General features: G+C 41.1%; 3 protein-coding genes and 1 non-coding gene across 6 annotated transcripts; 3 read left to right on the top strand and 1 right to left on the bottom strand.

Moving 5' to 3' along the window:
• The first annotated feature begins 53160 nt into the window (after positions 1–53160).
• GJA8 (gap junction protein alpha 8) lies at positions 53161–54483 on the top strand. Its single transcript, XM_052637927.1, has one exon. The coding sequence runs from the start codon at positions 53161–53163 to the stop codon at positions 54481–54483; it is 1323 nt and encodes a 440-aa protein (XP_052493887.1).
• An 11567-nt stretch (positions 54484–66050) lies between these two features.
• On the top strand, positions 66051–112407 carry LOC128044665 (Golgi pH regulator). Of its 3 annotated transcripts, XM_052637030.1 has the most exons (15): positions 66141–66201; positions 67082–67187; positions 74900–74959; positions 76502–76605; positions 84265–84371; positions 84924–85025; positions 91063–91183; positions 91804–91884; positions 96293–96402; positions 98321–98409; positions 99587–99679; positions 107423–107518; positions 109071–109160; positions 111570–111635; positions 111768–112407. In XM_052637030.1, exons 3-15 carry the CDS (start codon positions 74933–74935, stop codon positions 111972–111974), a joined length of 1293 nt encoding a protein of 430 aa, XP_052492990.1. In that variant the 5' UTR covers positions 66141–66201; positions 67082–67187; positions 74900–74932; the 3' UTR covers positions 111975–112407. The 3 variants fall into 3 exon arrangements, with proteins under 3 accessions (XP_052492989.1, XP_052492990.1, XP_052492991.1); XM_052637029.1 differs by lacking the exon at positions 67082–67187 and having other exon boundaries at positions 66051–66201; XM_052637031.1 differs by lacking the exon at positions 76502–76605.
• A 1187-nt stretch (positions 112408–113594) lies between these two features.
• Positions 113595–128510, bottom strand: PDZK1 (PDZ domain containing 1). The gene is made up of 8 exons (XM_052637939.1): positions 128301–128510; positions 127293–127539; positions 125220–125356; positions 124181–124376; positions 121797–121993; positions 116066–116290; positions 115088–115384; positions 113595–113648 (listed from the first exon to the last, which is right to left on the bottom strand). The coding sequence occupies exons 1-8, from the start codon at positions 128508–128510 to the stop codon at positions 113595–113597; spliced, it is 1563 nt and encodes a 520-aa protein (XP_052493899.1).
• TRNAY-AUA (transfer RNA tyrosine (anticodon AUA)) lies at positions 121221–121292 on the top strand. Its single transcript has one exon. It is a non-coding gene; the product is annotated as a tRNA-Tyr (tRNA).
• Positions 128511–144179: the final 15669 nt, after the last annotated feature.

Raw genomic sequence — 144179 nt, 5'->3', positions numbered from 1 at the left:
TATATCCCAGGGGGGCAGGAATCTTGGCAACCATCCTAGAATTCTGCCTACCATGGTCAACTGAGTCCCCAATGCTTCATGTCCCTCCCACACACAAAATAGCCCATCTGTTATGGGCTGAACTGTGTCCCTCTAAAATTTATATGTTGAAGTCCTACCCACCCCCAGTATCTCAGAATTATGAATGTATTTGGGTATAAGGTCTTTAAAGAAGTGTGTATGTGTACGTGTGTGTGTTAGTTACTTAGTCGTGTCTGACTCTTTGCAACCCCAGAGACTGTAGCCCACCAGGCCCCCCTGTCCATGGGATTCTCCAGGCAAGAACTCTGGAGTGGGTTACAATTTCCTTCTCCAAAAGGAACTATAGAGAGAAAGTGAAGTTGCTCAGTGGTGTCCGACTCTTTGCGAACCCATGGACCGTACCCTACCAGGCTCCTCCATCCATGGAACTCTCCAGGCAGGAGTACTGGAGTGGGTTGCCATTTCCTTCTCCATTTAAAGAAGTAGCTGAGTTAAAATGGGGTCATTAGGATGGGCACTAAGGCAATATGACTGGTTCCTTTATTAGAGGAAATCTGGGAATAGACATATATAGGGGAAGACCATGTGAAGACCAAGCCAAGAGAAAGGACCTCAGGAGAAACTAACCCTGCTGAACTTTGATCTTGGACTTCTAACCTCCAGAATTATGAGAAAATTAATTTCTGTTGTTTAAGCCACCCAGTCAATGGCACTTCGTTATAGCAGCCCTGGTTGACTAATACACCATTCCACAATTTTCATCTCATTACATCATCAACAAAATCTCATAATCCAAATCTAAATCTCACCATCTCATCACCTTAAAGTCCAAAATCTCATCATTCAAATCAGGCACTAATGAAGATGTTGGGTATAACCAATCAAGTACCACTCCTAGGACACAATTACTCTCCATTTAAGGACTTGTGAAACTAAAGAGACAGATAATTCACTCCCAACATACAATGGTGGGACAGTCATGGGATGATAGATATAGACATTCTGGCCCATAAAAAAGGAAAATAGAAGGTTAAGAAAAAAAAAAAAAAGAATCCCTGGTTCATCACAGTTCTGACTTTAAGCTAGGCAAATGTTAGGCTTCCATGATTAGGTTTCAAGACATGGGATTAAATCCTCTATAGCTTTTCAATTTTTGGACTCTAAGTCATCCTTTCTTTTTCATGAAAGGTAGCACACATTTGTAGCTGCATAGTTTTCTCAGTCTCCTTCCAGGCTTGGTACCCTCTTCCAAACCTTGTGTGAAGAGCCAAAGTAGAGTGAGATGGGTATCTTTGCAGGTGAGGGGATGGCCATGGAGATGGGATACTGGCTTCACACAGAGGTATTGATCAAGTAATTAAATATGTTATAGACAGTGGGAGCCAGATTTCCCATCATCAAAAAACAGAATTACAAATATAGAAAAAAAATAAAATAAACTCTGTGATGTTGGATTGGAATTAGAGGTATAATTTGCAATATGTATAGTTATACAGTTGAGCATGTGTATATAAACATACATCTATTTCTTAGCTCTGTGCACTGAGGAGGGGTCTTGGGAGCAGCAACATCCCATAGTAATAAGCACATATATTGCCCAGATCCTGGCTTCTAAATATCATTCTCCACTTAGAGGAGCTAGGGCTCTTTACAGAAATGTGTGAGTTTAAAACTGGGGTAGGGAAAATATAAGATCAGCCTATAACATCTCTTTCTTTTACCAGAGACAATGAAGTACTCAAAAATGATAGAGATATGTAAAAACCACACAAATGCAACTTGAAGAGGCTTTTAGTGGTCAAACTGAGGACAATATGAATGTCAGAATAAATAATGATAGAAAAGGATTATAATTCATTGAATAAATTAGGAAAGAAACAGTAAATCCTTACAGATGTAAAACAGTAAATGAATAAATTGGAAGTTTGTTGAGGAATAGTTACATAGTTTCATTTTTCCCACTCAAAATATTTATTAATTACAGTGAAGAAATAAGTAACTTGAGACTAAAGAGCTTGAGAAACATTATTTTTAATAAAGCAAACGAAGTTAGCATCAGTAACCAAAAAGATGAAATTTGGTACCACCTGGTATGATGCACTAGGAAGAACATAAAATCACTTCTGTCCTATTCCTTCCAAAGATGCATTTTTGTTCTGTTCAGTCACTAAGTCATGTCTGACTCTTCAAGACCCCATGCGCTGCAGCATGCCAAGCTTTCCTGTCCTTCACCATCTCCCAGAATCCGCTCAAACTCACATGCATTGAGTTGATGATGCCATCCAACCATCTCATCCTCTGTCGTCCCCTACTCCTCCTGCCCTCAATCTTTCCCAGCAACAGGGTCTTTTCCAATGAGTCAGCTGTTCTCATGGCCAGAGTATTGGAGCTTCAGCTTCTGCATCAACCCTTCCAATGATGCATACCCCGAATCTAGTCTGAGGAAACAGCCTAAATGAAGAGACAGTCTGTAACATAACTGAGCTATAATTTTCTAAAGTGTCAAAGAGGTGTCGAAGAAAGATTACAGAATCATTCCAAATCGAAGCTAACTAAAGAGGTTTGACATACAACATGAGTTTGTGCTGGATCCTTCCGCTGTAAAGAATATTATTGCAACCCTTGACAAACTTTAAATGGGGTCTGATAGTAGTTATGCTTTGAGGTTAATTTCCTGATTTTGTTTATTGTGTTTGGTTCACTGATTTGTTCCTTGTACATGGAAGGATGTCATTATTTATAGGAAATACACACCAAATTTTTCAGAGTAACAGAGAATCAGATTGGTAACCCTATTCTCAAAGGGTTAAGGAAAAATAGTTACTTCCTCTCTATAGCTTTTCTGGAACTTCCATAATTTTTTCCAAATATACTATTGAAAAATAAGCTATGGTCTGATTTCCCCTGGGCAGACTGTCCTCCATCTCTGCTTTGCAGGGTATCACTGACCTGTGGGATTAAAGAGCAAGAGTTTGCTGCTCATCTCAGACCGGGGAAAGGAGCTGCTATTGTCAGCACAACAGCAGCTGCCTGAGTGGGGCTCAACATTTTCCATCTGTCCACATTTCTGCTCTAACTTCACTGACAAATCATTCTCTCCATTCTCAAAATATTTGGCCCGTCTGTACCAGAGTCACCAAATCAAAGACCCAGATCTGGCTCTAACAATCTCTCCCATTCTTTAGACCACAGATCTCTGTCTGCCCTTGAATCTTCTTAAACCAGCCAGGCACCTGGGTCTGCTCAGAAATAGATTTACTTGCTATATTACACGATGAGGAATGTTGCTGACTTTTGCATGAGATTTCCTGCTCTCTCTCAGCAAGTGACTAAACTGGTTACAGCTAATTCTGCTGAGAGGTAACCAGCTGTTTTTGCACAGTCTTGCAGCCATTTCCATGAATTAACTTGGGAGCACTGTAGACCCTTGAAAAGCTGCATATGGCTCTGGTGCCTGATAGCTTTAGTAGGATTTAGCAGCCTCAGCAACAGACTGAAGATAAAAACCATGAAATCTATTAACAGCTGCTCTGAAAACGTCTGTGCAGTCTTGGGTGAGATAAAGAATCTCTCTATTCTTGTGGGTGATATGATGATAACACCTCTAACCCATACCTATTGTCAAGGTGCATGTGATGATAAACAGAGTGTACTTAGAAAGTGTCTTGAGTTCTTTATTAAGAGCTCAGGGTGTAGCCATATTGCTGTATTTACTCAGTGCTTAGTGGAAGGGAGCAATTTTAAACCTTAACTCTGCTAAATAAGATGAAGATTGCTGTTATTAACAATTACATTATGATTGATAGTTTGTATTTACTCGTGTATTTACTTGTTAGAAACATATTCATTGAGCATGTACACTGTGTTGACCACCATCTAGGCACAAAGGATGCAGCTATGAACAGAAGAGCCTGGTCCCTGCCCTCATGCAGCACAGAGTCTAGTGGGCAGACACAACTAGCCAGTCCTTCCTTACCCGTGTGGTGAGTGACAATAAGAGGAAAAAAAAAATGTTTTCACCCTTGATGAAAATAGCTATTATTATCAGGCAAGTTAAAGAAAAAGTCACAGGTCTTGGAGTCAGAAGAAGATTTGAGATCCAGCTCCCCTTACAGCCACATGAAGTTACTTCTGACAGTCTTGATTTCATCAGAGTTCTCTGAAAATTCAGCATTTTTACAGCTTCTTTCATGAGGTGTTTGTGAAGCCCAAATGAGATAATCAATATGAAAGCAATTAGAAAAGGCAGACTCATATGAGTTCTTATTGTTGCAGAGGCTGATTTTTTTGTTCCTCTGACCACTCTGGCTGGAGGGAGCCAAGTATGTCACTTGCCTACCGGTGGTGTCCCTGCCAAGCTCCACCAACCACTGTAGGAGACGGCTGTACGCAGACATGGCAGACCCATGTTGCCGGCCTCCACCCGCTGGCCTCAGCCCTGACTCCCTCAAAGTTTTTAATAATAAACCGGATGAAAACACAAGAATATGTTTATCAATGTACAGCACAATGAAGCTGAGAACAGAAAACACAAAAATTGACAGAGTCAGGATCCAAAATGATCTCCCCAGGATAACAAGATGAAATATATTCAAGATAAATATAAAGTCCTGTATTTAGGTTCACAAAATTAACTGCGCAGCAGCACAAATGAAAAGACAGGAATATTGATTGACCATTCTTCTAGTATTTCACAAATAAACAGCATTTTACTGCTTACAGCCCTTGCATTTCATTTAATCACTCAGGAAGTTAGCTTTAGTGAATCTAATATGTTAGAAAAAATTTACTCTAATTTATCCTTTTGATTACAAATTCAGTATTTCCTGATTTAGGTTTAACAACTCTGAATTCATGTATATGACCAAGCAAATCTGGATTCTAATTCTTGTCATACCTAAGCACATCAATAGATATCAATAGTATATATGTTGCTCAGGATTAGGCAGGGAGGCATAGCATGAAACATGAGATTCCTTTCTTAAACTCAGAATCCTACCTTTTTTTTTTACTGTTCATCTCCTCCAAGAAACTTCCGCAGTCTTCCCAGTTGCCATCAATCATTTTAAAGCTGTTTTCCCTATTACATATATGACAAGTGTGTGTGTGGGGGGGGGGGGATGTATGTTTGCATCTATGTCGCTGTATGGGACTGTCCACCATCTTGAATTAAATTCAGTTACCCTGCACCAATCAACTCATCCAAACTCAACTCTATCTTAGAGCCCTTTGAAAGATATGATCCATGCTTATATGTTTTGAAATCTTCAATATTCTACCACAGAGATTTGCACAAACTACTTACTCAGTAGATATTGGCAGAATTATGCTGTCATAAAGGAGCACACTCTTTGTGGTCACATTTGAATTTGAATCACTGGTTACTAAGTTCCACCGAGTAACTATTCCTCTCTGAATTTTGATTTTTTAATCTTTAAAATGGACATATAGTAATCACTCTATAGGGGATTTTCTGAGTACTAAATACTAGCAAAATTTAGGGGGTAAGTAATATTAGCTTCTGTCCTCCTTGATTTCTAGGCCATTGGCATTGCTGGGGTCATGAGGAGAGTTTCTTTAAATGGAATAATAGGACAACCTGACTCTACCCTTTCCGAGTTCCTATATAGAATCAGATATCAGTGGCTTCTAGTCCCCAGCAGCCCACAGTCCCTACAGATGCTCCAGGTCCCTGACTAATCCCTGGAGTCACAGCAAGGCAGCTGCTTCATCAGCCCTGAAGGGCTATTTGCAAAGCATGGGGTGTCTTTCCCCTGCCACTGCTATTAACAGCATTCCATCTGCACAGAACCTGGGCTCTCAGGCCTCATCATTGTTGGCAATTCAACAAATGTTTGACTGTGTACTGTGTTTCAGGAACTGTGCTAGGGCCAAGATTAAAAAGTTGACTAAGACATAATTCTGTACTCAAAGAACTCAGCCTACTGAGAGTTGGGGAGTACACTTATACAAACCAGTCTCCCACAGAGCAGAATGTGATAACAGCCAATATACAGATATGTCCCTGGGTGTGCCCCAGGACTCCAGAGCAGAAGATCTATTCCAGACCTGGTACAGGAATAGTGGCGTTTGAATCAAGGTTTCTCTAGTGGCTCAGATGGTAAAAAATCTGCCTGCAATGCAGGAGATCGCCATTCAATCCCTGGGTCAGGAAGATCCCCTGGAGAAAGGAATGGCTACCCAATTCAGTATTCTTGCCTGGGGAATTCCATGGACAGAGGAGCTTGGCAGCTATAGTCCATGGCATCCAAAGCATTGGACACAACTGAATGACTAAACAAAAGCAACAAGCGACTAACACTTTCACTTTTGGCTGTTCAGGTGGCGCTAGTGGTAAAGAACCAGCCTGCCAATGCAGGAGACGTAAGAGACACAGGTTCTATCCCTGCGTCGGGAAGATCCCCCGGAGGAGGGAATGACAACCCACTCCAGTATTCTTGCCTGGAGACCCGTGGACAGAGGAGCCTGGTGGGTTACAGTCCATGGGGTTGCAAAGAGTCAGACACGACTGAAGCAACTTAGCATGAGCATGCACACATGCACCTAAGGATTCATAGATAGCCATGGAGGTGGAGAGGGCATTGAGGTGGAAGGAATGGCCTAAGTAAAGGCCTAGGGGTATAAAAGAGCGGAGGTATTCAGGTCAGAGCCAGCACAAGATGTGGGCCAGAACCCAGGGCATCAAGTGGACGGAGGAGTCAAGAAGCCTGGTAGAGTAGGAAACTTCTGAAACGGCTCCCAGTGATGGCCTCCTAATAGCCACTCCCTCCCTGTGAAATCTCTCCCTGCCCCCACCATGCAATAGACTAGAAAAGACTGGGCTGACTTCCATCATGTTCATCATCTCCCCCTCTTACCTCCCTCTCAATAATGAAACCAGCTACCATGTTATGAGCTGCCCAATGGAACAGTGCAATTTATGAGGAACTGAGGGTAGCTTCTGACCTACAGCCAGTGAAGAACTGAGGCCCTCAGCTCAACAGTCCGCAAGGAACTGAAACCTGCCAACCACCACCGGGTGAGCATGGAAGCAGCTCCTTCCCAGGCAAACCTTGAGATGGTTGTGGTCCCAGCTGATGCCTTGATTGCAGACTCTGAGATGCTTTGAACTGAAGGACCCATTTACGTCATACCCAGATTCCAGACCCATAGAAACTATTAGATAATAAATATGTACTGTTTTAAGCCACTAAGTTTTGGAATAATTTGTTATGCAGCAGCAGGTAATTAATATACATAGAAAGGATTAGAGACAAAGTTTGGAGGACATTCAGTCGCAGACTGCTATGCCTGATATATCTTGCCAATATCTGATAGGCAGTTGCGACATATTAAAGATTGTAAGTAATGAGTGACCAGAGACAGGTTTTTCAAACATTGTTCTGGCAGTGATTCACAAGAGGAGTTGGAAAATGAAGAGATTCCGAAGTTAATTTATAGGAATGTGCTTGGTGGTCCAGTGACTGACTGCATTCCCAGTGCAGGGAGCATGTGTTCAATCCCCGGTCAGGGAACTAGGGATTCTGCATGCTGCAACCAAGACCCAGTGTAGCCAAGTAAATTATATAAGAAAACAAATTCCTAAAAAAAAAAGAATGTATACAGAACTCTCTATGAGCACAGGATGTCCTGACGAGAAGGAAAGAAGACTTGTAATAATGGCAATGAGAGGACAGGGAAGAAATCAATTAGACTTATCTGGCCTTGGCTGTTGATGGAATGTAGGGGTAATGGAGAGGGAGGAAATTAAAAGAAAATTTCAAAAGATAAAAAATAGGAATGTGGAAAAATCATTTAAGAAATGAAAAGCACAGACAGATAAGCACAGAAAGTTGTGAGGGAAAGACAATGGGTTCACTTGGGACCTGTTGAGTTTGGACTGCTATTGAAACATCTGAAAAGTGTGATACTCAAGAAGTCAAAGCCAGAAGTTTGGGAGACACCTGTGTGAAGGTCAGAATCTACTCCTACCGGGGACATGAGTTGCAGGTTAGAGCTCAAGTCACCCAACAACAACCTTAACACACAGCATGAGAAGGTGAGGCTGCAGCTCAGGGATCACATCCCCACTCTTCCTCTTGAAACTGTGAATATCACAAGGTAGGGGAATCCCTGGCTTATTACTGACGATGCCAAGGAGTCTGGCATCCTGCTGAGAGCTCCAGGGCTCAGCCCAGGATTCAGTTGGGCACCGACAAAGGTGTATAGTTGTCTTGCATGAATATACCAAAGACCAGCCCAGGGAGTGATGTAAAGTCTTCAGGTCTCATTCTAGAGGCCCATCCAAGATGAATACTCATATTGATTTTTTTTTTTTTTCTTAAAAGAGGCTATTTCTTAAACACAGAAACTGTAACAGTGGGACTGGGGCAGGGGGAAATGAAGGATTGTTTAACGGCTAGAGCATTTCAACTTCTCAGGGTAAAAAGTTCTGAAGACTGGTTGCACAACAATGTGAATATGCCTAACAATACTGAACAATACACTTGAAAATTGTTAAGATGGTAAATTTTATGTTACATGTGTTTTACATGATCGCCTTCTGGTACAATCAGAGAAAATAATTAAAATAGCTACCATTTACTAACTACCTCCTACATGCCATGTGGTTATAAAGTAATCCTTATGAAAATTCATCGAGATGGGCTATTATCCTGAGAGAGGCTAAGAAATGTTCACAAGATTCACAGCTGATGAGTAGCAGAGCCACCATTTGGGCTGAGATTTCTCTGATTGCAGTAATGTGCTAATTCCTAGGTAACACTGGTTGGAATGGAGAAGAAAAACAGTTGTCAGATGTGGAAGACAACTTTAGGTGGGAAGAATAAAATTAGGAGAATATCATGAGTTTTAGACCAGGAACCATGTCTTACAGGTTTTTGTTTGTTTGTTTGTTTTAATAACTCCCAGAAAGCCCAGCACAATGCAATTGCACCCTGAGGCCTTCAAGAAATATTTTTGAATAAATAAGTGAATGATGAATAATCATTATTTAAAAACAAAGTGATTCCTCCCCTTTACCTCCAAAAACTTAGGTAACTGTTTTTCTCTGGATTTTAGACCAACCAAAGTAAGTTTATTTCAAAGGGGAAAGACCTCTAGGACTTCCAGTTTCTGGTCCAACATTGAAAGAGTTTGAATGTTATAGCTCCCCTCCTCACGACAAGAACAAAGGGGAACAAATGGAAAATCATCACTCTTCTCAGATTCATCAGAGAATAAGGTCATAGAGCAAACTGCTGCCCTGAAAGCTGGAGAGACCACTACGCACATACTTAACTGGGAGCAGAAGTCCACAGATGGAGCCAGCGCTTAAATGATCACCGATGAACTGCTGGAAGTATAGTGAGGAATGGTGCAAGAGTTGAAAACTGAAGGAAGGGCAGTCTTAGGGGGTCCCTAAACTTTCCTGAGTTTTACTAGATTCTTACTGGGACAATTAGAGAAAAATCTCACGCTTCCAGCAAGGGAGTGGAGGGTGGAGAAAGTAGCCATTTTCCAATATGCCCAGAGCTCTCTGTTCTCCCTCCCTCAAGGAAAACTATTTTGCCAGAGCCTACCTAACCTTGGGGAAAGAAAACGCTTAACTCCTGCCCCCTAAAAACTTCCATAACTGTTTTTAAGAAAGACTCTTTAAGGAAACCCTTGATAAGGAAATGGCTACCCATTCCAGCATTCTTGCCGAGAAAATCAGTGACAGAGGAGCCTGGCAGGCTACAGTCCAGAGTCACAAAAAGCTGGACACAACTGAGCATGCACACAAATGCTAAAGAAACCAAAAGACAACGAGGGAGACAAAAGCAAGGACACCAGAGAACATTTTATTCTCTGACAGGAAGCTACAATAAACAGTCAGCACAGCCTAACTCTTGCCAGATAAACATAAAGTCTCACACCAAAGACCAATCTGTCTTGGTTCCTTTTCCCAGATTTATCATGCCCAATTTCAGCAACAAAAAAAATTACAGGGCATACTTAAAGTTAGAAAAACATTGTCTGAAGAGACAAAACTTTTTAAAAAGTATCAGAATCAGACTCAGCATGGCAGAGATTTTGGAAAAGACCTCTGAAGGGTCCTGTGGACTCCATATCTTTAGGAGGAGGAGCTATTGACTCTGTGATCCTAGACAAACTTCTCTAAAGCTGGTGGCTCAGACAGTAAAGCATCTGTCTGCAATGCAGGAGACCTGGGTTCAATCCCTGGTTTGGGAAGATCCCTTGGAGAAGGAAATGGCAGCCCACTCCAGTATTCTTGCCTGGAAAATCCCATGGATGGCGGAGCCTGGTAGGCTACTGTCCATGGGTTGCAAAGAGTCGGGCACAACCGAGCAACTTCACTTCAAGGGCTGTCACATCCACACTTTCCTTCTTATTCTGTTGTCCCCTGAATCCAGGTCCCCACGCCCCTTGGATTATTGTGTCATCTCCTGACTATTCCCCCTGCCTCCCCTTCTTGGCACCCTACATACTGCTCCAGGTTCATTATTCTAAACACCACTTAGCGCATGCCAGCTCCACCCTTAATACTCCACCGGTCTGGAGCCAAGTCCTGGAGGAACCCTCCCTGCTAGTCCACCCCTTCCTCTGCTATGTCCCGGAGGGTAGCACCTCACTGCTGCTTATGCCCTCTGCCCTGCCTCGGCCTCCTCTGCACTTATCCACATGTGGGTGACCTTCCAGGCACAGCTCAGGGCCTCCCCATCTCCATGTGAGCCTCAGCCCTCTGTAGCCACACCTTTCTCCATGGGTCTACAGACCTATGTTTTTATCTAAGTTTTTATCTCTACTGTTCATTTCACCTTTATTACTCATTGTTGATGACACCAAAGAATTGTGTAAAGTAAGTGAAGGTGAAGTCACTCAGTTGTCTCCGACTCTTTGCGACCCCATGGACTGTAGCCTACCAGGCTCCTCTGTTCATGGGATTTTCCAGGCAATAGTACTGGAGTGGATTGCCATTTCCTTCTCCAGGGGAATCTTCCCAACCCAGGGATCGAACCCAGGTCTCCCGCATTATAGACAGATGCTTTACCACCTGAGCCACCAAGCTATTTATTAATCACTATGTGCCAGATACTTTCTGTCCTTAAGTACTTTACATACTCATTGATCCTTACCAAATCCCCTTAGTAATGGTATTATTACTATGCAATAGTATTATTATGTTAGCAATAGTATTATCCTCATTTTTCACAAGAGGAAATTAAGACCCAGAGAGGTTATGCAACATATTCAAGGTCACAGCAGTGGTAGAGCCGAACATCAAATTCAGGTCTGCGAAACTCAGAGCCTATGTTCTTTTTATGCTATGTGACTTCTTAAAAAACTATGATTGTTTGCTGATCTTTACTAATTCAGCAAACAATCATAGTGTGCCTACTACATGCCATGCTCATATGGAGTGTAAGAGGGCTAAAGATCAGTTAGACAGAAACCCAGACTTCAAAAGCTTTGAGGTATACTCCTATATGATATCTCTTTTTCTGTATTTTCTCTTTCCATGTCTACGATAACTACCTTCATACAGTAGAAACTCTGTAAACGCACTGTAAACACACAGTTCACTGAACTGTAAATGCATGAGGTCAAGGATAGGGGTCTCAAGCAATGCTTTATTCTCAATATTTACCTCAGTATCTCATGCATAATAGATATTCAAGAAATATTTGTTGAAAAGTGAATAAAAGAGTGGATGAAAGAATATTTTTAATGGATGGAAGGCAGGTGGAATGAATCGGGAAATTGGGATTGACATATATAAACCACCGATACTATGTATAAAATAGGGGGGCTTCCCAGGTGGCGCTAGTGATAAAGAATCTGCCTCCAGCACAGGAGATCTGGGTTCTATCCCTGGATCAGGAAGATCACCTGGAGAAGGGCATGGCAACCCACTTCAGTATTCTTGCTTGGAAAATCCCATGGACATTGGGGCCTGGTGGGCTACAGTCCATAGTATCACAAAGAGTCAGGCATGACTGAAGTAATTTAGCACACACTCACATATAAAATAGGTAACTAGCAAGAGCCTGCTGTATAGCAGAGGGAATTCTACTTAATGCTCTATGGTGACCTAAATGGAAAGGAAATCCAAAAGAGAGGGGATATATGTAAACAAATAGCTGATTCACTTTGCTATACAGCAAAGACTAACACAACATCATAAAGCAACCATACTCCAATAAAAGTTAATTTTAAAAAAGATAATCAAAAACAAAAAGAATTTTTTTAGGGCTTCCCTTGTGGCTCAGTGGTGAAGAATCCACCTGCCAATGCAGGAGACACAAGTTCGATCCTTGATCTGGGAAGATCCCATATACCATGGAGCAAGTGAGCCTTTCTACCACAACTATTGAACCTGTGTCTAGAGCCCTGGAGCCACAACTTCTGAAGCCTGCAGCCCTTAGAGCCCGTGTTCTGAAACAAGAGAAAACATTGCAATGAGAAGTCTGCACGTCGCAACTAGAGAGTAGCCCCACTCACCACAACTACAGAAAAGCCTGTGCAGCAACGATGACCTAGCACAGCCAAAACTAAATAAAATTATTTTTAAAATTCCTTTAAATAAAGCTAAAAAAAAAAAGAATATTTACAGGGGATAAAGATGTGGAAAGTGAGGAGGGGGGAGGGGTCAGAGGATGAAGTCCTCCATTTCCATGCCCCAAGATCCCCAAGGGGAAAAGCATAAATATAGCAGTTTGAGAGCAAGAAGGAATTTAATACTATTGTCACTGCTTAGCTGATGGATGGGAGTCAAATCGTTCCCATGTTGGATATCTGGCCCACAGAGCTGATTGATAGACTCGGTACAATGTTCCCGCTCCCACACCAGGAAGAGAGGACTCCAGGTCCAGGGTTCCCAAGTTCAATAGCCTTTTCTTTTTTGCTTTAAAAAAAAAAAAAATTGCTGAAGCATGAGATACTTCCGTTCTCCACTGGCATCTTTTCACTGTGCCCAGAGAAACAATCATATCGCATTCAGGAAGGCAAGGGCTGCAAAGGCAGGGAAACAGGAACTGTCCCCACGGATGTCCTCCCCGGGGGGAGGCAGCCAGGGGCTGGGAACAAATGCTGTGTGAAAGGAAAGCCGGACTACATAAGAGGCTCCAGGTTGAAGGGCTGGCTCGTCCCAGCAGCCGGCAGGACCCTCAGCCACAAAGTCCAGGAACAGCATGTTATTCTTAAAAACACACACTTTTCCTTCCCTACCCCAGACTCACATAATAGATCTCGTGTGAAAGCTGAACAAGGAGCTTGTACTTCAAACTACATTCCAACTCCTTAGACCCAATGCTAGACCCTCACCAGAAAAGCATCCATCTAGCTCATTCAAACACATCTCTGTTAACCCAGCTCTAACCTGGCCACTCTGCTCACTGTCCCCAAGGATGTGTCAAACACAGTCTTACTCCAATCCAACCTTCTCTTCCCCTTCTACCTTCTACCCTTCTCTTCCCTTCCTCTCTGATTAGTAAGCTTTTCCCCATGGGTCCTTGACCCAGAGCATCTCAGTCAGAGTTACCCTCTCTTTACTTTTCAACTTCAGCAGCACTTCCTAAGTCAGTGCTTCTTAATCTTTTTCATGGAATAAAAGAAAAAATATTTCCATTGCACCCAGGGTTAAATACATGAAGCTGATCTCAGCCAGGGCAACTAGCCCAGGAACCCCAGATGCCCGTAGGACAAGGGGAGCAGTTCCTCAGACACACCTGTAATCCATTCAAAGTCACTGCACACAGGAGTGATGGGTAAGCTCAGGTCTACAGACAGCCTGACTGCTACAGAGCAGTCTGCACGCTAGACCCAGAAAAAAAGGAATATAGGAAATCCCCTGCCTTTGAAGAGCTTGCATGCTAGCTGAAGAAGCAGAAGATGCCTCCATGTATAAACACAAACATACACACACACAATCATTTTTAAGTTCTTTATGGACATAAAGATCTTGACCTTTGGCATAAAAGACATATAGACGCTTAAACTCTGGCTTTGCTACCTGTCTGCTGTATGAACTTAAGCAAGTTAATACCTCTCTGATCTTACTTTTCCCATCTGTAAAATAGGGATAAATTCATATCCTCACAAGATTGTGTTTTTAAATCATCTCTAAGTGAGATATAATTTACACACAATAAATTTCACCCGCTAAAGAATATAATCCTCTAAGTTTCGAAAAGGGTATACTGTCATATATTCACTACTGCAATCAAAATATGAAACATTACCCTCACCTCAAAGAGTTCCTCCAGCCTCTTCACAGTCAATCCCCTCCTCTGACCATATACTCAGACCCCTGGCAATCATGGATCTGATTTCCATCATTTTAATTTGGACTGTTCTATTAATAATTTTCATATAAGCAGAATCTTACAATCATAGTCCTTTGTGCCTGGCTTCTTTGACTTAGGATAATGCTTTTGCGATTCATTTATGTTGTGTGTATCTAGTTTGTTCCTTTTTATTGTGTGTGTGCTCAGTCACTCAGTTGTGTCCACCTCTGCAACCCTATGGACGATCCCACCAGGCTCCTCTGTCCAAGGGATTTCCCAGGCAAGAATACTGGAGTGGGTTGCCATTTCCTTTTCCAGGGGATCTTCAAAACCCAGGGATCAAATCAGTGTCTCCTGTGGCTCCTGCATTGGCAGGCAGATACTTTATCACTGAGCCACATGGGAAGTGTGACTAGAATTCCATTGTATGGAAATACAAGCATTTATTTAGTCATTCTCCTGTTGATGGACACTTAGGTTGTTTGTGGGTTTGGGCTTTTATGAATAAAGCTACTATGAACAATCTTGCAAAAGTCTTCTCGCCAACATGATTTTATTTTTCTTGGGTTAATACTTAAGCATTAAATTGCTGGCTTACAGAGTAAGTTTAAGTTCTTAAAAAACTTCCAAACACTAATTCAAAGTGGTTGTACCATCTGACACTCCCACTACCAGTGTATGTGAGTTCCAGTTGCTCCACATTCTTGCCAACATTTGGTGTTGTCAGTCTTTATCATTTTAGCCATGCCAGTCAGTACATAGTAACATTTCATTGCAGTTTTAACTTGCATTTTACTAATGACTACTGATATTTAGCACATTTTCATGTGTATGTTAGCCACTTATACTTTTTTTTCCTGAAGTGTCTTTTGCCCATTCTGGCAATTGTTAGATTGTCTTTTTATGATTGATTTTTAAGAGTTCTTTATATATATTGGAAAGAAATTATTTGTCAGATATGTTTATCAAATATTCTTCCCTAGATTGTAGTTTGCCTTTTCATTTCAATGGTGTCTTTTGATAAGTAGTTTTGAATTGTGATAAATCTGATTTATCAACAGTTTGTTTCTATTTGGTTAGTGCTTTTTGTAACCTCTCTAAGAAATATTCTCCACTCCAGAGTCACAAGAAATATCCTCTCAGGTTTTCTTCTAGAATTTTTACAGTTTTAACTTTCATGTTGAGGTCTATGGTACATCTCAGATTAATTTTGTATGTAATATGAGGTAAGAGTAAATTTTTTTCACATGTTTATCCAGTTGTTCCAGCACTATGTTGGAAAAGGTTTTTCTTTCCTCTACTGAACTGATTTGTCAAAAATCAACTGACTATATACGTATGGATCTCTTTCTGAACTCTATATTCTGTTCCATTGATCTATTTTTCTATGTTTACATCAATTCACTGTGTTAAATATTATAATTGTAAAATATTTATTTAATCAGATAATGGGAATTCCCCAAATTTGTTCCTTTTTTTAGATTATCTTGATTGTTCTAGTCTTCTGTATTTCTACATAAGTTTTAGAATTAACACACCAATTTACATTTTTTAAAAACCCGTTGGAATTTTGATTAGGATTACAGTAAGTCTATAGACCCTGCTTATTTAGCTTATATGCAGAGTACATTATGAGAAACGCTGGGCTGGAAGAAGCACAAGCTGGAATCAAGATTGCTGGGAAAATAACAATAACCTCAGATATGCAGATGACACCACCCTTATGGCAGAAAGTGAAGAGGAACTAAAAAGCCTCTTGATGAAAGTGAAGAGGAGAGTGAAAAAGTTGGCTTAAAGCTCAACATTCAGAAAACGAAGATCATGGCATCTGGTCCCATGACTTCATGGGAAATAGATGGGGAAACAGTGGAAACAGTGTCAGACTTTATTTTGGGGCTCCAAAATCACTGCAGATGGTGATTGTAGCCATGATATTAAAAGACACTTATTCCTTGGAAGGAAAGTTATGACCAACCTAGATAGCATATTGAAAAGCAGAGACATTACTTTGCCAACAAAGATCCATCTAGTTAAGGCTATGATTTTTCCAGTGGTCATGTATGGATGTGAGAGTTGGACTGTGAAGAAGGCTGAGTGCCGAAGAATTGATGCTTTTGAACTGTGGTGTTAGAGAAGACTCTTGAGAGTCCCTTGGACTGCAAGGAGATCCAACCAGTCCATCCTAAAGGAGATCAGTCCTCGGTGTTCATTGGAAGGACTAATACTGAAGCTGAAACTCCAATACTTTGGCCACCTCATAGGAAGAGTTGACTCATTGGAAAAGACTCTGATGCTGGGAGGGATTGTGGGCAGGAGGAGAAGGGGACGACAGAGGATGAGATGGCTGGATGGCATCACTGACTCAATGGACATGAGTTTGAGTGAACTCCAGGAGTTGGTGATAGACAGGGAGACCTGGCATGCTATGATTCATGGGGTCTCAAAGAGTCAGATATGACTGAGCAACTGAACTGAACTGAACTGAACTGAAGTCTATAGATGAATTTGCAAAGAAGGAGCACCTTAGCAATACTGATTCTTTGAATCCATTAGTTCTCTGTTTGCTGCTGCTGCTGCTAAGTCACTTCAGTCGCGTCCGACTCTGTGCGACCCCATAGACGGCACCCCGCCAGGCTCCCCTGTCCCTGGGATTCTCCAGGCAAGAATACTGGAGTGGGGTGCCATTGCCTTCTCCAAGTTCTCTGTTTAGGTCTTCATTAATTTCTTTCAATGATGTTTTGTACTTCTCAGAGTAGATATTTTGCACTTTTATTAAATTTATTCTTAAGTATTTGATGCTTTTGACACTATTATAATAATACTTTTAAATGTTATTGTCCAAATTTTTGGTGCTAGCATAGGCACATATAGCTGATCTTTGCATATTGGTTTTGTTGTCCATAACTTTTTAAGTGCACTTATTAGTTCCAATAGGGTTTTTTCTTTGTTTGTTTGTTCTTTGTTTGTTTAGATTCCACAGTAATAATGCCATTGGAGAATAAAGGTAGTTTTACTTCTTTTACAAAGTTTATACTCTATTTCTTTTGCTTGCAATACTGTACTGCCTAGGGCCTTCAATACATTACTGAATAGAAGTAGAAAGAGCATTTTCCTGATCTAGAGAAAAGCATTCAGTGTTTTACTATTAAATGTGATATTAGTTGTAGAATTTTTCATTGATGTCTATTATCAGATTGAAGAGGTTATGTTCCTCTCTGGTGAGAATTTTGATCAGGAATCAGTGTTGGATTTTTTCCAAAATTTTTCCCCCTGTATTTATAGAGTTGATCATATGGCTTTTCTTCTTTATTCTCTAAATGTGGTGAATTACACTGACTGATTTTCAAACCTTAAACTATCCTTGCATTATTTGTGATAAACTCCACTTGGTCTTAATAAATTATCCTTAATAAAATTTTAAAAATTATTCCTTTCATGCATTGTTAGATTTAGCATGACAGTAATTTGTTGAGGAGTTGTTTTTTTATATCTGTATCTATGTTCTTTAAAGAAAACAGTCTTCAGTTTTCTCATAAAGTCCTCTTTTCTGATTTTGGAATCAGTATAATGCTGATTTAGTAGAATTATTTGGGAAGCTTTCTCTCCTCCTCTGTTTTCAGAAAGAATTTATGTAGGGAATAGCATTTTTTCTGCTTAGATAATTAACAAAATTCTTCATAAAATCAGATGGATGGGCTGTCTTCTTCATGAAAAGGCTTAAAATTAGAACTTTTTTCTTTTTTTCAATATTTTGTTTTTCCTGAGTCAATTTGGTTATGTTTTTAATGGATTTGTCTATTTTAATCTCAATTATCATATTTATTGACATAAAATTATTTATAAAATTTTTCTTATTGTCCTTTTAATAACTGTAGCATCTATATTTATATTCTTTCTTTCATTCTTGATTTTGGAGTTTTCTTAATTGATGAGCCTTACTAAGGATTTATGAATTGTATTAATCTTTTCAAAGAACCAACTTTTAGCTTTATTAATTTTTCCATTGTTTGTCTTTTTTTCTATTTAATTAACTTTAGTTCTTCATTATTTCCTGCCTTCTATTTCCTTTGTGTTTAATTTGTTCTTTTTCTAGCTTCTTAAGGTAGACATGGAAATCACTGATTTTAATCATTTCTTCTTTTCTTAAAAAAAAAGTATTTAAAGCTTTAAATTTTCCTTCAAGCCTTTCTGTAGATATATACCAACGTTTTGTTTCATTCAGTGAAAACTACTTTCCAATATCTCTTGTGACTTCCTCTCTGAGGCACAGGTTATTTATAAATGTGTTGTTTAATTTTCAAATATTTGAGAATTTTTCTTGATACTTTTTTTCATTGGTTTTTAATTTAATTTTATTATAGTCAGAGAATACATTCTATGGGGTAGGAGTCTTTTGAAAGTACTGAGAGTTATCTCATGGTTCAGCTTATGGTCCAAGTTGGTGAATATTCCCTGGGCTCTTGAAAAGAATGTTTTTTCTGCTATCATAGGGTGAAGTGTTCTATAAATGTCACTAAGTCAAGTTATTGACTGTGTTGTTCTAAGCTTTTAATCCTTACTGATTTTTAAAATTTACTTGTCCTATAAATTACTTAAAGAATGTTATTAAAATCTCCCATTATGGAGATTTCCCTGGTGGCCTAGTCATTAAGACTCCACACTTCAACCGCAGGGAGTACAGATTGGCTCCTTGGTCAGGGAACTAAGACCCCCATATGACATGTGGTGTAGCCTAAAACAAAAAAATCTCCCACTATAATTGGATATTTGTCTGTCCTTTTAGTTCTGTCACATTTTCCTTCTGTTATTAGATGTATATTTAGAGATGGTATGTTTTCCTGATGAACTGACGCTTTTATCATTATGAAACAGCCGTCTTTTTTTTTTTAAACAGCCCTCTTAATCTCTGAAAATACTCCTTGACTTAAGTCTGCTAATGTTAATATAGCCATATCAAATTGCTTGTACTACTGTTTAATTATATATCTTTTTTCCCTTCCTTTGACTGTAAACCAATATGTGTGTTCTTTGTATTTAAACTGTGTCTCCTCTAGATACCATATATACTTGAGTCTTGATATTTTTTTACTCATCTGAAAAATCTATCTTTTAAATGAAGTATTTAGTCCATATTCATTTAATGTAACTATTAGGATCATTGGGTTTAAGCCCAATCTTGCTATTTCTTTTCTATTTGTCCCATCTAGATTTTTTCCCCTGTATTTCTCCTTTTCAGCCTTCTAGCTTTTTTTTTTTTCAATTAATGGAACATTTTCCATATTCCCATTTATTTCCTCTATTGGCTTTTAAATTATATCTCTTTGGATTTTTTCTCTTAGCAGTTGCTCTAGATATAACCCTAACCCACACTGCAATGAAGATGGAAGATTCCGTGTGTCACAACTAAGATCCAGCACAGTCAAATAAACAAAGTAATTAAAATAAAATAAATATTAAAAATAAGATAGTCCTCTGATTTAAATACATATTTATTTTGTCTTTCATTTCAGTTGATCTGAATTTTCATCTGGTATCATTTTCCTTTAGCCTAATAAATTCTGGGAACAAATTCTCTCAGCTTTTCTCTATCTAAAAGTGCTTTATCCCACCTAAGATTTGAGGGATATTATCACAAAATATTGAACTCTGGGTTGACAGGGATGGTTTTTTCCCACATGTCATTCCATTTTCTTCTAGCCTCCTTTGTCTCCTATGAGAAGTCAGCTCTAGTTTGTTTCTTTGTTCTCCTACATCTAATTTCCCCCGTCCCCACTTCTGGCTGCTTTAAGATTTTCTATTTATTTTGGGTTTTCAAAAAATGGACTGTAATTTCCTGAACAGCAATTGAATTGATGAACATTGAAACTGGACCAGCCTGTTCAGATTGCAGATTAAATCTCTGGAAACATTTCTTAGTATACTTTAGTCTACTTCACAGTTTCCCAGCTAAAAAGGCATTAAAGACCTTGAAGAGGAGAGAGATTAGATGCCCAGAACAAGGAGGTAGAAAAATAAAGCCATGAGAAAAGGTTACCATATTGTTATACTAGAAGATAAGAAGTCTGGAGGGGCTCATGAAGAGAAAATGCACAGATACCTAATAACAACTACATAAATGTTGAGCTCTACCTAAGTAAAAATTTATTTTAATATCAGAGTTGTCTGTCTCTAAATGTGAGTTAATAATGGTCACTGAAGTATTCAAATAGGAGCAGGAAGAGTCCTTGTCTAGAGGCTGGAGAAGATGGTTCTGTCTTGGGCTGGGAATGAGCCAGTCAACATCTATGTTTTCATCAAATAGTAGCATTCTATAATTCAATTTCAGAATTTTGGGACTCTCTTTCATTCATTCATTTAACAAATACCAAATGCCTATGATGTGCTGAGCGCTGGGAATACCATAGTGAGCAAAATAACACAGTTTCTGTCCTTAAGGAATTTACCCATCAGCAAAGGGATGAGAAGAAATAATTCTGGGCTCTAGCACTAAGGGTGTAGATAAGCTCTAAGAAAGGGTTTGCTTAGTTGTTAAACACAGCAGTTTTGTAATTTGTATTCCGCTCCTGTAAATCTTTTAATATAAGATAGATTCTCATCTACCCGGGACACTTTAAAATGTAATCAGGGAATGCTTGTAGACAGAGGAACGAACTATCTAGTCACTTGAAATCTTTTCTATTCTTGTGAACCAATTATCATCTGAACATATTTGGGACTATGTCAACTTAGAATATTTCATTCAAGATCTTCATGCTACTTCCTAATCTCAAGTAAGCAAAGTTTACAAGATGGGAAAAATCTCTTTATCCTTCTGTTTAAAAGGGAAACTGAGCAAGATGATTTCCCAGGACCAAAAGCCAAACTTTGACAAATAACCTTTATTACCATTAATATTTACTGAATATCTACTATGTGTTATGGACCTACCGGCCTAGGTATCTTAAGTACATTATATTATTCATTCCTCCCAATAATCTTAAGGCTATGTATTGTTATTAGCACTTTAAAATGAGAAAACTGAAGCCCAGAGAGTAAATATAATTTGTTAGTAAGGAGCAAGATGAGGATTCAAGCCCAGATCTAATTCTAAGACTTCTGCTCTTTCCCTCTGTACTGTAGTACAATCATACACAAAGTGTATATAGTAACTGAGTTTGCAGTTCTCTAGGCTCTGCTGGCCAGGAGGCATCCATGGCATGCCCTCCCACTCAGGGAAGACACATCTTGCCCTGGAACGTGGAAGGTCCGAGCTACACAGGTTAGAGAATAGCAGGACCCTGAGCCTTCAAGGCCAAGCAACATATCTCCTAGTGGCTGGGCGACAGTGCTCCTGATGAGGCGATGGATCTACTGCTAATTAAAGTCTTCATTTGAGCTGGGTCCAGCCTCCTTCCAGGGCCAGAGGCAGTACAGATTAAGCCCCTAATCCAGGTGACACTGACTTGCTTTCTGATGCCAGAATCACCCTCTGATATATTGGGGAATATATTTTCCATTTGCTAATTGGGTATTAGTGTTATCCTTCTTACCAATTCTGTAGGAAACCACTGACATGATTACCTTTATCATACTCTTTAAAACATCCTGGAAGATATTTTATAAGAGAAGGCATAGGTGGAAATCCCTCAGAAGTCAAATACCAAAGCACTGATATATCCCTCAAGAAGCCTTTTCAAACCCAGTTTGTGTGCTCCATTATTACACTTAATCATATGCCAGTTCATAGCACAGTTATTAGTGTATGTTTCCCATCCACTTTACTACATACAAGTCCTGGTGAAACAACTTTTGGAAACAGATAGATCTGGATTCAAATTCAGTCTCTATCACATACTACTTCTATTTGGAGTTAGGCAAATTGTTGAATTGCTGAATTTCTCTGACTCTCTGTTTCCACGTATTAAATTTGGGTTGACAATATTCCCCATTAGAGAATAATTCTTAGAATTAAAATAGACAATGTGTATAAAAATCCTAGCTAGTTAACTAATAGACATTTGGCCCAGGGTTCTTTCCACCTGGAAAGCAGAGGCCATACCTCTGTCATCTTTGCGTCCCTCCAAGTACCTAACTTAGATGCTTGAACTTCCAGAATGTTCAGTCTCTGTTTGCTGAGTGAGGAAAGCACTCTGAACTTGCAACCAAAAGGTCATACTTACTGCCTGTGTAGCTGTGAACCCTACGCTTCCCTTTGATGAAACTCAATTTTCTTACTGGTAACATAGAGTTGATACCATTTATCTCATCTGGTTGTTGTAAGGATGCAGTAGGCATCACTGTGCCAAGCTCAGTGCTTATAAACCCTGATTATACATTAGAATTAGAATATGGGAGCTTTTGAAAAATACTAATCCCTAACCCCACATAGCTCCTGAAAAAGAAGTCTCTAGGGATGGGGTCTTGGCAATGTATAAATTTCTACAGGAGCTTCTAGTGGAGAATGAAGGCTGAAAATCACTAGCACGTGTCTGAGGAACAGCAAGCACCCAGTTAAGTGTTCTTCCTTCCAGGTAGAAGTAGTAGAAATGGTGACGACGGGAGCAGCTTCCTAGGGGAAGGACTCACTCTTTCAGAATCATTCCACACATATCTTGTCACTTAGAACTTCATATTTTAAAATTATTTTAAAGATTGAAATACTGCTAGTTTGGTTATATTTATAAATATTTATAATTTAAGCTGGTGGAACCCTTTGAAAGCATCTGTTCCACACCCCTCATTTTGTGGATAAGGAAACTGAGTCCCAGAGAGAAGAAATGGTTTTCCCCATGTCTCATAGTGACAAGAACACAAATCTGCAAACCACCAGACTGTTGTACTGGATAATGAGATTTTGCTCAAGCTACCAACTAACTGAAAGCAATGGAAGGGCAAGACCTTGAACAGGTGCACAAACCTTGTGCATGATACTGTATGTGCTACAGCTACAAGAACAATTCAAGCAGGGATTCTACCCTGATGGAGAGATTAGAGATTTTCTAAGAAAAAGGTAGAGAAAGGAAGGTGGATGTTTCTTTCCTTGCAGTATTGCCTTGGACCAGGGGTAGGGGGATCACTGTATCAGTGCATCATGAAAAATCATCCTCATGCTACCCTGGGCACCTAATCTAAACTCAGTTGTTACTGTTGTTGTTGTTTATTCTTAATATAATATGAGCATTATAAGCCAAGTTTGCTAATACAGACTGACCACATCAGAGGTTCCTGGAAAATTCATATTTAAAATGTACATAATTGAGATTTCCTGCTGTGACTGGAATCTGTACAGATCAATTCTTCCAGCTAGAAAATCCGGATAAAATATTTGAAGTAAAAGCATCAATTTGAAGGTTCAGAGAGCTACCAAGACATCAAACACTTGAAGACAAAGACTTTGACAATGAAGAGATGAGCACAACTTTCAACTTTACTATCTAAGACACATTTGTTGATTTAAAAGTGGGGACTATGAGGCTGGGAGAATGAGCAGAGCCGCTGGCAGCCTTAAACACTGGGAGAGCAAAGACTGGAGTCAGGATCCACCAAGGAAGAGGAACTCTAATAAAACCCTAGGCTTTCACTTAGGACCTCTAAAAGGTAACATTTTAGGAGTGAACGTCAACTAGAAATAGACAAAAAAATGATAAATCTCAAAAAGGATAAATCTCAGTGAATTCAGTCATCAGTTGGATTGGGATAATTTCCCTCTAGACTTCTGCTACAAGCAAATGTATTTATTCTCTGAAGCAAAAGAATGTCAGTAAGAGCTTCTGATATTTTATACACAATGCCCAGAATTCAAACAAAAGTTACAGAAGCAACAGGAGACAAGACTGAATGTGTGAAAAACAAGAGGGGGAAAAAAACAGAAAATGAGAGACCCAGAGAGACCCAGACAAAGATCCATGAGAGATTCAGATCCTGACATTATCAAATTAAAATAACTGTGAATAATATACTCAAAAATAGATAAGATGGAAAAGTTTCCTCAGACAACTGGAAAATATTTTTTAAAGAATCGAATGGAAATTCTAAAACTGAAATAAATACAATAACTTAAATTCAGAATTCAACAGATAGATTTGACAGCACATTAGACAGTTGAAAGTAGATTCACAAACCAGAAAAAAAAATCAATATAAAATATCCAGACACAGAAAAAGAGAGAGAAGTACAGAAAAGAGCATGAGACATATGGACACGGTGAAAGGTCCAACAGACACAATATTTGTCTTTAAGGAAGTGACAGAGTGAATGGGAAAGAAGCAGTATTTGAAGAGATATCAGCTGAGAATTTTCCACAACTCATTAAAGGCATCAAGCCCCGCACTGAGAATCTCTGTGAATCCAAGCAACAAAATACAAAAACAAACCAACCAAACACACCCACAACTAGGCACATTACCGCAAAACTGTTGAAAACCAAGACCAAGGAAAAACTAAAAGAATATGGGGCAGGGGGCAAGGGAAGGGGAAAATGGAATCACATTACCTACAAAGAAGTAAAATAAAATTGACAGATGACTTCCCAATAGAGACTATAGAAACCAGAAGGCAAAGACATATTTTAAAATGCTGAAGAAAAATAACTGCAGTCTAGAATTTGATAACCCATCAGAAAACATTATCATAAGTGAAGCTTAAGTTTACCATTTTCAAACAAACAAAAAAGAGAGATTTCATCAAAAGTAGGCTAGCACTGAGAGAAAAAATAAAGGTAGTTTTTTAGGGAGAAATAAAATTATCCCAGATAGTATATTGGAGATGCAAAAAGGAAAAGAGGAAACAGAAACGATAAATATGTGGATGATTCTAAAGGAATATTGTATAAATTGATAGTATCATGTAATGAAACCCCAGTTCCCAAAGCTGCTCGCCTGGTGGAGGCAAAACCACCGTAGTCACTCAGGTGATAATTAGAAATCCTTCCACATTTTTCAACCATCACATGTTTTCTCACTTTTCTTCTTAAGCCACAGACAATTTATCTGCTAATCATTAATACTAACTTTCATTATTATTGTTAGATTAGTTCATCTTTGGCCAGGATTAGCTGATCTGTTATGATAATACTGTTCCAGTACATCTGAACACGTCTTCTTCAATACACTATGTACAAATGCCTGTACAGTCTTTGCCAAGATAATCTGACGAATTCTTGGCCCCAGGATCTAATGATATATATTTTAAAAGTAAAGGTCTATTTTCCCCTTCATTGCTATTTATTTTCTGCTTCTGCCACCAACAATGTTGGAAGCTTTAGTACACTTTGCTCTATTCCAGCACCAATTATTTAATTCAGAGTCACAACCACAGCCATCTTCAGGTTCGCCCAAATGCAAGCCTCTCTTTAAGCTAAAATTAAGCACAGTTTTGAGTATGGAATTTAGGCTAATCAGGCATAAATGCAGTGCAGCTCTTTCAGGTTTTTAAATTTAGACTTGCTAGTATGTCATTGTCGGAGAAGGCAATGGCACCCCACTCCGGTACTCTTGCCTGGAAAATCCCATGGACGGAGGAGCCTGGTAGGCTGCAGTCCATGGGGTCGTTAAGAGTCGGACACAACTGAGCGACTTCACTTTCACTTTTCACTTTCATGCATTGGAGAAGGACATGGCAACCCACTCCAGTGTTCTTGCTTGGAGAATCCCAGGGACGGAGGAGCCTGGTGGGCTGCCACCTATGGGGTCACACAGAGTCGGACACGACTGAATCGACGCAGCAGCAGCAGCAGCAGCAGCAGCAGCATGTCATTGTACATTATTGACTAGTCTGTACTCTAGATACTCAAGATGTAATGGGCCCAAATGTTGATTCCATCTACTGGTTGTTATTTAGTCAATAAGTCATGTCTGCCTCTTTTGTGACCCATGGACTGTAGCCCACCAGGCTCCTCTGTCCATGGGATTCTCCAGGCAAGAGTACTAGAGAGGGTTGCCATTTCCTTCCCCAGGGGATCTCCACAATCCAGGGATCGAACCCATGTCTCCTACATTAGGGGCAGATTCTTTACCACTGAGCCACCAGGGAAGTCCTTCTATTGGTTACTTATATCTTTTTTTTTTTAATCTAAGTTTCAAAGAAGTTCAGGTGATGTTAAGTGAGACAAACTATATTTATTCATTCAATAAACAATTTTTGAGCACTCAATACAACAAGATTCCTGCAATGACATAAACTAGAATTAAGACAATTGAACATGGCTCCTATCCGCCATCCAGCCCCTATTCTCACATATAGTAGTCTGTTTGTTTTAGTTGCTAAGTTGTGTCTGACTCTTTGCAACCCTATGGACTGTAGCCTGCCAGACTCCTATGTCCATGGGGTTCTCCAGGCAAGAACACTGGAGTGGGTTGCCATTTCCTTAACCAGTATATATATATATATTTTTTTATATATATGCCTTTGGAAGCAGAGAAGTGGAGAGTGAATCTCAACATCCCCAGTATCTTCTGGATGTACTTTCTTGAAGTAGGCCAACAAATGGGTACTACTGACCCCGAGATTGCTAGAATTACTGTTTTTGTCCTAGAAATTCCAACAATAGATCACAGAAGCATCCCCAGAAATATTTAAGACAGAAAAGATAACTGACACCAGAGATAGCCAAAACTCAGCCAGGTGTTGATAAATTTGGATGGGAACTCCCTGCTGGCTAACTGAGCTGGTTAGCCCCAATTATTTCTTCTATTTCATTAACCTTATTAATTTTTGTTAGTGAATTTTTGGACACCACTTAATCAAAGATTAGTGAAATTTTATTGATACAAATTTTAATTAATATGCCCTCAAGGAACTTGCATTTTATTGGAGGGGCTAGTTAAACTAATCAATAATTATAATGCAATTTAATAAATTCCATAATAGAGATATGGATAGGACTGGATTATCCCAACCAACCAAACAAGGGGATAATTGACTTTTTCTTTTATCAAGTTTTTCAAGAGACCTGGATGATCATCTTCATTGTAAACACTTTTAGACTTTGAATAGATTGTTAAGAATGATGGATTTTAGGTCTTTGTCAGACCAACAGCTAAGTGTGTTAAACTAAATACTACAAATGTATCACCACTATCCCCTATTGCAATTTTCTTTCATTGATTATATTCAATGCTATCATCACTGTGGTTATTATTTCAGTGGTTCTTAAAGTTAGAGCCACATTAAGTCCACTCTTAAACTAAGCTAATTAACTCCTAAGCAGGTATAATCATGAACTCTATTTGACTATGCTAGTGGAAAAAAGGCCAGTTTAAAGAGGTTATAAAAATTATTAAACTTAAAACTAACACGAGGGAGAAGAAAGATCCCTTCAGGGCAAAAGCTTTTTTATTTCTAAGAATAGAAGATATGGCAACAGGCAAAATCATACAGTTGGAAATTTAACATTTTATAAGGCATCTGGGGAGAAGTCAGAGGAGAAGGCAGTCCAAGGTTGATTTCTTATGGACAGTACAAAATGAAGGAAGACTGGAGACCAGAAATCCCCAGACACTATAATCTTCTCAAGGTTCTTACCTTGCTCTCCCTGCACAGTTCTACAGCCTCTTCTTCCAATCTACTTTAGCAGTCAGCCAAATAGCAGCCGACTGGTCTGGTTACAAAGGAATTCCCCACCCCCAGGAATGGCTACAATAGGGTTTCAAAAATGCAGTTTATAAGCAAAAATTTACAGCAGGAAACATGAAAGGAATCGGGTTATGCATAAACCATGAGACATATCTGCCAGGGCTCTCTTCCTTAAAAGGCTGGATCTAATTATACAGGGAGCCATAAAGGAGATGAGTTAGCATGAATGACCCCCAGAGTTTCACATTCCCAAGACTAAGGGACAAGGGGAAGGGGAGGACTTTGGTGTCTCTCTAAACAGAAATAACTCCAGCTTAGCGATGAGCTATGTGTCCCTTCTTTCTGTGATCCTCTGGGTCTTGGTCCCTTTCATGCTCTTGTATATTTGCCCAGTTATGTGTCTCGGTTTCTTTTATCCGAGCCCTCTCCTGACTGATTACATTTTATCTCTCGCTTTAATGGGCATGTGAGAGTACAGGATCTTCCACCCCCATGTCAGAGCAGACATCTTATTTCCTAGTCTTTCATTCCAGTGCCCACCTAATAAAACATGCTGAGCTTAAAATGATGTAGGATCTGCTTCCACAAATCCCCAGTTTAAAGCTTAGTTGTAGACTCTTCCTTCCCCTCCCCTGCTTGCCTCTTTAACAAGGGAAAGCAAATAATGTTACCAGAGTCTTGAACTCCAGCTCTTATCTCTATCTCTGCATTCTCCAAAGTATCACGTGATGGAAAAAAACACAAGCTTTAAAGTTCAGGGGGACTTGGGTATAAATCCTGATTCTGCCACCTATTAGTGTTGTGACCTTGGACGAGTGAATCAATATATTTAAACTTCATTCCCCCCATCTGTACAATGGGAATAAAAGAGCTACTTTGCAGGGCTTACATGATTTAATGAAATGATAAATGTAAAGGTGCAAGCCATATAATGTACATTTAGTAAGTGCTAACTATTAGAGAAAAAAAACTCTTCAATTTTAGGTATATACTTTTTTCATCCTCACAATAACAATGAAGTTCATATCCACAGATGTCTCACTCTTAGAATGTTATGGCAAATGAGACCTACATTGTGTCAGTTCCTGACAGCATGAGTGATGGACAGTAGCAGACCTTCTTACTTATAACTTTGGTCAAGATGTTGTCGTGCTTTCTTTTTGTGTCAGATTTCCAGCCAAACCAGGTGATGAATTCGCAGAGCTGAACCCGTATCTCTGCTCCAGTAATGGACAGAATCATTTCTCAACCTAATCCCACGCAATCCTGGGGTCTTTCTTATTCACCATTTGGAAAGAAAGTTAGCCTCCTTCAAGAGAGAAAGTTCCAGCACAAACAATGGCCCAGATTTTAACCAGGAACAACCTGGTGACCATTCAGAGACTTATCATGAGTCCAGAAGCAGGGAACTGCTCTATCAGTAAACACTTCACAGTTTTCAAAGGGCTTTCATATTTCTAACCTTCTGGGAAGGCCAATTCTTAATTATTTGCATATTCAACTCTCCCCCTGTCTCCTCCATTGAGGAAATACTAATTAGTCTGTTACTTATCCATATTATTTGGTCCATGTCAATCTCCAGGAGGACTGACACCATGTGTAACTGATGTAACATTGTATTTCTAGCTTCTAGCCCAGTGCCTGGTATAAAGTGGGTAGTCAATAAATATTTGGTGAATGAAAAGAAGTTACAATACCCATATGCCATCAATCTCTAATAAACTATTTTTTATCGGGCTAACAAGTTTAGTTGGAAAATTAATCTAATGTCAAGACAAATGTCATGACATTTCCCAAAGCCAAAAGTAAGTATCTTTTTGGATAATAATTGGATAATCCCAGTTACTGCTCCACAGATCATCAGAAAAGGACTGTAGACACCCCTAACTCTCTCCACTAATGAGTTATCATCTCATTTAAGAAGCCAGCTGAGTATTTTCTTCCCAATTCCATTTCATCAGTTTTACTTAAACAGCTGTCAACTCTAATAGGTTGTTTCTCCAGATTAATTCTGCTCACTTTTTAAAAAAAAATTTATTTTGTGTTGGAAGTATAGCCGATTAACATTGCTGTGATAGTTTCAGGTAGACAGCAAAGGGATTCAGCCGTACATACACATGTATCCATTCTTCCCCAAACCCCCTCTCATCCAGGTTGCCACATAACATTGAGCAGAGCTTCCTATGCTGTACAGTAAATCCTCATTGGTTATCTATTTTAAATATTCTGCTCACTTTTTTAGAATGACTGATGACCCATCACCCCCATTCTGATCTTTCTATTCTTCAAGATCTTCCTTCTAGAAGATAGCAATATCATTTAGAGACTGTCTTATCAAAGTGGTCCAGGACTTAGGAAGCATCCTAAAATTCATTATACATATTTTTTTAATTTTAAGAAATTTTTAGATTTCTCTAGAGTGGTCTTTTCTGATTCCTCCCCCATAGCTTTTGCTTTTTCTTTTCTTTTTTTTTTTTTTAACATTTTCCTGTTAGAGACTCTCAAAATAAACAAGTATTGAGGGAGGTGTGATAGAAGCCCTGAGATGTGCTCCATTCCTGGCCTTACCCCAGATGCACTGCAGCTGTGCCCGAGGCTGCCAACACGGCTGAATGACATGTCATACACACTGTCCATGACCTGTCCTGTCAGCCAGTGCCAAAAGTTGCTTTGATTAATTTTATTTTTAAATGCAATTGCTGTGTGGGTGGAGCATAGATCCTGCCTCTGCAAGTTTGGAGCAGGGCACATAATCTGTCTCTTTCACCTCTTTGTCCACTTGCAAAACTGGTATGGCAATAAGATTTGTCTTTACACATTGATATATAGTAAGACATAAACTATCCAGGACCACTGATAGTTTGACCATGAAAAAGTGCCATGCGAACAGCTCAAAATGATGTTTTCTGAACTCTCTGCATCAAACCTTGTATCTTTAACAAGGTTCCCTCAGCTGTGTACTGAGTCCCCAGCCCCAGCCTTTAATAATTGTATAAGCAACAAACACAGATTCATCTTAGTGCAAATGAAGCCAAAAGAATTCCCCTAAAACATACATCGTGGCATTCAAAAGATTGGATGATCTAACCCACAGCTCCACAGGCAATGAAGGCTGGCCTCCTTTGGGTACTTACTCTGTGCCAGGAACTGTGTTCAGTACTTTACATGCATTAACTATTCAGTCCTAACAATTACCCTATTGCTACTGCTGCTGCTAAGTCACTTCAGTCGTGTCCGACTCTGTGCGACCCCATAGATGGCAGCCCACCAGGCTCCCCCGTCCGTGGGATTCTCCAGGCAAGAACACTGGAGTGGGTTGCCATTTCCTTCTCCAATGCATGAAAGTGAAAAGTGAAAATGAAGTCGCTCAATTACCCTATTACACAGGTGCTATTATTAAACTTCATTTTATAGGTCAGGAAACTGAGGCACAGAGAGATTAAATGGTTTGCTTGATATCACACATCTAGTACGTGGCAGAGTCCAGATTTGAGCCAGCTGGCTTAGCTGTCACACTCTACTGCATTTCCAGATAATGAGAGTGGCCATTCATGTGCCAGCCATCCGGCCAAGTACTCTACAGAGACTATCTTGTTAAATCCCCAGAACAGTCATCCCCATCTACAGATGATAACACTGAGACTTCAAAGAATTAATCTGCCAAACATCACAGAGCTAGAGAGCCGGAGGCTCAGAGACAGGCTGTCTGATTATAGTGTCTGAGAGCAAAGGAAATACTAGATCATGTTGAGAAAGTCAGTGATGAACTCTAACCACAGGGTCTTCCATGCAAGACACCCTCATCCTTCAGAAGGTCATGCAAATGTCCTTGCTAGATCTGGTGAGGAGGGAGATTCCTCTGGAGTCTGCACTCTAAGGAATGTGCAGAAAAGCCAAGGGCAGAATGAACTTCCACATAGGCTCCTGGAGTCTATTGAGGCAGGCCTTCACCCGTGATGAGCCAGCAGGCTTTTGGAGGGCCAGGCTAAGGGTGGGTAGCTCACAGCCGAGGAAGCCCCCTCCCAACCACCTTCCACATGGCCCCAGCAGCTCCACCCACCCCACCCTCAGCAACACAGGCTGCGTGTAGCATTCAGGTGGATGGGTTAGATTCACAGAATCGCAGCCTTAACTCTTAAAATGGACACTCTTCTATTCTCACCAGGATGGCCCCGGAATGTTTCTGTTAGATAATCTCTGAGATCAGTCTTCCATTTGCTGAAGTTTATCCTTTTGCATCACATGAAGCAACACTCTATTCAATCCACATTTGCCTTTTAAAACTTTTTTTTAACTTTTTATTTTGTATTGGAGTATAGCCAATTATTTCATGGCATCACTTCATGCATACATGCTCAGTCGCTTCAGTCATGTCCGACTATGAGACCGTATGGATTGTCGCCTACTAGGGTCTTCTGTCCATGGGATTCTCCAAGGTGAAAATACTGGAGTGGGTTGCATGCCCTCCTCCAGGGGACCTTCCCAACCCAGGGATCAAACCCGTGGCATCTCCTGCATCTTCTGCATCACAGGTGAATTCTTTACCACTGAGCCACCCAGGAGGACCTGGCATCACCACTTCATGGCAAACAGAAGGGAAGAAAGTGCAAACAGTGACAGATTTTATTTTCTTGGGATCCAAAATCACTGTGGACAGTGACTGCAGCCATGAAATTAAAAGATTCTTGCTCCTTGGAAGGAAGGTTATGACAAACCTAGACAGTATATTGAAAAGCAGAGACATCACTTTGCCAACAAAGGTCCATATAGTCAAAACTATGGTTTTTCCAGTGGTCATGTACGGATGTAAGAGTTGGACCATAAAGAAGGCTGAGCACCAAAGAACTGATCCTTTCAAATTGTGGTCTTGGAGAAGATTCTTGAGAATCCCTTGGACAGCAAAGACATCAAACCAGTCAATCCTAAAGGAAATCAACCCTGACTATTCATTGGAACGACTGATACTGAAGCTGGATCTCCAGTACTTTGGCTACCTGGTGTGAAGAGCTGATTCATTGGGGAAAGACCTGATATTGGGAAAGACTGAAGGCAGGTGGAGAAGAGGGAGACAGAGGAAGAGATGGTGGGATAGCATCACTGACTCAATGGACATGAGTTTAAGCTAACTCCAGAAGATAGTGAAGGAGAGGGAAGCATGGCACCCTGCAGTCCACGGGATCACAAAGAGTTGGACATGACTTAGCGACTGAATAACAACATAGCCAATTAACAATGTTATGATAGTTTCAGATGAATAGAGAAGGGACTCAGCCATATGTAATACATGTATCTATTCTCCCCTAAACTCCCCTCCCATCCAGGCTGCTACATAACATTGAGTAGAATTGTCTGTGCTCTACAGTAGGTCCTTATTGGTTATCCATTTTAAATATAGCAGTGTATACAGGCAACCATAAGTCTGTTGTCTAAGTCTGTGAGTCTCTTTCTGTTTTGTAAGTTCATTTTTAGATTCCACATATAAGGGATGTCATACGATGTTTCTCCTGCTCTAACTTTACTCATTACAACAATCTCTAGGTCCGTCCATGTTGTGCATAGATTTGCCTTTTTATGATCAAATATTGCTCCCAGTATAATAAGGAATACAGCAGAATTGTGCAGGACCAGAGGAAACAAAGATAGGCCTGGGAGAGGGAAGAGAGAGATGTAGAAAAGAAACTCCAGGTTTGGTGGTTTGGAATTCTGGGGCTGTGGGAGACAGGACAAATATTTCAGTGATGAAAGGGGCTAGTGAGTAGGATGAGGGAAAAGGGGGCAAATGGGGGATATCCTCTGGGACTTCCAGCTCCACCAGGGAGGGCACCAGAAAATGTGGTCACACAGTAAACAGTTCCCCAAATGTGGCCGGCCCAGGTCTTTCTCCTTTGCATTTCCTATCATCTCAGCCCTTCCCACTGAGACCAAGTCCATCTATTCTGATGTGATTAAAAAGAGCTCACTCGACTCCCTCCTCCCTTGAAGACCTTCTATTGAATTATTTTTTGGCCGGCCCTCTGAATTTGTCCTAAAAACTGTGCCTGGAGCAAAAGAGAGACAGCATCGCCCTCTAGTGACTCAAAGCCAACCCCTGTGGTGCTCTGGAAGCTTTCCTGGACATCTAAGCAGAAGCACATCGCCAGAATGGAAATAACTCCCTTAGAACCTCTGACTGTTAAATGGCTTTAACAGTCGTTTTGCCCAAGTGGTGAGGTCCCCACATATCCCCCTGTTCCCCCTATCCTGCCAGCCAGTTTCCTGTACAGACAAATGAGGACTGACTGTCTGCAGTGTCTAGCTCTTTTTTCTTTTAACTAAATTTCAAGTTGATTTACAGTGTTGTGTTAGTTTCCATTGTATAGGCTTCCCAGGGGGCTAGTGGTAAAGAACCCGCCTGCCAATGCAAGAAATGTAAGAGATGCGGGTTCAACCCCTGGGTCGGGAAGATCCCCTGGAGAAGGGCATGGCAACCCACTCCAGTATTCGTGCCTGGAGAATCCCATAGACAGAGGAGCCTGGCAGGCTTTGGTCCATAGGGTCGAAAAGAGTTGGATACAATTGAAACAACTTAGCACATAAATATATGCTCTTTTAAATATTCTCTTCCATTATAGATTATTACAAGATATTGAGTCTACTTCCTATTCTATACTGTAGGTCCTTATAGGTTATATATCTTATATATAGTCATAGTTGTTGTTTAGTCACTAAGTTGTGGCCAACACTTTGTGACCAACTCTTTGTGACCCCATGGACTACAGCCTGCCAGGTTTCTCTGTCCATGGGATTTCCTCAGCAAGAATACTGGAGTGGGTTGTCATTTCCACCTCTAGGGGATCTTCCTGACCCAGGGATTGAAAATGCATCTCCTGCATTGGCAGGCAGATTCTTTACCACTGAGCCACCAGAGAAGCCCATATATAGTAGTATGTATATTTTAATCCCAGACTCCTAATTTATCCCCTCCTCTTCCCCTTTGATAGCCATAAGTTTGTCTTCTATGTCTGAGTCTATTTCTGTTTGGTATATAAATTCATTTGATTCATTTTTTTATGTACATCGCTTCTGTAAGAAAGCTTGTGGGTTGGTAAGTCAGCAGATCAGGACTGGAAAGAAAAAGGGAGTTCTGATGTCTTTGTTTCCATTTCAGTCCATTTAGCCAGGTTGAAGCAGACTCCCTTTCATTTGTCTTAAGTCCAAATAAGTAAATAAACCTCTCAAATCAAACACCATCACATATTACTCCTAAGGAATAATGAATTACCTTTTTAGGTAAGGGAAAGAAAGGCCCAGAGAATCCCAGCCAAGCCTGAGGTGAGTGGAAGGAGGCAGGGAATGAATTTTGTTGACTAGGGAAAGGTCTGGGTCTTGAGCTCAGAAGCCAGTCTAGGGGCATCGAGCTCTGTGCGCCTAGGTCTGTGCTGTGCCCGCTGCAGACAAATGCTCTTCCTGCTGCAGGTCGCTCTGGGACCATCGGAGGCTTTGCCACCACACTGAGGTCACCATCCTCCCAGGCCCTCCTCTGGCTCTGATAGGAGGAGGTAAGTGGAGGGTGGATACCAGAGGACAGCTGGGGTCCGGCTGGAGCCGCCCCTCCATCAAGAGCGCAGAGCTCCATCAGAGGGCAGAGTCTAGACCCATCCTGGCCAATGCAGAAGCGGGGAGTGAGAGAGGCAAAAGGAGCCAGCCCGTTTCCATAGATACGGATTGCAGTTGCATTTTATGACAGCCGTGCCGGCTGCGTGGAGAGGCATCGCGTTTGGATGCCTGGGGACGCGCTCAGAAGGAAAAATGAAGAAACAATTCAACAAAAAATAAATTCCAAGTGGCTTCCCTCCCAGATTCAGGCCAAGAGGCCCCTGTGCCCTCCAGGGAGGTTCCTATTTGAAATTAAGAGGGGGAGTCATTTGCCTCCCTGGAGCCCTGGGTTATGCGAGCAAAGCTGGCCATGAATTGCACTTACCCACTAGCGGAATTCCTCCTTTGGAGGATTTAAAACTCCATCTCTGCTTTCTCAAACCTCTTCTCTATCCTTGGCCAGCTTTCACGAATAAGATAAAATACGACCTGTTACCAGAATGTTCCTCTAGCCACTTTGGGGGTATAACTAAAATGCCTCGGTGTGTCCCAGGGGCATATGTGAGGCCCTCTGACCATGGGAATGCTGGAGTGGGGGGCGGTTACAGGTCCCTCCTCTGGGGCTCCCACAAGCCTCCCTGTTATGTGTCAAGAGTCCCTTCATGCCTGTGAGACTATAACCTGGCTCTGACCTATTTTGATGGACAGCCTGGGGAGAAAGGGCCAGGTGTCTGCAGAGACTGGCCTCAGCAAGTCATGTCAGAAGCACAAAAGTTAAGGGAAACCCCAACTTCCTCAGAAGCCACAGAGTATCTGAGGAAGTATAGAGACCCAAGGTAGCCAGTGTTTTGGAAATGGGTAGGCTTTTTCCCCAGAGAAGGCAATGGCACCCCATTCAGTACTCTTGCCTGGAAAATCCCATGGACAGAGGAGCCTGGTAGGCTGCAGTCCATGGGGGTCGCCAAGAGTCAGACACGACTGAGCGACTTCACTTTCACTTTTCATTTTCATGCATTGGAGAAGGAAATGGCAACCCACTCCAGTGTTCTTGCCTGGAGAATCCCAGGGGCAGGGGAGCCTGGTGGACTGCCGTCTATGGGGTCAAACAGAGTCGGACACGACTGAAGCGAGTTAGCAGCAGCAGCAGCCTCTTTCCCAGCATTACCTGGGAGGGTGGGGTGGGGTATTAATTGGCCAGAGACCTTCAAACTAAACTTTCTCAGGTCTTTATAACCTCACAAGGTGAGAAAGTAAAGATTCCAGGTTCCAGATGACAGGACACTGTGGTGCCATCCTCATGGGAGAGGCTCAGGAAGAGGCAATGGGAAGGCAACATAATACCTCGAAAGGCTGACCTGGAGCCATTTAGCAGAGTGAGTCTGCTGCTTAGGGAGTACCAAGGCAGTGTGTGTGTGCATGCTAAGTCACTTCAGTCATGTCTGACTCTCTGCGACCCCATGGACTACAGTCCACCAGGCTCCTCTGTCCATGGGATTCCCCAGGCATCAATACTGGAGGGGTTTGCTATGCCCTCCTCCAGGGAATCTTCCCAATTCATGGATCAAACCCATGTCTTTTATGTCTCCTGCATTGGCAGGTGGGTTCTTTACCACTAGTACCACCTAGGAAAACCCAGTGAGTACGGCAATTCCGTTGCTGTTTTCGGAGGGGACACAAGTCTCCCAACATTCTGAAAACTTCATGCCCTATAGGGCCAGAGAAGCTGATGGCTTTGTGGTCGGCTCTCTTTGTCCCCACACACAGTGCTAGCTCAGGACTGAGTCCCGTATCTGAAACTTACATCAGCCCATCATAGCAAGGTCACTTTCGTTAACCCCAAGGGATCCTGTTCTATCCTTCTCAGGTACTCTCAGTGGACATTCTCAGGTATTTTCTTCTCCCAGGAGAGGAAGGAAAAAGAGGCAAGGGATCATCCCTGGAAGGATCCTCTAAGTACAGCCTCTATCACTCGTCACCCTCCATCCCAGAATGAAAGTGAAAGTTGCTCAGTTGTGTCTGACTCTTTGGGACCCCATGGACTATATAATTCATGGAATTCTCCAGGCCAGAATACTGGAGTGGGTAGCCCTTCCCTTCCCCAGGGGATCTCCCCAATCCAGGGATCAAACTCAGGTCTCCCGAAATGCAGGTGCATTCTTTACCAGCTGAGCCACAAGGGAAGCCCAAGAATAATGGAATGGGTAGCCTATCCTTCCTCCAGGGGATCTTCCCAACCCAGGATTTGAACCAGGGTCTCCTGCATTGCAAGCAGATTATTTACCAACTGAGCTATCAGTGAAACTCAGGTCACAGTCAAAATGATTCTTAAGAGCAGACCACAGCTGGGGCTTCTCTTACAGCTGCCACAGGTTTAAGGAGTTGACAGTCCCCCAACCCCTAGTGACCCATCATGAAGGCAACTATGGGAGCTGTGAGAGGAGAGGTTTCACCCTGGCCTCCTCTGGGCGGCTCAGCCTGCAGCCTGAGACACTCGTCTTACTCCCAGATACAAACCATCCGCTCCCTGAAGCACTCCTTCCCTTTCCCACTTCCACGTCTTCATCTCCTATCACCTCACCTACTGGGATGACTCTTCTTCTACTTTACACTCATTCATATGTCTGTTTACCAAAAAACCACATTGAGTTCTTTCATTTGCCCGGCCTTCCTAAATTAGACACAAGGAAGACACATTTCCTGCCTCTCACAAACCTCGTAGACTAGTGGGGGAGACAGAAACATAAATGAATTATTGAAAAACAAAGTAGATAAGGTCAGAGACGAATTCCCGGCGAAGGTAAAGCCCAAACTGAGCCTTAACAGATGAGTCAGAGTCGGGGGAGGGAGGATGAAGTAGAGGGGACTGCATGGGCAAAGGAATGTAGGCAAGAATCAGAGTGACATGTACAGGGAACATGTAGATCATAGATGCTGAAGGTCAAGTGCAAAGCTCTGATCTGAGAAAGATGGGCTGGAGTAATAAGCAGGCTTCAGACAGCAGAGGGCCCCGTTCACCTTGTTCAAGGGCACAAGCTTCATCCTGCAGTGGTTCTTTTCTCTTTCTTTGAAAACGATTCCAAGTTTCAATTTATTTTATTTTATTATTGGAGTATAATTGCTTTACACTGTTGTGTTCATTTCTGCTGTACAACAAAGTGAATCAGCTGCGTGTATACATATTCTCTCTCCCCCTTGAGTCTCCTCCCACCCCTCTAAGTCATCACAGAGCGCCAAAGTGAGCTCCCCGTGCTATGTCGCAGCTCCCCACTGGCCGCTTCTCACATGCTAGCGTGTCTATGCCAGTGCCCCTCTCCCAGCTGGCCCCACCCTTCCCTTTGCGCCTCAACCCTGTGTGCATGTCTGTCTGTTCTCTACCTCTGCATCTCTATTCCTGGCTTGCAAACAGGTCCATCTGTAGCATTTTTCAAGATTCCATATATATGCGTTAATATGTGATATTTGTTTTTCCTCTTTCTGACTTACTTCGCTCTGTATGACAGACTCTATCTCCATCCACATCACTACAAATGACCCAATTTTTTTTTCTTTTCATGGCTGAGAAATATTTCTGTGTATCTATGTACCACATCTTCTTTAACCATTCATCTGTTGATGGACACTTAGGTTACTCCCATGTCTTGGCTGTTTCAAAGGGCAAGACAGCAGAGGGCCGTATTTGCTTTGTTAAAAGGCACAAGCTTCATCCTGACGTGGTTTTTGAACCTTATTTCCTGGAGCTCCTGAGAGGCAGGACTTGGGGCCCATCACCCCTGACCCAAGTGACTCAACTACACAGTAAGGTTTAATTTGAAATGAAAATATGGAACAATACCTCTATGTGTAACCTACGGAAGGGTTTTTAGTATAGGGAAGGCCAAATTTGTGTTTCAGAAACACCTCTCTGGCCTCTGGGTCCCACTTCCAACCATTCCTTAGGGAGAGTCTATTGTTTAAGAAAAACTTTGACAGTTATAAATTACTTGAAGCAAAAAATGAAAGCTAGACTGTGATAACTGTTGCCAAACTTATTACATTCAGAAGAAAATGAAATAGGGATCCCTTTCTCCACTTGGACGTCAGACAGAATCATCTTCGTCAGCTCGCTGTGTTGATGACGCCATCTAGTGGTATGAGTACACCATTACCCTAAAAGGAACCAAGATTGCTTCCTAAGAACCTTGGTGTCACATTTGTAAAATTCCCTATTTTCTTATTTAATCCTCAAAATATCTCAGTAAAGTATGTGCCATTTTTCATCCATGTTACAGGTCAAGAAACAATGGAATTTATGTGAAATAATGTTTCTGTTGAGTCTTCTTTGGATTAGGAGCCATGTTAGATGATTTACGAGAGATGGGCATTATCCCTACTTTAAGGGTGAAGAAACTAAGTCCTTAGTGATTGAGAGATCTGCTATATTAAGCCATAGACAATGAAATTTTTCTGCTGCCATAAACATACTCTTTCTAATGAATCTGGTCAGATTCAAACCCCTTACTTAAGTCAAACGAAATGAAGTAGCAGTAAAGGAATGAGTAAGAGGCAGGCTTTTTTTTTGGAATTGTGGGTAACTGTCCCAGACTATAGCTATTTTATTTGCCACCAAATAGAGGGTGGGGAGAGAGGCAAAAAGATAAAGATAAAAGCTGCTCCTTATAAAAGGGTAGAAAATATGACTGTAAAACAGAAAATAATAACATTCATGCTCTCTCTTTCTCCACCCACCCATAATACCTGAATATAAGTAAAAAATTAGGCATTCAGAACAATAAGGAGGCAAGACAAAAACACAAAAGGACACAGATGATTCCTACGTTTGGTTTCCTGATTTGCAAATCAGAATAGGTCCTTGAAAATGGTGATGATGATGAAATCTGTTGCCACTTACACCAAGTTGATAAATAAAAATTGTAGAATTTCTTTATCAGTAAAAAAAAAAAAAAGGCCAATAGAAAAAATAAAGAGGCTAAAAACTAGAAGGAGAATAGACAGTACTCATATTGCTCTGACAATTCAGTTTTTTCAAGGATCCAGGCTTAAATGCTGAACTAAAACAGAGTCTACTCTGGCAACTTTTTTTTCCTAACTGATTTCCTGAATTTTAATGAGACATAGAGGCCTTTCCAAGCCAGGCGCAAAGTCAGGAACCATAAATTTTCAAATGAGAGATTCAATTATATAAAAAATATAAATCCTCTGTATAGCAAAACATGCTAAAACCGAAGTTACAGAAATTACAAGTGATAGTTTTAAAAAAAAGTTACAACATACATGACAGAGAAATAATAACCACAGTCTATAAAAAGACCTTATGAATCAATAGGGAAAAAGCAAATAACCTGTCAAAATTGGACAAAGGATATGAGTGGGCAACTCAGAGGGAAAAAAAAGCAAATGGCTAGTAAACATGTAATGAGTCACTTCATCTGTCTAGTAAGCAGAAAAATGCGAATCAAAAAATACTTTCTGCCCAGCCTATTGTCAAAAAATGTAAAGACAGACAATAGTAAGTGATGGTAAGAATATGTCATGAAGTGCCCTCTCACAACCTATATCTAGAACACTGGTGCAGTCTGGCTTGAGAGTAATTGGAAGTATCCCATGAACTTAAAAATTTTACCCATCTTTTGAATAACCAATTCTACCTCTAGGAAGATATCCTTCAAAAATATTCCAGCGCATGCTGGAATATTGGAATATATGTATTCCAAAAATATCTATATGTGGGTATTTACTTTAAAAATTTGTAACAGCAAAAAAAAAAAAGAAGAAGAAGAAGCAACCTAAGTGTCCTTCAATAGAGAACATGCTGAACAAATTTATAAGATGCGCTTTTGATGGAATACTACTGCAGACATTAAAAGGATGCCATTGCTCTATATGTATACTTCAAATATATCAAGATATATTAAGTGAAAAAAGCAAAAAGTGTCTGAGAAAACACATAGTGAATTGTCAAGCATGGTTACAGTGCTCATGGGGAAGAAGGGGGTAAAAAGAGATCTTTACTTTTTATCTTATAGGCTCCTATATTGTTTAATTTTTTTTCAATGTGCAAGTATTCAGGCAATACATTTGCAGTTTTTTAATATGGATATATGCCAAGAGAATTCATCTATTTAGAAAATATTTGTAGCTATGTTGGTTGCCCAGAACATGCAAAAATAATAAAAGTTAAATACACAGATATTAACTGGTTAGAACAAAGACCAGAGACCCCAAATGCTCTGAAAGGTCAGCACTGTAGTACTGAATCTCCTAATTAAAGGAGACAAGATGAGCAGCCAGAGCAAACACGGGCTTTGGAGTCAAGCAGATGTGATTTCTGTTCTTGCCCTGCCCCTTTCTTTCTGTGACGGTGAGCAAATTACTTAGCCTCACTGGGGCTTGATAAAAAGTATAAAAATGTTTTTATCCCCTTCTGATTTATGGTATTATAGACGGTTGTTGTTGCTGTTCAGTTGCTCAGTCGTGTCCAACTCTTGCAGCTCCGTGGATTGTGCCCACCAGGCTCCTATGTCCATGGGATCCTCCAGGCAAGAATACTGGAGTAGGTTGCCATTTCCTTCTCCAGGGGCTCTTCCTGACTCAGGGATCGAACCCACATCTCCTGCATTGCAGGCAGATTCTTTACCACTGAGCCAACAGGGAAGCCAGTATTACAGATGGAAGATGGGCTAATGTGGCAGCTGAGAGCCATCAGGGAAATCACAAGAGTTGTGTTTTCTGGATAGACTCAAAGAAAGGTTTCTAGGGTTTTGTCTTGGCAGCAGAGTGTCAGGAAAGGCAGTGGATGTGGGAGAAGGCTATACAAAGAACATTCTGGGTACCAGGACTGGGATGATCAATTCTAGTAGCGGGGGCTACCTCCAGCAGTCTCAGAATCACCTGAAGGGCTTGTTAAAACAGTTTGTTGGACTCTCACCCCAGAGATTCTGATTCAGTAGATCCAGGCTTGGTCCAGGCTTGAGAGTCTGCATTCCAGAAAGTTCGCAGGCAGTGCTGATGTTGCATGCTTAAACTATAGTGCTGATGCTAAAACTACAGTTTCAGGCCCACTGCCCTAGAATATCAATAACTGCTCCCACACCAGTGAATTTTAGGTGGCAGCAGCCTCTTTCCCTACCCCTCCACTGAGATGTTGTCTCTGCGAGCCTCTCTCGGGCACCTAGAATGCCAGGACGCCCCCTAGGCTCACCCCTGGCCAGCCAGTGGCCACTGTCTGCGGCCTGTGCTCCTCTTGCGAAGATGATGGGGCAGCCAAGAAGAGCCCAAGACTTTGAGCAGGGAGAGGGGAGGAGATGAAGAGAAACGCCCAGCCCCGGCCCTGGCCCGGGTCCTGTCTGCTCTGTGTGCTCAGCACAAGGACGGGAAGTGTGTCCCTCTTCTGCCTAAGCAGATTGGGAAAGATAACTTTGTTAGCAGAAGAAGCCGGTCTGAGGGGTTGTGCTCTATAGAACTGGCACAATCTGCTCTCATGCATGAGCTGCTCTGCTCAATAGAGAGCCCGGCCTTGTCCTGACAGCTCGTCTGTGCGTCTGTGAGGGAAATCCTCTCCCCAGTGAAAGTGCCCCCGATCCACCCTCCACCCAACCCTTTGCCCCTCAGGGCACAGGAGCCCTTGAACTTCAGCCAAATAGCTGTGATGAAGAAGAATTTCTGTCTGATGACCAAGTTCGCCAGGGAGGAGGCATGGAGAGAGCCATGTGGATAACAAGCAGCAGCAAGTATTGATCCCAGTGCTGGTGAAGCAAGGGACCTTGACCTCATTCCAACAGTATCCAAACCTTCCTCTTAACAGTGGGAATATGTATCCTGATAGCTCAGATGGTAAAGAATCTGCCAGCAATGCAGGAGACCCGGGTTCCATCCCTGGTTCAGAAAATCCTCTGGAGGAGGAAATGGCCACCCACTCCAGTATTCTTTCCTGGGGAATTCCACGAACAGAGAAACCTGGCAGGCTGCAGTCCATGGGGTGGCAAAGAATCAGGCACAACTGAGCAACTAATATACACGTTTATCAAGAGCTTCCTGAATGCCAAATACTGAACTCAGTTTTACGCACGTTGCTTTATTTGATCACTGCAACTCTTTTTCGATGGATATGGGTTCTCATTTTTCATAAGGAAAAACTGAGGCGGAGACATGGAAGTCACTGACACAAGCTTAGGCCGTGTGCTAGTGGTAACACTGACACAGTCTCATTCCAAACCTTGGCATCATGGCTAGTCAGTCTCCTACAAGATGGAGGCCCCATCCCAAGGCCTGCTCTGCGGGCTGGGGGCTGGGAGGCCAGACTCCCATGGTCCCGTCTCCTTGAGCAGATCTGCACGTGGTAGCATCCCATCGGGGCCTGTGCCTTATGCGTCTTTGTGCTCCCAGCACAGTGCCAGGCAGAGTGACAGCTGAGCAAAAAGTATGACAGCTCAATCACTTTGCTGTACACCTGACACTAACACAACATTGTAAATCCAGTATAATATAAAATTTTTTTTAATTTCTTAAAACCTATAAGGGCAGAGAATCAGAAAAAACAGATTTATATGTATGTATGACTGAATCACTTTGCTGTACGCCTAAAACCAACACAACTGTGTAAATCAACTATATTCCACTATAAAATTTTTTAAGTTTTTTAAAAATGTGTAAGGAAAAATAATCTTCAAAAAAATTTATTTATATGTATGTATGACTGAATCATTTTGCTATACATCTAAAACCAACACAACCGCACAAATCAACTACATCCCAATATAAAATTTAAAAATCTATAAGGGAAAATAATTTGCAAAATATAGATTTATATGTATGTATGACTATGACTGAATCACTTTGCTGTATACCTGAAACTAACACAACATTGTAAACCAACTATACTAAAATTTTTTAAAATTGAAATTAAAAAAAATTTTTTTTCAAGTGTGTAATGGAAAGGAAGGGCAAATTTGCACATCGGATGCTGTGTGGGATCTCGTCTCTTGGTGGTATTGTAGTTTTAAAGACATGCAAGCGAACAAACCCTATGTGGACAAATAATCAAGAGACAAAAATTTTCATTTCCCAATAATTTCTGTCCTTGCCTACTCTGATTCAGCCCCTGTTGCTATGGCTGACAGCCTTCCCTCAGTACCCCACAGCTCCATCCCTTCAAAGCAGACCTTTATAGTCTGTTCAAACCTTATGTTCTCAGTAAGTTCTGTGTCAGTACCACCTCCCCTCCCTCTGACTCTCCCAATCCCTCGACTTTGTCATATTTTTTTCATATCTAGTACCACTTATCAGCTTCTAATCTACTAAGTGATTCCCTGGCTTTTTGTATTTAATGAGTATTATCTGCCTCTCCCACAAAATATAAGCTCTGCTGTGACAGGGATCTTTGTTTTATTCACCAAAGTGTCCTGAACATCTCAGAGGGTAGGAGCTTAACAAATACTTGTTGAATGAATCTCTGAACATTGCCCACTAACTCAGAGCCAGGCCTAAGATGCTCAGGAAAGGGACCCAATTTACCCACAAGGTCTGGTCCTAGGTTTCTTAGAGGCTCATTCCCTCTCACACCTTAGCAGCTGGAAGGGAATAGATGTGTGTGTATGTTCGTTTCTCAGTCATGTTCAACTCTTTGAGACCCCATGGACTGTAGTCCATTCCACTGTAGCCTGTGGAATTCTCCAGGCAAGAATACTGGAGCAGGTAGCCATTCCCTTCTCCAGGGAAATCTTCCCAGACCAGAGATCGAATTTGAGTCTCCTGCACTGCAGATGGATTCTTTACCATCTGAGCCACCAGGGAAGCCCAGACGGGAGGAGATAAGTGTCCCCCAATTGCAGTCACTGGGATTGACTGAGGATGATCTCCTCTGGCCCATGTAACCACTTGCCCTTCTACTCATGCCCAAGCTCACCTACTTCTCCATAAAGAACCCTCTGCTTATATGAGACACGGAGGCACCAGAGCCATGGACAGTGCCTGAACCTCAGAGCTGCAACAAAACATCAGTGTCATTTCCACACCAAGCCTGAGTTTCCTCATCTATAAAATGAAGGCAGTTGGAGTCAGTGATCTCTTCTGGTCTTTCCCAGTTCTGACACTTCCTGCAGGAAGAGGGGAGTGTTGGACCTTGATCAAGGTACACTTTGAAACAAACCAATTCAGGTCCCAGGAGTGCAGGACACAGCCATACTCGGAGCAAGAAGAGATCACAGCAAACATGACCAACAAGTGAACAGGGATTCACAGCACTGCATGGGCTAGATAAGCAGCCGCCATCATTATAGAAGGTTCTCTTTACCAAACAAAAAGGCAGGTATTATCCTATTTCACAAATGAGGAAACTGAGACTCGGAGAGGCCAAATAAACTGCCCACAAACAAGAAGCAGAAGAGCCACCCCCAGAGCCAGGTCTCCTGACTACAAACCCCACAATCTTTGCACACATGTAACTGCTTCACTATTTCCAAAATGCAGCCTGGTAGAAAAGTGCCACCATTGAATTATTTAAAATGTTAATAATCTATTCTAAATAATTACGGAATATTAAAAAATTGGAATTTGCATTTGAATGTGGTTATGTGCCGTGTTTTAAAGATTTATTTACATCCAGTGAGAAAATAGGGCCATCATGAGAAAACATCCCTCTGAAAGACCTGAGAAGCTGACTCTGATTCCTTTAGGATTAGGCCGCCCATCTCTCAGCAACAGCTAAGATGAGTCTCTCTCCCCACATCTTTCAAAACATTCCTCAAGAGGTTTGGGATTAAGTGTTTATATTTTCAAGGACTTTGCAGCTGCCAACAAATATATTTTAATCAATTGGGCACTATTAGCAGAGTGTCTTCAGTGTCAACAGAATAAATAAGCAAAGAAAGTGCTCGATTAGAAAACTGAATTCCTCCAAACCAGAGAGACTGACTGGTTCAGAGCAATGTGGACATTCTCTGTTTTTCCAGACACAAACACGGGCTCTACTATCATCTCTCACACAATGATGTCAGGAGATGGGGTCACCCCAGCACGTAGCCAAACTGGGCTGGGATGCCTTGAGTGAGTGAAGTTCATTTTGAAAGTTCTGGGATGTCTCAGGGAAAACACAAGTGTCAGGAATCAACAGTTACTGAATGTTCTCAAAAGAAAGAATGATTGGATTTCTTTCCTTCTCTGCTCTATCTTCTTGCCTTACTGATATTGGGAACAACTATGACTGGCTGTTTTCAACAGAGGGATTCCCTGGAGGGCATCATCTCAATCACTGTAGGCCCTTAAACCTAGAAGTTGGAAGGAAATCAGAGTTCTAAAGAAAATAAGGCTGTGGGCTAGTAAACATTTTAATAAAAATAGAGGTTGAGACCCACAACCTTGGTACTCTCCTCCTTCAAACTGCCACCATCAAAATGCAATATGCTGGAGAAGGAAATGGAAATCCATTCCAGTATTCTTGCCTAGGAAATCCCATGGACAGAGGAGCCTGGAGGGCTACAGTTCATGGGGTCACAGTGAGTTGGATACAACTTAGAAACTAAACATCACCAAACTAAGAATACCTAGGGCAGTGGTTTGTTGTGAGATTAAAAATAAAGTATGCCTGCTGCTGCTGCTAAGTCACTTCAGTCGTGCCCAACTCTGTGCGACCCCAGAGACAGCACCCCACCAGGTCCCCCGTCCCTGGGATTCTCCAGGCAAGAACACTAGAGTGGGTTGCCATTTCCTTCTCCAGTGCCTAGGACTTGAAAAATAAAATGCAATATGCCCGTGACACTAGAAAGGACAGGGAATAAGGTGTGCGGCTGAGGCAAGTGCCCTTATCCCGCTGGCTTAATCTCAAAGTTGCCTTCGATTTAGTAATCGCACATTGCAGATTTCTTAAAACAATTCCAGTTTCAACTATTTTGCTCTATTTTTCCACAAGTAAGTTTGTAGAATAAAATGCCCCAATTTTTGTTTTGGAAAATGTGGTCACAACAACCATTTTACCATTATACCAGTGCAATAGTGGAAAGGCAGCAGGCTCAGAGAGGCACAGAACATGCACTCAAGCCCTCCGTGCCAGCTTCCCAAGCATCATTCCTCGTTCAGTAATACTCGTGTTTCATCCAACATTCTCTTGGTGAGCAAAACTATCAAACCCTCATTTCACAGACGGAGGCACTAAAGTCTAAAACTCTCACTGACGTTTCTTCAGCTTTCTTCCTGTTGATTGTTCAGCTTCTCAAAAGTATTTATAATTATGAGTGAAACAAAGTGGGAAACATCATTACCTTGACAAATGGTGCCAGAATTCTTTGGAGTATTAAGACTCCTTTCCAGTGAGGGAGACTGCCCTGCTGAAAGTTATGAGACACAAGAACAAACCACCAATGGAAGATGAAATATCATCCTTTAAAGGGATCAAGTTTACTCTTTCTGGAGTGGCTTTGGCCCGGTCTGACTCGGTGACATCTGACTGTCCCTACATCCCTAAGATTCTCTAAGCCCACGATAAGGTGCTGGGAAAATACGCCCAGGGCTTATGTCCTCTGGAGAGAAGTCAAAGATCTCCCTGTTGCAGAGGGCCAGTCTGCTGCTACAAGAAACTTTTGGAGGCTGCAGAAGCCCCAGCTAAGCTTTCCCACATCAGCTTTTCCCCACTCTCCTCCCCTCAATGCCTAACACAGCTCTCCCATTCTCTCTCGCCTATTGTTTTCCAAACATCCCTCCTTTCATAAAAGCTGTCTGGCTGGGAGCTTACAATATTGCTGGACAGTAAAACCTACCCATCAGGGCCAATCCAGTCATATCTGCTCAGTCGTGCAGCACAGTAGGGGCGGGGTAGAGAAGTGGGAGGTGGGCTTTTAGGCGCCAAAGGAAAGAGGCCAAAGTTGCCATTTTACCGCTGAGCGCCAAGAGACGAAGAGAACACGTATCTCTCCGGGAGACCTACTCCTATTGGCAAGTTTTCCCTGGGTGATATTAGCTTGAAGGCTTCCCAACCCCTCCCATCCCCTACTTCTTTCCCAGCCTAATCTAAGAGCTACATCTGGAATTCTCCAAAAGGAGAAAAGTTGCCACTTATGTTCAGTCTTGGATTAGGATGGCTGGATTTCGAGTTCAATTCCAAAAACCTTGGAATTGGCCTAAGAGTTGGCAGAGGTTTGGAAGGGAAAGAAACACGAGAATGGAGGGACAAGGTGGGGTGGTGGCAAAGATGTCCAAATTCTAACTACAACTTGACTTTCTAAGGCCTTTCTTTTATCAGAATGAATTAACATGCCCCCAGGTAGCCCGAGGGATCTAAACCATGTATTTGAGGTTATGAAAGTTTTCTGTACTTTTTTACTCAAACTCTGCCATAGAAGTAGCAGTGATATTAATATCTGTTGAGTGCCATGGGGGTAGGAGAGGCTTCATGCTCAGCATTTTCGATGTTCGAGTATTTACTGGAGCACAGGAATGGGTTTGTAAGCACTGCTAAGATCGTCCTGGGGGCAGGTTCTGACAGCTGGTGGTTAAAGGGAAATGTGGGGGCACACTTACACTGCCTTACCCACTGGAGTGGTGCTTGCTTGCTTTCTTGCTCTGTTGCTCAGTCCTGTCTGACTGCAACCCCATGGACTGTAGCCCGCCGGGCTCCTACGTCCATGGAATTTTCTAGGCAGGAATACTGCAGTGGGTTTCCATTTCCTACTCCAGTGGTAAGTGGCCTCTAATCCTTTTTATGGAACTAGTTAACACGGATGTATATGTGTTGTTCTGCCTCTTCAAAGCCAGAAGAAGGCTCTGCTATCCTGAAAATTACCCTGGGCTTGAAGTCGAAGACCACGATTCATGTCCCGGCTCTGCCTTCACTAGCTGAGCTCCCTTGGGAGACTTACTTAACCTCCCACTCCATCTCCCATCCTGGTAAATGGGGCTGATAATGCCAGGTTCCCTGGTTCTCAACCATCCATCTGTAGACCTGTCAGCTCTGGTCCAAGACGAATTATTCAGCTGCCTGTGACTAAAATGTGACAGTGATGTAGTAAACAATGGAGTAAATTGTTCACCAAGTTAAACGTGTTCGATTTCAAGGCCTGTCTTTTATTCCAAAATTATGTCCTATCTAGGTTTATAGTATTAAAATTCCCCTTTTTTGAGATGATGGTGAAAAAAGACTGCAATCATAGTAATTTTTAAAGTTTTTTGGCAAAATAAGGAGTCAGTAGCGATATGTTGGAGTCAGTACCCTATTTTGTTGTTATTGTACTAGTCTCTGAAATCCAGGTCTGATGATCACTGGCCTTAGTTCACAGGTTGTTATGAAAACTGAAATAAGATATGCTAAAATGTATCAGTTATAAATAGATAAGGGCTACCCAAACATAAGGTATTATTTTAATCATGACCTAAAACCATAATCCTCTGGTGGGGTGTTATGGTGGATAGCTTGAGGGTGGAGGCTCGAACTCTATCAGTTTATTTTCCACCTGTAATAGATTTTAACAAGCAAAATAAATGAGAGAGTTGCCTCCTTGAAGAAAAGGGAAATCCTTTGCTTCAGATTTTGCCATTCCAATGAAACAGTTTGCCCAGATTTACTCTTATCTGACTTCCTTTAATTATAATTTTCACTTTTAGAAGTCAAGAACCCAGGGCACCTTTCCTTAGCACTTCTAAATCTTTTCTCCTTAATGGCATTGTTGGCCTGTTTCAATAGCATGAAATTGGAAAGATCTTGTCCTCAATTATAGTTTCTCTTTTTTCATTATTACAAGAAATTCTGTAACATAGACATTTAAAAAAGAAAGAAAACCAGTCAAACAATCCTAGCATTGCAGGGTGAGGTGTGGAAGGACACAGCTCTGTCTGGTTTTAGTTCGGAAATTACGAATGGGGTAGTCAGGAGGGTCTTTATGCATCATGAATGTGTGTCATGATACATGTCAAGAATTATTGGCCTTACAGCTTATATCTTTAATTTTATACAATACAATACCTCAAAACAACTAGTTCTGGATCCATTTACCATCCTTTTTTTGAGTTTACCATTTCTTTGCAAGTTTTCGATCTCCCCACTGCTAGCCACAGCAAAAAGGATTGAAGTTCCTTAGGAATTGGAGCTCCCTGTAGGTAAGACTAGTATTACATGCACTCAGGGATTGAGAATTTCAGATTTCAAATGATTACCACTGATCCTATCCACTGGTATCTATGGAGCTCCCACTCTGTGAGGTCTTTGTTCTGTGTCATGGTGGTTCATAGAGGATAAAGACAAAATGGTCCCTGTTCTCCAAGAGCTTTTGATTCTAAAAGGGGGAAACAAGACTAGTAGACATACAGTCCTGAGAACTGGTGCTCACCACACACATTCATGCGGATACATGAGTGAAAAACATGCAAAATTTCAAAGGGACCAATATGGTACAATACAAGTAAGCTTGTAAACAGAGTTGATGTATCAATCGGGATAAGACACTAGCAACATGACATTTAGAGTTCATTAAAGCCAGACTTGATCTCCCAGGAGTAAATTACATAAATTATTGTTTTGACATGAATTTTAGATTGAACTAATTGATTAAAAAATATTGGATTTTCCCAGCTCCATCACCAGTAGGATTTATGCATAGACTGTTTACATGATTGTTTCCCACCTTCTTCCAGAAGGCAATGGGAATGGCTGCCACTCTTCATAGGGCAAAAACTAAATTTGATTGCCATCTGAGGAGTATTAAAGGCAGTAGTATCACTAGATGCATGTGACTGGGATTCTGAACAGCTAGTTTTGAATCAAGAACCCTTGCTGCTGCTGCTGCTGCTGCTGCTGCTGCTGCTAAGTCACTTCAGTCATGTCTGACTCTGTGCGACCCCATAGACAGAAGCCCACCAGGCTTCTCTGTCCCTGGGATTCTCCAGGCAAGAACACTGGAGTGGGTTGCCATTTCCTGCTCCAGTGCATGAAAGTGAAAACTGAAATTGAAGTCACTCAGTCGTGTCTGACTCTTCGCAATCCCATGGACTGCAGCCTACCAGGCTCCTCCGTCCATGGGAGTTTCCAGGCAAGGGTACTGGAGTGGGGTGCCATTGCCTTCTCCGAACTCTCTCTACTCTCCACCAAAAGAATAGATAGCCGAGAGCCTAGGTTGGTCACTGTTCACCCCTGCCATCAGTATCTGCCACCAATTCTGTCTGGCCAGGCTCCAAACTACAGGTTGGAAGAAAGCTTTCAGATGTCATTTTGTTTACCCTCTCCTAAAAATGACAATCCCACTTAATTTAAGATACCACATTTCATCACTCATCCAAATGTTTAGCAAATATCACTGTCATTAAATGCAATGGGCATATCCTTTGGCCACATGGACTTCTGACCCTATAATGTAGGGCTCGGCTAGAGAAGCCCAGACCAGCATCTCTAGCATGGGCTCTTGCCCTGATCTGAGGGCAGTGATGAGTAAACCCCACAACTCTAAAGATGTTCGAGCTGGAGGAACATAGCCAAGGTGGAGGTTTTGACCAGAGTCTTTCAGAGATTACCAGCTTGTACCACAGGTTTGCACTGGACAAATGACCTAGTTTGCACACATCACCCCCATCAGTTCAATCCCATGTCCATTAGTCATCGCCATTGCTAGGGGCATTGTATACTATCATGTTTAATGGTATTTTTTTTTTTCTGACAGATGAAATTTTAGCTCTATTAAAGCAGCCACATGTTACAGACCCTAAACCCTTTTCACTCTGTGGGACAGTAAAACCATCTTAATGGATTTTTCTCACCCTGTCACATGATTTCTTCCCAAAGCACTCTCCCCATTCTTTGGATTTAAAAGAGTGATAATAAATAAATATAAATATATATGTACATATATATATCACTCTCAATTTGAAAAGCTATTAAGAAAGGTTTCCAGATTTCAACCTAGAGAAGAGAAAACATAATGAAGAGCACAGGAGTCAAAGAACTGTACAGCTCCAATCACAGGCAATGAGTCCCAAAGGGGTGGCAAAAAGAACCTAACAGAAAGAACTGCTGCTAGCTATCTGATCTTGGACAATTTATTTAAACTCTCAGAGCCTCAGTTTTCTCATGTGATAGAATCAAATTAGTTAAACATTTATCAAGCTTTCATTATGTGCTGGGCTCTGTAACACGCATTGAGTAGGTCTCGAAGTATCAAATTGAATGAAAAAAATGTCATGTCAAAGGTCGGCAACAAAGCAGATATTCAAAAACTATGTTTCCTTCCACTTCCCTTTCAACATACAATCATTGTATACCCCAACACAGTCACAAGTAAGGTGACTACAGGCAATTTCATACATAGGAAAAAATTTGGCGGGGGGAGGGCAGACACCAACGGATTAGAATATTTATTCAGCATTACACCTCATGAACCTCAGTTCAGCTTGTGGTCTTGACTTAAATCCATGAAATCATGAGTTTCTATTTATGATCAACAATGATTTCTTATTTGATACGTAGTTCAAGGCTTATACAGACGCTGCCTCTTTTATCCTTTCAGGCAGCTTGTGAAGTGAATGAGAACCCATTTTACAGATGAGAAAGCCAATGAAAGCAGATTCTTTTATGCCTCTTTTGTTCCCTAGTACTAGTACTAGTCTGCACTGAGGAAACACTCAAAAGATACTGCTTACCCACTGACCGTTTCAGCCACCCATGAAGGGAAGGTACCCCGAGAGTTAGTTTAAAAAAAAAAAGATAGATTGCATTGTAGCCGCTCAGCTTTGCCTTCTTCCTGTAGGTAGGTGAATCATGGGAGACTGGAGTTTCCTGGGGAACATCTTGGAGGAGGTGAATGAGCACTCCACGGTCATCGGCCGCGTATGGCTCACGGTGCTTTTCATCTTTCGGATCCTTATCCTCGGTACTGCTGCAGAGTTCGTGTGGGGGGATGAGCAGTCCGACTTCGTGTGCAACACCCAGCAGCCAGGTTGCGAGAACGTCTGCTACGATGAGGCCTTCCCCATCTCCCACATCCGTCTCTGGGTCCTGCAGATCATCTTCGTCTCCACGCCGTCGCTGGTGTACGTGGGGCACGCGGTGCACCACGTCCGCATGGAGGAGAAGCGCAAGGAGCGCGAGGCCAAGGAGCTGAGCCAGCAGTCGCCGGGCAACGGCGGCGAGAGGGCGCCCCTAGCGGCGGACCAGGGCAGCGTCAAGAAGAGCAGCAGCAGCAGCAAGGGCACCAAGAAGTTCCGGCTGGAGGGGACCCTGCTGAGGACCTACGTCTGCCACATCATCTTCAAGACCCTCTTTGAGGTGGGCTTCATCGTGGGCCACTACTTCCTGTACGGTTTCCGGATCCTGCCTCTCTACCGCTGCAGCCGGTGGCCCTGTCCCAACGTGGTGGACTGCTTCGTGTCACGACCCACCGAGAAAACCATCTTCATCCTCTTCATGCTGTCCGTGGCCTCCGTGTCCCTCTTCCTCAATATTCTGGAGATGAGCCACCTGGGCCTAAAGAAAATCCGATCCGCCTTCAAGAGGCCGGTGGAGCAGCCACTGGGGGAGATTCCTGAGAAGTCCCTCCACTCCATTGCCGTCTCCTCCATCCAGAAGGCCAAGGGCTACCAGCTCCTCGAAGAAGAGAAAATCGTGTCCCATTATTTCCCTTTGACGGAGGTGGGGATGGTAGAGGCCAGCCCCCTTTCTGCCAAGCCTTTCAGTCAGTTCGAGGAGAAGGTGGGCCCGGGTCCCCTGGGAGACTTGTCCAGGGCCTACCAGGAGACCCTGCCTTCCTACGCTCAGGTGGGTGCCCAGGAGGGAGTCGAGGAGGGGCAGCCCATAGAGGCGGCCGCAGAACCAGAGGTGGGCGACAAGAGTCAGGAGGCAGAGAGAGTGAGCACAGAGGGCGAAGAGACCCTGGCCGTGCTGGAAGCAGAGAAAGTGGAGCCCCCCGAAGTGGAGAAGGAGGCTGAGAAAGAAGAGACGCCGCCTGAGAAGGTATCAAAGCAAGAGCTGACGCCTGAGAAGGCGCCTTCGCTATGTGCGGAGCTGCCAGGGGAAGACACCAGACCCCTGAGCAGGCTGAGCAAAGCCAGCAGCCGGGCCAGGTCAGACGATCTCACCGTGTGAAGCGGTGCCAAAGAGAGAAAGAAAACGCCTGAGCTAACACAAGGCAAGATGAAACCTAAAGTTGCCGACACGATTTGAGTCTTCTCTCCCCTCCCCTCACACCCACCCTGGTTGGACGGACCCCGTGATGGAACCGTGCATGCAGTACAACCAGGAAACTACCTTTCCCGTGTACAAAGGCTGCCCAGATAAACCCATTGTCCCATCAAAGTTCCCAGTCTCGTGACTGCCCTGGCCCTCTCCACAGCCACGGGCAATTCTGCTTTCATCCTCATTTCCCCATAGAAAGCCTTTCAATCAGAACTGATTGCCTCAGAGCTTTTTACCAGCCTTGCGGCAACTTTACAAACTCAGCTGAACTTTATCAACTCAGCACTTCCCTAGCAGACACCGTGTGGCATATATCAGCAGTCCCAAACTTAACCGCCTGCAAGATGCAGGCGGTTTAATTGGTGAAGTGGTTTAAATTGGGGAAGTGCACCTGTTCTAATGCCATGCGAGGGCTAGGGCTGTGAAATTTGGAGAGAAGAGGGCAGCTGCTCAGTTTCAGGCAGCGATTACCAGACAGTGTTACCTGGCCATCTGATTTTTTAAGAAAAGCCAGAAATCCAAACGTTCAGGTGAAGTTTTCCACATTTTTAACGTTGCCAACTAAATTTTGAATATGCCATGTGAGCCTCCCCCCGCCCCCCCCAAAAATGTGCAAGCCAAATTTAACCTGCGGGGCACCAATTTGCAAGTTCAGCTTATACTTGTAAGCCCAGCTTCCCTATGGAATTGGTCATATTATTTATGGTCTCAACTCATTTCTGTGGCTTCCAAACCTCATTTTACCATTTTGGAGTGTTTAGTTTAAATCATCAGTCCAGGAGATGTCCAGAGTTCTCACTGGCCCTTCTTTTGGGTCACTGTAGCCCTGGGTTCTGATGCAATTACATCCCTTATATTAGTGGGAATTCTGCACTGGGCACCATCAGAAAAGGAGAACAAGACTCCATACCCTCTCCCTGAACTGCTGCTGCTGCTAAGTCGCTTCAGTCGTATCCGAATCTGTGCAACCCCATAGACAGCAGCGCACCAGGCTCCCCCGTCCCTGGGGTTCTCCAGGCAAGAACACTGGAGTGGGTTGCCATTTCCTTCTCCAATGCATGAAAGTAAAAAGTGAAAGTGAAGTCGTTCAGTCATGTCCGACTCTTAGCGACCCCATGGACCGCAGCCTACCAGGCTCCTCCGTCCCTGGGATTTTCCAGGCAAGAGTACTGGAGTGGAGTGCCATTGCCTTCTCCGTCCCTGAACTGAAAAGGTTTTAAAAATCCTGGTTGCAGTTTTCTTCCCTAAAGTAGAAAAGGTCCCTTTCTTTCCTGTCCTCTTATAGGTGCAATACTCAGCCTGAAATCTACACCTCCTTTTATCAGGGACTGGGAACAAACCTAGCTCTGGGCTAGACGATACCTCCTACTGGCTTGTCTTGAGGAGAATCAGCCCTCAGGCCTTGCTCGGGCACGAGATGTATACCAAAAGAGTCATCAGAGGGCCACCAGGGAGAGCCTCTTACAAACTGGGAACACAAACAGCCAGGGTCCCTGTCAAGTCCCAGGTCAGACTTCATCCCTGGAAGGGACCTAGAGGCTGAAGGGAAAGATCTATCCTTTGTGCCCTCAACCAACACTCCGCATATCTAGAGGCCAATTAGAGGAAATCCTCACGTATAACTACATATTTCTCACACACAGTAATTTTAACTAGAGCCAACCAGTTCCCAAAGCAGAGGGAAAAATTGATAACCAAGATGGTTCATCTAAATCAAAGCTATGCTTCATGGGTTGCAGTGCCAAGGCTAAGGTGAGAGGGATAGAAACCAAGCTGACATCACAGGGAACTGGACAGGAGAACCCCAGAGACCCAGAAAAACTGCTTTCATTGTATCCCCCCATCCAGCACCATCCCCCCTAAAAGCCAAATCCCTTGTGCTGACCTCTGGTTACCACCTTCTTTTTAAGATATTCATTCTAGATATGCCCTCCAGACCAAAGCCTCCTCAAAAACTATTCCTCCCCTGTGACAGTATTCCCGCTCCTTGGTGCTCCAACCTAAAGCAAAATGGTCTAAAAATTAAATTCATTCTAATATATGATTTTTTTTTATAATTACTCCAGGGAAATTTTACATTTTAAAAGAGAAAGCCTAAAATGTATTTTGCCTAGGTTAACTCAAAGTGACAAACTTTCAGTGAAGCAATGTATCAGGCGGTGGACAGTTAACAGGTGTATTTATCTTGTGGACCTATGGCTTTCTGGCTACTACCTGAATCTTCCTTCCCCTTTCCATCAACGCTATTCCAAACAGAACTTCTCCTGGATGGTGAAAGAAATAAAATCCCACACCTGAGAACTGGACATCATCGCACTCCCCTGCACCCAATGGCTACACTATTGCTCCTACAGTTTTGCTCCTGAAGACCCATTTTAAGAAGATGTAAACTCAGAGCCCGAGAATAGCTCGATCACTACCAGAGTAAAGTATCTATCTCAACTAGGACCTAATCTAGAAAAGAAAAAAAATTTCATCCTCTTCTAAGTGAAAAGTGCTGGTGCTCTTTGGGACCAGCAGCAGATGTGTAGGTGAAGGCTGCTGGTCTCCTCGTCTTGTTGCTTTTTCAGTCGCTCAGTAGTGTCTGACTCTTTGCGACCCCATGGACTGCAGCATGCCAGGCTTCCCTGTCCTTCACCATCTCCCAGAGCTTGCTCAAACTCACGTCCATTGAGCCTTCCAACCATCTTGTCCTCTGTCACCCCTTCTCCTCCTGCCTTTAATCAGGGTCTTTTCTTCTTATCTTGGCTGAGGCCTAAGTGTGTGTGTGTATTTCCTTGAGTAAAGTGGCATCCTGCTTCAGAGTCTGTACCTAAACCACCATCGTGGAAGTTGCCATTGTCCCTCTCAGGCTTCCCAACAAGCGAGGAAGCCTCTTTCGGAAGAAACAGACCCAGGCATCAAGGGACCACGAATTTTTCTTTTTTTCTCTCTCTGCCACTTAGGAGTTGTGTTATTGTCATCTCTTAACCTCTCTGTACCTAAGTTTTCTGTCTGCAAACTAGAGATAGCATTTGCCACCAACCTACCTCCAGGGGTATTAGAAGGATTAATGAGTTGGCTGCCGACTCTAGCCCCTGCTGAGTGGTGCCTGACTGATTCCTCAAACAGCAGGGAGACTGAGAAGAAGGGCAGGTGGGTAGCTTCTATCCGACCCTCCTGACCTGCCTTACAGTTTTCTGGTGACAGCTTTTCAGTATGGACTGGACACTCTGGAGATGTTTTCTCAGAGAAGACTCAAAACAGAATCTTGACCCCATATGTTTGGTAGGAACTTATCTGACCTTGAGACATAGCTGGGGACAGAAGGGTAATTACTTTCTACCTGGGGAAAGTGTTCCTTCACACTCCATCTTAAGCTACACACAGCTCTGTCAGATTCCATTCACAGGCAGCAGTGTGTCTGTGGAGGATCTTACCCAGTACATCTGGATCCCTCAGCATCTATTCTGAGGCAAATAATTATGACTGACTCAGGATTATCACCATCCCTGGGGTCCATTAAGGCCAAGCTTTCAATTCTAATCCTGGTCCTGCCTCTGTTAGACTAAATCTTTACGGTTCGTGGAACTACCAGTAAAAAGAAGCATTACAGCAGGCCATCAAAGGTGCAGCTCTCTCCAGAAGCAAAGGACTAACTGCCCAATAGCAGTTATACCACCTTCATTAGGAGAGATCTGTGACCAGGAAGGATAGAGTTCTTCAAAGCTCAGTGAGTAAGTTTCAAGCTTGGCTCTGGTAATCCCTGGGTCTCATGTTTGGGTCATCGTACAAAGGCCTGTCCGCTTTTCATCATGACTTGGTTACTTGGCACCCACGTGAAGCATGCAACACAGAGTTGGACAAATATTCCTGAAGGTCAGTGCAACCTGGGGATCAGATTTTCCCATAAGGAACACTGAAGGTCAAATAAGAAGTGTGGGCTGTACCTCTCTGACTCTGGGAACCCCAAGGTGTCATTTACCTGCTCCATATGACAATTTTCCTTAGGTAAACTGTGGGTAATAAGTTCTGCCCCTCCTCCATGGGATAGATCCAGTGAATTGATATGCAATAAATAAATGGGGTTTTTTAATTCACTTATTGGGAAATGAAAGGGGGGAAGGTCTTATTCAAATCTGTCATAAGTCCTTATTCTAAAATGTTGACTGAAGAAATAACAGTCACCACTTTCAAATGCTTCACAGATTGTAAACTAAGCAACTGGTTAAAATTGAGCCAATGAGTTAAAATGAAAGAAGAAAATGAGGGTGATGGGGGGAGGTAAATTTTTCTGTAGTTTTGAATTCCTGAGAATTATAGTGCAAAAAAGAACATCTTTGATCATGCATGAGATTCATTTTTGAAAGTCGTGCTGAAGGATTCAGCTCACTAGGACCGCTGCGGAGAGATGTACCAGCTCTGGGGCAGTCTTACTCCAGACGGAAGGAAGTTCATGGAATCAAAAAAGCTGCATATAGCAGCTCTTAGTTAAAGCCGTGAGGAAGGCATGGGGTGAGACTTGGACAACCGCATTTCCTGAGTTCCTAAGGAGGGTCTCTGAGGCAGCTCCAATACCACTCAGACAGCACCTCCCACCCACCCCCAACTCCTTCTCGCTCCTTCCCCTAACCTCGAGTTACCCCCACCATGTGTATTGTGTGCAAATGATCACACAATCCAAAGTAGCAAAGTGTAGATGAAAAACATTTGCCTGGTTGGATGGAAACTCTTCTAAGCATAAATGTGTAAAGCGAAATAAGTATGTACCTAGAGGTGATAGTGAAATAGGCAGGGAGACTGTCCCTTCTTGTAATTATTGTATTATAACTAAGCATGTAATTGGGGGAGAAAGGAGAAAAAGGACGCAAATTTCTAGGTTCAACAGTTAAATAGCAGGAAAGACTTCTATGAAAGACAAGTCATTTCCACCATCTTAGACATTGCTGCTCCCAAAGTCTGGAGAGAGTGGTACTCAATACAACCAATGAGGGAACAGTGGGCTACATTGCAAATCTCCAGCCAAGGCATTCTGAAAGTTCTCCAGAACAAAGGATATTCTGGAAGAATTCATAAAGTCACCTGGAGAGAAAAGTAGATAGCTTCATTGCCTTTTTCTGCAAAATTTCCATCTATGAAACAGGATTAGTAAAGACTCAGCTAAGAAACATAATCAAAACAAACTTCCTGGGGAAAACCTCTGGCAAAGGCATTATTGGGATTGTGTCCTGAATTCTCCAACCTTCCACATTTTTATGTCAGAGCTAATAGTCACATGTTAGACTGTTACAAAACAATAAACCTAACTTGACTTTTCACTGTCTTTGTGTTTTCTTTCACCCTGTCAGCCACACTACCCTGTCAACAGACTTCCCAGTATCTGGTGTTCTTCCCTTGAAATTAAGGGGTTGAAGAACAAGAGCACCGGGGGAAAAGGGAGGGAGGCAGTGGTAAGACTGTAAATGTGTAACAAGCAGCTCTTTCCAGGGTAAAGAGGCCCTGGTTTGTAGTGTTTGTCAATTTCCTCGGTGTAAATTCTCCCACCGTCTCCAATTTCAACTCACCAACATAATGCCACTGAACATAGAGATGAGATATACAATAGCACAACTATATAAATATTTCTATCATACAATAGATATAAATAATATCAAGAGCATAAATAATAGTAAAATAATTAAGAAGTGATAAGCTTTGAGTATTATCTTTATATCATTTTTAAATTTATGTAATTTAATTGTTAATAGGGAGGCCTGGCGTGCTGCGATTCATGGGGTCGCAAAGAGTCAGACACGACTGAGCGACTGAACTGAACTGAACTGAACTGAATGACCGTACTTAGAACTGGCTCACAAAAATTCCAAGAAATTTAGCAAATGACTCTTACAAGCCAGTACAAGTAGCTCCAGCACACCGCTAGATGGAATGGAGGAGAATCTGATTCAGAAAGAACACGAACACTCTCTTTATTAGCTGAAGTTTGGTCAGTCTGTCCCCTCCCTTATTCTACACAAATCTCAGGAAAAATCAAAGTATACTACTTTGGCCATTTGAGAAGAGACAAAAGAATAGGATTTTTTCGCTCTTATGTCATTGACAACTGTAGAAAGAAGTAAAGCTATTCATTACAGATAAAAATACATCAAATAAAATTAGCCAAAATATTCTGCCTGAGATTTATCACGTCACTTCTCTGCCTAAAATCCTTCAGTGACTCATTTGCTTACCCCAAATTCTAAATTCCTTAACATGACTTACAAAGCCTTTGTAAGTGACTACAAGCCACTTAGAAAAGACTTCTGTATTTACTTGCCCAGAATCTATTCTCCCTTCTGCTCTAATAACATCTCTATTGAGATTTATGCTTCCTCAATTGGATATAATCCTGGTGGGATTCTTAGTAACATTGTTTTTTCTTCTGTTTACAGCTCAGAGTTTTATTCAGCAAACAAAGGATGGTACACCCTTGAGGTGGGAGGGCAGGCCGACCCCAAAGGAGAGCCCTCAATCCATCATGGGTCAAATTTTGTTTGTTTGAACTCAGATGGGCCAATCATACACTCTCTCCCTGGAATGTGAAACTTGAGTGTAGTAACAGAGACTGAAATGTAGTTGGGATTCATTTATCTTGACAGATCCCCTTGAAGAGATTCACAATTAGTTCCTGCTTACCTAGATTTCTGGCAAATGCTTAGTTCCTCTTTTTACAGATCATGGTTCATCAACCTTTCTTCAGTTTGCTAAGCTACTCCAGAGTTCCTTTTTTTTTTTTTCTAATTTAATGTTGCCAAAATTATTCCTGTAGCTTACAAGCTTCTGACTGATAGGTACACCACATCCTAGCCTCATCTCCCACATTTCTAGCCTCATTTCCCACATCCATCCACACATGCATATGCCCCAGTCTTACAGAGCCATTGGCTGGTCCCCAATATGGACAAGCCTGACATTTAGTGATGAAGGAATTTTTCATAGTATTTCAGGACTCTGCCCTGTCGAGCCTTTTTTCTGTAATCAGCTCCTTCTCATCCTTCAAGATTCAACTCAGTTGTCTCCTTCTTTATGAAATTTCACAAAATTCCCTATATAAAGTGAGTTGCTCCCTCTTTTTGATCCCTTAATATTTGTGTACACTTGATCATAGCACTTATCAAAAGTGACTTCAAAAAGAGACTTCATATCATCGCTCCAAATCTTTGTTGTGATGAGACAGAACCGAGGAGAATACACTCGCCTGACAATATTATTATATAATCTCTGAATATTCAGTACTTAGCACAGTGACTGGAACATAGTAATGTCTGGGGAATGAATGAATACTACTACTCCCAGGGCAGAAAAGAGATAACTGGCTAAGTATGCCCCAGCACCAGAGCAGGCTGACACTATAAGGAATGTATCTGAGGAAAAGCTTCCCTGAAGTTCCCAGGAACTCCAGGTTTAAGGTACTGGGCTTGTTTTATCATAATTACGGGAAAAAAGAGAAATTTTCGGACGAATTGCTGGCTGTCATCACCCAAAGCAGCCTTGGAAGCCATATGTCGACAATGGCAGTCAGTCTTCAAATGACTATAGACTAGAGGATCACTGCCACCCCCACCAACACCTCTTCCAATTCCCATGAATTGGACTTTTGGATTTCACATGAAACAAAAAATAAACTTGTGTTGTATTAATTCTCTGAGATCTCAAGATTTATCTGTTATCGGGCCTAGCAGTATCTTTATAGAAACTGAGGTTAGATGTAGATAACAAAACCCTAAGATACGTGGCTTTATCTTGACAGTTGAACAGTGACTGGTGAAGAAATGAAAATCAAAGGTTACAATGATTGAGGGCTTCCTTGGCAGCCCCGTGGCTAAAAGTCTGAGCTCCCAGTGCATGGGGCCTGGGTTTGATCCCTGGTCAGGGAACCAGATCTTACATGCTGCACCCATATACCACAACCAAGACCTGCACATGCAAACCAATAAATAAATAATTCAAAAAAAGAAAAAGGTTATAAGAGCCTCAGACTATGCCATGCAAATATTTAGTAAAAAATGTAGTCTGTGATGAGTCATACATTAGTTATCTATTGCTTTGTAACATATCACTCCAAAACTTCACGGCTTGAAACAGCAATGTGCATGTGTGCCAGCTGCTTCAGTTGTGTCCAGCTCTTTGCACCCCCATGGACTACAGACCATCAGGCCCCTCTGTTTATGGGATTTTCCAGGCAAGAGTGCTGGAATGGTTTGCCATGCCCTTCTTCAGGGGGATTTTCCCAATCAAGGATCAAATCCATGTCTCTTACATCCCCTGCACTGGCAGGTGGGTTCTTTACCACTAGTGCCACCTGGGAGCCCCTGAAACAATAACATGTATTATCTCTTATAGCTTCTGAGGGTCAGGAACTCTGGAGTAGCGTGGGGTCTCTCATAGGGTTGCAGTCAGATATTGACAAAGTCTGCAGTCATCTGAGGCTTGACTGAAGAGGTGAGATCCACCCGTTCACATGGTTATGTGACCAGAAGGTTGGTGCTGACAAGTTAGTATCTCTCTACTTGGGTCTGCTTGAGTGACCTCATGAACCAGTGGCTGGTTTCCCCTAGAACAAGTGAATCAAGAGATCAAGGCAGATGCTTCAATGTCTTTATTACCTAGGTTTGGAAATCACATGCCATCACTTTCATTGCATTTTTAGTCACATTCTCTCAGATTGCTCCATCTACTGTGCAGAGAATACACTAGAGAGGAGCAAGATTTGAGGTAAAGATGCCACTTGATTCAGAACTACCTCTGACTCATCTGAACCAATCAAAGCCCTGGACAAGGCATCCTAAGTGCACACTAGGTCAACACCAGGGTCAACACATCCAAAATGAGGCTGCTGCTGCTGCTGCTGCTGCTGCTGCTAAGTCACTTCAGTCGTGTCCGACTCTGTGCGACCCCAGAGATGGCAGCCCACCAGGCTCCCCTGTCCCTGGGATTCTCCAGACAAGAACACTGGAGTGGGTTGCCATTTCCTTCTCCAATGCATGAAAGTGAAAAGGGAAAGTGAAGTCACTCAGTCATGTCCGACTCCTAGCGACCCCATGGACTGCAGCCTACCAGGCTCCTCTGTCCATGGGATTTTCCAGGCAAGAGTACTGCAGTGGGTTGCCATTGTCTTCTCCGAAATAAGGCTAGATAAGAAGAAAGAACTAACGCACATAGCCAAGAAGGTTTGGAAGAGTGGTGACCAACTTATAAAGAAGTTCAGTCACGTGGATGTTTATCTAGTGTGAAGATTTTTGGAGACATTCTAAAATCAAAAGCAGGGGGTAGCAGTTTCTTGGGTCACCCACATCAGTCCTTGACCTGGACACAGGTGTTAACAGTAGGGAGAATTTTGAATTGTTGCTGTTTTTCAGTCACTCAGTCATGTCTAACTCTTTGTGACCCCATGGACTGCAGCACACCAGGCTTCCCTGTCCTGCATCATCTACTGGAGCTTGCTCAAACTCATGTCCATTGAGTTGGTGATGCCATCCAATCATCTCATCCTCTGTCATCCCCTTCTCCTCATGCCTTCAATCTTTCCCATCATCAGGGTCTTTTCCAGTGAGTCAGCTCTTTGCATCAGATGGTGGAAGTATTGGAGCTTCAGCATCAGTCCTTTCAGTGAATATTCAGGGTTGATTTCCTTTAGGATTGACTTGTTTGGTCTCCTTGCAGTCTAAGGGACTCTCAAGAGTCTTCCCCAACACCACAGTTCGAAACCATCAATTCTTTGGCACTCAGCCTTCTTTATGTCCAACTCTCACATCCATACCTGACTACTGGAAAAACCATAGCTTTGACTAGATGAACCTCTGTTAGCAAAGTAATGTCTCTTTTTTATATGCTGTCAAGGTTTGTCATAGAATTTTGAATGGTGTCTTTCAAAGCTTTACACAGCCCTGGGGCCAGTAGGATTGTATACCTTTTTCTGCTGCCAGCTTCGCTGAGACCCTGATCCCCACCATGCATTCCAGTAAGCCACTAAGGTAAACTGTTTGCCTTGATAGGCTAACACAGCATTCTGCACTATCACACAGCCTTGATAGGTGAGAGTCTTAACTCATCATCTGCTTACACAGATGCTGCTTCTTCCCCGACAGATGTAGCCAGGGACACAAAGTTCTCTGGCTTAGACTCTCCCTTAGTATGGATGTCTCCACTGCTCCCTGGCCTTCTGGATTGGGGACAGGACATCTGAGAGGTGTTTGGGCTACTTAGTACGAGTAGACTTCAAGTCTAAGAAAGAAAGATATATTTCCTTGTGTGTAATAAATCTGAGTCTCAGTTATTCAGACTGTAGTAAACTAAACACTCTGGTCCAAGTTGCAAGTATTGACTTCCAGGTATTGACTGTAGTCTTGAATGCAGCCAGTTTCACATTGGGTGATGGCTGGGGCCAGCTTCAGGATGAGATTATAAGCAGTTCATGGACTAGGTAGAGGCCTGGTGGGAAAGGATAAGCCCCACAGCAGTGCATTAAGCCTTCACAAAATGAGTATTGACTGGATACATTAGTGATTCTGTCTACATTTGAGCAATTCCAACATGGGTGGGGCAACTATTTCCTAAAATAACTCATCTTCAGACTCTTAAAGAATTATTCCTTCTTTTGAATTAAATCTATCTTTATTTAACTCCCAGTCCTTTGTCCTACAAATATCTTTTGAGGCCATATCAATTCTATCCATTCCTTCAAATGAAGACAACTGTCAATGTTCCTGAGCCTTCTTTCTTCATTTCCTTTCATCTGTCCTTATCTGGTGACTCACCTCTGAGCATGCTCCAATACATCTATTTGCCTCTCAAAAGAGTGGTAAAAGAATCAGAAATTTATTTGATTAGCTATATGTGCTAAAACCTGCCTTTATATTCTTCCCTCTTTATGCCATTGTTTGTGGAACCAAGCTAAGTTGTGACATGTAGAACACAATGCCTGATTTGTGGTATAATCTATTATTATTAACTCCTCCATTATACGGACGTCCCTGGTGGCTCAGATGGTAAAGCGTCTGCTTACAATGTAGGAGAGCCGGGTTCGATCCCTGGGTCGGGAAGATCCCCTGGAGAAGGAAATGGCAACCCACTCCAATGTTCTTGCCTGGAAAATCCCATGGATGGAGGAGCCTGGTAGGCTACAGTCCATGGGGTCGCAGAGTCAGACACGACTGAGCAACTTCACTTTCACCATTATAAAAGAGAATTAAAATAAGATGTTATCTCAGGCCCCACCTCCGTTAGCCTCAGAAGTGGAAATGCTATCCTGTATTACATCTGCTTTCGAATTTTCAGACTTCGTTGCTGTACTTTGCTCCTTTTAGCCAGGCCCCCCCTAATTAAGCCCCGCCCCCAGAACGTCCCCTGGCCGCGCCCCCCGCTCTCAGCTCCTCAGCGTCCCTCCCACTCGTAGCCCGAGGCGGGAAGCGCTGGACGTAGTTGCTGATTGGCTGGCTGGGGCGCAGCTTGATGGCGTCGGGCTGGCGAACCCAGGTGCCCGGGCGACTGCCGCCTGTGTGAGAGGGTCTGTGGTCTAGCGTGCTGTGGCTTCGGGGAAAGTGGAGGCACGAGGCCTCCTTACTCTTCGCCATGAGTTTCCTGATCGACTCCAGCATCATGATTACTTCCCAGGTGAGCCACCGCGGCCCGCCTCAGGACTCCTCAGCCTCTCTCCCGAGTCGTCTTCTCCAGGCCTCGGTGATGCGGGCTGGCCCGGAGTCTCGCCCTTGTCGCCTGCGGCTAGTGCCTGCCGCACCTGTGCTCAGCTCCGAGAGGGTGTGGGATTTGCTGCTCCCTGCTCCCTCGCTGTCAGGAGGAGTCCCGCGGCCGTCCGTGTCCCACTCATACTCCATTCCTCCTCCCATCCTACCCCACCTCCCAGTTTCCTTTCCATCTGGGGGAGAGGTCAGGTGGCCTTAGGGCTCAGAGCCGGTGCCGCGGGAAGGGAGCTGTCCCCAAAGCGCACCGAAGCTCTGGCCTACGCGGCTGATCCATGGATTAGGGAAGAGTGTGGTTCCGGGTGCAGAGTGTGCCACTCGCCAATCCGGCTGGCTCCTGGGGACACGTGAGGGCTTTGTTGGTTAGTTGTCAAATTCTGAATCCGGATGCGGAGGAATTTGTCGCCGTCACTTCAGAGATCTAAGTATCCGTTTTCGTTTGTTAATACCTCCAACGTGTATCCTCTGTTTGCGGCCACGCTTTCGGATCTTTTTCTGACCCTCTTTCCTTCCAGATTAGCCATCTTCATTCATTCGTACAGTTAACAAACACGTTTATGGAGCATTATATAAAGTTCTGAGGCTACACAGCTAAATAAGACACTGACTTGTCCCTGCTCTATAGAAACTTCGTCTAGTGAGCTTTTTGTTTTTACTATGTAAATTTTTTGAGTTACTCTTATTTTCTCCACAGCATTTATCATAGCACTGATATCATTTATGTATTCATTTATTTATGAATTTATTTTTTTTTTTGAGAGCCTACCTTTTTAATAGCTCTATCCTCCCTCCAGGTGCAGGCGCTCGATAAGTATTTATTGGCCAACTGTTAAAATTTATAGAAGCTCAGACTACCTAAATACTGATCTCCCCGCTACTTCATTTCTCCACTAACTTAAGGTATTTTTCTTTAATTGCTCTTTTTTTCAAGTGGCACATGACAGAAACAGTTCCTTCTAGGAGTTTAAAGTAAACTAAATCTTAGGGTTTTTTTTTTTTTTTCCCTGTGTTTGTATTACTTTATCCTAATGCTTCTGTCTTTGGAGTGGAGCATTGTCCCTGTTTCTTGAAAAAGTTTTATTGAAATACTTTAGAGTATGAAACAAGTAACATCCCGATAACAATTTTTTTATTTTTAAATTTACCAGCTTTTATAAGTTTTCATATTGTTTTTATTGGCTACATAATATTCAAATGTATCAATATACAAAAATCTGGACATGTAATTCTCTTGCTTTTCTAACTTTTCTAAGGCTTCCTGTTTGCCCTTTATGACAACTCAGGGTTATTTTTAGCCTGAGTATCAACTCAGGAAAAATGACAGTATTTAAGTAGCATTTTTTTCATTTAGAATAAAAATAAGAATGTCATTGAGGAAATTGGCATTGTATTATAACCTTTAAGATTTATAGTATGGATATAATTGATAAGTTAAGCCAAGAAAGTGGCTTTCTGATCTTATGTGCCATATAATATTTTAACTTTCACACATGCGTTAACATGCAGTATTTAATTCTCAAAGCTGCTCTTTACAAAGGAGGAACTAAGACCCCAAAGAATCGTTTGTGTGGTATGTTCTCTGTCCAAATATTTATGTGTCTACTTCATCATCATTTAGATATCAGTAAAAATGTCACTTCAGGGAGGCTTCACTTGACTCCCTACTCCTAGTCAAGGTTAACAACCATTCCAGCCACCTTCTGTCTCATGTCCTTGTTTTAGTTTCTTCTTCATATCTGTCACTACTGTTTGTTTGTGTTTGTTAGAGGTGAACTTTATGAGTTCCAGGATACTCTCTGTCCTTGTTTCTGCTGTATTTCCCAGCATCTAGATCAGTTTCTGGCACATAGTAGAGGCCTTTTTGTTGTTGTTGAATTTCTAAATTGTGTCTGACTCTTTGCAACCCCATGGACTGTAGCTCACCAGGCTCCTCTGTCCGTGGGTTTTCCCAGTCAAGAATACTGGAGTGGGTTATCATTTTCTTCTCCAGGGGATCTTCCCAATCCAGGGATGGAAGCCGTGTCTCCTGCATTGCAGGTAGATTCTTTACCACTGAGCCACCTGAGAAGCGCTATAGTAGAAGCCTAATAAATATTTAATAAAAAGCACCTTTCTGGAGAGGTGTGATTGCCTTAGAAACATCTCCCCCTCATTTTTCATGTTTTATATGAACTGAAAGATTTATTTGAAAGGAAATCTGAAATCAGAGATCATATATTGAAGCTGGTTCACCCAGGCAACCTCTTGGTATAGAGATTGTTCATCATTCCACAGGAGAAAGTTCACATCCTTAATTGGCTTATGTGGTCTCTTATGATGAGATTCCACTCTTAACCTCTTCAGCCTTGGCCTTCACCATTTCTCACTTCAGTTTATACACTAGCCTTACTGAACTTCGTTTAGTTCCTTAACCTGGCCATGCTGTCATGCCTCCAGGTTTCCGCCAGTCTGTTCTCTTTCTGGACCTTTTTCCCTCCCATACGCCTTCTTTCTCCCGACTGACTCCTACTTAGACTTTGTTTCTCAACATGGATATCCATAAAACCTCTTCCAGACTGGACTAGATATCCCTTGACATGTTTTCCTAGTACCCTTTGCCCACTTCCCTTATAGTAGCACTATAGTAGCACTGTCGCATTGTTTCATAATTCCTTGTCTATCTCCTCCATAGGTTACAAACCTTGAGACAGTGTCCATGCTGTCTTGTTCACCCTTCTACCCTTAAGACCTGGTACATATTATATACCAATAAATATTTGTTAAATAAAAGTGTAAATAAATGATCCAAGAAAGGAATCTTTTTCTAGTCTGTTCTTTCAATTATCCTGCTAATGGCCTTTTTTTTTTTTTTAATTCTGTAGCTTATTTTCAACTTAGGAGTTATCTTTTGTGAAAGCAACTGTTATCTAACCTCTGTTTTCAGCCTTCTCTACAGTTATAAGACTTATCAGTTCAAGTACACTCTAAGTCTCAGGGTCAAGACTGCACAATTTCAAAAACATTCTCTTTTTTGAATAAATGCAGTGCACATTGTTTTATTTGCAAAATGTTTAAAATTGCTTTTCCCTTTTGCATGCTTTTTAGATCCTGTATAATCTTGCCAGAATTTGTATTAATCTTGGACTTCTTGAATTTTCCTGGTATTTTTTAATATTAGTTGTATAAAAGTCTTTTTAAACTTTGTCAATATGAAAGGAAGCCATAATGAAATACAAAGGAGCATATCTCTTTTCTCTTTTTCTCCCATTTCCCGCCCCCCCATAAAGACTTATCAATTTCATTTGTTTTCTTTTCTTGTCTAAAGTCCCATTTCAGAGTGATCTTGGTGAAATATTTTATTTTTTATTATCCATCTCACCAGATATACTACCCTCTAAATGCCTAACTTCAACTGCAGTCATGAGTTCAGAAATCATTTAAATATGGCCTCTAAACTATGAATTTAAATGTCTCCACTGGTGATGATTTAAAATAGCTAAAGGATCTCATAAGTAGTCTAGGGGTATTTTGTCCTAATCTATTCACCCTCTTCCTTTTCTACTCGGTCTGAAATCATGGATCCACGCTCCTTCATAGTCACTTGGTTCTTTGCCTGCATGTAAAGTCCACAATTGGATCACTGCTGTAGTTTGTGTACTGCTAACTCAGGAACCAATACTTTGGCCACCTGATGCAAAGAACTGACTCACTGGAAAAGACCCTGATGCTGGGAAAGATTGAAGGCAGGAGGAGAAGGGGACGACAGAGGATAAGATGGTTGGATGACATCACCAACTCGATGGGCATGAGTTTGAGTAAGCTCTGGGAGTTGGTGATGGACAGGGAAGCCTGGTGTGCTGCAGTCCATGGGGTTGCAAAGAGTCAGACACGACTGAGTGACTGAACTGAACTGAACTCAGGAGCCTGAAGGCTTTTGTAGAAAATCACATATGTGCAGATTGCTGATGCCTTGAGTTTATGGACACCCTCAGGTCACTGATTCTTTTTTTTTTTTTTCCCTTGACTTTAATCAGCTCCTTGTTCCCTTTCATAATTTCTCTGAGTTTTTAATCACTCTTTTCAAAGCCCCTTTTTTCAATTTCACCTCTCCTGCCCTTAGCAGATGACCTCGCCTCCTACTTGATCAACGAAACTGAGGCCAAAAGGTGTGAGCTCCTTCTACATCTTAATCTAAGCAGTTGTCTATGTCCATGACCATTCCCAACTCCTTTCCTCCCATGTCAGAAGATAAGGTGCCCCTTACTCCTGTTTAAAGCCATGTTTTCCACATGTACCTTAGATTGTGGAGCAGCTTATTGTGAAGTGATTATAAGCACAAGCTTTGGAGTCAGCTACACAGACTTCAGCTTGATCTTGATTCTGACATCCACTATAAATGAGTTAACTTCTGTTAAACCTCGGCTATCTCTGTAATGCTGCTGCTGCTGCTAAGTCACTTCAGTTGTGTCCGACTCTGTGCGACCCCAGAGATGGCAGCCCACGAGGCTTCCCCATCCCTGGGATTCTCCAGGCAAGAACACTGGAGTGGGTTGCCATTTCCTTCTCCAATGCATGAAAGTGAAAAGGGAAAGTGAGGTCACTCAGTCATGTCTGACTCATAGCAAACCCATGGACTTCAGCCTACCAGGCTCCTCTGTCCATGGGATTTTCCAGGCAAGAGTACTGGAGTGGGGTGCCATTGCCTTCTCCTATCTCTGTAATGAGGACAATCAAACCTACCTTGTCAAGTTTTTAAGATTTAATGTAATTGCAAGGCTAAGCACTTAAGAGTTCCTGGAATATACTAAATGGTCAGTAAAAGATAGCTGTTGCTGATGATAATAACAACTCACATCCAGTGTTTCTTCTCATATTAGTTTATCTCTTTACTGCTTTCTTCCCCTTGGCCTATAAATTTTTCTCTTTACCCCACATTCTTCTTTAGGCTAATGGGCTAATGTTTTCTGTCTTTCTCATTCTTGGCTGTCCCTTGAGTAATCTATGTTTATTGTCTCTACTGTGTTACCCCCCATGCACCCCCAACTCGGTGAAGTCTAGTTCCTAGTGCAATCACATTAAATCATGGACGGAGGAGCCTGGCATATTGGCATATTGCTCTCTTCACTCTATATACTATTCCTGAATGATCGCATATTCTCTGACGGTTTCAACTCTCAGGTGTATTTCAGCCCTCCCTTCATAATCTTTTATGTCAACTTGGATGGCCCTCAAGCACTTAGCATATCTAAAAGTGAACCCGTCATCTTCCTGTCTCCCATCCACATTCCCAAAATTTTTTTCCTCCAGTAGTCTATATATAAAGTGGATGGCTTCCTTCTTCATCCTATATTCCAAACTGGTCATCCTTAATTTCTCCCTGCTGATTTTACCTTCGAAGTACTCAAATCCGTTGCCTCCTCTCCAACCACTGATGTTTTAATTCAGTTCAGTTCAGTTGCTCAGTCGTGTATGACTCTTTGCAACCCCATGAACTGCAGCACACCAGGCCTTCCTGTCCACCACCAACTCCCGGAGTTTACCCAAACTCATGTCCATTGAGTCGGTGATACCATCCAACCGTCTCATCCTCTGTCGTCCCCTTCTTCTCCTGCCCTCAATCTTTCCCAGCATCAGGGTCTTTTCAAATGAGTCAACTATTCACATCAGGTGGCCAAAATATTGGAGTTTCAGCTTCAACATCAGTCTTTCCAATGAACACCCAGGACTGATTTCCTTTAGGATGGACTGGTTGGATCTCCTTGCAGTCCAAGGGACTCTCAAGTCTTCTCCAACACCACAGTTCAAAAGCATCCATTCTTCAGTGCTCAGCTTTCTTTATGGTCCAACTCTCACATCCATACATGACCACTGGAAAAGCCATTTTTTACTGTTTTAATTCAGGCCTTTGTTATCTCTCATCTGAACTGCCGCAACCTCCTGTTCTGTTTCTTTCTCTACAGTGTTGTTGCCTTCAGAGAGCCCCCATAGTTTCTCTGTAAAGTAAACCTAGCCATGTCTTTTCCATCCTTCAATAACTCATCACCTACAGACTATGATTCAAGCTCTTTACAGTGACCTTGGGGCTTTCTGTCATTGGTCCTCTATTCCTCCTTTCTTTGCCTCATTTTTTAACCACATTTTTCTTTGAATTTTGTCTCCCAGCAGCACCAAACCATGTGTAGTTACCAGTATATACCATGCTATTTCTCACTTCTGTGCCTTTACTCATGCTCTTTGCTGTCTGAAAAAGACCTGTCCACCCCCACTACCTGTCTCTCACCTGCCTAATTCTTTTGCAACACTTTAAGAGAGTGTTTGGTTCTTTTGTTTGTTTTAAAAAATTTTAGGGACCGTGGGAACCTTTGAGTGTATGTGAATACCTTGAAGCCTCTCTCTAGAAAAATGCATATAATCCTCAAATTGGCACATGATACCAGGTTTAAACTCTAAATTAAAACCTCCTTCAGCCAAGGTATTATCTTCCCCAGAAAAATCTGTCCTAACCCCATACCAGATTTGTTTAGTCTTCCTCTTGCATATTCTTTAACAATATCATGTGCATGTCTCTATCATTGCATGTCCCATCAGTTCAGTTCAGTTCAGTTCAGTTCAGTCGCTCAGTCGTGTCCGACTCTTTGCGACCCCATGAATCGCAGCACGCCAGGCCTCCCTGTCCATCACCAACTCCCAGAGTTCACTCAGACTCACGTCCATCGAGTCAGTGATGCCATCCAGCCATCTCATCCTCTGTCATCCCCTTCTCCTCCTGTCCCCAATCCCTCCCAGCATCAAAGTCTTTTCCAATGAGTCAACTCTTCGCATGAGGTGGCCAAAGTGCTGGAGTTTCAGCTTTAGCATCATTCCTTCCAAAGAAATCCCAGGGTTGATCTCCTTCAGAATGCACTGGTTGGATCTCCTTGCAGTCCAAGGGATTCTCAAGAGTCTTCTCCAACACCATAGTTCAAAAGCATCAATTCTTTGGCGCTCAGCCTTCTTCACAGTCCAACTCTCATATCCATGCATGACTACTGGAAAAACCATAGCCTTGACTAGACGGACCTTAGTCGGCAAAGTAATGTCTCTGCTTTTGAATATGCTATCTAGGTTGGTCATAACTTTACTTCCAAGGAGCAAGCATCTTTTAATTACACTATAATTATTTAGTGTCTTTACCACTATACTGTACCTCCTTCAGAGTAGTAACAATCTTACTCATCTTTGTGTCCTCATCACTTAGTACAGTACATAGAAGTTGTTACCAAAGAATTGAGGTTGAATGTTCCTGAAGAACAAGCCATCTTTCACTGTGCACCATTTATCCATTCAGCAAACATTTATGGGGAGCCTGCTATGTCCTGGGCATTGTGCTGGGTGCTGAAATACAAAGATTGGCAAGACAAACATGACTCTTACCCTCACAGAACTTACAGTCTTTTTAAAAAGAATGTGTTTAAATTAGACATTAAAAAATTGTGTGGCAAGTGCTTTGGTAAGGGAAATACAAGGTAGGATAATAGGATTATATAAAAAGAGCAAGTTTTCTGTATTTGGGAGGCCAGAGAAGGTCTTCTAGAGGTAATAATAGTTAAGATTTGTAGGATAAGTAAGGAGGGGACTGGAGAGAAGTTCCTGTCAAAGGATAACATCTGGAAAGGTCTTGGTATGAAAGAATGTTATATCTAAAGAAGCACAGGCAGTTCCATGTGGCTGAAAATATGAATTTGGTGAATAGGAGGGACACAGTACGAGGAGGAAGAATCTGCTAAACCATACTTGAGAGTTCACACTTGCTCCTGAAGTGAGTTGGAAGGCATAAAAGAATTTTTTCTGAAATAATGCCACTCGCAGCAACATGGATGGACCTAGAGATTATCATACTAAGTAAATCAGAGAGAAAGACAAATATGATATCACTTATATTTGGAATCTGAAGTATGACACGAACTTACTTATGAAATAGAAACAGACTCACAGACATAGAAAACACACTTATGGCTACCAAAGGGGAAAAGGGGTGAGGGAGGGATAAATTCAGTTTTCAGTTAGCAGGTGCAAACTATTATACATAAAATAAGCAACAAGTTCCTACTGCATAGCACAGTATTGGAAACCATATCCAATATCCTGTAACAAACCGTAATGGAAAGGAATATGGAAAACAATATGTGTGTGCGTGTGTATATATATATGTATATGTATAACTGAATACACCAGAAACTAACACAACCTTTTAAAGCAATTATAATTTTTAAAAAGAATTTTATTCTTTGATAACATTCCTAGCCAATACAAGAAGAGGAGTTGTGTCAGAGTATGTGTATGTGTATTTACCAGTGAAAAACAAATGAGCTTTAGAACAATCAACAGAGCTGTCATGTGGCTACTATCTTAATTTGTGCCCAACTTAAAACATGTTCTAAAACAAGGATAATTTCAAAAATTGAAGCGCATTTCAACATCTGGTCCACTGTTGAGGACTTTAATAAGTAGGTGTTATATGAGTGGATGTCACCTTTAATCTCTAAAATAAGCTATTTAGTTAGGCAACCTTTTATCATAAAATAGTCTGTAAAAGGCATTTCTTAAAAGATTATGTATTGACATGCTGATCTTCTATCTTCTTTCTCCCCCAGATACTTTTCTTTGGATTTGGGTGGCTTTTTTTCATGCGACAGCTGTTTAAGGACTACGAGGTGAGAAGAGATCATTTTGATTATGCTAATATTATGTCAACTTATTGTTTTAAATGGGAAAAGAAAAATACCTCCATTAAAGAAAAAATCATGTTTGAGAAAAACAATTATCATATTATATCACTTATATGTGAAATCTAAAAAAATGATATAGGTGAACTTATTTACAACATAAAAGTCGACTCACAGACATAGAAAACAAACTCATGGTTACCATGGGGAAAGTGGAGGAAGGGGGAAAAGGGATAAATTGGGACTTTGGGTTTACAGATAAACACTACTACATATAAAATAGATAAGTAACAAGGGTCTACTGTAGAGCACAAGGAATTGTATTCAGTATCTTATAATAACCTGTAATGGAAAAAATCTGAAATATGTGTGTGTGTGTGTATGAATCACTTTGCTGTACATCTGAAACATTTTAAACCAGCTATCACTTTCACTTTTCACTTTCATGCATTGGAGAAGGAAATGGAAACCCACTCCAGTGTTCTTGCCTGGAGAATCCCAGGGATGGCGGAGCCTGGTGGGCTGCCGTCTGTGGGGTCGCACAGAGTCAGACATGACTGAAGTGACTTAGCAGCAGCATACTTCAATTAAAAAACCATTTATGCTTGAACTTTCATGACCTGTGATGGTCAAAAAAAATTTTTAAAGATAATCATGTTCACTCCCAAGATGGGAAGCTTTTGCTACTATAATATATAATTCTTAAATTGGAGAATATAATTAACCTTAGTTGATTTTTTTTTTTAATGCTAGTCATATATAGCCCAGAAGCCAGGATCAAGAAATATCATGGTATAGTGATATTAGTATACACACCAATAGCAAATAGTTCTTTGGGAGAGAATTTAACTTGTAATGTCTCATAAATGTACTCATTCATTTGGGTATCTGGCATTCAGTGTTAATTATCAGTCTGACATCCTAAGTTAATTCTAAGGCTGGTCTGATTCATATCTTAGGGTTTGAATTCAGAAAGACAACAGCCTTAACTGGACATTTCCTGATTAATCTTCCTCATTTAGTAATAAGCTCAATGGTCATGGACTATCTGGGGTCATTTCTAGTATGTTCTCCATTAAACTTCCCCAGGGAGTTTGAGTTGTTGTCTAAAAGAGCCCAGAATTCTAGAGATTCTCTTCTGCTCACTACTGTAAGGCCTCCTAGGAGAGGTTCTAAAACTGTTTCAAGGTCTGTGCAGAATGTTGAAGAAACCCTTTTAGAACTAACCTGTATATCTAAATCTGTCATTTTTTGTCACTGTACATCAGGAATTCTAAGTGCTACTTCTGACCTTGTCACTTCATCTTGTGCTTTAAATTTTTCATCCACAAGAGGATGATGGTAATAGTGACCTATGCATTAGAAGTACAACCTATTTTCATCTATTCTTTTAGCTCTAGACAGGTTACTGTCATGGTCCTGTTTCTAATAACTTGAGAATTTCTTCAAAATAAGTTTTCTGACTTGTAATCATCAACTCAATATTTCACACAAGGAAATGACTTTTAGTCTCTATTTGACTTTTAACAGGTGCGTCAGTATGTGGTACAGGTGATCTTCTCTGTAACTTTCGCATTTTCTTGCACCATGTTTGAGCTCATCATCTTTGAAATCTTAGGAGTATTGAATAGCAGGTGAGTAAGAGTACTAATTATGTCTCCTCTTAAAGAGAGCTATGTTACTTTCTTTATGGTGGAAGATTTACTGGGATCCCATAGCTGAAAAAAAATCCACGTGTAGTTAGCTTAGTCTCAGTAACTGTAATAATCATAGCCAATATGGGTTCCAGGAACCTAGTAACTGGCTTGACAAAGATTGTAAAATAGCAGGAAAACAAGTCTGAACATTAGTTCTGAAGTACTAATTGAGACTGGGCTGTGAGAACCTAGGTCCCAGGCTTTACTACAAGAAGTTTTATTTTTCTCAAGCTGCTCTCTGATTGAATCCAAGGAAGAGCTCTTCACATTATCCTGCTGATGGAGAAATCTCTACCTGAAAAGATCCAAATTCCTCCGAGCTAGTTAAGGGCTTCTATGAAGACTAAACTCCAGTTCTTAACAATCTAGTTAATTTTGTTTATTTCATAGGCATGTTCAAGTCTGATTGAACTTAAGAGTGTTCTTTAAAGCAATTTTAAAAAGTAACTCCTGTCCTCCAAAAAATAGACCTGTTATGAACAGTCTATCCAAAATATTTCTTGCTAGTTAAACTGCAAGCTTCCTTTTTTTAAGGGGCCAGTATTTGTGTTTAGAGTACATCAGCTATTCTGTGTAGAGTTTTGTTGTACTTTTTAAAAATCACTACATGGAAAATTCTTAAGAATAAAGTGGCATTGGCTCTGTAGTCAGAAATCAATGCTGAGCTAAGCTAAGCTGTGTAACTCATTATATATAGATTCCTGAGTCTTGAGACTTATAAACAGATTATATTCTCAAATTCCTATTTTGAGAATCAGAGTTGATGATTATAGTCTCTTGATGGATAAATTAAGAACTTGTGAAACAGGAATATGTTCTGACTTTGTGGTTTTTAAATTTGTTCTTTAATAATCCAAACCTTTCTTGGGTGAGCTAAATATAGATCCTATGACTATTGAGACTAGGCAAGTGCTATTTTACATGCTAATTATTAAATTTTATGTAAGGGTCCAGAAATAAACCAAAGCATATACAGTCAACTGTTTGACAAGGGAACCAAGAATACTCAATGGAGAAAAGACTTCACTATCTTTTCAGTATTGAAGAAGACATCTTCAATAAAAGATGGAGGGAAAATTAGATATTCACATGTAATAGAGTGAAACTTGACCCCCATCTTATACTACTCACAAAAATTAACTGGAAATGGATTCAGTTCAGTCGCTCGGTTGTCTGACTCTGCAACCCCATGGACTGCAGCATGGACTGGTTTGATCTTCTTGCAGTCCAGGGGACTCTCAAGAATCTTCTCCAACACCACAGTTCAAAAGCATCAATTCTTCCACACTCAGCTTTCTTTATAGTCCAACTCTCACATCCATACCTGACTACTGGAAAAACCATAGCATTGACTAGATAGACCTTTCTTGGCAAAGTAATGTCTCTGCTTTTTAATATGCCATCTAGGTTGGTCCTTATTCCAAGGAGTAAGCGTCTTTTAATTTCATGGCTGCAGTCACCCTCTGCAGTGATTTTGGAGCCCCTAAAAATAAAGTCTCTCGCTGTTTCCACTGTTTCCCCATCTATTTGCCATGAAGTGATGGAACCAGATGCCATGATCATAGTTTTCTGAATGTTGAGCTTTAAGTCAACTTTTCACTCTCCTCTTTGACTGTCATCAAGAGGCTCTTTAGTTCTCCTTCACTTTCTACCATAAGGGTGGTGTTATCTGCATATCTTAGGTTATTGCTTTTTCTCTTGGAAGTCTTGATTCCAGCTTGTGCTTCATCCAGCCCACTGTTTCTCATGACGTACTCTGCTTATAAGTTAAATAAGCAGGGTGACAATATACAGCCTTGATGTACTCCTTTCCCTGTTTAGAATCAGTCTGTTGTTCCATGTTTAGTTCTAACTGTTGCTTCCTGACCTGCATACAGATTTCTCAAGAGGCAGGTCAGGTGGTCTGGTATTCCCATCTCTTTAAGAATTTTCCATAGTTCGTGGTGATCCACACAGTCAAAGATTTTGGCATAGTCAATAAAGCAGAAATAGATGTTTTTCTGGAACTCTCTTGCTCTTTTGATAATCCAACGGATTTTGGCAATTTGAACTCTGGTTCCTGTGCCTTTTCTAAATCTAGCTTGACCATCTGGAAGTTCACAGTTCACGTACTGTTGAAGCCTGGCTTAGAGAATTTTGAACATTACTTTACTAGTGTGTGAGATGAGTGCAATTGTGCGGTAGCTGGAGCATTCTTAGGCATTGTCTCTCTTTGGGATTAGAATGAAAACTTCTCCAGTCCTGTGGCCACTGCTGAGTTTTCCAAATTTGCTGGCATATTGAGTGCAGCACTTTCACAGCCTCACCTTTTAGGATTTGAAATAGCTCAACTAGAATTCCATCACCTCCACTAGCTTTGTTTGTAGTGGTGCTTCCTAAGGCCCACTTGACTTCACATTCCAGGATGTCTAGCTGTAGGTGACTGATCATACCATCGTGATTACCTGGGTCATAAAGATCTTTTTTGTATAGTTATTCTGTGTATTCTTGCCACCTCTTCTTAATATCTTCTGCTTCTGTTAGGTCCATACCATTTCTGTCCTTTATTGAGCCTATCTTTGAACGAAATGTTCCCCTGGTATTGCTAATTTTCTTGAAGAGATCTTGAAATGGATTAAAGACTTAAATGTAAAACTTGAAACCATGAAGCTCTTAGAAGAAAATATAGCAGAAAAACTCCTTGAAAATATTTTTTTTGGAAATCACACCTAAAGCACAAACAGCAACATAAAAAACAAACAGGTGGAACTATATCAAACTAAAAAGCTTCTGCACAGCAAAATGAACCATCAACAAAATGAAAAGATCACCTATAGAAGGGAAAAAACATTTGCAAATCGTGTATTTGATATGGAGTTAATATCCAAAGCATATAAAGAACTTGTAACTCAATAGCGAAAAAGCAAATAATCCAATTTTAAAATGGGCAAAGGACCTGAATAGACATTTTCCAAAGATTTATCAGGCCAACGGGTATGTGAAAAAATGCTCAACATTACTAGTCATTAGAGAGATGACACCTCATATCTGTTAGAGTGGCTATTATCAGAAAGACAAAAGATAACAAATAGTGGTCTTGCAGAGAAAAGGGAACCTTTGTGCACTGTTGCTGGGATTGTAAATTGATACAGATGCTATGGAAAACAGTGTGGAGGCTCCTCAAAAAACTAAAAATAGAACTACCATATGATCCAGCAATTCCACCTCTGAAAGTATGTCCAAAGAAAATGAAAACACTAACTCGAAACACCTCATGTTCATTGCAGCATTATTTACAGTAGTCAAGACATGAAACAACCTCAGTGTCCATGGAGAGATGAATGGATAAAGTATGAAGTGTATATACAGTGATGAATGATGAAATCCTTCCATTTGTGACAACATGGATGGACCTTGAAGGCATTATGCTAAGTGAAACAAATCAGACAGAGAAAGACAAATACTGTATGGTTTCACTTATATGTGGAACCTAAAAGCAAAAACAAAATTAAGAACACCAAACTCTTAGAAAAAGAGATCAGATTAGTGGTTGCTAGAGGGAGTTTGGTCCAGTACTCTTGCCTGGAAAATCCCATGGACGGAGGAGCCTGGTGGGCTGCAGTCCATGGGGTCCCTAAGAGTCGGACATGACTGAGCAACTTCACTTTCCCTTTTCACTTTCATGCATTGGAGAAGGAAATGGCAACCCACTCCAGTGTTCTTGCTTGGAGAATCCCAGGGACAGGGGAGCCTGGTGGGCTGCTGTCTATGGGGTCGCACAGAGTCGGACACAACTGAAGTGCAGCAGCAGAGTTTGGAGGAGGGGAAATTGAAGGAAGGTGGCTAATTTGCTGTGTGATATGTGGGAAAGTTAAGAGTAAATCCCAAGAGTTCTCATCATGAGAGTTTGAGAGGTTTTTTTTTCTTTTTTTACTGTATTTAAATGAGAGAATGATGTTGACTAAACCTTTTTAATCATTTCACAATATATGTAAATCAAACCATCATTGTGGACGCCTAAAGCTTATTTAGTGGTCTGTGTCAGTTATTTCTCAATAAAACTAGAAAAAAAATTTTTTATTATCACAACCTGAAAGTTTTACTGCTATCTAACCAGAGGTCAGCAACCATTCCTGTAAAGAGCCAGAGAGTAAATATTTTAGGCTCTGTGGACCACACTATTTCTATTGTAACTACTCAACCTTGCTATTGAAGAGCCAAAGCAGCCAGAGGCAATATGTAATCAAATGGGTATGACTGTGTTCCAGGAAAACTTCATTTATAAAAACAGGTGACTGACTGGCCATGAGTAATGTCTAGGTAGTTTAGAAAGGACTTTGACTCAGTCTAAAACCAAAATTACTGTTTTTGGTAGCTGATGTCCCCCAACTTTTGACTCATTTATTGTTAATAATCCCATATAGTAAGATATGTCACTCAGTTACTTGGATTTATATTCCTCAAATAGCTTATCTTAAAGTTTATGAACGTAACATTGCTAAATCTGGTTCTTCTGTAGGTCCTTTTTGGGGACTGGGTAGGCTTCAGTTATACCTGTTTTTTATACTAACAGTTGGTCCTACAATGTAACAGAATTATGGATTGTGATCATATATTATTAACTATGCATTGACTATTCAGAATAGTTTTCAAAGGAAAATCTTTGACCTGAACAAGAGTATTCTTTTGGCTCATCTGTAAGCAGAAGTGCTGTAACCTCCTATTCAAATATGTAATCTTGTTGGTATCCTTAATTTTCTCAAGAGACTGTCACTTTACCCTCAGCTCAAATTGCAGTTAAAATATATGGTTTGCTTTTAATGGGCAATATGGATTACACTTGATATTTCAAACCCACTGCCTCCCAGTATCTTTTAGAAACTTAGTTGAAATACTGAGTACAGTTGCCTGGAGGATGTGCATGTTGTTTCTCTAAATGCTCAAAAGTGGGTAATCCAGATGAGCAAAAGCTGTCAGTTTATTTATATTATACTAAATGGTATTGGCTCTCTGTAGGATAGCCTTTACTAAATAGCTCTGTGTTTTATGATTCCTGCCATATCCACTAAGGAGTAAAAAGTAAGAAATAGCCCACAGAAACTCACTGATGTTTCTCTTGAAAGGATGGTGTGAAGAACATTGTTAATTGCCCTCATATTTTCTTCTTTAAGAAATCTTTGGAGAAATTTCAATATGATCATGGTAATAATTCAGTTATAATTAGTAATAATTATGCTTCCCTTATAATTTGTTTTTCTTACATACTCTATGATGTATCAAACTGATCGAATTTTCTATTTTACGTTGGCCATTAGAAAATGTAAGCTAAATTTATGACCCACCTGTAGCAAGTTTCTAGAACTCTAAGGTGTGAATTTTCATAATAACCATCAGGCCTAGCCTGATATTCTACCTATATTTTGCCATTGTTTTTCCTTCCTTTCATATTACCTTATAGTTTTTTTCATCATCTTGTATTTAAGATATACTCATAAGCCATTTAACTACTTAACCTTCTTTGAAACCAGGCCTAGTTTTAAGTAAGTTTAAAATCAATAAATACAAAGGACACCATCAAGAAAGTTTACAGATATCCCAGACATTGGAGAAAATTTTTGTAAACCATAAATCTGATATAAGACTTCTATCTTGAATATGTAAAGAACTCTAACAACTCAATGACAAAAAAAAAAAAAAACACAGTCAAAAATTAGACAAAGGAAAAAAAAATGGACAAAGGATCTGAGTAGGCATTTCTCCAAATAAGATATGCAAATGGTGGAAAAGTTAAAAAGTGGAACAACCAAATGTCCACCAGCTAATGAATGGATAAACGAAATATGGCATATCCATACAATGGTATGAATATTCAGTTCAGTTCAGTCTCTCAGTCATTCCAACTCTTTGCGACCCCATGAATTGCAGCACGCCAGGCCTCCCTGTCCATCACCAACTCCTGGAGTTCACTCAAACTCAAGTCCATCGAGTCAGTGATGCCATCCAGCCATCTCATCCTCGGTCATCCCCTTCTCCTCCTGCCCCCAATCCCTCCCAGCATCAGAGTCTTTTCCAATGAGTCAACTCTTCGTATGAGGTGGCCAGGAGTTTCAGCTTCAGCATCTCTCCTTCCAAAGAACACCCAGGGCTGATCTCCTTTAGAATGGACTGGTTGGATCTCCTTGCAGTCCAAGGGACTCTCAAGAGTCTCCTCCAACACCACAGTTCAAAAGCATCAATTCTTCGGTGCTCAGCCTTCTTCACAGTCCAACTCTCACATCCATACATGACCACAGGAAAAACCATAGCCTTGACTAGACGGACCTTAGTCGGCAAAGTAATGTCTCTGCTTTTCAACATGCCACCTAGGTTGGTCATAACTTTTCTTCCAAGGAGTAAGCGTCTTTTAATTTCATGGCTGCAGTCACCATCTGCCGTGATTTTGGAGCCCCCAAAAATAAAGTCTGACACTGTTTCCACTGTTTCCCCATCTATTTCCCATGAAGTGATGGGACCAGATGCGATATGAATATTATTCAGCCATAAAAAGAAGTGAAACACTGATAGATGCTGCACACGGATGAACCTTGAAAACTTAATGCTAAGTTAAAGAAGTCAGTCACAAAAGATCATATATTACATGATTCAATGTACATGAAATGTCCAGAATGTGCAAGCCCATAGAGACAGAGTATATTGGCACTTTCCTAGGACTGGTGGTGGTGGTGGTTTAGTTGCTAAGTTGTGTCCGATTCTTGCAACCCCCTGGCAGGAGTCCAGCTAGCCTCCTCTGCCCATGGGATTCTCCAGGCAAGAATACTGGAGTGGGTTGCCATTTCCTTCTCCAGGGAATCTTCCTGACCCAGGAATCGAACCCAGGTTTCCTGCATTGCAGGCAGATTCTTTACTGACTGAGCTATACAGAAAGCTCCTCTTCCTCTTCAACTGGGGAGGTTGAACAGAAAGGGGAGTGATTGTTAATGGGTACTGGGTTTCATTGTGGACTGATGAAAATGTTCTAAAATTGATTGTAGTAATGGTTGCACAATGTGAATATGCTGAAAACCCTTATATTGTACACTTTAAATATGTGAATTATGTCTCAGGAAATTGTCATAAAAAGTCCTAAAAATCAATAAATAAAATAATTTATAAGCAGTAGTGAAAGTAATCATGCAGATCAGATGTTTAGTTATACTGAGGTTACAGAAGAAGTATTTATGTGTCTTTATAATGCATATTATTAACATTTATTTTCTTTTAACTCTTATATTGAAATATGACTCCCAGTGTTAAGTGAAACAATAGTCATCTACCAGTAATAATATATATTGATATATGTTATTATATATTGCCTATTAATATAACCAGAGCATTAACAGTCTCAATTAAAAAAATGAAATTCTTAGGAGGTTACTATGGCCATATATACCTTTCAGAACTTTATAATAAATTTTTTAATCTCTATAAATGAGTAGATAGTAACAGCCTAGTTGACTAATGAGAGGAAATATATTCAGTATTGAGTTCAAACAGCAAGAGAGCCTTTGGAAGACTAAAGAGAGTGAAAATAGCTGCCCTTTTCCCCTCCTAGTGATAATTCTTTGACATTTGTTTCAGCTCCCGTTATTTTCACTGGAAAATGAACCTGTGTGTAATTTTGTTGATTCTGGTTTTCATGGTGCCTTTTTACATTGGCTATTTTATTGTGAGCAACATCCAACTACGTGAGTATTTTACCCTCATATCAGCACATGATTAAGATGAGTGTTCTTAGGGATTGAGGCTGCAGAGCGCTTCATTTCTATATTACTTTCAGTAGCTACTGTTATTTGGGGGCATCTCATATACAGCATCTTTAAAAGGTTAGCACAAAATAAATATTAAATGAATGATTAGGTTATTTGTCCTGCCACAACTTTATTTCTCTTTCTACTAGAATGTCTTTCCTTTCATTTTTCCAATTCAGGGTACTATTTGTACTTTTTGATTTGTACTGGGGATTGTTATTAGTACTTTATCAGAAAATGACTTTTTCCCCCTCTTCAACTGTCATTTTAAAAGACTTCTTCATTCTTAAAAAAAAGACTCCCCTAATTCAACTAGATTTCTCTTATAATGGTAAGAAGTTTAGAAAACAACTTCTAAAACTTATGTTGTTCTACCATTCATTTACCAAGTGAGCAAGGCAGCCAAATATTAATTAGGATGATCCCATAAACTTATGTAAAGAAAACTGTTTTATATATACTTACTTCACCTTGTCTTCTCTTTCTTAGTACATAAACAGCGACTGCTTTTTTCCTGTCTCTTATGGTTGACCTTTATGTATTTCTTCTGGAAACTAGGAGATCCATTTCCCATTCTCAGCCCCAAACATGGTGAGTGTATGTGGTGGGGAGAGGAAAAGGGTTGTTTATCATTTTCTACTTTGAAAAAAATCAATTTTTATAAACTACTTATTATGGGAAACACAGCAAGTTATTTCTCTAAAAAAATGTCTGGTTTTGAACTGAATTTTTCTTTCATCCTAGGAGGTATCAGATGTTGGTTTGGGAACAGACTTCTGTCATTTTAGAGCAGGAGTTTTGACTTTAGGTTAGTGAATGAACTTTAAGGGAATAATGGATTGAGAAAGGTATCCTTAACTTTAGCCCCCTGGTATTTTATGCAGAATAATGGGAATGTATATGTATATTTGGAAGTGAAGTATCCATAAGCTCTTATGAGATTCCCAAAGTGGTCTGTGACCCAGAAGGTAAATGGTCAGTGCTCAAGTGATAATGAAGATCATCTCTAGGGAATGTATGTATTCTGGGAAAGAGCAGTGACATAAAACTCTATTAGTAGATGAAAAGCTTTTTAGGAGTTAGTGTCTCTCCACACAAAAAAGTTCATTTTAAATACAACAACCGGTCGTGGACAGAGCCCTGCTTTCTATGCTCATCAATGGGCAAAATCCCTCAACAAGCAAGTTCTTCTAGAACTACTTCAGAAATAAATACTCCTCATATATATATATATATATATATATATATATATATGTATGTTAGATTAGAGCACCTGCCTGTAATGGGTCTACTGGGACTTTCATATACTGAAGCTTTTTTTTTTAATACACATCTTTTCATTTTACTGTCCTGCTGTACCTATCAGAGAAGGCAATGGCAACCCACTCCAGTACTCTTGCCTGGAAAATCCCATGGATGGAGGAGCCTGGTGGGCTGCAGTCCATGGGGTCGTGAAGAGTTGGACACGACTGAGTGACTTCCCTTTCCCTTTTCACTTTCATGCATTGGAGAAGGAAATGGCAACCCACTCCAGTGTTCTTGCCTGGAGAATCCCAGGGACGGGGGAGCCTGGTGGGCTGCTGTCTGTGGGGTTGCACAGAGTCAGACACAACTGAAGCAACTTAGCAGCAGCACCAGCTGTACCTATCAAGGTTCTTATAGCAGAAAACAGATTCTACTCTGTTTAAAGCAGGAAGTGGTTTATTACAGTGTATTGGGAGTTTTCAGAAATTCTGGTAAAGCAGGGTATCAAACTTAAGTGCTGCATAGTAAAGAGAAACACCCAACCACGCAGTACTAAATTAGGAGGAAAAAGAAAACCATAGAAGTTGTCACCTGCCACTTAGGACCTATGATCGGGGACCAGACAGTAGAAATGGCTCCAGCTGCTCCAGTTCCCAAGTGCTGTCTTCACTCCCACTTTATTCACGTCTGTGTTTGAGGTCTTACATGGGCAAGTGAATATGAGGCAACCCAGGTGACATTCAGAATCTTAGCTTCAAGGAAATCTGGGAAAGAGCTTTTGGCTTTCCAGATTCTATAGGAAAAGAAGTCATGCTAGAAAGGCACGGAAATGAGTGGTGCCTAAGCCAGTATCTTGAATCTGCCATACCTTCCAGGTGCCCTTTCATGTCTAGTCATTGCCTAGAGCAGGGATCTGGGGGAGAGAGGTTTTAAGACTCTTCTCCAGGAGTGTCAGAGGAAATGTGCAGTTTTTAAAAGCATTTGCAATGTCATAAATAACTGTGTATTTTTTTCATAAAAGTAGTTATTTTGAAATTTCACATAACATCAAAAAGTCCCCAAAAGTTAAGAAACACCAGCATACCAAAATCCTTTATATTCTTATCGTGTCATACAAGACTTCCCGCATCCTAACTTCTCTTTCTCTATCTGTCCTCCAGTCCTGCCAAATTACTTAAAGTTTCTAGAACTGTTCTATCAGGCTGGATAGTCCTTCACCTCTGTTATACCTGGAAAATACCTATTTATTCTTTCAGTGTTCAACTCTTGTCAATTCCTCTAAGAAGACTTTCCTGGCCGTCATTAGGAGATGTCAGTTTCTCCTGCCTCAGTGCACTTATATCACCTTTAAAACTTGTGATTACTTGTGTCCTTATCCAACTTCCTCATTAACCTGTGAGCTTCCTGAGGTCAGAGACTACGTCTTATTTATCATTATATCTTTAGTGCCTGTCATGGAACCTAGCACATAATAAGTGTTTAATACGTATCTATTGAATTAGTGAATGAAAAGAAAATTGGTTCTCCAAGGTGGTAGATCAGTTCAAGAATCTAACACTCTGGGTAGGAACTTATGATTTGCTAATGTGATCAGCATGCCCATGTCATTGTATGGGAAAATTTGGAGTAGAGAGGCCCTGATGATATACTTCTCATATAAACGGTTTCAAATGAATGCCCAGAGAGAGATTTGTCTGTGATACTAGAAATGAGGAACACTAGTGGTAAGAGGACCCCAGGGCTGCTAACAGTTATAGTGCAAGGTAACGTGTAGTTCAAAGGTGTGACGGATGCCTTTTTCCAGCCTTCTGGAGAGCAGTCAACTCACGTGACCAGTGCAACCAGACAGTGCCTGAGAGGAGATAAAGACTATCACATCTATTGTAACTTCGTCCATCCCTTTTTAAAATTCTGTGGGGATATCCTGAAGAATACACCCAGAAGAAGAGCTAAGGAATAGCTTCAGTGTTAGTCTTTCCTTTGTGCTCCAGTAAATAAGCATTTTGGTTTTATTTTGGAATGTTTAAGTATCTAATTTGACCGTATAAGAGAAATAAGGAGGAAGAAAAGTTTAGGCAAAGCTGAGAAGCAGCGAGGCTTACACTGCCCTTTTAGAGCTTTCCCCAAACTGGCCCAACAACCAGTGTGGTTTGTTGCTATGGAGACCATGGAAAAAACTATAAGATGCAATCTTGACTTATGTGAAAAAATGTCTGTAAAAGTATTCCTTGTGCAGTGCCTGCACCTAGGAAGGTTGGAAGACATTCCATGGTAGGAAAGAGTAAGAGAAACTTAGAAGTCATATGAAGCAGCTATAAGGAATCTGTGTGAGCAAATAGCAGCAAATCACTTAATCCATCTGACTTTCCATTTATGAAGTAGAAAATAAGAATTATAATGGTTAACCTTTACTTCATAGAAATACTGAGATTAAGTAGATAGTATTAAAAGTACTTTAAGCCAGAAAAAGATACTTAATAAAGGGACAGTACCTTAAAGAGAATAAAAGAGGGCACATTTTTCCAGTTTTTTATATAACTAACCTATATTAATCCCTTAGGGTTTTTTTTTTAATGTAACTTGGTGATAATTATGTATCACAGTCAACAAACATTTGTTGAATACCTTTCATGTGCCAGGCAGTAAGTAAAGATCAATAAGACATGATTCCTTCCTGTAAAAAGGATACAAATTAAAGAGATATGTGAAGAGTACCTTCAACAGAATTTGAATTTATTCATTCACTTAACATTTTACAAATATTTGTTGAGCACCTAGTTTATATTAACTGCTAGAGATACAACCATGAACAAAAGCTATCATAGAAAATAATACAGATAAGGATATCAAATTTATTGCAAGCCCTTAGCATCAACCTTTCTGAGGAAGTGATATTCAAGCTGAGATTTAAAGGACAGAACCAAAGGTATATTCAGCAGGAAGTCACAAGAGACATCATGTAAAGCCCTGAAGTGTATTCAAGACCGAGTAAGAGACCAAATAGAAACTAATGGTATAGTTTTTTTTATTGTGACCAGATAGTTGATGATGTCATTTGCTAAGAAAAGTAATACAGAAAAAGGAAGATAATTTTAGTTTAGGATATGTAGAATTTGTGTTGCCTGTGCACATCGAAGTGATATTCAGTAGGTAATTAGATACACAAATCAGGAACTTAAAAGTACAGATTTATCTGTCCTCTTGGAGATAATCCCAGGAATCTAAAAAATTAGATATCATCAGCTAAATGCTATTAGGTGAAACTGGGGAAACAAGCAAGATCACCCAAGGAAAATGTATAGACTGAAATGAAAGAGGGAATTCTGGTCCATGGAGAGCAAAAACAGAGCAAGAAAAAGCAAGTGGAGAAGGAAAACAGAAATGGTAGTATAAAAGCCAAGAAAGGAAAATAATGTAAAATAGGAACAATTCAATGTCATAAATGATCAAATAAAACAAGGATTGGAAAATGTTTAATTTTGCAATCAGAAGAAAATTCCTGACCATATTATGATAATGGCTAAGAGTCCAGGCTCTGGAGCTAGGCTGTTTGGGTTTAAATCCTGACTCTGCCACTTATTAGCTATGTTAGCTTGACTAAGTTACTTAACTACTCTGTGCCTCAATTTCATCATCTGTAAAATGAGATCTTCAGTAATATCCACCTGAGTTGTTATGAGAATTAAGTGAATTAATACAAGTAGAATGCTAAATACAGTATGTAGTATATAATAGGTGCTTGGTGAATATTACCTATTATATTGCCATTGTGATTTTTCTTGAAAGCACTTTCATTCAGTGTAGAACAGTGGTATGAAAGCTGAATTGCAGCCAGTTGAAGAATAAATGGACGTGAAAGAAGCTTCTCCATTTAAGGGGTAAATAGAGAGGATTGGTAACTAGATGTACACTCAAGGCCAAGGACAGACTTTTTCTTAGGAAAGAAACTTGAAACTGAAAGGAAAAAATCAGCAAAGAAGGAAAGATTGAAGATAAAAGAGTAGGGGAGAGAGAGAGTGGACAGGCAGTAGAACAAATTTTAGAGGAGGTAGAAGGGGCATTAGATCAAAAGCACAGGAAGAGAAGCCTTAGCTGTGGACACCATCTTGTTCTGAAAGGGGCAAGCTAGAAGGATGATTGCAGATGTAAATGTTTCAAGGTAGTTGATGTCTAATAACTTCTTCCTTATATGATAAGCACATTAGCTAAAAAGAACAAAGACTGGAAAAATGGGTTAAAGTATATCTGCTAAGGGGTGGAGGGAGAGATGGCTGACCAAGGTCAAGAAAAGGATTCCTTAGTAGCAAATGATTTCTGTTAAGACTGTTATAATGGCATCAGTGTCAGCATGCATTGTAGTAGTTTTGCGCAGCTCAGGCATGGGCACTGGGAAGGCAGAGTGTCAGGTTGATCTAGGGTTAGGAGTTTGCAGGATCGATGCTTTAGGAGAAGAGTAGGGGCTGAGGGTCCTGACGAGAGAAGCTGAACAAGCTTGGAGTCCAGGTTCAGCAAAGAAGGAATTGGAAGGTCAGGGATGCAAAAGACTAGAAACCAGAGGTCACAGTGAGCTCTAAAATGGGGTAGTGGAAATACAGGCACAAAAGGACTTAGATATTAGAAGTACAGCTTCAGAGCCCATAGAATTCCTGAATGGTCCCTCTGGTGTTAGGCCACAGGAGTGGATGGCTGAAGTCGACTCTATCCTAGAAATAGGAAGTGAGACCAAATTTAAATTAGTTTTTTCCTGTGACACCAGACTTCCTGAGTTACTCTTAGCATTGCTTTCTTTTACTTATTCCAAATACATCAAAAATAGCATTTATTTTAACTACCATGCTGATTTTCAGCATTATCAAAGAATAGGAAACAATTGAGAATTGGAATAAAATTGAGTATCTAAAACTCACATACTTACTCATTCTATAAATTCAACCCATTTATTAGATGCATTATGTGCTTATTGGTGGCAAAAGTGAATAAGACATAGCTAAAGAACTGATGACATTAGGGGAAAATATGTAGACTGAAGGTAACTATAGTGGAAAGTATTACTTCCTATTTATACTTTTCCAGCAGATTTGCTTTCCTAAAAGTACTACTTTGTTAGAGTTCACGTTACCTTGAGTAAATAGTCAGCAAATGTTATTTATTGTTATTTTACCATTACCCAAGAATAGAGATGATTCTGGAAGCATTTGGGATAAGAAGAAAATCAATAGACTTTTATATTTATTAGAGAAAAATCCACATATTAATAATTAATTTAGCTTATGTAAGTTAGCTAAAAGTAATGGTTGTTGTTTTCAGTGATGTTTCCTTTTGCTGTGAGATGAAAGCCAGTTTATCTGTATCACCTGGCATTAATGTGCTTTCATATTTTTAGGGATCTTATCCATAGAACAACTTATCAGCCGGGTAGGTGTGATTGGGGTGACTCTCATGGCTCTTCTTTCTGGATTTGGTGCTGTCAACTGTCCGTATACTTACATGTCCTACTTCCTCAGGTAAGGAGAATTTTGTTTTTCTTTTCTTCTCATTACTTCTTGAATACATATGTAACATCATGCCCCCAATGATACTGCCTTTTTATTCTTCTCTGTTCTTTTGGATATTGGCCTAGAAATCTTTCTAAATGAGTCTTATTACTTATATATTGCTTGCCCTTGTTATTTATCCTACATTTATTTTTTAAATGGCAATTTCAATCTGACCTTCTTCAGCCCCTTTCATTCCCACTTTTTAAAGCACATTTCTAGTGGACAGCAATGTGAGCCAGTCCCAACTTCAGCAAATTGGTTCCTCCCAAAAGTAAAACAGTAGACGACAATGCCAAGTTAAAAGTGTAGATACACATATGTCCTCAATGTCACTGGATCAAGTCCAAGGAAATCTATAAAATAGCTAGTTACCTTCTGCTCCCCTGAGGCCCCAGGCATATTGGGCTATTAAAAAGTGACAATAAAAGCATTTTTTTGCTTATTATACTTATTTTAATATTCCCCAGGAAAAGTACAGTTCCTTAAATTACTGGGTAATGATTGAGATTCCTCTGTTTCTCCAGCTGCCCTGTATTATGCCTAAAGATGGAACCCCAAACTCTGCTAACAGCTTATGCTTATTATAGGAATGTGACTGACACAGATATTCTAGCCCTGGAACGGCGACTGCTCCAAACTATGGATATGATCATAAGCAAAAAAAAAAGGTGAGCTATAGGCATATTAAAAACTTGTGCTGTTCAAATTCCTCAACAAGGAAATTTGACATGACTGGTGGTAACAGGGAATTTCATCTCATTTATTTTTAAGTTAGGGAACCACCAGAGACTTTAGTGTCTAATCTTGTGTGAAGGAAAATTTTCAAATCAACCTTACTTCCTAACTTCAAATATAAATTCTCTTAGATAAGTTTTAGAATATCTTTTATATTTGAAGGTATTCTACATTGAGTGTTTTACCAGTCTATTGTCCTGCATTTTTATAAACTTTTTCATACTTTGTTTCAACCTCCTTTTCTCCAACTACTTTATAAAATCCTTCAGATCTTCCAACTATTTTTGTTTTTATTATTTAAAAAGTACTTTTAAAATGCTTGTTTTCAAAGTGGCATTTCTAGAAATTTGTGTCTCAGTGGGTAAAAGCACAAACGCTAGATTCAGACTATCTGGATCTGAGTCCTTGGCCTACAGCTCAGTGTGACTTTAAGGTAGTTGCTTTATTTCCTTATGTCTTGATTTACTTATCTATAAAATGGAAATAATAATAATGAGTTGACTGACATGCAGACTTCTTAGAATAGTGAACTATAAATAGCTCAGGGAAACTATTTATTAATAATCTTGGCAGGACAATCATTTGATTTTAATATTTTGCCTTTATTCATTCATATGAATGAATCATTCACTTAATTGTAGAAAGCTTAGTTTATGTTGGACGCTGTACTAAATGCTGAATAGTACATGGAGATAGAATGATGAGCAAGGTAATCAATTTCTACCTTCGTGAAACTTATTAGTCTACTGTTTTTATTAGAGTTAATATTACTCATATAAAAATGGTGTCATAGAAGTTTTAAGTTGATGAGTGTTTTTCCATTTCATGTGTCTTCTTTTGACACTTTCCTATAGTAAGATACATAATCAAGTCAGAAGACAATGTAAGAGAGAACAATAGATATTGGAATGATAAAGAGGTCCAGATTCACCAACTAATTCTTTATCTCCATTTGTATACATCTTCACTAGGGGACCGGAAGTAGATACACATGTGTATACATTTATTTACTTGTATATGTTTCATTCATATTCAGACTATACAGTTTATTTTATATGAATGAATATGAATGTTGATTTTTAGACTACAACAATAAGAGCAATGTTATTCAGTATTAAAACATACTGTTTTTTATAGAAACATACTGTTTGGATTTCCAGGATTATTCTCCCTTTGACTATATTTACTTTATTCATGTAGAGAGATGAATATAAAGTCATGACCCACATCAAATGCAGATGTGTACTTTTAAGCCATTTCATCACTAATCTTTCTTAAGATTTGGCTCTGATCTATACATGAACCCCTATAGACCCTGAAGTCAGGATCTGGGATGCCTTGTGGTCCTGCAGCATGTCTTCATAATTTGAGTTGCTCTCAGAAGAATCAGCCTCCCAATTTGAGCTAGTTATCACAATTTTCTACCTGGTAGAGCTAACAGTTCAAGTACAGCTAGATAAACTGCTTGCTAGAACAAAAAAATAACAGTCCTCAGAAAAATAAAACAGATTAGAAAGTCAGTGAAACATAATATCTACAAAGTCAAGTCTTCAGTCAAAGCTTGCTGGGAATACAAAGAAACAGAACTGTGCAACCCATATTCAAGATAAAAAGCAACTAATAGACATTTAACTCTAGGTGGGCGCAGATAATAGCTTTAACAAACAGACTTGAAAACAGCTATTATAAATACATTTTAAAAAATGAAAAAATATACAATATTAATTAGTGACAGAAAAGGAGTCTCAAAAGAGAAATAGAAACTATATTTTTAAAAAGAAGCAAAAGGAAATTCAAAAGCTGAAAACAACAGTAACTAAAATGAAAATTTTACTAGGTAGGCTTAGCAGAGTTGAGATGGCAGAAGAATCAATTAGTGAACTTGAAAGTAGGTCAATAGAAATTATTCAGTCTGAAGAATAGAGACACAAAAGATGAAAGAAAAATGAATGAAAATCTCAGGATGAAGCACTATCAAGCAGTCCAACAGGTACCTGTAGCTGGAGTCCTCTAGGACTAAGGAGCAGAAAAAAGTACTTAAATAATGGCCAAAAGCCTCCCAAATTTGGTGGAAAACATTAATTTACAGATCTAAGAGGCTTAAGTCAAACACAAGTTTGACTAGTTTTATATAGTCAGATTGCTAAAAGACAAAGGTAAATAAAAACTGATGAATATAGTTGTTTGTTGTTCAGTCACTAAGTTGTGACCGACTCTTTGCAACCCCATGGACTGCAGTACACCAGGCTTCCCTGTCCTTCGCCATCTCCTGGAGTTTGCTCAAACTCATGTCCATTGAGTCAGTGATGCCATCCAACCATTTCATACTCTGTCACCCCCTTCTCCTGCCTTCAATCTTTCTCAGCATCAGGGTCTTTTCTAATGAGTCTGTTCTTCGCATCAGGTGGCCAAATTATGGGCGTTTCAGCTTCAACATCAATCCTTCCAATGAATATTTAGTACTGATTTCTTTTAGTATTGACTGATTTGATCTCCTTACAGTTCAAGGGACTCTCAAGAGTCTTCTCCAGCACAATTCAAAAGCAACAATTCTTCGACCCTCAACCTTCTTTCTGGTCCGATTCTCACATGTGTACATGACTGCAGGAAAAGCCATAACTTTGAATAATATATGGACCTTTGTCAGCAAAGTGATGTCTTTGCTTTTTAATATGCTGTCTAGGTTTGTGATAGCTTTACTTCCAAGAAGCAAGCATCTTTTAGTTTTATGGCTGCAGTCACTGTCTGCAGTGATTTTGGAGCCCAAGAAAATAAAATCTGTCACTGTTTCCACTTTTTCCCCCATCTGTTTGCCATGAAGTAATAAATCTAGGGGAACCATGAAGAAAGTAATACAACTTGGAAACTACATTCCATTCACTCAGTGTCCAGGTAAAGGTCATTTTAAAAGGAAACAGTTAAGTCAGTGTGGCCAATACACTTAACGTTCTTTTTTTTTTTAATGCTTTAAAAAATTTTTTGTTTATTTATTTATTTTTGGTTGCACTGGGTCTTTGGTTGCTCTGTGCAGGCTTACTCTAGTTGCGGCAAGCAGGAGCCACTCTTTGTTGTGGTGCAAAGGCTTCTCATTGCAGTGGCTTCTCTTGTGGGGCATGGGCTGGCTCTAGGGCACACGGGCTTTAGTAGTTGTGGCACATGGACTTAGTTGCTCCAAGGCATGTGAGACCAGTCCCATGTCCCTTGCATTGTCAGGCAGATTTTTAACCACTGGACCGCCAGGGCAGTCTTCTTTATTGTTATTATTTTAGCCAACGGCTTAGTTTAGCCTACAGAAATGCCATATGGTATTTGATACCATTGGTACCGTTTGTATTGGTCCTAACCATGAACACCAATGCTGCTTCTTTATCCTTACCACTTCTATCTCTTGTCACTCTTTTGAGGTTAACGTTGAGTTAAATTCTTCTTTAGTTCTACAAATCTACCTTTATTAAACTCATCCTGTGTTTGTTTTTTTTTTTAAGCCAATAGGCCTTGGCCTATTGTACCCTTCAAGTAACCATTTATGAACAAATGGTCTATTTTTTCTCACAAGGACCCTGTTCTTAATATCTGTGTGATAGGCTGGAACATGCCAGCTGCCACCACTGATGTGGTAGGCCCTTCCATAAACTGATAGGAAGGACAAATGTCCCACTGATTTATTCAGTAATAGGAAGAGATTGACATTAGAGAGAGAATGGTGCTTTAGAAGAGGCCAGGTTTGTGTGATTTTCTGATTTTTTTTTCTCTTGTCAGCTTCTGAAAAGGAAGGAAAGAAACATTTATTGAATTCCTACCCTGTACCTGATCCTTTATCTAGGCATGTTAGCTATTATTTTATTTTGTTCTTAAATGATAATGGTAATAAGTAAATATATTGTTTCACTGATCTTCATAGTCATCCAGAGATGAGGACTTGAGAACTCTAAAGCCTCACAAGTGGCAGATCCAGTCTTCAGATTTATTGCCAACTGCAGTTCTGTGCTCCTTCACCTATTCCACATTCCTTCTGGGAGTGTATAGTTTTCCCTCAGTTGTGAGCAGTAGAAAAGTGGGACTCCAGAATTCAGTCCTTCCCTGAACAGCTCAGCAAATGAAAGGAGCAGCTATGAGACGACAAGAATGGACTTTGAGGGTCCGTGCTCCTTTGCTGAAGTTTTACATTTTCTTTTTTTAACAGTAGGTCCTTCTTGGTTATCTATTTTAACTATAGCTGTGTGTCCATGTCCATCCCAAACCCCCTGACTGTCTCTTTCCCCCATTCTTACCTCCCAACATTCCCCACCCCCGGCAACCATAAGTTCATTCTCTAAGTCTTTATATTTCCTTTTATTTCAGGATGGCAATGACACGGAGGACTATGTTCCAGAAGGGGGAGGTGCATAACAAACCATCAGGATTCTGGGGGATGATAAAGAGCGTTACCACTTCAGCACCAGGAAGTGAAAGTATCCTTTATCCATTGGCCTGTTTCTTTTTCTCAACTCTGCACCAAGGGCAGAAGAAAAATTAGTGTTGGGACAGGGACATTCTCTTCTAAGATACCTGACTGCATCAGAGTTCAGCTGGCCAGGACTGGGCTTAGGAAATAGAAAGCCATAGATAATCCTAAAATAATAAAACCATTGTCTTTGAGCTGAAGGGATCCAAACAAATCAGTCTTTCCTTTTTACAGATGAGAAAATAGACCCAGAGAAGTTAAGTCACACAGTGGCTTGTGGCAAAGGTAAGGCCAGAACTCTGGTCTCCTTAGTTCTTTCCACTACACTATTTTATTTCCCAACTCCAAAAAACCACCACAAAACAGTGGCTCCCTAAAATGACTGGTTTGTATATCGATTGTAAGGGCCTATTTCTAAAGCAGTCAGTTTTAGAAACAAATTTTAAGCAGCTCTTTATCTCCAGTAACTTTTTGGTTTAAAGAATCAAGGAGATTGTGTTAAAGAATTTGTCTTGGCCCAGCTGCTTGCAGTGTTAAACTAATTCCCAAATTGAGTAACCACATCTCTTTGTGGCTACCAGGCTGTCAAGCCAAAATTTGGTGTGAGGGACTAGAGGTAAGATTGCGTATGTGTTATTACTCCCATCTCTGGCCTGAGGAAGAACAAATTCCCTTTTGCCTCAATTGGAGGAAAAAAATGTAACCTGTTCTTGCTATAAATTATGACATACCTTTTTAGTGTGAAATGCAGGTAGGAATTAGAACAAACAAAATGGGATGACCACAGGAGAGAGGGAGGGGGGAAAGGTGACTTTAAATTTATTTAAACATTTATTTCACGTCTCCTATTTCCAGACAGAGGGCTAAACTGATGAGCAGAAGATAGCCTCTCTCCTCAAGGAACTTACTGCCTAATCATGGGGGAGCCAGACATGTAACTGAACCATGGTATTCAGTGGCCTGAACTGTACCAACAGCAGCCACTACTGAGGAGGGAGCTGAAGGGCACTTGCTGATTTGAGTAATAGAGGGAAAAATCACAAAGAGGAGGGAGGATTTGGATTAAAACCAATTAAACTTCTGTTTTAGAAAGGGCTATCTTTACTATTTTTATTACTTAAAAATTCATAAAAGCCAAACTTTAGGTTTAAGCTATCTCAGCAACACTAAGCCAAGTCAAAAAAGTATCAGGGTTATTTAACCTCTCTGAGTCCTTTCCTAAATGGAGAGGATAATCACACAGCCTCACTGAGTTCTTGGAAAGTGGCATACAGTAATGGAAAGAGCAGATCTTGGAGTAAGGCAGCTCTGACTTTGCTTCCACGCCTATTAGCTGTGTGACTTTGAGCAAGATATTTGACTCTCTGAGCTTTACTTTCCTTATCTGCAAAATGGATAAGGACACCAATCTCATGGGATTGTTGTGAATGATAGAAGATAAGATCTGTAAAGAACTGAAGAAGGTAATGTCTATAAATCCCAGCCTGTGTTAGAACTCAGTAAACATTAGATCCGTTTTCCTAGCATCGTATTTATTCAAGATAATTCAAGAGAAAAGTTTGCTGTATATTTTAGGTGTTTTTCTTACTATGTAACCTTTTGAGATATCAAAAATGACATTTGACTTAAGCTAACTAGATAAAGCAAAAATAAACAGAACCACCTACCCGAGCCACTTTCAAGCTAGTGTAAAACTGAGTGGTAGCTGTTTGGTTGTGGTGCTCTTAATGGTAAAGCTTTTATACACCTGTGTCTGAGATTGGAAAAACAGTTCTGAAATAGTACTGCTGGCTGTGAAGCAGGAAATTGAAAATATGGGCAGTTCCTAGGACCCGCTATAGAAGAAACCAAAAGCATGTGCCTTCTTCATTGCTATTCCTTGAAACTTCTTTGTGATTTAAACCTTGATGCCCATTTTGTGCCAGATCTTACTCTTATTCAACAGGAAGTGGACGCTTTGGAAGAACTAAGCAGGCAACTTTTTCTGGAAACAGCTGATCTATATGCTACCAAGGTACAGAGCAAGGAAACTGAAGTGTGGTTTTTACCAATGTGATTGAAGAGAGAGCAAGACTAAATAGGCTTTGTAGCATCCTCTATGGCCAAGCCATGTAAGAGGCACCTCAGTAGCTTCAGGATCAGTCATGAAGCATTGATACCTGGATTCTTTGTGACATTGCTCCTACCAGTAGCAAAACCCTTAATGGAACACTCTCAAAAATGGAAATTATTGGAATAGTCAGAAGAAGCTTTTAATCATCTAGAAAGGTTGCACACATCACTTCCTACTGATGGCCAAGATCAGGAGGGTGGTTCCTATGGTAGCTCCTGTGATTGTTTTTTATTCTCTTGCAAGTTAGTAATATTGTAAGAGGAGTAAGACATCCATCTACTATTGTTATTGTTTATTCCCTAAGTCATGTCTGACTCTTTTGTGATCCCATAGACTATAGGCCGCCAGGCTCCTCTGTCCATGGGATCTCCCAGGCAAGAATACTGGACTGGATTACCGTTTCCTTCTCCAGGGTATCTTCCTGACCCAGAGATCAAACCCAAGTCTCTTGCACTGGCAGGTGGATTCTGTACCACTGGGCCACTAGGGAAGCCCTTGCTGTGGTCTAGCTCTATTTTAAAGGAGCCAGATTAAAAAGGAACCTAACTACAAAAAGAAACTTTCCTACGTACACCTAAAATGCAATATAATATAAACATGCAAAATCTATTATTTAAGGTTGTTCGAACTAGTTTAATCCTTTTTGAGGATCACTTCACAGGAATAGCTGCATAGCATAGAGATAAACATAGGCTTTGGAGACAGGTAGACCTGAGCCTAACTTCCCTTACTCACTAGCTGTGTGTCCTTAAGCAAGTTATTTAACCTTTCTAAGACTTCATTTTCTCATCTGCAAAATTAAAAAGGACATACCTCATAAGAGTTGTTATGAAGATTAAAGTAGACACTGCATGTAAGATGTTTATCCTAATTTTTGGTTTAAAGTAATCATTCAATAAATTTTCCCACTACTACTATTATTGTTATTTTAATATTATTATTGTTATTTTAATATTATTATTGTGTGTGGTTTTAATCCTTAGCCTGAACAGTGATTCATAGAGGCAGAAATATTTTTGTAGAATGTAAATATACATTTTGCTAAGACTAACCGTGTTTTGTGTTTGTTCTCCCTCAGGAGAGAATAGAATACTCCAAAACTTTCAAAGGGAAATACTTTAATTTCCTGGGTTACTTCTTCTCTATTTACTGTGTTTGGAAAATTTTCATGGTAAGTATATTTTTTTTAATTGTCGAGGTTTAGATAATTGCTCTAGTAATGGCAGAGAGAAAATTGGGTTTGGTTGAGGCCGTGAACTAAGTTCCAAATCCAACTGCATCAACAGAGCATGTCATCTTTCACATATCTGAGCCTCTTCCCCTTCTTCTTTTTGGGTCACCTAGAAAAGGGAGGTTGCGTTTTTCGTCTGTCAGAAATTATTAGTGAGTTCTTAGGTTGTGAAATATATGAAGTGACTATAGAAGTTTCGTGTTTTACACCCTACTCTTCATAGTACTCATGAGTACATGACTGTATGTAACACAACTCCAGCCTTCAGCTCAGAATAGAAACCACCTGTCCTTTTTAATAATCTGTATATACCCAAAAAAGTAAATTCTAAAACATATTCCTACAGATAAATTCATCTTCTGTGCTTCCAGCTTTTACTCTTTTGTGGCTTGCCCTCCCGCTCTATTGTTTATGTGCATTTTATGCACTGCTTTATTTGTCTTTACTGGTGACCCATCTGCAGGTATTAATGGATTTCAGTGTGATTATAAAAAAGGCTGATTTGACTTTCTGGTTTGATGACTTTCCCACTGAGGCTATGCTTGCACAAAGAGAAGCTTTGTCAGCTTGTTAGTTAATTTTGATCAGTGTAGATGAATGGAGGATTCTAGATTTAACAGATATAAATGTTATAAAAAATTGATGTTAATACCCATGCAGATGACATTTTTAAATCTTGACTTTTTCAGTGGGAGAGGATAAATGAAGATAGTGTATTCAGTTATCAAGTATTCATATTATTAAGCTACTAAAGGTTTTCCCTGAGATGCAGCCATTAGGAGAGTGTAACATGTTTTAACAGCTTTATTGAGATATGATTGACATTCAGTAAACTACATATTTAACATATACAATTTGGTAAGTTTTGATATATACATATACCTGTGCAACAGCCATCACCCAAGCAACATAGAGAACATATCCATCCATCACTTCCAAATGTTTCCTCAGGCCCCTTTGTCTCTATACTTTGTAGTATTTCCACTGTATGGATGCACCACAATTTATCTGTTCACCTGCTGATCAATATTTGTTTGTTTCCCATTTGGGAATATTAGAAATAAAGTTGCTGTGAATATTTGTCTACAAGTCTGTGTTTGGACATGTGTTCTCTTTTCTCTTGGGAGAAAGCATTTGCTTGTAGAATGGCTGGATCATATGGCAGACATGTTTAACTTTTGAAGAAATGGCCAAACTTTTCCAAAGAGGTTGTACCATTTTACATTCCTACCTGCAGTATTTGAGAGTTTCAATTATTCCACATCCTTGCTAACACTGTGTAGTCAGTCTTTTAAATCTTAGATGTTTTAATAGATGTGAGGTGGTACTAAACCATTTTAATTTGCATTTTCCTAATGCCTAATGATGTTGAACAACTTTTATGTGCTTTTTTGCCACCTGTGTATCCTCTCTGGTGATTTATCTATTCAGATTTTTTGCCAGTTTTTTAATTGTGCTCAGTCGTTCAGTCATGTCCAACTCTTTGCAGAGCATGGACTATAGACCGTCAGGCTCCTCTGTCCATAAAATTTTCCAGGCGAGAATACTGGAGTGGGATGCCATTTCCTCCTCCAGGGGGTCTTCCCAAGCCAGGGATTGAATCTACATCTCTTACATCTCCTGCATTGGCCTGCAGATTCTTTACCACTGGACCACCTGGGAAGCCCATTTTTTAAATAGGTTGACTGTTTTCTTTTTGTTTGGCTTGAGAGTTTTTCAATATAATCTGGTAACCTTTTATCTAATATGTGATTTTAAAATATTTTCTCCCATCAGTGACTTGGCTTTTCATTCTGTTAGCAGTATCCTTCAAAAATCAAAAGATCTTAATTTCGATGGTGTCCAATTTATCCTTTTTTTATTATAGATTATGCTTTTGTGTTGTATCTAAGAAATCTTTGTCTAACCTGGGGTCACAAAGATTTTTTTTTCATATGTTTTCTTAATATGAAAAATAGAAAATAGAAATTTTATAGTTTTAGGTTTTACATTTAGGTCTGTGATCCATCTTAAGTTTAATTTCTAATATGATATTGGAGTATGAATCCAAGTTCACTTTTTCCACATAGATATCCAGGTGTTCTAGCACCCTTTGTTGAGAAGAGTATCTTTTCTCCATTGAGGCAATTTTGCAATTTTGTCAAAAACTAATTAACCTTATGTATATGGGTCTGTTTCTGTTCCCTTTTTTTTAATTGAGATTTATATGTATCTTACCACACTGTCTTGATCAATATGTCTTCCAATCCATGAACATGGTACAACTGTTCATTTATTTAGATTTTCTTAGTTTTTCTCAGCAGTGTTTTATAGTTTTTGGTGTACAGATCTTTCTCATCTTTCATCAGATTTATCTAAGTATTTAATTTTTAGATGCTATTATGAATGACAATGTTTTTATAATTTTCATTTTCAAGTGTTAATAGTATATAGATATACAATTGATTCTTATATATTGATTTTATATTCTGTTACCTTGCTAAACTCTCTTATTGTTTTCCTATATAGACAATTCCATCCTATCTTCTCCTCCTCTTCAAGCCTTACTGCACTGACCAAATCCTTCAGTAACAGAATTAAGTAAAGCAGTCACCCTGATCTTGTTCCTGATCTTAGGGGGAAAGCATCCAATCTTACACCATTAAGTATGGTGTTAGCTGTTGGTTTTTCCTAGATGCCTTTATCAGATTGAGGAATTTTCTTTTATTAATAGCTTCTTAAGTGTTTTTAATCATGAAAGCATGTTTGATTTTGTCACTTCTGCATCTATGGAGATGATCATATGGTTTTTCTTTTTTAGTCTGCTAATACAGTAAAATTAATTTTTGAACATTAAACTGACCTCACATTCCTGGAGTAAACCTTACTTGGCCAGGTGTATTATCCTTTTAATGTTTTGTTAGATTTAATTTATTAATGTTTTGTTGAGTTTTTATATCTATATTTATGAAGAATGTCAGAGTGTAGTTTTCTTGTTAATGACTTTGGTTTAGGTGTCTAACCTTAAAGAATAAGTTGAGAAGTATTTCTTTCTCTTCCAATTAGTAGAAGGGTTTGCATGGAATATTAATATATTAATAAATTAATGAATGTGATATATAATTAAATTCTATAATTGAATGTTAATATATAAATATATTAATAACTTTTTAAACTGGAATCATGCGATGTGATTTTTTGTGGTTGGCTCTCTAACATAATGTTTTCAAGGTTTATCCATATTGTAGCCTCTAACTATAAATATTTCATTCCTTTTTATGATCAAATGCTATTTATTCCATTATATGGCTGTGCCACATTAATTTAAATTATCCACTCATTAGTTGATAAACATTTGAGCTGCTTTATTGTGACAGTCTTGGCCACTGTAAGTAATGCTGTTGAGCATTCATGTATAAGTCTGCTTGGGAGCTGTGCTGGGGCTTCGTTGCTGTGCAGGCTTTTATCTAGTTGCCGCGAGCAGGGGCTGCTGTGTTGTCGCAGTGCACAGTCTTCTCGTGGCGGTGGCTTCACTTGTTGCAGAGCACAGGCTTGAGGATGTATGGGCTCAGTCGTTGCAGCGCATGGACTTAGCTGCCCTGCGGCATTTGGGACCTTCCTGGACTAGAGATCAAAGCTGTGTTTCCTGCATTGGCAGGTGGATTCTCTACCTCTAAGCCATCAGGGAAACCCCATGTATAAGTTTTTATGTGGACGTCTGTTTCATTTCTCTTAGGTATATATCTGTAGAAGTAGAATTGCTGGGTTATGCTTACTATATGTTGAACCTTCTAATAAACTGCCTAACTACCAAGCTGTTTTCCAAAGCATTTATATTTTCTGCACCATTTATATTCCTGCCAGCAATGTATGACGGTTGCAATTTCTCCACATCCTCTCCAACACTTATTATCTATCTTTTTAATTATAGTCATTTTGTTGTTGTTCAGTCGCTGAGTCATTTCCAACTCTTGGCAACCCCATGGACTGCATGCAGCACGCCAGGCTTCCCTGTCCTTCACTGTCTCCAGTGTTGGCTCAAACTCATGTCCGTTGAGTTGATGATGCCATGCAACCATCGTACCCTCTGTTGCCCACTTCTCTTCCTGCCCTCAGCCTTTCCCAGCATAAGGGTCTTTTCCAATAAGTGAGCTCTTCACATCAGATGGCCAGAGTATTGGAACTTCAACTTCAGTATCATTATCCCAATAAATATTCAGGGTTTATTTCCTTTAGGATTAGATGGGTTTGATCTCCTTGCTGTCCAAGGGACTCTCAAGAGTCTTCTCCAACACCACAATTCAAAAGCATCAATTCTTCAGTGCCCAGCTTTCTTTATGGTCCAGCTCTCACATCCATACATGACTACTGGAAAAACCATAGCTTTGACTAGACGGACCTTTGTCAGCAAAGTAATGTCTCTGCTTTTTAATACTCTGTCTAGGTTTGTCATAGCTTTTCTTCCAAGGAGCAAGCATCTTTGAATTTCATGGCAGCAGTCACTGTCTACAGTGATTTTGGAGCCCCCCAAAATAAAGTCTGGTACTGTTTCCATTGTTTGCCCATCTATTTGCCATAAAGTGATGGGACCAGATGCCATCCATGATTTTAGTTTTTTGAATGTTGAGTTTTAAGCCAGCTTTTTCACTATCCTCTTTCACCTTCATCAAGAGGGCCTTTAGTTCCTCTTCACTTTCTGCCATAAGGGTGGTGTCGTCTGCATATCTGAGGTTATTGATATTTCTCCCAGCATCTTGATTCCAGCTTGTGCTTCATCCAGCCCAGCATTTCTCATGATGTACTCTGCATAGAAGTTAAATAAGCAGGGTAACAATATACAGCCTTGACATACTCCTTTCCCAATTTGGAACCAGTTCGTTGTTCCATGTCCAGTTCTAACGGTTGCTTCTTGACCTACATACAGGTTTTTCCTTACAGGAGGCAGGTGAGGTAGTCTGGTATTCCCATCTCTTGAAGAATTTTCCAGTTTCTTATGATCCATACAGTCAAAGGTTTTAGCATGATCAATGAAGCAGAAGTCGATGTTTTTCTGGAATTCCCTTGCTTTTTCTATGACTCAATGGATGTTAGCAATTTGATCTCTGATTCTTCTGACTTTTCTAACCCCAGCTTGTACATCTGGAATTTCTTGGTTCATGTACTATTCATGAACTAGGTTCATGAAACGTAGCTTGAAGGATTTTTAGCATTACCTTGCTAGCATATGAAATGAGTGCAACTGTGTGGTAGTTTGAGCATTCTTTGGCATTGCCTTTCTTTGGGATTGTAATGAAACTGACCTTTTCCAGTCCTGTGGCCACTGCTGAGTTTTCCAAATTTGCTGGCATATTGAATGCAGCACTTTAACAGCATTATCTTTTAGGATTTGAAATAACTCAGCTGGAATTCCATCACCTCCACTAGCTTTGTTTGTAGTGATGCTTCCTAAGGCCTACGTGACTTCGTACTCCAGGATGTCTGGCTCTAGGTGAGTGACCACACCATAGTGGTTATCCAGGTCATTAAGATCGTCCTTGTATAGTTCTTCTGTGTATTCTTGCCACCTTTTCTTAATATCTTCTACTTCTTTTAGGTCCATGCCATTTCTGTTTTTTATCGTGCCCATCTTTGCATGAAATGTCCCTTTGGTGTCTCTGATTTTCTTGAAGAGATCTCTAGTATTTCCCATTCTATTGTTTTCCTGTTTCTTTGCACTGTTCACTTAAGAAGGCTTTCTTATCTCTCCTTGCTATTCTTTGGAACTCTGCCTTCAACTGGGTATATCTTTCAATATTTTGGTGGATGTGAATTGATATCTCTCATTCTATTTTTCCTGATCAATCTAGATAGAAGTTTATCGATTTTATTGAACTTTTCAAAGAACCAGCATCTGGGTTAATTGATTTTTCTCTATTTTTCTGGTTTCTACTTCATTGATTTCTGCTCTGATCTTTATTAATTTTCTTCTGCTGCTTTTTTGGGTGCCTTCTTTTTCTGATTTCTTAAAGAGGAAGCTAAGATCATTGACTTGAAACTTTATTTAAATATAGGCATTTTAATGCTACAAATTTCTTACTAAGCACTATTTTATTTGTATCTCACACATACAACTTTTTTGATAGGTTTATATTTATTTTCATTCAGTTCAAAATACTTTCTGATTTCTTCTTTAACTCATCGGTTATTTAGAAGTACATTATAAAATATTTGGGCATCTTCTGAATATCTTTCTGTAAATACTTTTCTAATTTAATTTCATGTGGTCTGAGAACATATTTTGTATTATTTGAATCTTTTTAAGTCTCTTGAGGCTTGTTTTCTGTCCCAGAATATGGTCAGCCATGGTTAATGTTCTTTGTGCCCTTGAATGGAAAGTGTATTCTACTCTGGTTGGGTGGAATAGCCTACAGGTCTCACTTAGGTCAAGTTGATTGATAATATCGTTAAGTTTTTCTGTACTCTTACTGATTTTCTGATGCTTGTTTATTGAGAGGGGTGTTGAAATTTCCACCTATTGTTGTGGATTTGCCTTTTTTAATTATATCATTTTTTTTTCTTCATGTATGTCATGTAGGGTCACTATGTACCCCTTGATGAAATGATTCTTTTATTATTATGAAATGACCCTTTTAGTCTCTGGCAACATTATTTTGCTATGAAGTCTACTTTGTCTGATATTAATATAGACAATACAGCTTTCTTTTGATTATCATTAGCATAATAAGTCTTTTTCCATGCTTGTAGTTTTAACCTATTTGTATCTTTATATTTAAAGTGGGCTTCTTGTAAACTGCTTGCATTTATATCTAATCTAATGGTCTCTGCCATTTATTTGTCATATTTGGACCAGGAGTCAGCCATCTGCAACCCCTAGGCCAAATCTAGCCACCACCTGCTTTTATTTAAAAAGTTTGATTGGAACACAGCCAAGTCCATTTATCTACACAGTCATATGACCGTGGCAGAGTTTGCCAACCTCTGGTTTAGACCATTTATATGTTTTTTGAACTTTTTTATTTTGTACTGGAGTATAGCCAATTAACAAACAATGTTGTGATAATTTCAGGTAAACAGCAAAAGGACTCAGCCATACATATACATATGTCCATTCTCTCCAAACTCACCTTCCATCCAGGCCACATAATACTGAGTTCCATGTGCTCTACAGTAGTAAACCATTAATGTGTTATTGTTATGGTTGAGCAACCCTGTTGCTGTATGTTTTTATTTGTTTTGTGTTCTTTTTTCATTTTGTCTTTCTTCTTTTGGATTAATCGATTATTTTTCATAATTCCATTTGATCTTTGTTGGCTCGTCAGCTATAATAACTCTCCTTGTTGTTTTAGTGATTGCTATTAGAGCTTTCAGAAAACAACCATAGCGAATGACCCTGGAATCACTTGATTCTCTTACCTTGTGTTTTACCAGAATGTTACCTTTCTGGATCCTAATAAATTGAGGTGTATATGTCATAGCCTTATCCCCTTTACACTCTACAGAAAAGAAAGATAGCATAGATAGGGACTTTTGTTTGCCAATGTGTGAATAGCCAAAATAGATTTCTTATGTATGATTTAGATTGAAAGTAGAATTGCACTTTTAGGAATATCCACCTGTAAGAAACACTTGGTGATTCATTATTTTGAATCATTTTTTGAAACTGATTTTTGAGATGCTCTAATGTAAAGGTCTGTGTCTCTGTAGGCAACCATCAATATCGTTTTTGACCGAGTTGGGAAAACTGATCCAGTCACAAGAGGCATTGAAATCACTGTGAATTATCTGGGGATCCAATTTGATGTAAGAATTGTATCAAAATCTTTGTTTGTTATGTTTAGATTCTATGTCCTTACTCTAGGTACTTGTTTCTGCTTTCATTCTTCTCCCTCTCCTATGTTTTGGAATATTCCCATGGCAGATTCGTAAAGGGCCTAAAACCATAACTAATGACTGGCGATTATTATTTTCATGGGTAGTGATCATTCCTACAGTTCCTTCTCTTCTCAGTCACAGCTACCACTCTCCAGCTTCTCCCTACCAAATATTCAAATACTTTTGTCTGTGATACTTGATGTTATCTTCAAACATATAACTCACCTTTGATTCCTCTGGTATAAAATTAACTACTAATTAGTGTTTTTGTGTTAGAACTAAAATGATTTCTGCCATAAAAAATTATCTGTGTCAATTCATATGGGCTTTGAGCTAAAAATGGTTAACTCACCTGTGCACAAATTTTTTTTTAATCTTCTACCTGTTTTATAATTGGGACAGTCTTGTCCCAATTTAAGTTTAATGCCTTTATTTGTAGAATAGTGTATTTTCCAGGTATTTATATGGCCAGTGATTCTAGCTGATTAGCACTTTGGTACTAAAACCAGTGTCACATTCTTAGTCCTTATGAGTGCCATTTAGTTGTTCTATGATCCTGGCCATAGTTTGTATGATAACCCTCAGCTGGACATGCCCCTGGTAGCTGGATAAAACGAAGATACACCAGAGCAAATTGAGCTCCAGTCCTTGAGAAACAACTCAAGGCACACATTTCTTAGATGATAAATCAACAGTATATCCTTTTTCATGTGAAGGAGCATGGTTTCTTTCCTTCATGTAGTATATAAATTATATGGTAAAGCATGCTTCACTCATATTTCATATGTATTTTCCTTTTAAAGTTTTTTCACTGGGGTGAATTTTTAGAAATGCCCTTCCTGTTAGTGCTTTCTAGGGCTAGTTTCTGTGTATGTATATGTGTTCCTTCTGTAGCTCATCTACACATCACTCCACATTTCATAAATCTGAATAACATCTCTCAGATGTTGGCAATACAGCTCCCCTGTGATGCTTTTCAGCCTTGAATCAAGCACAGGGTATCACAGCTGCTTCTCTCTCTGAAGCAATCCAAGAGAAGAAAAAGGTATCATTCTGTGATTCAAATAAAGGTCAGCTACTTCCTAGACCGTAGCTGAGAATGTCTACATACTCTATTATTATTTCAGTTTTGGGTGATCAAAGAACTGTCATTCACAAATATTAAAAATTATCAGGCTGCTATTTAGTTTCTTTTTAATTCATGCTTTTTACTTGAAGCTATGTTATTGGCTTTGTGTTTCTTCTGATTTATTAGTATTATTTTCATCACTTCACTGCACTTGCTGTCTTCTGTCTTAAGTTTTAGGTCTGCTAATTAAGATACCCACTGAAGTCTTCGTATACATGTTTTTATTGCCACTTACTCGCTAATGAAGTTCCCTCTCACAGTCGCATAAGTGATAATAATGTATCATCTTAGCTTTCCCATCTCTCTGAACAGAGATTTAACAAGTATTTTTTCTTCCTCTTGCCTTGACAGGTGAAGTTCTGGTCCCAACACATTTCCTTCATTCTGGTCGGAATAATCATAGTCACATCTATCAGAGGACTGCTGATCACTCTTACCAAGGTAGGTTGTATCATGGAGTTGAAAAGTAGTTAATTACATGTGGCACTGTGAGATAACTTTACCTAATTAAGATTTCTGCCTTCTGAGATCTTAAACAACAACTACAAATTTGTAAAAGACATGCCACAGAGTAAAAGAAAAAGTTAGGCTAGCACATAAATTGATGATAATGTATTTACATCATACACCAGACAGATAAGTAGTTACCAAAGGCCACAGAATGAGATCACAGTATGTTTCATGCACTGATGTGTCACCAGCATCTGGAACAGAACCTGGCGCATGGTAGACGCTGAGCAGATGGTTGGAATGAATAAATGAGGTAGTGTTTGAGGTGAGACGAATAACTGGGAGAGTTGCTTGTGAAGAGAATGTGGAAGTAGGAGAAGCTGGGCAGTTTTCTGATCAGCATAGGAAGGTTTCATGGAACTGGAAGGTAAATTCTCTGGTAAAAGAGGTGGGATTTCAGAATCCAAGAGCTGTTGAAATGAAAGGAGTGAAGAGGTTGGGAGGGGGAAAGGGTTCTGCAAGCATTCAGCACAATTTTAGGAAGAGCTCAGGAGCCCAGAAACAACTACAGGGGCTTGGAGTGGCCTGGTATAATTTGCTTTAATGTTATATAATGATGCTAAAATCATATGTATCACATGGTTTCTGGTAAGTGGGAATCTTTTCACATTATAATACTTAAACCCACCAACTTACCCATTTCAGTTCAGTCGCTAATTCCTGTCTGACTCTTTGCAACCCCATGGACTGCAGCATACCAGGTTTCCCTGTCTTTCAGTATCTCCTGGAGTTTGCTCAGATTCATGTCCATTGAGTCGGTGATGTCATCCAACCGTCTCATTCTCTGTCACCCCCTTCTCCTGTCCTCAGTCTTGCCCAGCATCAGGGTCTTCTCTAATGAGTCGGCTCTTTGCATCAAGTGGCCAAAGTATTGGAGATTCAGTTTCAGCATCAGTCCTTCTAATGAATATTCAGGAGTGATTTCTTTTAGGATTGACTGGTTTGATCTCCTTGCAGTCCAAGGGACTCTCAAGCATCTTCTCCAACACCACAGTTCAAAAGCATCCATTCTTCAGTGCTCAGCTTTCTTTATGGTCCAATTCTCATATCCATACATCACTATTGGAAAAACCATATCTTTGACTAGATGAACCTTTTTTGGCAAAGTAATGTCTCTGCTTTTTAATTTGCTGTCTAGGTTGGTCATAGCTTTTCTTCCTAGGAGGAAGCATCTTTTAATTTCATGGCTGCAGTCACTCTCTGCAGTGATTTTGGATCTGTTTCACTGTTTCTCCATCTGTTTGCCCTGAAGTGATGGGACCGGATGCCATGACCTTAGTTTTTTGAATGTTGAGTTTTAAGCCAGCTTTTTCACTCTCCTCTTTCACTTTCATCAAGAGACTCTTTAGTTCCTCTTCACTTTCTGCCATAAAGGTGGTGTCATCTATATCTGAGGTTCTTGATATTTCTCCCAGCAGTCTTGATTCCAGCTTATGCTTCATCCAGCCTGGCATTTTGCTTGATGTACTCTGCATATAAGTTAAATAAGCAGGGTGACAGTATACAGCCTTGACGTATTTCTTTCCCAATTTGGAACCAGTCTGTTTTCCCATGTCCGGTTCTAACTGTTGCTTCTTGACCTGCATACAGATTTCTTAGGAGGCAGGTAGTGTTCTGGGTATTCCCATCTCTTGAAGAATTTTCCAGTTTGGTGTGATCCACACAGTCGAAGGCTTTGGTGTAATCAATAAATCAGATGTTTTTCTGTAACTCTCTTGCTTTTTCAGTGATCCGACAGACGTTGGCAATTTGATCTCTGGTTCCTCTGTGTTTTCTAAATCCAGCTTGAACATCTGGAAATTCAGTTCACGTATTGTTGAAGTCTGGCTAGGAGACTTTTGAGCATTATTTTACTAGCGTGTGAGATGAGTGCAATTGTGCAGTAGTTTGAGCATTCTTTGGCATTGCCTTTCTTTGGGATTGGAATGAAAACTGACCTTTCCCAGTCCTGTGGTCACTGCTGAGTTTTCCAAATTTGCTGGCATATTGAGTGCAGCACTTTAACAGCATCATCTTTTAGAATTTGAAATAGCTCAACTGGGATTCCATCACCTCCACTAGCTTTGTTCATGTGATGCTTCCTACAAAGCATCACTAGTAGTGATGCTTCCTACAAAGCATCTTGTCGTGATATCTTCCCATACTTACCCGATGGGAAAACTATAAGTGGATCCTTTTGGGGCAGTCTGTTTAAATGTCTTATTTATAGCCTTAATCTTATGAACGGTTCTACACAAGATGGTGGCATGGAAAAAACACTTTTATTTACATGCTACTTAATGTTTTTGACACAGGAATCTAGAAGTACTGTATAATCATCTTTCCTGCCTTTCTTGACAGTTCTTTTATGCCATCTCCAGCAGTAAGTCCTCCAATGTCATTGTCCTGCTATTAGCACAGATAATGGTAAGTTTAATGAACTAGCTTTATGTCTAGAGCTGTAAAATACCAGAAATGTTTCATACTTTTTAATATTTTAACTATTTCCTTTGTCTGTCACTGCATTCAAAGTCCCTTCTGGATTCATTTGACCTACAGGGCATGTACTTCGTCTCATCTGTGCTGCTGATCCGAATGAGCATGCCTCTGGAGTACCGCACCATCATTACCGAAGTCCTTGGAGAGCTGCAGTTCAACTTCTATCACCGTTGGTTTGATGTTATCTTCCTGGTCAGTGCTCTCTCCAGCATACTTTTCCTCTATCTGGCCCACAAACAGGCACCAGAGAAGCATATGGCACCTTGAACTCATGCCTATTACAGACTGCTACAAGCCAGTGGTGTCAGAATTTGGATATAAGAGGGAAAAACTGGAGGGGCCAGGGCCTAACATTTTTAAAACAACATAGTGCTGTGGTAGCATATTCTACCTGCAGCTTATGCCTTCGTCCTCAGATGATACTGTAATCATGAGTAGCTTCAGCTTCTCATTTGTATGAGAGAGAGAGAGAGAAGTAACTCAGGCTAGCACTCAACCAAGAGTACCCTGTTTGGTTTGAGGCTGGTAGAGTATGCCAGGTGGTAGGGCTAAAAGGAGCCAAGAAGCTAAAGGGAGAAAATACACTGGAATTCTTGGGTAAGAGAAATGTTAAGTAGCTGGTTAAACACTTGAAATTCTGTTTAAATCAAGGATCCCATGGAGGAGGTTATGAGTTTCCCTTGAGATTGACTATCATTAAAATCAGAGATTGTTAACACTTGGGCCTTACTGTCATTCTGTCAGGGATAGCTTGGTATTATTGCTTGTGTGGTCTAAGTCAGCATCCCAGCCCTCCTCCCCATCCCCTTCACCCTTCAAATAACCAAAAGTTCATCTATGCTGGGGAAGGAGTGGTTTGCAACTGAAATAGAGTGTACCGAGACAGACTTCAGAGTATGACATTTTTCTTGATTTCCCTTCAGCTTAGTTCGATCCCTGGGTTGGGAAGATCCCCTGGAGAAGGGAAAGGCTACCCACTCCAGTATTCTGGCCTGGAGAATTCCACGGACTGTATAATCCATAGGGTCACAAAGAGTCGGACTCGACTGAGCAACTTTCACTTTCACTTTACTAGTATTATTTAAGAGTGAATTACTCTAAATTCAAGTCACTGATGATATTTCATTTCTTCTTTTCATCTGCCATTTGTGGAGTTGTGGGGTAAAACAATGAATAACTTAACTGGAATAGGTCACTTTCCTATCCTAGGGCTCAATGTCTTCATCTGTAATAGGAAGCTTTTGGAAAATTTGTAGGACACTCAGAAATTCAATTTAAGAAAATCTTGAATTTTATTACCAGGAAGTCTCTCTTTGTTATTGAGATCTTATTCTGAGTTTCGTTGTGTTGGGGGTTTCTAGAGGCAAAATGAAGGTTAAAACATAAGAAGTTTACCAGAAGCAAAAGCACTGTTAAGGTTCTATCAGCCAACAGGAAAAATTCAAGCATACTCAAAAGGCATTTTTGTTGGCATTTATTTCAGCAACAACATTCTTACAAAAGCATAGTTTTAATAGGCTTATCTGCTCAGATACGTTAATTAGCAGTTCTCACATATACAGATTTATGAATCATCTTTGGTGCTCTGAGAACCTATAGAAGAAATAAGATCAGACAGAGAAGAGTAGTTAAGTTGAAGGTTGGAAGAGATCGCATGAAAAGCATCTGGCTTGTATATTAACTTTTCCTAAGTTGGCCATAAATAAGCTCTCTGCAGTAGCCACCCCTGAGACCGGTGACAGAAGAAGACAATCACATGTGATGAACTGGTTTCCACGGAGTTCTTCTCGAACAAAGACAGTAAACGGATGTCAGCTCATTCCTTGGGAAAGGATTCCTATTAAATACCCAGAAACAGCTGTCAGCCAAAGCCAGTGCTTGCTCTCATCACATCTCTGTGTCTTCAGAATTGGAAGAAGAATGAGAGGCTGTACTGTGGGCCTGTGCAAAAGGAAACAGAGGATGTGTAAGTGGTAAGAGTGTGAACTTAAGGAGATGGATGGTCTGTTTTAGATTTGCGCCTCTTGAGTCAGGAAGAAGAGTCACTCACTAGAAGCTTGGTGACCAGAATTCTGCACTCGGCTTCATTTCCAGCCTGCTGTTCGACCCTGACACATTCCTTTTAATATCTATCTATATACATATTTCTTTTCTATAAACTAGCATAGTACTACAATTGACTTTCTATAGAGTTATTATAGAATTTTTTTAAAGACATCTAGAATACTTTCTCTGTGAAACAATACAGGATACAAGGTCAATGGCAACATGTATGCTATGGTCTGCATGTTTGTATCTCCCCAAAGTGCAGAGGTTGAAATCCTGTTTCCCAAGGTGATGAGGAGGTGATTAGGTCAGGAGGGCAGAGCTCTCATGACTCAGATTAGGCCTTTATAAGTGGCCTCCCAGAACTCCTTAGTTCCTTCTGCCCTGTGAAGGCAAGCCAGAAGTCAGCAGTCTGCAACCCGGAAGAGCGCCTTCACTAGACCCTGAATCTGCCAGTGCCGTGACCTTGGGCTTCTGAACCTCCACAGCTGTGAGAAATAAATGTTTGTTGTTTATAAGCCACCAAGTCTATGGTATATTGTTTAGCAGCCCAAACAGACTAAGACAGCTTGTATTCATTAAAAATGAGTATTTGCTTTTTAGATTACCAATATGCAGAAATAATGTAATTTTTAAAATGTAAAACTTTTATTTAGAGTCTTGGCTTTGTCATTCATTTCCTTTATGAACTTGGATAGTTTACTTTCAGACCTCAAGTTCATCTATGAAGAGAAATTGAGACTTGTCAAGGAATTTATCTAAATGAAATACAAACAGAATAATGTTTATTCTTCCCCAGTAATGAAACTTGAATACTTGCCAGTTATTTTAAAAAGAATATTGTCTCTAACCACCACCGTTCATTCTCATGCTCACCATTAACCAGGCACTGTTCAAAGACTTAAAAGTCTTAATATATCCTGATAACAATCCTACAAATTATCTTTGTTTTATAGGTGGGGAAACTGAGGCACAGAGAATAAGTCCATTATTTTCTATTACTTGTTACCCAAGGCTGACAAATCACCCAGCCTATTACCCAAGAGTGATAAATGGCAATTCCAGAATTTGTATGTAAATAGTCTGATTTGGGTTCTTCTGGTGTTTTCATTATAATTTTGATAAGTTACTGTCAACTCCATGCTGTGAAAAACAAGTTTATTCTTAAACTACCTCCTCTCACCCATGGTAACTGAATTTGCTAGTTCTCTTTACACTGTAATTTTCTAGTGTTTTAGGAAACCTGTGGTAAACGTAGATACATGGTGCACTTGTTAAGGACATTGCCATACTCTGGTTAGTTAGATCACTATAAGCAATGTATCACCACTCACTCGTTCTCGTTCTTCTGCCGTATGTGAGTCTTGCTCTGATTCTTCCAGCCTTCCTTCATCAGGATCAGGGTCGTCATCCAGTGGATCAGCCATGGAGGAAACAATAGGGATTTTCTCAGCCTGAAAATAATCATAGGCCTTCTTTCCACAGACTAAGAGTGTGACAGTCTTGCCACTGCTCTGGATTCTGTCCACCACCTTCTCATAGGGCTCATCCAGCATGTTCACTCCATTCACCTCAATGATGACGTCCTCGTCCTCCAGCCCTGCCAGGTCAGCAGGGCCGCCCTTCTGCACCTGTGAGCAGAGTTCTGCGTTACCACTTCCAGACGGAGACCACAGAGTGTTAGGCTAGCAGTTCTTCAGAGGAGAGGTGAGGGCTTTGAGAATTTATTCTCAGTCATGTTGAGAATACAGACATTTCCCCTTGAGGTACGGAAGTTTAAAATGGTGCCCTAATGTTTTCTGCTTATGAAAGCTACAATTTCATAAGCGCTACTCAAAAGAATAGTGTTCACAATGGTTGAATATCCTGTTGTGTATCTTTCATACAGTGCTTTCCAGGGTGAAGGCATTAGATTCCATAGGTCCCCCTTCTTCATTCCCAACTTGAGAGCTACAGAGATAGTTTTCTGTCAGTCCCTGCAGGGTGGCATTATGCCAGACACACAGAAGCAAACAAGTATTACTCCCAGACAAGAGTTGTTAGTAGTGACTATCAACTACAGTCATGTCAACTCTGTTTAATTTGAAATGTCTAAAGCGACACACAGATGTTTCAGAAACAAATGATGTGAACTTTGATGTACTCTTAGCTATCTTAAAGGGTATGAGACCAGTATTTACTTGAACCCAAGTGAGACACTCAGTGTAGGCCTTTGGTGTAATCTTTTTCCTGAGCCATTAGTGAGCGGGAGAAACTGAGGCTCTCCTCACTGTGGCTGTGTTCACTGGGCTGCTGCAACCAGCTCACCATACCTCTTTGACAAATGAGCCTGGCTGACCCGGAACCGCATTTAAGTGAAAGCCATAGCCATCTTCACCTCTAGCCAGCCTGCAGAGTTTAGGCTTATGGTCTCCTACTTCCTCTGTAGTTTCCGGGCTTGAGACCTCCAGAGGAGCAGGAGTAGGAGCTGGAGCCTCCTTGACAGAACCATTAGGCAGCTCTTGGCCTTGATAGTAGAAGAATGGAGAAAAGCCAGCCTTTTGAAAATAAAGTGGAAAAAACATTAATGATAAGTATGAGAATTTACACTTTATTAAATGTGCTGGTTTAATTTATAAGGTATCCTCTGTGTTCCACTCCTCTCCCAGATACATCTGGTTGAGAGCTGTAAAATATCTCTACTACCCCAAACAGAAAAGGTGTAAAGGAAGACTGAACTTAGTTACAGAATAATGAGCATAAACATGTAAGCAAATGTACATACACATAAAATAAGAGCAGTACAGAATGCTGTACAAGGATCCAAGTCTAACAGAACTGCTAGTTTATTCTGATTCCATGATAGTGAGCAAGTCACTGAACAAACTGTCAGCAGTCTCCCTGTTGGGAGATTATAAGACATTGAGTGACTTACCCAATACCTCACGCAGAGGAGGTTCACCTGGCCCTTTGCCTCAGTAAAATGGTCTTCAGAACTCTTCAGAGCTCCTTAGACACATTAGAGAAAGTGAAACAGGAGATGATATTTTTGTCACTATTTGATTTACAGTAATCAATTGGGGGAGTGGGTAGAGGAAGTTGGCATTCACACAGTCACACATGGTAACAAAAGTCAATTCCAGTCATTTCCTACTTGCTTCTCCCACTCCCCACTCCAGTCCTGTGTCTCTTGTACTCTGTTTTACTATCTGCTGATATAACCATTAGCTGATCCTCTGCTATGCTAGACTCCTCACTATCTTTTTTTAAGCTTTTTATTTTGCATTGGAGTATAGCCGGTTAACAATGTTGTGTTTCAGGTGGACAGCAGAGGGACTTCAGTTCAGTTCAGTTCAGTCGCTCAGTCGTGTCCGACTCTTTGCGACCCCATGAATCGCAGCACGCCAGGCCTCCCTGTCCATCACCAACTCCCGGAGTTCATTCAGACTCAACGTCCATCGAGTCCGTGATGCCATCCAGCCATCTCATCCTCTGTCGTCCCCTCCTCCTCCTGCCCCCAATCCCTCCCAGCATCAGAGTCTTTTGCGATGAGTCAACTCTTCGCATGAGGTGGCCAAAGTACTGGAGTTTCAGCTTTAGCATCATTCCTTCCAAAGAAATCCCAGGGTTGATCTCCTTCAGAATGGACTGGCTGGATCTCCTTGCAGTCCAAGGGACTCTCAAGAGTCTTCTCCAACACCACAGTTCAAAAGCATCAATTCTTTGGCGCTCAGCCTTCTTCACAGTCCAACTCTCACATCCATACATGACTATTGGAAAAACCATAGCCTTGACTAGATGGACCTTAGTCGGCAAAGAAATGTCTCTGCTTTTGAATATGCTATCTAGGTTGGTCATAACTTTTCTTCCAAGGAGTAAGCGTCTTTTAATTTCATGGCTGCACTTAGCCGTACATATATTTGTATCCATTCTCTCCCCAACTCCCTCCCATCCAGACTCCTCACTATCTTTAAGTACTTCTAATCCATCTCAACTCCCAGACTGTCCACGTGAAGAAGGCAGTGATGGTCTTAAATATAAAAAGGCAGAGAAACAGGAAACACAGGACTAGTTTTTGTTACAGAATGAAGAGTTTAGCTGACTGTGGGTTTTAGTTAAGAGAATTAAAACTTTGTTTTATTTAGCTATGTATCTTATATAGTTGTATATTTGGATATGGTAAGATCTTGGATCAGCAATTTAATTACTGCCCACAGGTGTGCAGGACATTTGTTAGGCAGTGAGTAGAAAATCAAGCAATTAAAGCTGAGCCTGGCCGACCCTGAATCGCGTTTAAGTGAAAGCCATAGCCATCTTCGCCTTTAGCCAACCTGCAGAGTTTAGGCTTATGACCTCCTACTTGCTGTTCAACAACTTGGCTAAAACTGGATTTGGGGAAAAAAAAAAAAAAAAAACTGGATTTGGGGTCTTAGTATCATCCGTTTTACCCCAAGACCACATCTTCCTTTCTAAGCAAGAGTAGCACCAGCACAGGACTTCCCTGATAATACAGTGGATAAGAATCCTTCTGCCAGTGCAGGAGACATGGGTTTGATCCCCAGTCCAGGAAGATCCTGCCTGCCTCAGGGCAACTAAACCTATTCATCACTACTCAAGTCTGTGCTCTCTGGAGTCCACAAGCTGCAGCTACTGGAGCCCGTGTGCTACAGCCTGTGCTCCACAACAAGAGAGGCCAGCACAGTGAGAAGCCCGCACACCACAACCCAGCACAACCTAAAATCAAAAAAAATTTTAAAGAGTACCACCAGCACAGAGCCTCCTACTTACCCAATTCAGTGAACCTCAGATCTCTCAGTGCTATACTTGCAAATCTTCCCACATTTCTTTCTCTTTAAAATGTGGGAAATTGTCAGAATGACTCATCACATGCAAAAATACTTCTGCTATCACTACAGATCAACTGTATCTGACAGTAGCAGCTAATCTTGAGGCAGAGGACAGTGATGAGTCTTTACTCATTCTTCATTCAAATATTTGGGTGTCTGGTATGTGCCAAGAACTGGTCTAGGTGTTTGTTTTATTCACTGATATATATATCAAAGATCCAACCATCATGCACCTACCCACCTATGGAACTTACTCTGGGAGAGAAGAGGGAGGAAGAGAATGCAGACAGGCATCTTTTTAGATCCAACTTCTCTCATATTAATCAAAACATTAAAATTATAGTTAAGTCATTGGAGGCATTGGAAAGGACTTGGGACTTCCCAGGTGGTGCTAGTGATAGAGAACCTGCCTGCTTGTACAAGAGACACAGAAGACGCAGGCTTGATCCCTCGGTTGGGAAGATGCCCTGGAGGAGGAAATGGCAACTCACTCATTTTCTTGACTGGAAGATACCATGGACAGAAGATCCTGGCAGGTTACAGTCCATGGGGTTGCAAAGAGTCGGATGCAACTCAGCAAGCACATAAACGAGCATGCATGAAGAGGACTTGATGCCTGAATTCCCTTTACAGCAGCTACTGTAGTGACCTTCTGACTTCTGTTTGATTTTTTCCTCCATCTGGGAGCTTCCCACTCTGCAAAGCTTTTTCCTGGTACCTTTGGTTGTCTTTAAGCCAAAAGCTAGCTCCTTATGCCTTCTCTATTTGGTGAAGCTGTGCCGCATAGGACACCTCAAAAATAAGTCTATTTCCCACATGTAATAGCCTTTCAAATTCGTGTGTGTGTGTGTGTGTGTGTGTTATTTGTGTTAAATCCATTTATCTGTCAATGGACACTTGGGTTGGTTCCATCCTTTGGCTCTTGTGACTTGATTTGTGGCCTGGCACATGGTCTGTTCTGAGGACTATCCCGTGTGCACTTGAGAAGAATGTGCATTCCACTGCCCAAATTCCACTGTTGGGCAGAGTGTTCTGTGTATGACTGTTAGATCTAGCTGGTTTGCATTGTTCAGGTCCTCTAGTTCCTTACTTCTGTCTGGTTGTTCTATCCAGTATTGAGAATGGGCTACTGAAGTCTCCAGCTATGATTGTAGAATTGTATTTCTCTTCAATCTCATCAGCTTTTGCTTCATGTATCTTCCCAGCTCTAACAATGTATAATTGACAGTTACAGTTGCATATGTTTGAGGTGTACACATCATGATTTGCTAGACATATACATTGTGAAATGATTACCACAATCAAGTTAATTAACACAGATCCGTTACCTTACATAGTTACCATTTAGCCTTTTAAATTCTTGACAATGTTTTCCTTTCTTCCCCCAAACCTATGGTTATTCAAACTAAATATTCACATAATGTCTTACAAAACCTATTCCCTGGTTACCTTTCTTGACACTGGCCTAAAGTGAGGTTGCCAGGACTGGGCTCATTGTTGATTTACTCATATAACACTTAATAACTACCCTTTGCCATAGATACACCTACCTTACAATGAAGGAAACAGGCACAGGGAGTGTTATTTACCCAAAATTACATTACTGGTAATTTCAGGTATAGTCTGATCAACTCAGAACAGTAATACTATCATCTTCAAAAGCCGAGTGTCAATTAATGTAACTTTAAATTGAGTTTTTTTGGTAGGGGCAGCTACTTAGAGTGTCATCAAGTTTTCTGTACTTTTTTCTATAGTCATCAGTTCAGACCTCACACCATTTGGTATTTATACAATTTACTTTTAAGTTAGTTTAGTACTTGAAATATATTCCTGATTAAACTTTAAACTTACTAGTTTTTATTCTTCTATCTTGACTATTCTTCTATCTTGATATTTTAAATACTAGTCTCTAATAATTATCCATCAACACATTAAGTCATCTGTATGATTTAAGTATATTAAATATGTTTTCCATGTCTCCAGCCACATTTAATAATATGCTAGCTTAGGAACAAACAGCATGCTATTAGAGTCTGTTCGGGTTGACATTTGGTCCAGTATCAAGTACTCTTAGGTATGGTTGTTCAACTAGCTAAAAACCCATTAATTTTTCTATCATCCAGTTCACTCGTTAGTCTTCTTTACACAAATGTCTTGAAATATCTATTCAAAATGTGCTGGGAGAGAGTATGGCATAAGTAAAACTTGCTTTCAAATACTGACTTCAGTCTTTGCTAAAATGAGTGAGTTTAGCCAATCACTTAGTCTCTCTAAGCTTCAGGATTTTTTAATCTGAAGGAGGCTAATTCTACCACCCATAATATTCCTCCCTCTATATCATTTATATGCCTTTGGATGCTTCTATTGTATATCACATAGAACAAGTTCATCTTGGTTCATTTTTGTGACCAACACCCAACAAGGCAGATGATACTTTAGAAGGCCCCTGAATGTCTGCTAAGCTAGAGTGAACCTCAGTTCTTGTGATAAAAGTGTTATAAAAAAAACTTTAAAATATGCAGACAATAGCTATTGTGACTAAGAGATAAAAGGAAATAAGGTTAGTTTGACACAGCTTGGTCTTGGTGAATCTATGTTTCTACTCCCTTGCTAAGGGTTTATAAACTAGTCCCTGTGGACTTCCCTTCTGGCTCAGATGGGAAAGCATCTGCCTATAATGCAGGAGACCCAGGTTCGATCCCTGGGTCGGGAAGATCCCCTGGAGAAGGAAATGGCACCCCACTCCAGTACTCTTGCCTGGAAAATCCCATGGATGGAGGAGACTGGTGGGCTACAGTCCATGGCGTCGCAGAGTCGGACACTACTGAGCGACTTCACTTTCACTTTCTTTAGGCTTTTACATGGGATTGGTAGAACACATTGGTCTACAGATTAAAATCCAGTCATTCCCTATTTGGGAAAGTTAGGACTACATCTGTTTATTTCCAGGCTATTGTTCATAGATTTTTCCCAGGTCACCAAGAGAAATTCTGCAGTTACATTTGCAAATTCTTTCAAAAATCTTATTTCCAAGGACTTAAACCTCATGAACCCATCACATTCTCTTATCTACCAATTTGAGCTTCAGTACAGCCTTAATGATGATTGTTATGCCTCTTCCAGTATGAAGATCAAAGTGGTAACTTAACCAAAGTTTGAGGGCGTGAGTGAATGGACCCAACCTTAATTTATGAATATGTGCCCTTGTATTACTTACCAGTTTATATATGTTGTCTGTCTCTTTGTCTACCACCAGCAGAGAGGTCTGATCTCCACCCTTTCTAATCATTTCCACCACAGTGTCATGATCAAGGGACTCCACAGACTTGCCATTGACAGCAACCACCAGGTCATTGTTCTTCAAGCCAGCCTTTTCTGCTGGACTTTTGGAATCTATGTCCTTGATGATTTGACCTACCCACCCCCCAAAAAAAATTTAAATAGAATTACCAGAAAGATCCATAGAAAACAAACTGGGGGATTTCTGCTGGGGCCTAAAGCCCTTATAAAATAGATATAAAAGGCATGCTGAGTACAACTCCTGTCCTTCCCACTAGGATATCTATATACATCCTATCCACCTCGCTTTTTGGTCAGAACTCATTCTAGGAATAAACCCAGTCATTAATAATGAAAGAGTCTTAAAGAAAAGAATGTTATTACTAAAAGTGTTTGGGATTCAATCTTGACAAAACCGCATGCTAAGCAGTAAGGGTCAGCAAAGTCCCAGGAAATCAGTGTGCATACTTGTATGCTTATGTAGAAGCTAAGCCATAAAAAAGGGGAGGAGAGGATGGGAAGAATGGTGAACAAAACCAAAGAATTCAGACCCCAGGAAACCCAAGCTAGCCTTTTAGTAGCAGTTGGGCAAATTCAGTTGTGAATGGATCTGTGAGTGCGTGCCACACAGATGGGTGTTGAGTCTTTAGGAATTGAACCATCTTCACCAGAAACCTTCAGATCTCTCACCCTTAATTTTTTTTTTTTTTTTTGCCCCTCATACAGTTTTAACAAGCTCCAATTTCACTTTTCCAGCTAGTTGCTTGGCATCTCTTGGTCACCCGTTACTGGGAGCACCATCCTCCTGTCACTGACAGGTAGCATGATTCTTCCTCAGCATGCACTCCCTGTGTCTCATCAGCCAAGTCCTTCAGTGCTACCTTAATATTTTTACACATCTCTCCTGGAGCCCTAGTTCCTCTACCTGAAATGCAGTTTGTATTCATTCCTGCCTTGAATTCTTCCTAAGCTGCTACCTTACCAGTTGCTCTCCGCTCCTTGTTTGCCTTCCCCAGTACAGACCTGCCTTCAGATTCATCTTGATGCACCGTCTGAGCGAGTCACTCCCCAGCATGACAGCGTGAATGTGAGCTTTGGAACTAAACAGACCTAATTTTGTTTCTAGCTGTACTAGAACTATTTGACCATATAAAAATTGTTGTATCTTCTTCAAGTCCCCAGTTTCAGCAATTCTTACAAAATTATTAGGAGTAATTGAGATGTGTAAAGCCCCCAAGACAATGTAGGTTTAATTTTTCTTCTCTCTCACACTGTTCAAAAAATAACTCCCCACTAACTCTGAAAATAAGTCTAAACTCCTCAGCATGCACTAACAGTCCATCATATGTCTCTCCAACTGACCTTTCTAACTTGATTTTCTGTGCTACACTTTAAATGGCAGTCAAACTGAGCCTGTGTCTTCCTGCTTTATTCACGCAATCCTATCTTCATGGATTGGACTTATTTGTCCCTACCCCATCAACTTGCCTAAATTCTATTCATACTATAAAGCCAGAGCTCAAGTGCTACCTTTACTTTGAGGCCTCCCAATACCTTTTTCGTGAGGAAAAACTCGCTCCAGCATTGAATTTCCATAGTATCTTACCTGCCCTGTTTTAAGATGTTTCTTACCATCTACCTTCAGTTATGGACATATGTGTCTTATCTCCTCTAGTAAATAGGGGTCTTCTTGACTGAAGAATTCTTATCACATTCATTTGATATTCTCAAAGATCCTGAGGATGTTTTTATACCATATGAGTCAAATTAATGTTTCATAAATTAATGTAAATATATATGATGGAAAGAAAATGGTAATTCTGGGTGAATAAGTTTTCATGGCCTGAACCTACATTTTTTTTTTTTCGTAATGTATTCAGCTTGTGTAGGAGGACCTTAATTCTTACTGAATTACAGGGAATCAGAAAGACTCCTGGTTCTATTCATGTCCCAGATCCCCACCCACACCCCTGCCTCAGACCTAGTGGGATGTTGGCGCTGTCACACACCAGCTCATGAGAATACTTCTCAACTTCGCGTTCTATGACAGCTGTTGTAGCTTGAAATCAGACATGGTGGGAGTATTTACACCACAGCGAAACAACACATACTACAAATTAGGGCTTTTTTTTAACCCCCCAGAGAGCCAATTTACTGGCATGCTACTGCTCAGATCCAAAATTCTGCTTTATAATTCTTCTATGAAAGCCTAAGGATACCCTGATGGGGGGCTGGGGGGCCTAATGGAACTCTGGGGAGTCAGACTGGGATGAAGAATTGGGTGGTTACACTGCCAAGTTTTCTGCTCTTCAAGTGCCTTACCTTTCTGTTCTGGGCTTTCCCTCAGGTAGAAACCATAGCCATTGCTTCCCTTCTTCATCTCTACAACACGGGGCTGGCAGGGTAGCAGTTTCAGACTGGCTGTTTCTCTCTTGACTTTTATCTTCTGCTCGCTATGGTGCTCGTCAGTTTCCTTGTCCACAAGCAGGAATGTGATGCGGCTTCCAGACTTTTTCACCTGCAACAACACTCAGGTGAGGACCAATATCAGTCTCCAAGAAAGATGCTGGGAAATAGGAAAGTTTCTGTGTTGAGGCACACAGTCTATAGATTAAACAGGATATATAGGATGTAAGTCCTGAGCTTAATTAAGCTGTAATACTGTTTTGTATCACCTCACTGGTATTTATTTATCTTCCGTTATATAGTTGTTTTTCCCTTTGTTAAGTATGACGTCACCCACACAGATGCTAACTGAACCCAAGTGAAAGCCAGAATTCAGAAAACCCAGAAAGGTACTTAGGTGAAGACTAGGAAAGGAATTTCAAAAAGAAAGTAAAGGTCTACTTTGAAATACCATTCTACCAAGAAAAGATACAGTTGGTCAATTTTCAAGGTTCCATATGACCCCAAAGAAAAACCTCTGAGTGTTTTCCATGCATCATGCTGGGGCATAAGACTTGGGGTATAACACATCAGATACTCCCCATGTGTAACTCGATATTCATCACCCACACTGGTCATCTTCCAGCTTGTATTAAAACACTTTAGTAACATTGATTCAAGATCGAATTTACTACAAGTTTAGAGAGTGATTCCAGTAACTTACACATAAGATACAGAAGATAATGGTTCTTTAGAACACTTTTCTTCAAGACAACATGAAACTAGCAAAGGCCTCATTCCAAAGCCCTATGTTAACACTGCTTACACCACTAATGAGTCTGTTGGCTCTTAATACAAAGGTTTAGCTTCCCATATCACAGTCTTCCCATCATAAACTACCATTCCTGTCTTCCTGTCACTTCCAGTGAGAGCAGAGTGAACGTTAAAGGCGAGAAAGTGCTCCTTTGGGATATACCTTTTCAACCACCTCCTCGTGGCTGGCATCCTCTACATTCTCTCCATTCACTTCAATCAAGTGGTCATCAACCAGCACTCCAGCTTTCATAGCCACACCTTGAGGTTTTATATCAGTCATGTACACTCCAGTTTTACCTGAAAGAGAGTAGGGGGTAGACAGGTGTCACAGCTCCATTACACTGAAAGTCTAACAGCAAAGGGTTTTCTCCCAATAATATAAAACTAGAACTTTGCATTTTAGGACTAACTCAGATAGACTTTGATACAGAATGACAATTAGAGCTCATAGCACAAACTTGACACAGCCATTACTCAGCTGGTTTTTATTGATTTGAATAGGATTTCTGAGCCCAAATAAGTACAAAGAAGGAATCTCAAGTGGCACTGTCCTCTTGAACCAGAAAGCAGCGAATTGTGCCCACTCAGCATCGCTGTGTCATACTCCCTTTCCTTGGCATTTGTAGAATTAGACGGCATCTGCTCTGTTCTGTCCTCTTTAAAACTATCACCAACTACCACAGCCCAGTGGACTGAATAAATCTCACTGATGCAGGCTAAAGCAAACAGGCACAGGAAGAGAGGAAAGCACAGACACATACGGTCAGGCTGGATTAGCAGGGAGGAGGACTCAGGTGCTTCTTAAAGAAGTGCTGTCAGTGCTGTCAAAATATTAATATTTCAGCCTAGGCAAAGGGTAACTTCATTATGACTATATAAACCATTTGTAAATAATAATTTAAACTCTGCTTTCTCAAATACTTGGCATTCCTCCTGTTACCTTTTTATATGTTTGTCCTGAAGAAAACATTTTCTTCATAAAGCTAATTTAAACCTTTCACCACAGACATTACACAAAGGCCAAACGAATAGTCTGAACTGCAATTTCTTTCTTTCTTTTTTTTTTTTTACCATATTACTGATAATAAACCTCTGAGAAATGCCAAGCTTCCCTTGACCACCTATATCACTGTGTTTTAACAACTGGCAAACTCGAGATATCTCTTATAGCTAGTTTATTTCTCTTGCCAACAGGTTAAATAAGCCTTAGAAACCATGTGTAGTATTGGTCCGCTCTTTCCAAGCCAAGCCTTAGTTGCTCAGTCGTGTCCGACTCTTTGCAACCCCATGGATTATATATAGCCCACCAGGCTCCTCTGTCCATGGAATTCTCTAGGCAAGAATACTGGAGTGGGTTGCCATTTCCTTCTCCAGGGGATCTTCCTGCCCTAGGGATCAAACATGCATCTCTTACGTCTCCTGCAGTGGCAGGGAGATTCTTTACCAATAGAGCCACCTAGGAAGCTCTTTATCACTTAAGCAAATTATGATCCACCACCAGTGCCTTTCTAGTACAGAAAGAACAGGGAAGGAGCAACGTTAGAGGTGGAACCAGAACCCTGACCAGCTATGGTTCCAACCTCAATCCCAGTGAAATCCAAAAAACCACAGGCAACTGTTCATGGGTCAGCCTGCAACTCTGAAATTCTAGGAACAGAATCTAGTACTTTCTGATGGTTGGGGTTTCTCAAATCACTGGACCTCTCAGCTAGAGGTCAGGGAGACATCTCAAAGCATAGCCACAGCTGAGGGTACTACCTTGATGCCGCTGGAGGGTGGGGATCTTGGCCGTGCCTGCGGCAACTCTAACAGCAGCTGATACATAAATAAGTGCTCAAGGATTTTTTGAATAAGTGACCACCTGGACACTCAGAGATGAAAAGAGATATCATTCTAATTCAAAAGTAGCTCATGGAGAACCTCCTTTTTCTTGCCTCTTATTCTCCATTCTCTCCTCCATCTTTACCCCCAGAGAAGCATCAACCCTCTAACCCTCTGGCCTTGAGGACTCAGCTTAACAAGCACAGGCAGACGGGAGCACCCAGTGTCCCTCCACAGTGCTGTTGCCCACCATCCTGACCCCTCTTTGCACAGCTGTACAAAGGAAGGGCCAGGGGAGAGAGGCTGCTGTTGAATCTCCGTAGCAATTGACAGTTAGTCAACAAAGTCATTAACAGATACCAATCTCTCTCTTCCAGAAAGCTGCTTGTCCCTGCCCCACCTTCAAGCTCACCTTGGACAGTTTTCAGAGAGAAGCCATAGCTACCCCCCTCCTTCACTAGGTAGCAGAGCCGTGGCTGCGTCCACATCTGTGCTCCTCCGTTCATCACAGAGGGCGGCTTCTTATCGTTCAAACTCGACTCCTGACTTTGACCCAACTCTTTCAAGTCTACTTGCTTTTTCACGGCTTTCTCGTAGGAATCCCCATCCAGAACTAGTAAAGTCACTGAATTCCCACTCTTTCTGACCAGATCCACAACCTAAGAGGAAGAAAGAAAAAGATTAACTTTAACCAATAACCCTCTATCAACCACCGGGGTTGTGGGTGAGAGAGCAGTGCTCACCATCTGACTCTGCAGATTCTATCAACTGACCCCTGACATCCGAGTAGTCAGCAGATCATCCCCCAGCCGTCTCCACCTGGGCCCCACCAAGATCCAGGGACAAATTAGGCTGGGTCTTTAGCACCACTGGACTCTATAGAGTGCAGCCCAAGCCCAGCCCAGGGAACTTTTACTAGGACAGGTCTTCTCCCGGGATGAATGCTGCCCCGAAGTACAGCAGGTCCTCCTGAGTCTATGGAGACTGTGCAGTACAGTGAAAGGAGCACCCACTTAGAGGCAGATGGAATCGGGGTGAGGTCAGACACTCCCATATGTTCACTGTGTGAACACATTAGCAAGCTAAGGTGTCTGAGCTTCCACTTCCTCAACTGTGAAATGGTACCTCATGGGTTGTGCCAAGGATTTAACAAAATAATGAATATGAAATTGCCTAGTATATTCCCGTTCACATAGCAAATATGCAAATGCACATTAGACCTGACACTATTCAAACTTAGGAATAACTTTTACAGTTCTTGATTAATCATAGGAGAGTTGATTAGCTGGCAGAGTATAGCTGTAAAAGTGTCCTGCCCTACCAGTGGCGGCCAGGAAAGCTCCACTAACACCCAGAACTAAAATAATCAGAGATATAGGGGCTAAAGAGATCCTCGAAGAACTCCAAATGTCCCACTTACCTGCATATGCTCTTCCTTATCCACGAAGACACCATTAATCCTAAGAACTCTGTCTCCATCCTGGAGACCCGCCTTCTCTGCTGGGCTACCCTTCTCAATCACCCGGACCAGGTGGCCATCAGTGTCCTTCTCAATTCGCAGGAAGAAGCCATAGCTTTTCCCTTCCTGTTTGGTTAGCTTACATTCTCGGGGGTTGAAGGTGGAGGCCATTTCTGTGATAAAAACCAAATGGGTGAATCCTCGAGAAAGAGTCTAACTGGGGTGAGAAATCTGTACTCCATCTCCTACACATCTTTTCTTCTAATCACACCAGCTCCCAGCTGTTCAGGTAGCAACATTTGGGGTATGGGAGGTCACCTTCCAGGACTTGCTAGTGATTTCCAAATCTATTCCTCCCCAAAGATGACCTTTCACTTGAGTTTCAGACCCATGTATTCAGCTAGGTACTGGACACAGATGCTTCAGTTTCAGTAGTTCCAAAACCAAATTCCCTTTTGTCCCATGACCAAAAGAAATTAGTTCCAAATTTTTAAGAAAATCCAAGTCCACCTTCATTTAAATATCTGAAGAGCTTGCCAAGTTCAAGGCATTGAAGATAAATCTGTGGACAAGACAGATCTATACTTTTCTTCTTGTATCAGGGAGAACATGTTTTTACAGAAACATGTGGTGAATGATCTACTAGGGAAGAACAGAGTGATAAGGGAGAATATAAGAGTCTTGGGAGCAAGGAATGGAGTGAGAAGAATAAAATACTGCTTCCTAGAGAAATGACTTTTCCAAGACCTGAAGAATTAGTCAGAGTGGTGAGATGGGACAAGATAAGGAAGACCTCAAGCAATTAAAAATCAGAGAAGTCAGACCTTAGAGCTGACATGACGCATTGGAGACAGCAAAGTGGTTTCCAGGACCGTGGAGTTCTAGTCAGAGAGGAGTAAGGATTTCCCCACAGAGAGAGGGCCCCCACTGCCAGGTCAGGTTTATCCCTCCTGAAGCCCCTTCCTTTTCCACCCATCTTGCTACTTCTTTCACTCCATGTAGGATCGAGGTCCTGGGCCACAGGATGAGGAAAGGGAAAGTGTAAAAGCTTGGAGCCCTGTCACCCAGTCATTAAGTGTAAGATTCCTGCCAGGCACAGGAAGCTATATTCAGTATCCTGTGATAAACCATAAAGGAAAAGAATATGAAAAATATGTATACGTGAATCACTTTGCTGTACAGCAGAAATGAACACAATGTTGTATATCAACTATACATCAATAAAATTTTTTTAAAAAGTTTCCTTCCAGGGGTCCCCAACCCCTCCTGGTGGAAGCAGTTTTTTTTCCATAGGAGATTGAGAACAGAGGCCAGAACTGCTGGTGTGTGTAAAGCAGAGGCTAGACTCTGCTGGGCCAACTGCCTGCCGGGCACACCCTCATGTTCCCCTCCTCACAGCTCCCCACCAGTAGCTCAGAATAAACCATCCATCTCTCCTGGAAGGACAGGAGCCGAAGACTGCACAGGGCATGGGTGGGGGTGGGGGGGTGGGCGGTGAAGGAGAGACAACAAAGAGCTCCAGGCTCCCTGGAAGCCACGCACGGTGTTTCCAGGTGGCCATCTCTGACCTCCATGCCCACAGAGACACACAGGACACGTGGGGCAGAAAGCCTCCAATGGTCTGACCCCTTGGCTACCTCACTTGGTCTCTGCAGAGTCTGGCAGACAAGCCACCAGGGGCGTGGATGACTAAGCAGCCAAGGAAACAAGGAACAGTGTTTCAAGTAATGTCTTACAAGGGCCCAAACGTAAGGCTGAGCTCACCCCACTGAGGACCAAGGGCAGAAAAAAGTGAAGACACAGTCCCCAAGGTTGCCACCCACACTTGGGAGAGTGTTAGCTGCTCTACTGTATCCGGACCAGCCACCAGGAAGATGTTGCTTTGGAAGGAAAGGGGGGAGGTAGGGAGTTAGGGGAGAAGAGGGCAGCACCAGAGTGGGGCTTCTCACACACAGGCATCTGTGTGTGGTCCCTCTCACTCTGACCTTTGGCTTCTCTTTCTGCTGATCATCTATCCCACAAGCATCGATTCCATTTTCCAACTTGAATCCACATCTATGTCCAAACTTACCCCTAGATTCCTATCAGCTCTCAATTTCATAGGCCTGCAAACTCTTGAAGGAAAAGAAAGAAAATCCCTCTGAAATTTGGAGGTAATTAATAGAGAAACTTCATCCAAATCCTACAAAATTCTAAACATGTCCTTATAATTATTCAAAATAAAGACCATTAGATGAGATATTTTCATCAAGAGATGAGGCTATTTGTGACCAACATATGAATGCTCATTTCTAAAGCTGTTTTTTTAAACAATAAGTGCTGGAGAGGGTGTGGAGAAAAGGGAACCCTCTTACAGTGTTGGTGGGAATGCAAACTAGTACAGCCAGTATGGAGGACAGTGTGGAGATTCCTTAAAAAACTGGAAATAGATGCCATACGACCCAGCAGTCCCACTGCTGGGTGTGGACACTGAGGAAACCAGAATTGAAAGAGACACATGTGCCCCAGTGTTCATCACAGCACTGTTTACAATAGCCAGGACATGGAAGCAACCTAGATGCCGGAAAATGGATAAGAAAGCTGTGGTACATATACACAATGGAATATTACTCAGCTATTAAAAAGAATGCATTTGATTCAGTTCTAATGAGGTGGATGAAACTGGAGCCTATTATACAGAGTGAAATAAGTCAGAAAGAAAAACACCAATACAGTATATTAACACATATATATGGAATTTAGAGAGGTGGTAACGATGGCCCTATATGAGAGACAGCAAAAGAGACACAGATGTAAAGAACAGACTTCTGGACTCTGTGGGAGAAGGCAAAGGTGGGATGATTTGAGAGAATGGCATTGAAATATGTATGTTATCATATGTGAAACATCACCAGTCCAGGTTCAATGCATGAGACAGGGTGCTCAGGGCTGGTGCACTGGGATGACCCTGAGGGATGGGATGGGGAGGGAGGTGGGAGGGAGGGTCAGGATGGGGAACACATGTACACCCATGGCTGATTCATGTCAATGTATGGCAAAAACCACTACAATATTATAAAGCAATTAGCCTCCAATTAAATTAATTTTTTTAAAGTAATAAAATTGTTGTTTAGTCATTAAATCGTGTCCAACTCTTTGCAACCCCCTGGACTGTAGCCCACCAGGCTCCCCTGTCCATGGGATTTCCCAGGCAAGAATACTGGAGTAGGTTGCCTTTTCCTTCTCCAGGGGATCTTCCCAACCCAGGGATCGAACTAGAGTCTCCTGCATTGCAAGCAGATTCTTTACCACTAAGCCACCAGGGAAGCCACACATTTCTAAGGCACACACCCCTAAAATTCAGCCATCTCACACTCTGCAGTAGCAACCACAGGATCCTACTCTCTCAAGGATGGGAAGTGAAACCTTGACAGAAGGACAGTCTAGTGTTTGGGGAGAGGAGAAGAGCAAAGCTTTCCTGTATCTCAACAGAGACCTGAAAGTCTGAAATAAAAGGAGACACAAATGCGTTTCTGGGCAAAATCTCAAGTTGTTTTGTTTGTTTGTTTGTTTCAAGTTTCAAACAGAGAGTAATTACTTGGATCTGCACTTATGTCTTTGAAGGGTCAGGTGTTCAAGATCAGAGTTTCTTTTCAACATCTATGGTTGAAGCCCAGAGAATTAGAGCCAGTTCACAATGATAAAAATACTGATAGAAACGCTACCACATTGATGGGGAAACAGCCACTGCTCCAAGCCCCGGGTTACATCCTTTCACTCTGTTTGCCCTCCCCACAATTCAACCACTAAAGGATTAATGCTGGTGCCCACCTCAAACTGATGAAATATTTAACACTTTCAACTGTATCAATGCAGAAAGCCAATCAAAACCTCCAAAGCCTGGACTTACATAGAGCCCTGCAACTATTTGTCTCCTTTGCCATCTTGTAGAGATGGTTCAGCTAGGAGTCAAGAGGACTGGGCTCTGGTACAGATCCAGCCCTGGTGGGTCCAGTCCACACCCTGGTATTACACTGGCCCCTAAGGCAGGGCTGGGATCCGTCACTTTAGCAAGACTGTCACTGCTCCATGATGAGGCTGCCTGGGACTCTGGAACCTGGGGCTGAGCTAGGAAGGACCTTTGTATTCAAGAAGGCTGTTTCCTCACATATCATATATTAATGCATATATATGGAATCTAGAAAAATGGTACTAATGAGCCTATATGTAGGGCAGCAATGGAGACACAGACATAGAGAACAGACCTGCGGCCACAGTGCAGGAGGGAGAGGGTGGGGTGAATTGAGAGGGTAGCATTGAAACAGATACATTACCATATGTAAAGTAGAGAGCCAGCGGGAATTTGCTGTATGATTCAGGGAGGTCAACCCGGTGCTCTGACAACCGAGAAGAGTGGGATGGGGTCGGGGGTGAGAGGGAGACTCAAGAGGGAAGGGATATATGTATACCTATGGTTGATTCACACTGATGTATGGCAGAAACCAACACAACAGTATAAAGCAATTATCCCCTAATTAAGAAATAAATTTTTTAAGTACTGTTTCCTGTTTCTTCCTCCTTTTCTTGCAAATCAAAACCACAGTGAGATATCCCCTCACATTCATCAGAATGGCTGTCATCAAAAAGACCACAACTAACAAGTGTTGATGAATATGTGGAGAAAAGGAAACCCTCATACGCTTGTTGGTGGGAATGTAAATGGGTGCATGGAAGACAGTCCTCAAAAAATTAAAAGTAGAATTATCATATGACCCAGCAGTTCCACTCCTGGGTATATATTCAAAGAAAATGAACACTAATTTGAAAAGATACACACCCCAGTGTTCGTAGCACTGTTATTTACAATAGCCAAGATACAGAAGCAACCCAAGTGACCATGGACAGATGAACGGATAAGGAAGACGTGGTACATACATACCATGGAAAACTACTTAGCCACAAAAAAGAATGAAATTTTGCAACAACACGGCTGGACCTGGAGGGTTCTATGCTTAGTGAAATAAGTCAGAGAAAGACAAATTCTATATATTATCACTTATATGTGGAATCTAAAAAATAAAATGAATATAACAAAACAAAATAGACTCACAGATATGAACAAAAACTAGTAGTTACCAGTGGTGGGAGGGAGGGGGGGAGGGAAAAGACAGGGGTCAGGGATTAAGAGATACAAACTACTGTGTATAAAATAAATTAGCTACAAGCATATATTGTACAGCACATGAAATATAGCCAATATTTTATAATAACTTTAAATGGAATATGTACGTGCTCAGTTGCTCAATCCTGTCTGACTCTTCGAGACCCCATGGACTGTAGCCTGCCAGGGTCCTCCATCCGTGGAATTCCCCAGGCAAGAAATGCTAGAGTGGATTACCATTTCCTACTCCATTAAATGGAGTATAGACTATAAAAATTTTGAATCAGTATGCTGTACACCTGAAACAGAATAGTGTAAATCACTATACTTCAATTTTTAAAAATTAAAAACAAGTAAAGGTAATGATTTTTAAAAAACAAAAAAAAAGATCCTGTTTCTTTAGTCCCACTTCCTGAGAATACAGGAATCAGAGCCCTATGGTAGATAGATATGTAATTAGTGAAGGCCCATGGATTTCTACAACATCATATGAGCAATTGTCTGAAACTGGAGTCCATCAAACCCTCAGTCGGCTTTATTCCCCAGTTTAAATAGCCAAAATAAAGCACTGGAAATGAAAGAAAGCTCTAACCATTTCTGAGCTCTGAGAAAAGTCAATTCTTGGCAACAAAGTTGCTTGTCTGTGGGAAGGAGAACAAAGTGCCAGCTGGTAGGTAGGAAAGACTCCAGGTAAGAGCCAAAGAGATTTTTTTTAATCAAACTTAATTATTAATTGTGCCTTTAGACCCCACCTTCTAAAAGGATTAGAGCATTGCTACCAGGAAAGGGAATAATATGTCCATGGTCAGGGAGAAAATGCAGGTACATCTTAGAAGTTAGGAAGGCTAGGTAATGACAGCAGAGGAGGGCAGGTAGGCCCTATGAAGGTGGCCAGAGAAAGAACTGAAGCTACCAAGTGATTTTCCACAGGAGAGAAATATCTGGTAGGATCCAGGGGACTCTTCCAAGGCCAAGGCAGGCAAGGGTCTCCCAGGTCCAGGCAGCCATCAACATGGGCCCATTCCTAGTCCCAGGGGAACACCCACCCTCCCGGCAGGGCCGGATGGAGCCACAAGCCTGAGCAGGAGCTGCTCCTGAGAGGATCATGACCACAAAAGTGAGACTCAAACCACCAGAAGGGTTCAGCTTAGCTGGCCAAGGCTAGCAGGAAGCCTCATTTTCCCCTCAGTTTGTGTGTTTGCGTCTAGAACCTGCAGGACTTCCCCCGACAAGCCTAGTTTGTGAAAAGAGTGAGACTGCACTTTAACTGATCCCCAGGTCAGCGGGATCCCCAGCAGTGAAGCGCCGCTGCCTTGTCATTGGCGCCTCAGAAAGCCCTCCGTTCCATGATAGTTGCTGCAAGTGGAAAGGCCCAGTTAAAAAATACCATGGGCGTAAATGCTCCCGAGCCCCCACTTCCACTCAGTGCAGGGGAGGACTAGAAGTGAGGGGATTTAAAAGGTACTGGCTTCTCTGGTGGCTCAGAGGTTAAAGCATCTGCTTGCAATGCAGGAGACCTGGATTTGATCCCTGGGTCGGGAAGATTCCCCCTGGAGAAGGAAATGGCAACCCACTCCAGTATTCTTGCCTGGAGAATCCCATGGACAGAGGAGCCTGGTGGGCTACAGTCCACGGGTCGCAAAGAGTCAGACGTGACGAGTGACTTCACTTTCACTTTAGTTTATCAAAATCCCTTGTCTCCTGAGAAATATTTGAGCATCTCAAGATCAGTGGGAACCTGACAAGAACACAAAGCATCTCCCAAAACAAAAGGAAACAGGGTTTTCTGAATTACTTCCTGCTCTAAAGCAGTTATCTAGTGAAGTCGCTCAGTCATGCCCGACTCTTTGCGACCCCATGGACAGTGGCCTGCACCAAGCTCCGCCATCCATGGGATTTTCCAGGCAAGAGTACTGGAGTGGGTTGCCATTTCCTTCTCCAGGGAATCTTCCCGACCCAGGGATCAAACCCAGGTCTCCTGCATTGTGTTTCCAGGTATTATTTTATAAAAGAATACTGAAAACAGAAACAGACCCACAGATCTTGAAATCAAACTTTTGGTAACCAAAGGAGGAAAATGAGGGAAAGTGATGAGTAAGGAGATTGGGACTGACATATACACACTACTATATATAAACACATATATATATACATTTATAGGGAGGCCTGGCATGCTGCGATTCATGGGGTCGCAAAGAGTCGGACACGACTGAGTGACTGAACTGAACTGAACTGAATAAGGACCTACTGTATAGCACAAGGAATTCCACTCAATATTTTGTGATAACCTATATGGGAAAAGAATGGATATATTTTATATATATATATAAAATAATGAATGGATATATTATATACTTTATGTATATATATGAACAGATATGTATATTATATATACAAGTATATAAGATTCACTTTGCTATATACCTGAAACAAACAAGACATTATAAATCAACTATACTCCAATAAAAGTTTAAAAAAGAATCCCCAAACTGCTACAGATCAGATCAAACACAAGTCAGGGAAAAGCAAATTTTTCTGAGGAAGGAAAGGAAGGAAAAGATAACTCCTGGAAAAGTGAAGTCAGCGAATTAGAGGATCTTCTTTCATCTCCTCAGTCCTGGGAATTGTCTGCCCAAAGGCAGCAGCTGGTTTCCTCTGACAGAACAGATGTACTCAGTGCTTAGCATAAATCTATAGACCATTTAAAATCACTTTACTGTTTAAAACTCACCATGCTATATTCATGCATGCTACATGATCTCATTAATCCTCACAATCACCTCAACATATTTAATCTCAATCCTAGCTGGCCCTCAGAATCACTGACAGAGACATAAAAACATGCTCAGTTAGGCCCCACCTCAGATCTACTGGCTCAGTCCAGGCCTGAAACCAGAACATGGGCATGTTTAAAATCCCCACGAGTTTAACAAGCTCATGCTCCAAACCACTCTTTCTGCTCCCAGCTCCCCTTCTCTCCCCCTCAGCCTTGGGATAACACCCTCACGGGTCAGAGAAGAACGTCAAGGCTGGGTGAACTATTAACAGCTACCTTGAGCTCACCTTTACTCAACTTGAGAAACCAAGGTGGCAGCCTAGTTAGGAGAGGTTCTCAGGATCCCGCTCTGCCCACAATTCCGCCTCACCTGCAGCATAGGAGTGTGTGGCAACCTAAAGCCTGTGCCTCTGCTTCCCACCACATGCTAGTTCTGACCCAGGCAAACAGAATCCAGCAGATGAAAACAAACTTTAATAGCTGCCACAAGCTCTTTGTTCTGTGAATTAAGTCTGAGGGGACCCTTTCCAGCCCCCCTAAACCTAACCACCTTAAGAGCTGAGGCTGGGACTTCCCTGATGGTTCAGTAGTTAAGAATCCGGCTGCCAATGCAGGGGACAGGGGTTCAACCCCTTGTCCAGGAAGATTTCACATGCTGTGATGCCACAACTGCGGAAACCTGCCTGCCTTAGAGCCTGTGCGCTGTGACAAGAGAAGATAGCACTGTGAGAAACCCGAGTACCCCAGTGAAGAGCAGCTCCCACTCACCTCAGCTAGAGAAAGCCCACATGCAGCAACAGAGACCCAGTACAGACAAAATAAATAATTTTTAAAAAAAAGAGTTGAGGCCATTTCTCTTCCTCCATCATCCAATGGGTAGAAACCCAAGTTCCATTCCTGTCTGAGGCCAAACAACTAGATTCTCCAATCAGCATCCTGGAGTACATGCAACATGCTTGGGATCATGAATAAAGATCCCTCAAAATTCTACTGAACATCAAGAAGACATACTGCCCCAAATCTGATTTCATAAGTCCAAGCCACAAATATTTGCCTCATACTGTGGATGGTGATTGCAGCCATGAAATTAAAAGACACTTGCTCCTTGGAAGAAAAGCTATGACCAACCTAGACAGCATATTAAAAAGCAGAGACATTACTTTGCCAACAAAGGTCCATCTAGTCAAGGCTATGGTTTTTCCAGTAGTCATGTATGGATGTGAGAGTTGGACTATGAAGAAAGTTGAGCGCCAAAGAATTGATGCTTTTGAACTGTGGTGCTGGAGAAGAAAGACTCTTGAGAGTCCCTTGGACTGCAAGGAGATCCAACCAGTCCATCCTAAAGGAGATCAGTCCTGGGTATTCATTGGAGGGACTGATGTTGAAGCTGAAACTCCAATCCTTTGGCTACCTGATGTGGAGAGCTGACTCATTGGAAAAGACCCTGATGCTGGGAAAGATTGAGGGCAGGAGGAGAAGGGGACGACAGAGGATGAGATGGTTGGATGGCATCACCGACACAATGGACATGGGTTTGGGTGGACTCTGGGAGTTGGTGATGGACAAGGAGGCCTGGTGTGCTGTGGTCATGGGGTTGCAAAGAGTCGGACATGACTGAGCGACTGAACTGAACTGAACTGATGTGCAAAACACTGTTAAGTGGTTGAAGGAAAAAAGTAAAACAGCACCTCTATCCTCATGGACTTTATAGTTAAATAGGAGTGAAGAAAAGTTCTAGTACAGAATGAGCAACCACTATGAGCAGAGTAGAAATGCTATAAGACCTACAACATGAGACAAATTAAGGAAAGCTTCGCAATTTACATAGGATTTGATTTAGACATTGACAATAGATGGGTAGGACTTCAGTAGGACAGAGGTAGGAAAAGAATATTCTAGCCACAAAGAGTAGTATGAACCTCAGGCATGGAAGTGGCAAAGTTCTTGGGGATGGTCAAAGAAGAGCTAAAACCCAAAGTGACTGAAGAACAGCCAACAGGACAGCCAACACATCCTTTTGTCATGGGTGACAAGTTAGGTTGTAAAGGCCTCTAATAACAGTCCAAGGGATCTGGCCTTAGTTTGGTGATCAGCAGGGACCAACAAGGGGCTTCCATGGTGGCGCTAATGGTAAGGAATCCACCTGCCAATGCAGGAGTCGCAAGAGATGCCTGGTTCAATCCCTGGGTCAGAAAGATTCCCTGGAGGAGGGAATGGCAACCCATTCTGGTATTCTTGCCTGGGGAATCCCATGGACAGAGGAGCCTGGCGGGCTACAGTCCATAAGGTCACAAAGAGTCGGACACAACTGAAGCGACTCAGCACACACTCAGGCATGCACCAAGCAAGGCTTATAAGCAGAGGAAGGACAGGAGCAGAGCTGGGCTCCACGGGTGGTAGGAGGGATGGCTGTTGTAGTAATCCTCCTCACGTGCAGCCTGACCCCGCGCCTCTACCTGAGAATAGAGGTGAAAGAGCTGGAGGAACTAGAGAGGACTAAGCCACACGTGGTACTAAGTCTTCGATCCTGTCCTCTCAGATTTCTCCATACAGAGATGGCCTCAGACAGGACAGGTACAACAACACAGGTGTACACTGACCACGAGACACTCCAGGTCCCTGGACTCTCCCTAATTACTGCCTACGTCACTCACACACAATTTTGTTGTGGATTTGAGAGGGTAACAGGTAGGAAGGCCAGAGGTCCCCAAGCGGCAGGAGGAGATAAACTGCAAGTGGCAGTTTTTTTCCTTCTCTACACCAAAGTAAAAGAGGCTTCTTTTAATTCTGCATAGACTACACCTGATTCTGCCTTGAGCTAACCAATGCACTTTTCTTATGGAAATGTTCTTCTTAAGCTATGATAATGAAACTATGTCTTTGCTTTGGAATCTGCCTTTCTTCAAAATGGTTCTGCTTAGACTTTTTTTTTCTTTTCTCAAACTTTGAGCTGATAATGGCTTAACAAACCAGTATTCATATCAATCGTTTTATGACCAGGAGATAAAACTCATACTGTGGGAGAGGGGCCTGATGAAACTCCCTCAGCCTTAAGGTGTCTCTCTTATCTGATTAACAGCTTTCTAACAGACATAAACACCTTGCTAAAAACTAGCAAGGGGGCATTCTTTCTGCTCCCTTCTGATGTCTAGGTCAGAAGCTTTTTCTCTCTCTCTCATACTTTAATAAAATTCTGTGACACAAAAAGCTCCAGTGGTCAAGCCTGGTCTCTGGCCCCGGATCGAAATCCTCTCCCCCACAGGTTGCACAGAGAGGTACGTGCACAGTTCTGTCTTCTGAGGTCACTGCCCGATGTGAACACAGCTGTGCTTCTGACTCCTCTCAGCTCTGAGTTGCAGAACACCCTAATTCTGTGGTCGTTTTCTCATTCTGTCTGCTTCCGCACAAGTGGCATACTTTCCTTGGACTTATCACCCTTGTTCAGTTTTTTCCTGGGCTTCCTTTTTAGCTCAGTTAGTAAAGCATCTACCTGCAGTGCAAGAGACCTGGCTTCAATCTCTGGGTCAGGAAGATCCCCTGCAGAAGGAAATGGCAGCCCACTCCAGTATCCTTGCCTGGAAAATCCCATGGACAGAGGAGCCTGGTGAGCTGAAGTCCGTGGGGTCCCAGAATTGGGCACAACTGAGCGACTAATACTTCACTCTTGATACTTTTTCTACTTCAAGCTTTAGACTCCCTGTCTGTTATGGACTCAATTGTTTCACTCCCAAAATTCATATGTTGAAGCCTTATGACTATTTGGAGATAGAGCCTTGTAAAGAGACACTTAAGGTTAAAAGAGGTCCAAAAATGTGGGTCTGGCATCTTTATAAGAAGACACAGAAAAGCATATATGCAGAGAAAGGGCCACATGAAGAAACAGCAAGAAGGCTGCCATCTGCAAACCAACAGGGGCCTCAGGAGAAACCAGCCCTGCTGGCACCTTGACTTTGGACTTCTGGCCTCCAGAACTGTGAAGAAAGAAATTTCTCTTTAAGCAACCAGGGATTCTGTTTTGTGGTATTCTGTTATGACAGCTAGGAGACTAATGCATCTTCCAAGTAGCACTGCCTACTTGGGCTGAGTGTTAGAAAGGAAGAAGTCAGAGAAAGAAAGAAAAAGACCCACAAGCTCATGCTTTGGTGACTGACAGATAAGTTGTACCATTAAAAGATGGTATAGTCATGAAGAATGATATGGCAAAGCCAGTTTGAAATGGTTTTAAATCAGAGGACTGAAAAAAAAAAAAGGAATTGAATATCTACTTCACGTTACACACAAAAATTAATTCAAAATCAAATAAAAAATTAAGAGCTAGAACTGTTTCTTCTAAACTCTTAGAAGAAAATATGGGGATAAATCTTCAAAAGGTAAAACTTTTTAAAAATCAGAGGACTTGGCAGAACATCCTGCAGGTAGAAGTGTGGACCTGGAGCTTGGGCAACGGTGGCCTAGAATCCTCACAGCAATGCTCTTGTGACACCCGGGAGTAACAACATGCAAGGAGGGGAGCCAAGGATAAAGCCTTGGGTAATACTGATATCTAGGTGACAGGAAGGAAGCTGTGAAGGAATCATCAGATGGCCAAGATTTTACAGTCCAATCTAAAAGAGGAATTTCAAGACAACATAGTTAACACTGCAAAACCCTGCTAGGAGGTAAAGAGGATAAACACAGAAAATGCCACTAAGTTTAGAAAATGGAAGTTCAGGGCAGATAAGGGACTAAGAAGCAAGTGAACCCTAGTAAATAACAGAGGCAAGGAATATAGATACATCCTGAAACAGATACATGAGAGGATTGGGATAGCAGTTTAAGGGGGAAGTAGGGTTAGTGGATGGGTTTATTTTTAACGTTTGTATATCAAGGGATGATACAGACAGCATGGAAAATCGGTTTGGCCTTGATGAGATGGAAAACTTCTACTGAGGCAGGAGAAGAGTGGGAAAAATGAGACCAAGAGGAAGATAAGGTCAACTTAATGAGACAAATGAGGAACTTTGAGAATGTGGACCATTCCACATTCTCCACATTCTCCACTGGGCCCCAGACTGATAAATCGGTGACGGTGGCTAGGAGAGGAGTGTGGATTAGCAGTATGTACCTCCAAAGGCCACTGCACCAGTCCATCCTAAAGGAGATCAGTCCTGGGTATTCATTGGAAGGACTGATGCTGAAGCTGAAACTCCAGCACTTTGGCCACCTCATGCAAAGAGTTGACTCATTGGAAAAGACCCTGATGCTGGGAGGGATTGGGGGCAGGAGGAGAAGGGGACGACAGAGGATGAGAGGATTGGATGGCATCACCAACACAATGGACATGAGTTTGGGTGAACTCCGGGAGTTGGTGATGGACAGGGAGGCCTGGCGTGCTGCAATTCATGGGGTCACAAAGAGTTGGACACGACTGAGCGACTGAACTGAACTGAACTGATGAAGAAATCAGAGCCCAGCGTGCTGGATCTTCCAGTCTCTCAAGAGAACTCAAAAGTCCAGACTTATGTGAAATGTCCCCATATTTAAAAACAGGCAGCTATTTCAAAGTTGTAAAAAAACTTCATGTAAAGTAAACAGAATTGGACCCCTGGGCTGGCAGTTTATAATATTGGGGAAAAGGCTATCCAAATTAGCATTGTTTCACTATAAACAGGCAACATGTTGAATAAAAATTTCTAAGTAACAACTTAGGCCAAAATATATTTTTTTCATTAGACAGATAAATATAGATCTCATGAATTTATATAAGACCAATCAGCATGATTTCTCATGGCTTTTTCTCACTATGTATTGGGTTTATCAAAAAGTTCATTTCGGATTTTCCATAAGAGCCTATGGGAAAACTCAAACTTTTTGGCCTACCCAAGACATCAAGAGTAGAAAAACAAAGTGGTCACTTTTACCCCAGGTTGGAGCATGACATGTTTAAAAACAGACGGCTAGGAGGTGAGGGTTTCTATGTTAACAATGAGCTCTGCTGCTGCTTGCTGCTAAGTCGCTTCAGTTGTGTCCGACTCTGTGCAACCCCGTAGATGGCAGCCCACCAGGCTCCCCCGGCCCTAGGATTCTCCAGGCGAGAACACTGGAGTGGGTTGCCATTTCCTTCTCCAATGCATGAAAGTGAAAAGTGAAAGGGAAGTCGCTCAGTCATGTCCAACTCTTCACGACCCCATGGACTGAAGCCCACCAGGCTCCTCCGCCCGTGGGATTTTCCAAGCAAGAGTACTAGAGTGGGGTGCCATTGCCTTCTCCGTACAATGAGCCCAGCGTTAAATTAAGACGTGAGACTATGAGGCTGGTGTGAATTGTGAGGAAGAGAAACTGCATGAGGGCTTCCCAGGTGGTACTAGTGGTCAAGAATCCACCTGCCGATGCAGGAGACACAAGAGACCCAGGTTTGATCCCTGGGTCAGGAAGATCTGATGGAGTAGGAAATGGCAACGCACTCCAGTATTCTTACCTAGAAGATTCCATGGACAGAGGAGCCTGTTGGGCTACAGTCCATGGAGCCACAAAGAGTCGGACACAACTGAGCATGCATGCAGCACTGAGCTACAAAGATGGAGTGATGGAAAAGATGAAGGGTTCTAGCTTCTGTTCTAGTTCTAGCTTCTATTCTAGTGTTCTGCCTGGGCAGGATGAATGGGGAGAGGGAGGAAGAGGGCACTGAGGGAACAGTTTTGAAAATTAAGCGGCTGACATAGGAAAAGGCATCTTAAACAATGTTTAGAACAGAGTAGTTTCCAGTAACAAAAAGTCTAAACATAGGTATATGGCTGATGTAACGGGAGTTTGTTTTTATTTTCATCTTCCCTGAGCATTCTAGTCTGGATAAAGTACATCAGAAAGAACCAGAGTTTTACAGCCAAACCCAATTTTAATTCCATTGTCACCACTTGCTAGCTATGAGAACATGTGTGGCTTCCTTAATTTTGACCTGGAGATAGAAATACACCAGAAGTAGGAAATACACATGGATCAGTGCACCGGGCCAGTGTCACAGAAGATGGATGGTCTAGAGCAACCTAAGCACAGCGTCTGGAGCAGAGGAGCCCCTCCAGGTGGACCATATTCCCTGCTCTCTGGTGGAAGTCCTGAGAGCATGGGAATCCCGTTCCCTGTGATGACATTTGGGCAGTGTTTCTGATTTTCCTTGTGAAGCAGACAAGAGATGGAGCGATGGACTAGGGATGAGCAGGCCTCTTGATTGTCAGGTCAGAGATTCTCTGTCTCCTCACTCTGGACCATCTCTGCAAAGTTAGTTTTAGCTGCTGAAAAGTCGGCTGAAGATTTTGTTCCCCCATGAAATCAAGCTCAAATAATGAACTCAGATTTCCCTAAGACCTATCATGTAAGACTGAAAGCTAGGGAATTACCAAAATGGAATCAAATGCCATGTGTTAAGGAGCTAAAAGATTTTACAGAGCTAAGCTGGCCAGAGAGTCCAAACATCTGGAGAAAATGAGTTCTAACAGATGTGAGTACAAGATAGAGCAGCCAAGGGACCCACATACAAGGGTGGAGAAGACGGATTGAGGGAGTATACTGAGGTGTGGATGATCGTGGTCACCAGGGAGTGACCAGGGAAGAGATTCACTCACTGGGCCGACATCACTGGATTTCCAAAAGATTAGAGAAAGGATGTGGGATGAACAGCATTCTGCTTGGAGGGGGAAATCAGAAAGGGGCTGTGAGCAGTGACAGCCAGGTGCAATAACTACTGTCAGGAAAGAAAATACCCAGTGCTATCTTCTTTGTCTTTCTCCTCAAATCTAGGATGTAGTGGATCATTCTATCAATACAGTAATCTACTACCATCAGTCACGAGTGCTTTGGACCAACCACCATCTTATCTAGATAAGATGGAATGAAATAGATACTCCATCTATTTTAGATAAGAGGAAAATAGTTAGGAATCAATGGTGCA

Source organism: Budorcas taxicolor, chromosome 3, assembly GCF_023091745.1.
Source record: "Budorcas taxicolor isolate Tak-1 chromosome 3, Takin1.1, whole genome shotgun sequence".
NCBI lineage: Eukaryota > Metazoa > Chordata > Mammalia > Artiodactyla > Bovidae > Budorcas > Budorcas taxicolor.
This window is presented reverse-complemented; position numbering and strand designations above follow the sequence as displayed.

Excerpts from the sequence above, each read along its gene's own strand:
- GJA8 (XM_052637927.1), top strand. The coding sequence starts at position 53,161 with ATGGGAGACTGGAGTTTCCTGGGGAACATCTTGGAGGAGGTGAATGAG.
- LOC128044665 (XM_052637029.1), top strand. The coding sequence starts at position 66,160 with ATGAGTTTCCTGATCGACTCCAGCATCATGATTACTTCCCAG. Across the intron at positions 91,885-96,292 it reads ATCATAAGCAAAAAAAAAAG|GATGGCAATGACACGGAGGA; the intron begins GTGAGCTATAGG and ends CTTTTATTTCAG. Across the intron at positions 96,403-98,320 it reads TTCAGCACCAGGAAGTGAAA|ATCTTACTCTTATTCAACAG; the intron begins GTATCCTTTATC and ends ATTTTGTGCCAG.
- PDZK1 (XM_052637939.1), bottom strand. The coding sequence starts at position 128,510 with ATGGCCTCCACCTTCAACCCCCGAGAATGTAAGCTAACCAAACAGGAA. Across the intron at positions 124,377-125,219 it reads ACGAGGAGGTGGTTGAAAAG|GTGAAAAAGTCTGGAAGCCG; the intron begins GTATATCCCAAA and ends GTGTTGTTGCAG. Across the intron at positions 116,291-121,796 it reads CAGACAACATATATAAACTG|GCTGGCTTTTCTCCATTCTT; the intron begins GTAAGTAATACA and ends TATTTTCAAAAG.